Source organism: Aulonocara stuartgranti, assembly GCF_965226115.1.
Source record: "Aulonocara stuartgranti genome assembly, chromosome: 16".
Classification (NCBI taxonomy): Eukaryota; Metazoa; Chordata; class Actinopteri; order Cichliformes; family Cichlidae; genus Aulonocara; species Aulonocara stuartgranti.
Window position 1 is genome coordinate 37,512,698 of NC_138952.1, and position 144,179 is coordinate 37,656,876.

The 144,179-nt window shown below is 43.6% G+C and overlaps 5 protein-coding genes and 1 long non-coding RNA gene across 7 annotated transcripts; 2 read left to right on the top strand and 4 right to left on the bottom strand.

The window, feature by feature from the left end:
* Window positions 1-4,448: 4,448 nt before the first annotated feature.
* On the top strand, window positions 4,449-7,736 carry LOC309690709. Of its 2 annotated transcripts, XR_014271789.1 has the most exons (4): window positions 4,449-5,555; window positions 5,925-6,017; window positions 6,640-6,773; window positions 6,859-7,736. It is a non-coding gene; the product is annotated as an uncharacterized lncRNA (long non-coding RNA). The 2 variants fall into 2 exon arrangements; XR_014271788.1 differs by having other exon boundaries at window positions 6,640-7,736.
* Window positions 7,737-11,052: 3,316 nt separating this feature from the next.
* On the bottom strand, window positions 11,053-12,195 carry LOC309691230 (trace amine-associated receptor 13c-like; the record flags this gene model as incomplete). Its single annotated transcript, XM_082508820.1, has 2 exons — window positions 12,021-12,195; window positions 11,053-11,863 (listed from the first exon to the last, which is right to left on the bottom strand). Exons 1-2 carry the CDS (start codon window positions 12,182-12,184, stop codon window positions 11,053-11,055), a joined length of 975 nt encoding a protein of 324 aa, XP_082364946.1. The 5' UTR covers window positions 12,185-12,195.
* Window positions 12,196-13,835: 1,640 nt separating this feature from the next.
* LOC309691231 (trace amine-associated receptor 8a-like) lies at window positions 13,836-120,331 on the bottom strand (the record flags this gene model as incomplete). The annotated part of the gene is made up of 3 exons (XM_082508821.1): window positions 13,836-13,862; window positions 19,856-20,489; window positions 120,171-120,331. 3 exons carry the CDS (start codon window positions 120,329-120,331, stop codon window positions 13,836-13,838), a joined length of 822 nt encoding a protein of 273 aa, XP_082364947.1.
* Window positions 21,181-39,866, bottom strand: LOC309690422 (trace amine-associated receptor 13c-like; the record flags this gene model as incomplete). Its single annotated transcript, XM_082507455.1, has 5 exons — window positions 21,181-21,198; window positions 26,799-27,015; window positions 37,969-38,781; window positions 38,960-39,177; window positions 39,759-39,866. 5 exons carry the CDS (start codon window positions 39,864-39,866, stop codon window positions 21,181-21,183), a joined length of 1,374 nt encoding a protein of 457 aa, XP_082363581.1.
* Window positions 46,128-47,257, bottom strand: LOC309690423 (trace amine-associated receptor 13c-like; the record flags this gene model as incomplete). Its single annotated transcript, XM_082507456.1, has 2 exons — window positions 46,128-46,944; window positions 47,094-47,257. 2 exons carry the CDS (start codon window positions 47,255-47,257, stop codon window positions 46,128-46,130), a joined length of 981 nt encoding a protein of 326 aa, XP_082363582.1.
* Window positions 84,138-85,250, top strand: LOC309690424 (trace amine-associated receptor 13c-like; the record flags this gene model as incomplete). The annotated part of the gene is made up of 2 exons (XM_082507457.1): window positions 84,138-84,304; window positions 84,422-85,250. 2 exons carry the CDS (start codon window positions 84,138-84,140, stop codon window positions 85,248-85,250), a joined length of 996 nt encoding a protein of 331 aa, XP_082363583.1.
* Window positions 120,332-144,179: the final 23,848 nt, after the last annotated feature.

Genomic DNA, 144,179 nt, shown 5'->3' on the forward strand with positions numbered 1-144,179 from the left:
GGCTTCATGGACAGATAGAGCTGGGTGTCATCTGCATAGCAGTGAAAATGTATGCTATGTCTTCTAATGATACTGCCTAAGGGAAGCATGTATAATGTAAACAGAATTGGTCCTAGCACTGAACCCTGTGGAACTCCATAATTAACCTCAGTGTGTGAAGAGGACTCTCCATTTACATGCACAAATTGGAGTCTATTAGATAGATATGATACAAACCACTGCAGTGCAGTACCTGTAATACCTACAGCATGTTCTAATCGCTCTAATAGGATATTATGATCAACAGTATCGAACGCTGCACTGAGGTCTAGCAGGACAAGCACAGAGATGAGTCCACTGTCAGAGGCCATAAGAAGATCATTTGTAACCTTCACTAAAGCTGTTTCTGTGCTGTGCTGAGCTCTGAAACCTGACTGAAACTCTTCAAATAAACCATTCCTCTGCAGATGATCTGTTAGCTGTTTGACAACTACTCTTTCAAGGATTTTTGATATGAAAGGAAGGTTGGAGATTGGCCTATAATTAGCTAAGACTGCTGGGTCTAGAGATGGCTTTTTGAGTAAAGGTTTAACTACAGCCAGCTTGAAGGCCTGTGGTACATAGCCGATTATTAGAGATAGGTTGATCATATTTAAGATCGAAGAATTAATTAATGGCAGGACTTCTTTGAGCAGTTTTGTAGGAATGGGGTCTAAAAGACACGTTGATGGTTTGGAGGAAGTAATTATTGAAGTTAACTCAGAAAGATCAATTGGAGAAAAAGAGTCTAACTTAATATCAATGGTACTAAGAGTAGCTGTAGATAATATTACATCTGTGGGATGATTATTGGTAATTTTTTCTCTAATGATAAAAATTTTATTTGTGAAGAAGTTCATGAAGTCATTACTAGTTAACGTTAAAGGGATGGTTGGCTCAAAAGAGCTCTGACTTTTTGTCAGCCTGGCTACAGTGCTGAAGAGAAACCTAGGGTTGTTCTTATTTTCTTCAATCAGTGATGAATAGTAAGATGTTCTGGCTTTGCGGAGGGCTTTCTTATAAAGCAGCAAACTATTTCTCCAGGCTAAATGATGATCCTCTAGATTTGTGACACGCCATTTCCTCTCCAGATTACGAGTCATCTGCTTTAGGGTACGTGTTTCAGAATTATACCACGGAGTCAGGTACTTCTGATTTGAGGCCTTAGTTTTCACAGGAGCTACAGTATCCAGAGTCGTACGTAGTGAGGAGGTGAAATTATTAACAAGATAATCGACCTCTGTTGGGGTAGCGTTCAGATAGCTGCTTTGCTCTGTGTTGGTACAGGGCATTGGAGATGATAACAGTGGGTGGATTATATGCTTCCCCTAATTTTGCTTTTTGCTTATCAACAGTTTTCCATTGCATTTCTCCCTCTGTTGGACTCCTCACTCCTTCTCTAATAATCTCCTCTTGCTCAGCCATTATTTTTAACTCGCCTGGAATTACGTTACTTACCACCAGATGTCGTCGTTTGTTTTCGTCGGGACCCTCCGAGCTCCTCCTTATTATTCCTCCTCCTTCCGCCCTTGTGCACCTCACAAATTATTCAAACTGCGCCACGGACTCGATACCACGGTTTCTCTTCCCCTAAAAAATATAAAACCAAATTCAACCCCCCAATTGACTTCACAGTTTGCAACAACTCGTGACACAACCTCCTGCCGCGATTTCTGCACACCACAAACACACACTTTTAGACACAAATTCTTTTTGTTACTTTAATTGACTCCCGTACTTCAGACGAGACACATACTCTAACTGCGCTTTCACACACACACGCAATCTACACACACTGCAATCAGTGGGACGAGCCAAGCAGTTGTTCTCTCACTACGAAGCAACTTGCCCCCACTCTCATGCAGGTTATCAACCACGACTAGGATCCAACACCTAGCTTTAGTTATTTAGGGCCAGAGGTGTGGACTCGAGTCACATGACTTGGACTCGAGTCAGACTCGAGTCATTAATTTTATGACTTTAGACTTGACTTGAAAAAATGTTCTAAGACTTGTGACTTGACTTGGACTTTTACACCAATGACTTGGGACTTGAATTGGACTTGAACCGGTTTACTTGAAAAGACTTGATATTTTACCCCAAATATAAAATTTAACATGCATATTATATAGAGATTGAAAATGTGACGTCATTCACGGGTAGAACCGCAAAGGATTCTGGGAACTCGTGTCAAGCGGTACTAGCGCACGCAGGCTTTCAATTAAAATCAGTTATACAGCGATAAAAAGAAACACAAAAATGTCAAGAAGCTGTTGTATTATTAACTGCAATAGCCGGTCGCATGACAGCCACGGGAAGCCGACGGGTAAAGAGATCGGTTGTTATCGGATTACGTCGTTGAAGAGAAATTGTTCAGCCATGTTTCCGAAGTAACAAAGAGGCGACTGGATTGCAGCCATTCAAAGATCAAATATAACGTCTCAGAACTCTCCAGCTCACAGGTTAGTCTGCTCCAAGCATTTACACAAAGGTCAGAGTTTTGTAGTTAATGCGTCATTTTTCTTAACATAATTGGTGATATAGGTTACAAGCAAGTCTGGCGCTGAACAGAAATTGTTGCGCTATGCTCCTTTGTTTATTGTGTTTATTGTGCATAAATAGTGAATTGTCCTGACACAATATTGCGTTTCGCTTCTGTTATTACCATGGTACACTGACAAAAACATATACTTTTATTCACAGGATAAAACAGGTTTTTTGTATCACCAATTGCCCAGTACGATTACAGCATACAGTATTATTGTCACTGCTACATTTCTGTGATGCTACCAGAAATTATTTCCACTGCTAATTAATTACCGTTGAGCTCAAAGGTCATATTAATAAACGGTTAACGAATGTGTATTTATGACGACAATTTGTGAGACTGGTAAACTTATGATACGTACGATGGTCTTTACTTTCTACACGGTGCATTTCAAGGTCCTGCACCCATCCGTCGGTAAACTGTACCTGGGCTTGTTGCAGTGACCTGAAGTTACTAAACTTCACGAGTGTATGCGCTCACTCCAAGAACCGTATAATTATAAATATGCATATAAATATGCTACGATGAGATAGCTGACTTCATCTAACTAGCAAATGTTGTCCAGGCTACGTTGGTGATGCAGTTTTTTTTTTAATGATATTTTAAAAAAAATATCATTTATTTATGTATGATATTTTTGTCATGCGATTTTAAAGCCGGTCCTACAACCGCATCCAAGAATAACATGCAGCTTATCTCAGAACTGTCGGTGAAAATTATTCTTGGAGCTAGGTTTAATTGAGCTGCATTTTAAAGAGGTGCAATTTCACAATTTGTGTATATTTTCTAAGTTCACTATTTTGTCATGTGTTGAGAAAAACACAGATTTAAAAATTACATGGTCTAATATTTACATTTAGCATATAACTGCAACATGCTTTTTTCGTTTTTTTTTAAAGACTCGAAAGGACTTGAAATTCAAAATTTCAGACTTGTGACTTGACTCGGACTTTTACACCAGTGACTTGAGACTCGACTCTGACTTGCCTGACATTACTTGAGACTTGACTTGAGACTTGAGGATAAAGACTTGAGACTTACTTGAGACTTGCAAAACAATGACTTGGTCCCACCTCTGTTTAGGGCGCCCCCGGTGCCAAGGTTACCAACCTGGCTCCTGTCCCACAGGTCCCAACAACGCGTCCGAAGATGGGTTGAGTTGCCAAACTCTCAACACACCCACGGCCCTCAGCTGCGACAAGGCCTTAAACCCCGCTTTCTAACTAATAGTAACACACGTTTCCTGCTTTAACGCACAGGGACGGATCACACACCGCCACTTTTTTCCTAATAACTAAGATGGATCACACACTGCCGTGGATGAAACACCGATTCTATTAATCCTGCTTTAACGCACTGGGACGGACGCTAGCCGCCTCTTTTTCTACTGAGTGAATTTACACTGGGTGTGCTAAGTCTCCATTTTCCGGAATGTAAAATTAAAGATCTTTTGAATTAGACCACTTTGAGCCGTGTCTCTCTTGGCCGTTGAAGAATACAAAGAATGGGATTTAATAGCACCAAGTTATTTAAAATTTTAAAAGTATACAAAAGGATTTTAAAAACGATACAGTATTTGATGGGGAGCCAGTGTAGCTTGGCTAGGGCAGGGGTGAAGTGATTATGCCTTCTGGAGCCAGTTAAGAGATGTGCTGCGGCAATTTGAACTAATTGTGTCCTTGGGCAAGACACTTTACCCTACCCTACTACTGGTGTTGGCCAGAGGGGCCGATGGCGCAATATGGCAGCGTCGCTTCTGTCAGTCTGCCCCAGGGCAGCTGTGGCTACAACTGTAGCTTGCTTCCACCAGCGTGTGAATGTGACTTGTAAAGCGCTATATAAATGCAATCCATTATTATTAGTAGTAATGAAAGTGTGGATAAGCTTTTTAAGGTCTTTATGTGGAATATAGGGCTTTGCCTTGGAAATTTGGTGTAGTTGGTAAAAACTCATTTTCACAACTGTGGAGACTTGCTTGAGGGAGCTATCCAGGACCACTCCAAGATTTCTAACGGTATAAGAGAGATGGCCTACATAGGACCCCAGTGTATCAGTTAGCTGGTTCAGGGGAATGTGACTATCAAAAACAATAATTTGTGTTTTGTTTTCACTTAGGATTACACTCAAAAAAGTGAAATTTGGTGGTTATTGCATTTACAAGACTCTAACATGTAATTTGAACACAATGAATTTATGTTTCTAAGGTGAACGTAATAAAATCATATAAGATCTACAAGAAATTTACCAACTTAGCACCTCTTAAATTTATTCTTGTTGATATGACATGATAAAATCTAACAAGAGTGGTTAGCTGCCTTAAAGACTCGCGATATCACAAGATCACGTGAGATTCTAAACAACAAGAGGCAGGAAAGCACATGGTTTGCTTCACGGTCATCTTGGAAAGGTAAGAGTGAATCTATCTTCATCCATCTTGATGAAAATACTTTTTGCACAAAGGTATCATTAGTTTGTCGATTCTTTTCAGTTCTATTTATTCACATTTGTTTTTTTGTTTTTTAAAAAAAAAATCTGTTTGTTTATGCCATTCTAGCTAGCTAACACGTTAGTGCAAGAATATAGCACAATGTCATGCTAGCATGATAGCCTAATATGAAAGACTTAGCTACTCCAAATATAGATATTGTTTATAACTTAACCTCTGCACATAAGCTAGTTTGGCTCTACCACAGAGACTGTTGTGATAAATTTACATTTTACGTGTGGGTTGTTGAAATTTGTAAGTTTGTAAGTTGCAACTGATGGACAGTGGTTTATTTAACAATTTATGTGTTTTTAGTACACTGAGGAGGAAAGACAAAACATGAACAGATATGTTTTCCTGTTTTTTAATTTTTTTGAAATTAAATATTTTTCTACTTAATAAACTTGGAGACTTGCAGTTCCCTCCTGTAAAGATAATAAATGTTTAATCTTATCAGGTGGTGAAAGGTCTGGAGAGCTGGCAGGCCAGTTCATCAAATTCATGGTGAGCTAATATTTTTCTTAAAAATTATCACATTCCCATGTTAAAAATGTAATATATTCATTTGTAGGTGACATATAGTTTTGAGACCAAGAAAACATTGCATTCTGATTTTATGTACACATCATCTAAACTTTCTTGAATTGGGGGTATGGCATGATTAAATTAATACACAAATTACAAAACAATATTAAAATGACAGACTTGTCTAAAATGCATAAATACTATTTGAAAAGATTACGACCGTAAAACAATAGCCTCTGTATTTCTCACAAATTCCTGGTAATTCAACTAAAAGTTCTTTAATCCCACTGCTAGGTCGTTGAGATGGATTTCCGTATATATTTGTTTTTCCCCCCTCTGTGTATAAAGACTGATGCTGTTGAAATCAGAAGAGAATACATCGCCAAAGGTCTTTGCGTGTACCTGAATGAAGATCCTGAGAAGCTGGTGAAGAATTGCCTGGTATGTTAACTTGCCTGTATCCTTAACTAAGGAGATGATCAAAGATAAGCTTGAACTACATACAAAAAGTTTCAGGGGATGGGGTTTTCCTATAAATTACCGTTGGCTGTAAAAAATACTTTTTAAAATAGGAAAAGTAAGAGCTTTAAGTTTCTCACTGGATACTACACACACCATTCTTAAGTGTTTTATACTATCATTATTATAATATCATTATAATAACCTCATTCATACAAGATTTTTATGTAACATTTACACTTCAATGGATGTATCAGGAGCAACTTGGGGTTCAGTATGTTACCCATTGATAGTTTTAGTATCAGATTAGAGAAACCAGGGATTAAACCAGTAGACAACTTGCTCTACCTCCTGTGCCACAGTCACCCCTATCACAAGATTTTGAAAGACCAGGACATTGTTGAGGTATTGAATGAACTTCTCATGAGTCAGGAAAAATATCGGGCAGTCATTTTTGATTACATTTACATTATTATAAGGCTTGAATGAATAAAGCTTTTAGGTATTTTACATTAATGTAAAACAGATATTTACTTTTAAAACTGTTTGCAATGGACATTAGTGAGAAATCATTATCTTTTTTTTGTTTGTTTTATTGTCACAGGAAGTTGATAAAAAGCATCGCCACTGCCATAGCAGAGACAGTCTTTGGAATCTGTGTCATTCGGTCAGAGGGTGCGGAGCCTGGCGATGACCCTCAGGATGTTGTGATTGTTCTAGAGGGGGTGGAAGTGATGGGTGAGTTGGGCAATGTAGTTTTTGCAGTGATAATGTTGCTTGGTCTGGTCTATTCACTGAACCTGAGCTACCCTCTGGAACTCAGGTACACCTTTGAGGTCCTGCAGAAGATTCTTATGGAATTAGATGCACACGAACTATCCAACAGCACACAAAGTACAGGTTCTCAAAACACTATTTTCTCGTTGAGAAATGTTCCCATTACAACAGCTACACCATGTATCTGGACCATGAACCTAAAATTATTGCAGATATTTTCTTTTTTGAAAGTGCATCTGTTGACCTTCAAAGTAGTTGTATTGGTCATCGGAAAATCACCTGCTTCAGCCATTCATTGTTGTTAAAAAATTGTTTTAACAGGTTAACTTTCCACTTTGTCCACTACTTTTTTTCTGTTATGTAACTTGTACTTGCATTTCATGTATTCATTATACATTATGTGAAATTTGCTATAAATTCAATAAATTGGAGAAAACAAAAAGATGTGTATGACAAATTTTTATTTACCTTTTAGATGTAATAGTGAAATGTATGTTAACCAGACTCTAGACTTTGTTAAATGCTCCAAAAAATTACTCTTTAAATTAACTTAAAATAATCATGGAAAGAATTTCCACGTGATTAAATTGCTTTCTATTAGCATTAAAGACTTGTGTTGGAATAACTTAATTTGTATGAGTTGGTTCAACTCAATTAACTTAAGCTGGGACCAAATTTAGTAAATTAGTTGGAGAAAACCTACTGAATTGAGTTGGAACAAAACTCTTTAAGTTGGATCAACACTATTAAAATATATTGGATCAAAATGCAGTAAATACGTTGATTCATCAATCTTTAATTAAGTTGGTCCAACTTGAGTGCATTAAGTTGGAGTAACAGAATTGCATAATGCTAAAATAAAGCAATTTAATCACGTGGAAATTCTTTCCATGATTTTTTTATGTTCATTTAAAGAGTTATTTTTTTGAGTGTAGAGAGTTCAATAGAGGAGCTACTGTTAACACGTGGGACTGATAGGATTTGACCTGCAGTGCTTCTCAGGTTTGCTTATTTTATCAGTGTTAGCAGGGAAGACACCTGGAAAGTTTTGAGGTATGTAGGACTGAGCAAGTCCCGTCAGCTCCATCTGAACTGTACATTATCTACTGGGTAAGACTCATAGTACATATAGGAGGGCCAGGCGCGATAAAATACATTAATTAAATATGCCATTAAATACAAGTTTCCTTTAATTTCTGAGGAATATTACAGTAGATCTGGATGAAACTTAGTCCAGAGGTACAGTAGGAGTCCCAGAGGAAGAATGTGTTGAAAGTTGGACATCAACTATTGAGGAAGATTTTTAATGAATTTTTGAAATTGACACAATTCTATTGTGTTGACTGTATTGCATTGAATACATGTTTCCTTTAATTTCTGAGAAATATTACAGTAGATCTGGATGAAACCTGGTCCAGAGGTACAGTAGGTGTCAACTATTAAGGAAGATTTTTAATGATTTTTAATGATTTTTTTGAAAATACAAAAAATACAATAAAAGTGTATTGACTGTATTGCATTGAATATAAATGTCCTTTAATTTCTGAGGAATATTACAGTAAATCTGGATGAAACTTGGCACAGAGGTACAGTAGGTGTCCAAGAGTAAGTCTCTTTTGGAAGATGGACCTCAACTATTAAGGAAGATTTTTAATGTTTGTTTTTAAATTGACATAATTAAAGTGTATTGACTGTATTGCACTGAATATAAATGCCCTTTAATTTCTGAGGAATATTACAGTAGATCTGCATGAAACGTGGCCCAGAGGTACAGTAGGTGTTCCAGAGGGGGAATGTGTTGAAAGTTGGGCCTCAACTATTAAGGATGATTTTAAATGAAATTTTGAAAATGACATAATTATACTGTATTGAATTGATTATAAATGTTCTTTAATTTTTGAAGAATATTACAGTAGATCTGGATGAAACCTGGCCCAGAGGTACAGTAGGTGTTCCAGAGGAGGATTGTGTTGAAATCTGGACATCAACTATCAAGAATGATTTTTAATGAATTTTTCAATATGCAACCAAACTGTCCCGATGGCTGTATTGGGCTATCCCATTGCAATTTGTGTGGGCGTGTGCGTGTGTGATTGTTCGCATGCGCGCACGTGTGCGTGGGTCTAGGCTTTCGATCGGGAAATAACGAGAAAAGGCGCTACCGTAAATATTGGTGTAGAAGCGCAAGAAAATTCATGCGGTGGATAAGAAGCGGCTTGCTTGACCATGGCTCACAAATGACGGCTCACTTGACCGCGGTCATTAATTCCCTCTGACGTTTGCTGTTTTGCTTCCACCACGATAAAAATCAAACTTCATGCACAGCTCACTGTGTGTACTTCAAGAACAGTTTCCCATCTCAAATCTCTGTTTTCTGCATTATTCATTTACTCATTATTACCCACCAGTCTACCGTTGTTTACAGCGCTGTCGGCCACTGTGGTTTTTTTTCTTACTTAAATGTCCTTGGACAAGAAAGCCTAATTTCTGCTGTTCAATACTGAAGAAATTTAAACTTTTTAAGATTATGCAAAATTGCAGAATATTTTTAAGGTTATCTGCTTTAAAAAGCCAGGCCAGGAAAAGCGCCTTCATGTTTTTCTGTGTTTTATTCTCAGTTACTTTGACACAAAGGCATCTGTTGTGATGTTACACCTATGATAAAGTCTCATAGTATCAGTACTGATAAATGATCAGAAATATACATTTCTGACTATCTCAGGCAAAATTGAATCGAATTGGAACCTTGTGAATTGGAATCGAATGGATTATAGAAATCAGTGATGATACCCAGCCCTAGTGAGCAGCTAGGCCCGACAGAGTGGATGCAGCTGTGGGTAAAAAGAAAAGATGAAAAGAACTATTGATACAATTTTTGTTAAGGCCTGATCCGTAGACAGTGCTCTGACACGGAGCCATCAGTCTCTGAACACTGAAAAATCACAGTGTATCCAGAAAACACATTATATGCTGTGATAAATCCACTGCCCAAGAGTACCCTCTCGCCACTGCCTTTCAGCGAAGGAGGCCAATGTGATGATTAAGTTTAACATTGTCTACAATGTTGCCAAAGAGTGCCAAAGCACTTTAAGCACAAGCACTTTTACAGTAACTTATCTTTTTTGTAGAAATGTGCTCCAAATAAATAACGTTGTTGACAAGTTTGTTAATTAATTGTTTACAAATGAATATTGTCTATATAGACCGCAATTTTCCCCCCAAAAAGTGCACATGTAAAACTGCGGTGTTGAGCGTTGTGGTTGAAAATTTGGGTGCGCCTAAATTTTGTGCTGGTGCGCCTAAAAAAAAAAGGCGCACCAGTGTAACCGTGGCAAAAAGTTAGTCTAGAGCCTTACATAAGCATAATATATTTATAATAACCAATCATTTTTATCTCTAAATAGTCAAATCCATATCATACAAACAAATAAATTAGTTGAATATGTCAACACTTGATGACAGTATGCATTCTATTGCTCACTATCACAATTATTATGTAAATAAAGATATCGCGGTAGCCCGTTGTGTTTCCTTATAAACCTATGCTATTTTTTTTCTTTCAAGAACAATGCAGCAATTTTATTTATTTAGAGAAGACTTTCAGAGCATGTCACAAATAATTGCAAGTGCATTACAATGGATTCACAAATATTGATATCAAGAATATAGTACAGAAAGAAACATCGTATGGCTCCCACAGGACCCGGGATGATTAATCAAAGATTATAAGAGATTAAATACTGAGAGAGGCTGGATATACAGCAGAAACTGACATCATGGCATTCTGATATTATACAATAGTACCTGCAACAAAAAAGTACTGCGCCGCGTAAAATTTTAAAATGTTGTCAAGCTGCTCAAGTACCTCCAATAAGTATATGCAATATATAATTGATGTAATTATTTTTCTGTAGATTTTATCTATCTATCTATCTATCTATCTATCTATCTATCTATCTATCTATCTATCTATCTATCTATCTATCTATAATTGGATCTGGGGCACTTGCTTTTGCTTTTAACTTATTTTGCAATTTTAAGATTTTAGAGGCTATAAGGAACCAAAACAAATATTTTGATGTATTTGAGGCCACAGGCTAACTGGCTGCCAACAATAGAAAAGAAGAAGTAATCTTCTTCTTTTCTTTTGCAGTTTATATATAATATAATATATATTTGCAATTTGAAATATGGAAATATTATTTTATTTATTTGGCTTGACTTGAAGGGCTTATTTCAGTCACAGCATGCTGGCATCACTGGAGCCAGACTTGACTATTTGAAATGTAACAATAAGTTTAACAGATTTTCTAAACCATGGGTAGAAAAAGGCATAGATGATAGGGTTGAGACAGGAATTAAAATAAAACAAACATAAAAAAAAGGTAACGGATGAAATATCAAGCAGTGTGTCCTGGCCTGAGAGTATTACACTGTAATATGGGAATAGGCATATCAGAAATGCAACAATAACAATGCCAAGAGTCCTAGCTGCTTTCAGTTCAGATTTTTTTGGATTTACTTTCCCCCTCTGTGTGACAGCTGCAACATGAGGTTGCATGGCCCGAATCTGAAACACAGCCACGGCAAATACTCTTACATACAAAATTACGATGACAGTAATGGGAAGGAGGATTGTCAAAATAAGATCGGTAACTTGTATTGCAAAGTCAACATAAATAACACACTCTCCAAAGCAGGAATTAAATCTACCTGGTTTATCCAGGTTATCCTTCAAGAGCACACCGACTACTAGGAGCGAGCAAATCCAACACATTAAGACACAGGTCTGAACTCTTTTTGGAGTGACTTTGGTGGGATAATGAAGAGGATCACAAATGGCCACATAACGGTCAACTGAAATGAGCACCATGGTTCCTACTGAGGCAGAAGTAACAACTATGTCGAAAACATAATACAAGACACACATGAGGTCACCAAGATACCAACAACCATCTACGAGCATACTTTGAAAGCACATATTGAGACCCACAAAGAAATCAGAGACTGCCAGGGAGAGGAGGAGGTGGTTTGTAGGAGTGTGGAGCTGCCTGGAGAGATAAGAGATAGAAGAGATTTGTAGCATCAATTATTCCAGCCGATCATCCACATCAAAACATTGTCAAAAAGTTGTTCTGTTTAACTTATTTTATGTCAGTCATTTTCTCCTGTACAACTGCTAGACTTATAAATGTATTAAGTATCTACTTGAAGTGGGAGATGGAGATGATGACCAGCAGGTTTAGAGCCACAGTAAGAAGAGAAATGATGGTTAGAATTACATAAATAAGCACTGAGTCTGAGGGAGAACGCTTTACTCTACTGCAGGAGGAGTTGAGATTTGGAAAGCAGAGTTCAGTTTCTGCCATCATCAGTTAGAAGTGCTTATGAGCCCCTGACACCTTTCTAACAAACTCAAATGTTATAACTTTGTCCCTCTTCTAAGATTCTTTCTTACTTGATGATTAAAGTCCCTCCTCTTTTGAGGAACATGAAACAACTGAAAACAGTGGGTGAACACCCAGGAACCCTGGCACGCTGCTTCACAGCAACAGTGTTCCTGGTTCGTATCTCTTCAATGACACTTAAATACAGGTCCTCTGAGAGAGTTTGTATGCTCTCCTTTTGCCTGTGTCCATTTCCACTTGGTATTTCTTTAGTTCCGAGACATTACTCTGGTCCCCTCCCTGACTAAAACTGTTATACTCTAGTGTGACCTGTGGGAGGTGCTGTTGTAATAGGAACTGAGCCAGTCATACAGTCAGTTCACAAGGCTTAATGCTAATACAAAATCTTTCTATACAGTAGCACCAATCAAACAATTTACAATTTAATAAACAATAAACAAAGATCTACTTTATTAGATACATTAAAAACTAGAAAATTTTATGATAGTATGAAGAAGACAGGATAAGCACTGCAGGGACTATATTAATGCCCAACACCATGTGTCAAATTGGACAATTTTCTTGTGTATATTTTTGCTCGTTTAGATTCAAGTGTAGATCACTGTGCGTTCAATGCCCATCACCACTCAAGCTCACCACGGTACATGCAAAAAGCAATGAGAAAAATCTAAATTTCCATGCAGCGCGTTCACTGTCTGCAATGATAAGAAGTGATTAAATCACTCTAAAACACGATCAATGCATTAATTGGTGCTTTCTAATACAATAAAATAGCAATAAATAAACAAACTAAGCAACCACAAAAATAAGAATAGTCCTCAGCTCTTTGCTGTCAAGTTAAACCAGTTTTAAAACAAATTACCGTATTTTCGCAACTATAAGGCGCACATAAAAGCCTTAGATTTTCTTTAAAAAGTGCGGCGCGCCCTGTAGTGCAGTGCGCCCTGTGTGTTGTAAGGAGGACGTAGTAGAGAACACCATGAGAACGCTAAAGGGTGAAGTGTGGGCGTTGATCGTATATACTGGGACAATCGCACATACCTGTATAAAAGGACAGGTATGTGCATTATGCGGAACATCGTTGTTTTAACAACCCTGAAAATGGCAAAGAGACACGCTTACGAAGCACAGTTTAAACTGAAGGCCATCAGCTACGCGGAGGAACATGGAATTCGAGCAGCCGCGAGAGAATTTAAGATTAATGAATCGATGGTTCGCAAGTGGAGGAAGCTGGAAAACAAGCTCCGACAGGTCAAGAAGACACAGATGAGTTTCCGCGGACATAAGGCGAGGTGGCCTGAGTTGGAGGAAAGACTCGAGCAGTGGATCATCGAGCAAAGAACGAGTGGGAGAAGCGTTTCGACGGTCACCATTCGACTAAAAGCAGTTTCGCTAGCAGAAGAAATGAAAATTGAACATTTCCGAGGAGGCCCGTCTTGGTGCTTTCGTTTCATGAAACGCTGCCATTTTTCCATCCGGACCAGGACTACGGTAGCGCAGCAACTTCCAGCGGATTATAATGAAAAGCTGGCCATCTTCCGCTCCTACTGCAGCAAACACATCGCCAACAAACACATCCAGCCCAGCCACATCACTAACATGGACGAGGTGCCGCTCACTTTCGACATCCCGGTGAGTCACACTGTGGAGAAGAAGGGGACCAGCACGGTAGCGATACGCACAACGGGGCACGAAAAGTCTTCTTTTACTGTTGTGCTTGGCTGCCATGCTAATGGACAGAAACTGCCGCCTATGGTGATTTTTAAGAGAAAGACTTTGCCTAAAGAGAAGTTTCCAGCAGGAATCATCATTAAGGCAAATGAAAAGGGCTGGATGGATGAGGAAATGATGAAAGACTGGCTGAGGGAGGTGTATGTAAGGAGACCAGGTGGTTTTTTCCACGCATCACCATCGCTGTTGATCTGTGACTCTATGCGTGCCCATCTCACAGCCGATGTGAAAAAACAAGTGAAACAAATGAACTGTGAGCTTACTGTCATTCCGGGAGGCCTGACAAAGGACATCGGTGTGAACCGGCCGTTCAAAGTAAGGCTGCGAGCGGCGTGGGAGCGATGGATGACCGATGGAGACCACAGTTTCACTAAGAGTGGAAGGCAGCGCCGGGCGAGTTACGCCACAATTTACGAATGGATTGTAGATGCTTGGGCTAACACGTCTGCATAAAAATGTGAGTACCTAACTCAGTTTTGCTCCCGCTTCATTTTTAAATACGCACACTTGTATGCTGATGATGATGACGATTACCGGTAATAAAAATGTGAGTACCAAACTCAGTTTTGCTCCCGCTTTAGTTTTAAACACGCATACTTGTATGCGCCCTATAATCAGGTGCGCCTTATGTGTGTGTCAAATACAGTAATGGCACACATAACTGAGACTGCGCCTTTTAGTACGGTGCGTCTTATGGTTGTGAAAATACGGTACAATGGCCATAGGCGTATAAGGACCTCAGCCCAGCAGTCAGAAATCCACCCCAGCAAAGTAGCAGCTTGGCCATCTGTCTCTAGGTTAGGGTCACATTTTAATAAGTATTGGCAAGAGTGGGCAGAGTCCACTACAAGTTTCCCTACAGGCATGAAACAGTCTTTTTTCCTAAAGGGGTAAAAATAACTTTAAACATTGACGTCAAGGGAGCTTGCAAAGAAAACTTTACCAAAACTTGAGCAGAACGTTTTCTGTGACCTACATCTCCAATAGAAGGCTATGCTATCCACATTAAGCTGTGTTAGAAAAGTTAAAAGGCCAAATCGTACGGCTTAGACCAGGCATTCACACAGCTCCAGATTCACACAAAAGATCAACTAATTACCTGCACCTGTGCATATGAAAGGGGAAAACCCAGCCCTATATACCAGGGCCGGTTCCCAGACTCAGGTCTCACCTGTCACACTACGAAGAGTCCTGATGTTTCTGTCAGAGTTGATTCTTTGAAAACTGTAATTTGTGCAAAGTCACATGGCTATTGCTTGTATGTGCGCTGATAAAAATAATTTTTCATATTAGGATGTAGCCTTTGCATGTAATGAGCAGTCTCGTTGCTGTAATTTTTCCATTGCACACAAGAAACCACAAGTTCCTGTTTTAATAAGTTTAGCAGGACTGCTCACTTCTGCTTTTCCCGTCTGAAGTTTGCCAGAGAGCACATGGATGATACAGCAGAGGATTGGGAGAATGTCATGTGGTCAGATGAAACCAAAGTAGAACTTTTTGGTATAAACTCAACTCGTCGTGTTTGGAGGACGAAGAATACTGAGTTGCATCCCAAGAACACCATACCTACTGTGAAGCATGGGGGTGGAAACATCATGCTGTGGGGCTGTTTTTCTGCCAAGGGGACAGGACGACTGATCCGTGTTAAGGACAGAATGAATGGGGCCATGTATCGTGAGATTTTGAGCCAAAACCTCCTTCCATCAGTGAGAACTTTGAAGATGAAACGAGGCTGGGTCTTCCAACATGACAATGATCCAAAACACACCGCCCGGGCAACAAAGGAGTGGCTCCGTAAGAAGCATTTGAAAGTCCTGGAGTGGCCTAGCCAGTCTCCAGACCTCAACCCCATGGAAAATCTGTGGCGGGAGTTGAAAGTCCGTGTTGCTCGGCGACAGCCCCAAAACATCACTGCTCTCGAGAAGATCTGCATGGAGGAATGGGCCAAAATACCAGCTACTGTGTGTGCAAACCTGGTAAAGACCTATAGTAAACGTTTGACCTCTGTTATTGCCAACAAAGGTTATGTTGCAAAGTATTGAGTTGTATTTTTGTTATTGACCAAATACTTATTTGCCACCCTGATTTACGAATAAATTCTTTACAAATCCTATGTCTCTCACAGTTGAAGTGTACCTCTGGTGCAAATTACTGACCTCTGTCATCATTTTAGGTGGGGGAACTTGCACAATCGGTGGCTGACTAAATACTTTTTTGCCCCACTGTATCTATATCAATATTTAATAGAAATGCTGATTGTATCATAATTATACAATTCCTGAACAAATTTAAAAGGTATAAATATATAGTGTAGCAAGCGTGTAAATGAATGCTCCTCCACACTGCTTCCCCTGGAGGATAACCGAGACATTACCACTGTTTTTCCTTAATGCCGCTTCGGGGAGTTATTACTCATGGTTGCATCATCCACATCAAGGGCAGAGGATATCGTTATGGCCACCCATCAGCCTGAGAATCGGTCAGGATTCCAAAGGGGACACCAAAAAAAAGGACTCAAACAGATGAACTTTACAAATAAAGAAAACTAAACACACATAAAGATGTGACTTAGAGAACATAGAAGACACTAGGAAAACCAGAGAAAAAACTTGGGCAACAGGAAGGCAACACTCAAGGGAACTAATTAACCATTTCTCAAAAAACCAAAACAGTCAAGAATTAACAAAATTTGAAAAATTCCAACACAAATGCTGGGTCACAGACACAAAAACACCCAAACAAACAAACAAACAAACAAACAAACAAACAAACAAAAAACTTAAAACTTAAATAATCTTAACTTCATTGGACAACTTAGCAAGAGTTGCATCATCCTTTGATATTCCACCTTGCTTTGACTGACATTAACAATTCCATCCATCCATCTTCATCCGCTTTATCCGGAGCCGGGTCGCGGGGGCAGCAGCCTAAGCAAAGAAGCCCAGACCTCCCTCTCCCCAGCCACCTCCTCCAGCTCATCCGGGGGAACACCAAGGCGTTCCCAGGCCAGCCGAGAGATATAATCTCTCCAGCGTGTCCTGGGTCTGCCCCGGGGCCTCCTCCCGGTGGGACATGCCTGGAACACCTCACCCAGGAGGCGCCCAGGGGGCATCCTTGTCAGATGCCCGAACCACCTCAGCTGGCTCCTTTCGATGTGGAGCAGCAGCTGCTCTACTCTGAGCCCCTCCCGGATGGCCGAACTTCTCACCCTATCTCTAAGGGAGAGGCCAGCCACCCTTCGGAGGAAGCTCATTTCCGCCGCTTGTATCCGCGATCTCGTTCTTTCGGTCACTGCCCACAGCTCGTGGCCATAGGTGAGGGTAGGGACGTAGATCGACCGGTAAATTGAGAGCTTCGCTTTTACACTCAGCTCCCTCTTCACCACGACGGACCGGTGCAGCGTCCGCATTACTGCAGCCGCAGCCCCAATCCGTCTGTCGATCTCCGGCTCCCTTCTCCCATCACTCGCGAACAAGACTCCGAGATACTTGAACTCCTCCACTTGGGGCAGGAACTCATCCCCGACCCGGAGTGGGCACTCCACCCTTTTCCGGCTGAGAACCATGGCCTCAGATTTGGAGGTGCTGATCCTCATTCCCGCTGCTTCACACTCGGCTGTGAACAAAGTACAAAGTATTGAGTTGTATTTTTGTTATTGACCAAATACTTATTTGCCACCCTGATTTACGAATAAATTCTTTACAAATCCTACCATGTGAATTCATGGATTTTTTCTTCACATTCTGTCCCTCACAGTTGACGTGTACCTCTGGTGCAAATTACTGACCTCTGTCATCATTTTAAGTGGGGGAACTTGCACAATCGGTGGCTGACTAAATACTTTTTTGCCCCACTGTATTTACTTGCATTCCTGTGTGAGTTAATACTGTGTGCGTGCTTACCATGTGAGTATTGTAAGATGAGAGTGATGCTCGTTTGACTTTATCTGTGTAATTTGCTACGTGAGAAGCTAGTCCCGTTGCTATCGCTAAGATGCGTTTTTTTGGCCTACTACAGGCAGCCTTGTGTTCAGCCCATATTTCATTTCATATACGACTTACTGTCAAGCATCGTGGTTGTAGGTGGATGTAACTATTTACTATGTTTATTCTCTGAATCGTTGTAATCTGCAGAAATCTGGTTTGCCAATGTAAATACGAGCCAGAAATTCATTTGTGGTCTTAGGGTGCCATCTAGTGGCCATGAGGTCATGGCAGATAGTATAACATTACGCCGGAAACCCACAGTACTGTATAAGGGGTACACTGCTATCCATAGTGGTTAATACAAATGTTTGTTCTTTCTGTTTACAGATGACCACACACACCCATATACACACTCACACTCCCTTTACCTGCATGTGAATACTGTAATGCAATCGCCTCCCTACCAACGCTGTACATCCTGTTGATGTCATCTGCCACCTCCTTATTAAAGTTATTTGAACTACATCACTGTGGAGTACCATTCCTTCTGACCAAGGACGACTCAGTTGAAGCATGATCGGCAATCAGTGCAAACATATATTACAGTTTTTGTAGCTCTGTTTTGCTTTCAAGATCTCGACTTTCAGGTCTTTGGTGGCTGTCTGAAAGTCAGTAACAGCCCCCTCTTTAAAAGCCTTTCTCTTTTTCCGTAAACAGGATTTGACGCTTTTGATGACCCACGGCTTATTGTTAGGGTACACTTTAATAAGCTTACGGGGTATAATCATGTCTTTACAAGATAAGATATTAACAGTATCACATAAATAGCTTTGAAAGCTAAAAATTACAATACAGAAGCTCAATAAATCCAGACTGAATGTAGGTTTTGTGGTATGAGATTATAAAGATTAAAAAAACAGTCCTTGAGGCAACAGAGCTAAAACAGATGTTAACACATTTTAGAGGATGCTGCAGTTGCATGTCTAGTAAGTGGTCAGTATCTGTTTATTATCCATAGCCAGCATCATATCATCACATCATATTAGCCACAGTCATTTAGATTGTTGCTGTGTCTCACCAACATGGGCATCAATACAAAAGGTAAGTCTGATAAAGACAAGGTTTGATGTGTAATAATAGTCAAAAACTCCCATATACACACTCCTAAACCTTGTGGAAAGCCTTCCCATAGCGGTGAAGTTTATATACCTGGACCAACAACATATTTAACCTTATGGATTAAGAAAAAGCTGTCACTCAAGTTCATATGTGTGTAAAATTGATAGTGAGCACAGACTGATGTAGAAGCCACATTTTAACCTTAAAATACTACAAAGTGACTTAATTTCCCCGAGGAAACACAGTGAGAGATGGAGGGATGCTGTTGAGCTCCAGGGAATGTTTGTTTTTTATGTTCTTATGTTATGGAAACTGATATTAAGGTCAACAATTCGCATGTGTGAATTTCACTGGTAGAATAAGAATGACTATTCATATATGTATTTATTTACTAAGACCAACATTTTTTGTCTCATCTGTAGGCTGCAGATAAATTAGAGTACCATGTACAATTCTCAGAAATTGTTTGTGCATTCCAATTTAATTTTGATGGATTTACAATCATTTAAATTATGGACAAAACACAGAATTTTGTCATTGTGGACCAGAGGACTAGTACATTAATAATGGAAACAATGTAAACAAATTCATTTTATCAGACTTCTGGAATTGTACTTAGTGTAAATTAATCACAATTGATCTTTTTTCACCGTGTCAGTGATAACATCAATTTTTCCTATAGTATACTGGCCTCACTGGAGCCATGCCTAAATATCTTAAATGTCACAATGAGCTTGATAGATTTCAGAAACCAGGGGTAGCAAAAAGTGTAGATTAATGGGTTCAGACAAGAGTTAAAATAGAACAGCAAGAGCTCAAAAGGTACAGATCTAATATCAAAGAAACTATTCTGGCCTACCATTGAGGAACAGAAAAATGGGAAAAGACATATCAGAAAGGCAATAACAAGTACACCGAGAGTCCTGGCAGCTTTCAGCTCAGATTTCTTAGCATGCACCGTCTCTGATCCCTGGAGTCTGAGAGCAGTGATATGAGAGCGCATTGCCCGAGCCTGAGAGACAGCCACCGCAAATACTCTTAGATACAGAACTATGATGACAATCACAGGGCCAACAAAGGTCAAAACAAAGTCAACAATTCCCACGAAGTAGTCAATGACAACTACACAATCACCAGAACAAGAATTATACCTCCCTGGCTGCTTCAAATTATCCTTCATGATAAGACTGTTATACAGAATTGAACAAGCCCAGCAAGTACAAATAGAGACTGAGACTCTTTTTATAGTGATTTTGGTGGGATAATGCAGAGGGTCACAAATGGCTACATAGCGGTCAGCTGATATGAGTACCATAGTTCCTACTGAAGCAGAAGTAGCAATGTAATCTAAACTGCTATACAGAGCACACATGTGGTCACCAAGAAACCAGCAGCCATCTAGGAGGCTAATCTCAAAAGCCATGATGAGGCCCACGAAGAAATCTGAGACGGCCAGAGAGAGGAGGAGGAGGTTGGTTGGGGTGTGCAGCTGCCTGGATTAAAATAAAGCATTACATTGGTAATAGCATGTCTAGTATAACAGTTAAAACATTAGAACTATGAGGAAAAGACAAAAGCATCATATAAAAAGAAACTTCACAAGCAAAAATGATTTTTTTATCACTAAAAAAAAGTCACTAATTTAAATAGGTCAGTACTTGAAGTGGGCGATGGAGATGATGACAAGTAGGTTCAGTACTGCAGTAAGCAGAGAGATAGATGATAGCAGGGTGTAAATACACACAGCCTCAATTTGTGGGCGCTTTTGCCGCACACAAGAGGAGTTGAGGAGTTGTGGAAAGCAGAGTTCAGTTTCTTCCATTGTTAGAGAAAGACAGCTGTTCAGCACAAACAGCTTTGTGACTGAGCCCCTTTTTTGTATCACCACCCTTCCTCCCACATTTGCCTTCTGACGCAACTCATTCGCTGATATTTTTTCCCTCTGCGAATAAGTCAAAATGTGATGTTAATAATATAAAGTACAAGAAAACCAAGACAAGTGAGGCTCTTGAGCACAAACAGCTTCGTGACCGAGCCCCTTTTTTCTCCTGTGCATCACACTAATGTCCGTCCTCCTATTTTTCCCATCTGACCTCATTCATTTTTGGATGTCGTGATTGCATAACATGGAACTGCTTAGTTTTAAACTGGATCAAAAATGGCATTTTAATCGATTCATAAGCCTTACCTGTCCAGGAAAACCTTGAGAAACACAAAAAGAGCCCAAGGTCTTACGCTGGAACATTCCTCAGAAAAGCACCACACTTCAGCAAATAGAACAGGATAGATCTGCTATCAATATCCTGGTGCTAGACACCACATGAATCCCAATGGTCACATGTCACTGAATGTCAGATCACAGCTACTTTGGAGGACCTTCATGATAATTAGTCAGGGTGTGCGGCTGGAATTTTCTATCAGGCTCCTAAGTGCGCAGTGGAGGATGAGAGGAAACTGCAGTGGGTGGTGAGGGCAGCGGAGCGGGCAATCTGCACTTCACCAACCCCCCTCAGAGACATCTATACTGGCAGACTTCAGCAGAAAGCCAGTATCATCATCAAAGACCCCTCGCACCCTGGACACTCACTTTCCCCCCCCTTCCCTCTGGTAAACGCTCCATCAGGTTGAAGACAAACAGACTCAACAGCAGTTTTTACCCACAGGCTGTCAAACATGCCCTACCTCCACCCTGATTGGAGGATAACTGCACTGCCAACACTCATGGACATTACACCTTATTTATAAATCGTATTTCTATTTATACTTCAATGCAACCAACATCCCTACCTCTTTAAACTGTATTTATTATAACCTTATTTAGTATAGTTGCAACAGCCCCCCTCCCCCCACCCAATGTGCAATATCATTCTCCCCAGACACTCAATGTGCAATATCACTGATCACACTGCACCTCTCAATGCACCTGCTCCTCAGATGGCATGTATGTGTATGTGTATATGTAAGTGTTTATGTGGATGTCACAATACGGCTGTGTGCAGGCAAGAGTAGGACCCAAATGCAAACTCACAGAGACGAAAAGTAAACTCAAAAAACACAGCTTTATTGCTGGCGTGGAGTGGGACACGAAAAACAATACAAAACTAAACTGCGAAAACTAAAGCACAAGGAGCCACAGGGAAAAATCACACAGCTATGAGGGAGGACGCAACACTGACAAAGAGAAACATGGGGCTTAAATACACTGAGGGATAACGAGGGGGAATGAGCCACAGGAGGAGAGCACAGCTGGGAGTAATCAGGCAGGACGAGACAAGGGAAGCAAAACTAGAAACATTAACATAGGACAGACTGTGAAAGTAAAACAGGAAACACACTGACGGGACTCAAGACATGTAAACTTAACAGACTGGGGAGACAGAACATAGGGACCTGAAACATGGGGCAGAAAGGCACGGTAGACACAACATGAACATAACAATGCCACAGGGGAAGAGTAAAACAAAATGCAGGAACACAGGACCTCTTTCAAAATAAAATGGGAAACATAATGAAACGCAAATATGACAACATAAGAAACACAGACATGAAGCACATGAAAGACAAGGGAGACTTAACAGGGGTTGGAAACACAAGGGGAATCTAATAAACAAATGAACTTAGATAACCTAATGAACAAAATAAACTCAAACTTAAAACGCTGGGTCAAAAGACCCAGGATTTGCAGGTGTATGTATAACTTGTACATATATTTCTTCAGTAAATGTAAATTTGTTTGTTATTGTGTAAATACTTAAGCTATTGTGTACTTCACACACATGGAGAAATGCCAAATAGGCTTTCATTGTTCTTGTAACACTGACAATAAAAGCTATTCTATTCTGTTCTGTTCTATTCACTACGTAGCTAACTCCACTGTCCTCTCTCCTCAGTGTGACTGCTTAACTGCCACGGTCCAGTCTGCATCTCTGGCCCAATTCCCCCTTTTAAATCCATGTCTACCTAGCCTGTAAACTAGGCCTGCAACGTCATGTTCTGTGTTTTGTTGCCTTTGTCCCTGTCACACTTTGAAGTTTTGAGTTTAAAAAATAAACAATGTAAAACATTTCGCTGTCACTGCTCTGGGTTCCTGCACTTGAGTCAGTTCAATTTAATTTTATTTGTATATTGCAAACTCACAGCAGCAATCACCTTAAGGTGCTTTATATTTTAAGGTAGACCCTACAATCATACATAGAGAGAAAAACCCAATGATCATATGACCCCCTATGAGCAAGCACTTTGGTGACAGTGGGAAGGAAAAACTCCCTTTTAACAGGAAGAAACCTCTGGCAGAACCAGGCTCAGGGAGGGGCGGGGCCATCTGCTGTGACCGGTTGGGGTGAGAGAAGGAAAACAGGATAAAGACATGCTGTGGAAGAGAGACAGAGATTAATGATAAGTGTGATTCAGTGCAGAGAGGTCTATTAAGAAGAAAGTGTGTACTTTATTGTACTTTATTGAGCCCCGTGGGGAAATTGCTCTCTGCATTTAACCCATTCATTCAGTGAAGCAGTGGGCAGCCATTGGGCGCCCGGGGAGCAGTGTGTAGGGACGGTACCTTGCTCAGGGGTACCTCAGGGTAGCTGTTAAGGGGAATCGAACCCCCGACCTTCCGATCATGGGGCAACCACTCTACCTACTGAGCTATCCCTGCCCTAACACAAAGTGAGTAAAGAAGAAATACTCAATGCATCATGGGAATCCCCCAGCAGTCTACACCTATTGCAGCACAACTAAGGGAGGATTCAGGGTCACCTGGTCCAGCCCTAACTATATGCTTTACCAAAACGGAAAGTTTGAAGCCTAATCTTAAAAGTAGAGATACTGTCTGTCTCCTGAATCCAAGCTGGAAGCTGGTTCCACAGAAGAGGGGCCTGAAAACTGAAGGCTCTGCCTCCCATTCTACTTTTAAATACTCTAGGAACAACAAGTAGGCCTGCAGTGTGAGAGCGAAGTGTCATGGTCCTGAGTCTGAGGACTCAGTGTTTTGTGTTTCCTTATGCTTTTGTTCATTCCGAGTGTGTATTCTTTTGTGATTTTGCCATTTGTTAGGTTTCTGTTCTTTGCCTGCCTGCTCCCACTTCTCTGTGTTCCCTCTGTCTGTCCATGGTGTTATTGTGTCTGCTCATCAGTCTGCCTGTCAAGTTCAGTGTCCTGTCTGGTTCTCTGTGTCTGTTAGTTTCCTGTTTTATTCTGGAAGTTCATGTCTCATGTCAGTGTGTTCAGTTTTACCTCTCCCCTGTCTCGTTAGCCTAATTGCTCCCAGCTGTGTCTCCCTCCTGTGGCCCATTCCCCTGATTACTGGTGTGTGTATTTAAGCTTTGTGTGTTCTCCTGTCTGTTGCCGGTTCGTCTGTGTTACTTCGTGTCAGTCTGCGTTACCCTGTGTTCCACAGTGTCCTGTTCCTCGTCTGCGTCTCTCTGCTTCTCATCCCCTTTGTCGTATGCTCCCAGGTCTGTTATTTTTAGTTCTCCCAGTTTAGGTGTCTTCAGTTATTTGTCATGCCCCACTGCTTGTTTGCCACTACACCTTTGTTAATAAACCTCACCAGCATTTCATCCACTGCCTGCATCTTGGGTCCTTCTTCCAACTCCACACGGCTCGCCCCGGCAGCCGTGACAGTACGAACCGGCCACTATGGACCCAGCAGCAGTCAACCCGCCCGAGAAGCTCCGGGAGGATATTGTTTACTCGGTAGACAAATTAATTAACTTATGAGGGGAGAGAATTCTTATGAGGGGAGAGAATTCCGCCAAGGCTCAGCTCACTTCACCCGCTCACACAGAATTTTGTTCTGAACGAGCTTCATCTTCTCCCCCTTGCTACCACCCACCCTGCAATTCATGCTTCACTCCCTGACCCGACAGAGAGTGTCCTGCCCGGCCCGTCGGTCCAGCCTTCAAATGGGAGACGGCACTCACGCCGTCGACGCCCCTCGCCACAGTCGGACCCCAGGATATCAGAGCGGCCGACTGTGGTGAGTAAAAAGGATAACAGCTCCAATTTGAACTTTGAGACTTTTTCTTCTGGGGTTGTTCGGGGTGTGTCAGTGGGAGCTAATTCGCAAAGCTTACCTACCTTCGTGGTAACCGATCTCTCCCAGGTTGGCATTTTTAAGACTTCAGTGAAAGCAAAGGGCTGTTGTTCTTCTGTTTCTTCTGAACCTGTTAAACCCATGTCAGCTAACCCAGGGTCTGCTAAAACTGTGGCATATATCCCAGAGACAATTAACACCAGCTCTGATAATACCAGGACTGTTTATTCTTTTGAACTGCAACCTGAAGCTCAGGTAGCCGCCCGGCCTCAAGCTCAGGTAGCCGCCCGGCCTCCAGCTCAGTCTCCAATTCCACCACCGTCGTCATCCCAACCATTGTTTCAGTCACCCTCAGTTCAGCCTCCTGTTCAGCAGCCACTAGCCCTGCATCCTGTGTCACTTGCTACTCCGGTACAACAAGCTCAGTCAAATCAATCTAAAAGGAACTGTGTTTCATCAGTTTGTTCTAAGCAGAGAGACAAACCTAATGATAATGTAATCATTCCTAAAAAGCTGGCCAGTTCAGAGACTGTGACGCGCTCCAGGGCCTCCCCAGAGGCTGAGTTTCAGCCCTCAGCCCACTCTGGACCCCTGGAGGCTAGGAACCCAGCTGAGGACTGCACCGGGCTGTCACTGCCTGAGCAGAGTCAATGCTCAGGGCAGCTTAAGTCTGCTATGTGTTTGCCAGGGGCCACTGTGCCTGCTGGCTCTGTTCTGTCACTGCCAGAGGCCCGTGTGCCTGTTGGTTCTGTTCTGTCCCTGCCAGAGGTCTCCGCACCTGCTGGTCCTGTTCTGCCCCTGCCAGAGGTCCCCGCGCCTGCTGGTTCTGTTCCGTCTCTGCCAGAGGTCCCCGCGCCTGCTGGTTCTGTTCCGTCTCTGCCAGAGGTCCCCGCACCTGCTGGTTCTGTTCCGTCTCTGCCAGAGGTCTTCGCACCTGCTGGTTCTGTTCTGTCTCTGCCAGAGGTCCCCGCACCTGCTGGTTCTGAGACTGTCTTCGCTGGGGGGCCCGAGGAGCCCGTCCAGCTTCCTGCCTCGTCAGCTGGAGGGCCCGAGGAGCCCGCCCAGCTTCCTGTCTCGTCAGCTGGAGGGCCCGAGGAGCCCGTCCAGCCTCAAGACTCGTCAGCTGGAGGTTCAGGAGAACCTAGCCAGCTTCCTGCCTCGTCAGCTGGAGGGCCCGAGGGGCCCATCCAGCCTCAAGACTCGTCAGCTGGAGGTTCAGGAGAACCTAGCCAGCTTCCTGCCTCGTCAGCTGGAGGGCCCGAGGAGCCCGTCCAGCCCCAAGACTCGTCAGCTGGAGGTTCAGGAGAACCTAGCCAGCTTCCTGCCTCGTCAGCTGGTGGGCCCGAGGAGCCCGTCCAGCCCCAAGACTCGTCAGCTGGAGGTTCAGGAGAACCTAGCCAGCTTCTTGCCTCGTCAGCTGGAGGGCCCGAGGAGCCCGTCCAGCCCCAAGACTAATCATCCTCGCCAGCTGCAGTCTCATCATCCTCGCCAGCTGCAGTCTCATCATCCTCGCCCGCAGCAGCCCCCTCATCAGCTTCATCAGCTTCGCCTGGTCCAGCCTCCTCATCAGCTTCATCAGCTTCACCTGGTCCAGCTTCAGCTTCACCCTCGCCTGGTCCAGCTTCAGCTTCACCCTTGCCTGGTCCAGCTTCAGCTTCAACGTCGTCTGGTCCAGCCTCTGCGTCTGCCTCGTCTGGTCCAGCCTCTGCGTCTGCCTCGCCTGGTCCAGCCTCTGCTTCTGCCTCGCCTGGTCCAGCCTCCTTCTCACCTGGTACTGCGGGGGCCACGCAGCCTTCTGGTCCCCAGCTGCTGCCTCAACATCGTCGGTCATCTGCCAGGCCGCATGTTGGGCATCTTCGCCACCGTGGCCGGCCTCTGGACTTGCATTGTCGCCACCGCTGTCATGAGCACGGTCGGCCCCGAGAACTGCTTTCACGCCGCTGTTGCCGTCCGCACGGTCGGCCCCGAGAACTGCTTTCACGCCGCTGTTGCCGTCCGCACGGTCGGCCCCCAGAACTGCTTTCACGCCGCTGTTGCCGTCCGCACGGTCGGCCCCCAGAACTGCTTTCATGCCGCTGTTGCCGTCCGCACGGTCGGCCCCCAGAACTGTTTCCACGCCGCTGTTGCCGTCCGCACGGTCGGCCCCCAGAACTGTTTCCACGCCACTGCCTACTGCGTGGCCGGCCCCCGGACCTGCCCCACTGCCGCTGCCTTTTACACGGTCGGCCCCCGGAACTGAACTGTTTTGCCCTCCGGTGCTGTCGGCCTCCGGGTCGGCCCCCTGAACTTGTCCGTCTGGGCCTTTTTGGACTATGTGTCCAACTCCACACGGCTCGCCCCGGCAGCCGTGACACGAAGTGCTCTAATAGGGTGATATGGTACTACAAGGTCATTAAGATAAGATGGGGCCTGATTATTTAAGACCTTGTATGTGAGGAGCAGGATTTTGAATTTAATTCTGGTCCAATTTTTTTACTGAGCTTTGGTCCTGGGACATCAGATGCTTTTTTGTTGTTAACATAAAAGTTACTTTTATACAATACAATTTTATTTATATGGCACATTTAAAACCAAAGGCATACCCAAGTGTTTCACAATAATCCAACAAGACATTGTTATAAAACATTAACAAAGTACAAAAAGCAAACACTACTACTGTGGAGATGATAAAGGAGGATCCATTTGCAGGCACTTGTAAAGGTGTGACGGTGGTTTATTTAATACACATCACAGGGAAAAAATGGCAAACGAAGATAAACTAAACTATACTGGACACAACTAAACTACAGAGCACGAACCTGAACGAGAATGAGAACGAGCAGAGGAGAATGACGATGGACAGCAGGGAGAACACACGGGTGAGACACGGTGGACACACAGACACACTTGGGGCAGGAACTCATCCCCGACCCGGAGTGGGCACTCCACCCTTTTCCGGCTGAGAACCATGGCCTCAGATTTGGAGGTGCTGATCCTCATTCCCGCTGCTTCACACTCGGCTGCGAACCTCTCCAGTGCGAGCTGGAGGCCCTCACCCGATGGAGCCAACAGAACCACATCATCCGCAAAAATCAGAGATGAGATTCTGAGGCCACCAAAGCGAAAGCCCTCCGCCACTTGGCTGCGCCTAGAAATCCTGTCCATAAAAATTATGAACAGAACCGGAGACAAAGGGCAGCCCTGGCGGAGCCCATCACCCACTGGAAACGAGTCCGACTTATTGCCGGCAATGCGAGCCAAGCTCTTGCAACGGTTGTATAGGGATCGAATGGCCCGTAGCAATGGGCCAGACACCCCATACTCCCGCAACACCTCCCACAGGACACCCCGAGGGACACGGTCGAATGCCTTCTCCACGTCCACAAAACACATGTAGACTGGTTGGGCAAACTCCCATGCACCCTCAAGTATCCTCGAGAGGATAAAGAGCTGGTCCAGTGTTCCGCGACCAGGACGAAAACCGCATTGTTCCTCCTGTATCCGAGGTTCGACTAGCGGACGAACTCTCCTTTCCAGCACCCTGGCATAGACTTTCCCAGGGAGGCTGAGGAGTGTGATCCCCCTGTAGTTGGAACACACCCTCCGGTCCCCCTTCTTAAAGATGGGGACCACCACCCCGGTCTGCCAGTCCACGGGTACTGCCCCTGATCTCCATGCAACATTGCAGAGGCGTGTCAACCAGGACAGCCCTACAATGTCCAGTGCCTTCAGGAACTCGGGGCGGACCTCATCAACACCAGGGGCTCTGCCACCAAGGAGTTGTTTAACTACCTCAGTGACCTCGCCCCCGGAAATTGGCGGGTCATTCCCCTCATCCCCAGACTCTGCTTCCTCCTCGGAAGACGTGTCAGTGGGATTAAGGAGGTCCTCGAAGTATTCCTTCCACCGCCTGACAATTTTCTCAGTCAACGTCAGCAGCGCTCCGCCAGCACTATACACAGTGCAGGTAGAGCACTGCTTTCCCCTCCTGAGACGCCTGACGGTTTGCCAGAATCTCTTCGAGGCAGTCCGAAAGTCTTTTTCCATGGCCTCTCCGAACTCCTCCCACACCCGAGTTTTTGCTTCAGCCACTGCCCGAGCCGCATTCCGCTTGGCCTGTCGATACCTGTCGGCTGCCTCCGAAGTCCCACAGGCTAACCAAGCCCGATAGGACTCCTTCTTCAGCCTGGTGGCTCCCTTCACCTCTGGTGTCCACCATTTAGTTCGGGGATTACCACCACGGCAGGCACCAACCACCTTACGGCCGCAGCTCAATGCAGCAGCTTCGGCAATGGAGACGCTGAACATGGTCCATTCGGACTCAATGTCCCCAGTCTCCCTCGGAATGCTGTTGAAGCTCTGCCGGAGGTGTGCGTTGAAGATCTCGCGGACTGGGGCCTCTGCTAGATGTTCCCAGCACACCCTCACTACGCGTTTAGGTGCACCAGGTCTGTCCAGCATCCTCCCCCGCCACCTGATCCAACTCACCACCAGGTGGTGATCAGTTGACAGCTCAGCCCCTCTCTTTACCTGAGTGTCCAGAACATAAGGTCGCAGGTCTGGTAATACGATTACAAAATCGATCACTGACCTACGGCCTAGAGCGTCCTGGTGCCACGTGCACTTATGGACACTCTTATGTTCGAACAGGGTGTTCGTTATGGCCAAACTGTGATTAGCACAGAAGTCCAATAACAAAGCACCGCTCAGGTTCAGATCAGGGAGGCCGTTCCTCCCAATCATGCCCCTCCAGGCCTCGCTGTCATTACCCACATAAGCACTGAAGTCTCCCAGCAGGACAACAGAGTCTCCAGGTGGAGCACCTTCCAGCACCCCCTAGCCCAGGGACTCTAAGAAGGCTGTGTACTCCGAACTGCCACTCAGCGCACAAGCGCAGATGACAGTCAGGACCAGTTCCCCGACCCTAAGGCGCAGGGAACAAACCCTCTCATCCACCGGGAAAAACCCCAACGTACCGGCAGCAAGCTGAGGGGTTATTAGAATACCCACCCCAGCCCGCTGCCTCTCACCAGGGGCAACTCCAGACTGAGACAGAGTCCAGCCCCTCTCCAGGAGACTGGTTCCAGAGCCCAAGCCATGCGTAGAGGTGAGCCCGACTATATCTAGCCGGGACCTCTCAACCTCACTCACTAAGTCAGGCTCCTTCCCCACCAGAGAGGTGACATTCCATGTCCCTATTGCCAGTCTTGGCAGCCGGGGGTCAGTCCGCCAGGGTCTCCGCTCCTGGCCGCCACCCGGCACACAATGCACCCGACCCCTATGGCGCCTCCTGCGGGTGGTGGGCCTGCGGGAGGATGGGCCCATGTCTCCTCTTCGGGCTGTGCCCGGCCGGGCCCCATGGACTAAGGCCCGGCCACCAGACGCTCGCCCTCGGGCACCCTCCCCGGGCCTGGCTCCAGGGCGGGGCCCCGGTAACCCTATCCCGGGCAGGGTAAACTGTTCCCTCGATGTTCTTTTCATAAGGATCTTCTAAATCGCTCTTTGTCTCGTCCCTCACCCAGGACCAATTTGCCTTGGGAGACCCTACCAAGGCGCAAAAGCCCCCAGACAACATAGCCCCTGGGATCCCTGGGACACACAAACCCCTCCACCCCTCCAACTTTTAACATATGAACACAAAACCAGCAAGATGAAGCAAAGATGAAAACCAGCCTAGAGAAGCTGCAAAGCGATCACCACAATGGTTCTACTCTAAAAAACAGAAGCTTGAAGAAGCCTCAAGCTTGACTGCACATCACTGTCTTCGTTACCTGTTCAGGGTCTGGCTGCTGGGCAGGGGTCTGCATTGACTCACTGCACTGACTGATTTTTGGCTAGATTTGCATTAGTATACTGTCTCTGTAGATGGTTCAAAGTTCAAGGTTCTTTATTTGTCACATGCATAGTTATACAAGTATAACACACAGTGAAATGTAACCTGACACGCTCCTCGACATGTGCAAAAAAGAACGCTGGTTCAAAATGACCCAGGACCATAACAGAGAGATGTCATTACGAAGGCAGATAAAACAATTGTCTTGTACGATGTTACCACTCTCTTCAGTTTTTTTATCACAAAAAAAGCAAATGATAAAAAAAAAACATTGAGTAAAAAAATTAATACAATATCAAAGAACAAAATGGTTATATTTATTAAAGAAGGAGCTCAAAAAATGATAATAAAAAAAACCAACCAACACAGCAAGCACTGCATAAATCAAATCTAAATATGACAAAATTTGTTAAAATATGGGTATTATGGTATTTTGAGATTTTGGTATGAGACGTGATGTGTTCAGGTCTGCTCCTCTTTGGATTGGAACATATTAATAATAAAATAAGGTTTTCTCACCGATTCACTTAGTAGCTGACTCCATGGCCCTAGGTACAAAGGCACGTGTTATACACATGTTAAGGACAACATCCTTACCTTCCAGCAGACAAAGGTAGTAGAACAGTTTTGTTAACCCTTTAGGACCTACCATAGAACCAAGTCCACCAGAGCTTATATTATATTTTTACATGCTGTGGAGCCATTTTTGGGAGCATTTCAAGTTGATATACATCAACAACCATTATAGCCCAAATTTTAATAATATGTCTGCATTAGGTGCATAGTAATTACATAAATTGCAAAAAAATTTAAAATACTTTTTGTTTTTTTTAACATATATTTCTAGTTAGAGAAATTTAAGAGGCTTATCCCTCAAAACTGTAACTACAAAAAAGTTGCACAAAATAGTTTCCCACCACAGGAAATTTATTTTGAGTGTCTTCATAGTTTTATTTTTGAGATACACCAATTTTTATATACTGCAGGAAAAACGAAAATAAATATTATAATGTAAATTTGCAAAAAAACCAGCATATGCATCAAAATAAACTATTTCCAGCAGTGCAATATGAGTCCTAAGCATCCCAGAAACGACACAGAAAGTCATAAAGTCAAACATAACTTTTAAAAACACCACTATAGGCTCATAAGGCCCTGATGGTAAAAAACTACATTTCTGCAAAATGGCGTCACTTCCGGTTTCAGGCAGGACATGGCGGACATGCGATAGTTCACGCTGATGGACGTAGGAAGTGTTACAAACAGCTGATCGGATCGGCAAAGCGTGTTTCTAGAATATTATGTTTTTGTTGCTGCAAGTGCTTTTTATTCAGTTTTTGCAAAGCTGTATGTGGAAGGAAACTGTGACCAAGGACAAGCTGATGGCATAAGATGTAAGTACAACTCCGGTTTCATATGCAAAAAAAATTATTGTGCTAGCTTATGTGGTTGCAGTGCTACCGGGATTTAAAAATAGTTACACAAAACAGAGCGTGCCCACTCCAACCGGCTTTAAAGGGTTAAATTGCTGCTTCGAAATAAAGTCAGCCTTCTGGAGTTTAATTACCTGGATTACCGAGCATCAAAAAAATATGATGGAATGACGGAAATATACTAAATATTAAAGGAAAATGTTTTTGTATACCTGAACCAGTCATTTTGAACCAGCGTTCTTAGTTTTTTTTTTTTTTTTTTTAATTTTGTTCATTATTTATCCCATGGTCCCTAGGTAGTTCAGTTTAGTTTTTTAGATTTCCCATCGTGTCTTTACACCCTGTGTCCCCCTCCGTGTATCTGTGAGTTCCCATGCCTCCTTTTTCCTCCTTGTGTTTTATTTCATATTTTCCCCAGCCCGTTATGTCTGTGCTCTCCACGTGTTCTCTCTTTTCCTCTGGTCTGTGTATCTTTGCCAGTGGCGGTCCTAGCCTGTTTGGCGCCCTGAGCGAACTCTCTCTCTCTGGCGTCACAGAAGCACGTTCAGTGAGAGACTGAGATTACCAAAAAGTGCTACTGAACAACGCAGGAAATCATTCCTGCCCGTGGTCATCTCCCTGTACAACTCCTCGATCTAATACACTGTAAAAACTGCAATAGTTACACCCTTTTTGCACACACTCTTTTCTACTCAGTAATATTCTTGTCAATTTTCTTGACATTTATTTAAAATCCTTTCTGTTCATCCTTGATATTTATAATTGAGTGATCTGTATATATTAGTGCTATTTCTTAAATGTGTAAAATCTGTAACATAATGTATTGTTTGGTGTTTAGTCTGTTACTGTTACTATTTTTACCATTTCTTCTTGGAGCAACTGTGACCCACATAATTTCCTTAGGGATTAATAAAGTATTCTGATTCTACACCTTAGTTCACAGATATGCTTTGTCTAGGGTTTATTTCTGGGATTTCACACAACCCAGAATTCAAATCATGAATACATAATGGAATTGGATTTACAACATTAGAAATTAAATGTGCTTGTGGTAGGACTTGACTTAAGCGGTCAAAGAAGTGCAGGAGACTGATGCTGTCCAGTGTAGCAAGTGATTTATTCACCATTTTGTGACCCAAATAATATTTACAAAGAAACAAATAAGAAACTCAACTCTATAATTAACTCAGTTCAAATAAACATAACTGAACTTAAATCAACAGAAATTAAGGTCAAACTGCACACAGCTACACTGACCTGAACCTTTCTCTTGAAACACCTGAGTTCTTCTGCTTAAATAGTCCACTTAATCAAACAATTTCTCCTCTGGACTATTCCATTCAGTAGGTAGGTAAGATGAACATGATTATAGTCAAACCTCTACTACTCCTCTTTACTGGCAACAAACTCTGTGGTGTAATCAATACATATCACAACAATAAATCTATTTCTTTATAAACCCTCTAAAATCAACTTTATTAAATTATAAGAGTTCTTCCCCTTCTGCACTTGGTCTCTTCCTGTGACCTCAGATGAACCCAGAAGGTATAAAGCAGGAAGTAAAACTACATTTCCTCCTTTTGTTTCTGCAAGACAGGTAGGTAAGGTAAGTTCTAAACAATACAAATTAACAGTTGAAATAAAGAACATGTTAACTTAACAAACTTGTAGGAATTGATTTGAACCAAGATGTTATATTATATAATCTGTAAAAGTGCAAAACATAAACAAACCCGGGATAGTAGATGTTTGCCTATTGCAGATTACATGTGAAATATGGTTAAATCAAAACAAGAATGTTAACTAAGAATATAGACAAATGGTCCTTTCACCCACTTTGTCACAGTGCTATATTTGGAAGCAGCCCCCCCCCCTCCTCCCTTTTCGACAGGTTGTGTGTGAGACTTTAAATCATCAAACTGTAATTATAAATTTTAAATTGTTATTGATCCCTTTACCCCTAGTCCTAAAATGTACAGTGGGGCAAAAAAGTATTTAGTCAGCCACAGATTGTGCAAGTTACCCCCCCCAAAATGATGACAGAGGTCAGTAATTTGCACCAGAGGTACACTTCAACTGTGAGAGACAGAATGTGAAGAAAAAAATCCATGAATTCACATGGTAGGATTTGTAAAGAATTTATCCGTAAATCAGGGTGGCAAATAAGTATTTGGTCACCTCAAACACGGAAAATCTCTGGCTCTCACAGACCTGTAACGTCTTCTGTAAGACGCTTTTCTGTCCCCCACTCGTTACCTGTATGAATGGCACCTGTTTGAACTCATCATCTGTATAAAAGACACCTGTCCACAGCCTCAAACAGACTCCAAACTCCGCCACGGCCAAGACCAAAGAGCTCTCGAAGGACACCAGGAACAGGATTGTAGACCTGCACCAGACTGGGAAGAGTGAATCTACAATAGGCAAGCAGCTTGGTGTGAACAAATCAACTGTGGGAGCAATCATCAGAAAATGGAAGACATACAAGACCACTGATAATCTCCCACGATCTGGGGCTCCACGCAAGATCTCATCCCGTGGGGTCAAAATGATCATGAGAACGGTGAGCAAAGATCCCAGAACCACACGGGGGGACCTGGTGAATGACCTGCAGAGAGCTGGGACCAAAGTAACAAAGGTCACCATCAGTAACACACTAAAACGGCAGGGAATCAAATCCCGCAGTGCCAGACGTGTTCCGCTGCTGAAGCCAGTGCATGTCCAGGCCCGTCTGAAGTTTGCCAGACAGCACATGGATGATACAGCAGAGGATTGGGAGAATGTCATGTGGTCAGATGAAACCAAAGTAGAACTTTTTGGTATAAACTCAACTCGTCGTGTTTGGAGGACGAAGAATACTGAGTTGCATCCCAAGAACACCATACCTACTGTGAAGCATGGGGGTGGAAACATCATGCTATGGGGCTGTTTTTCTGCCAAGGGGACAGGACGACTGATCCGTGTTAAGGACAGAATGAATGGGGCCATGTATCGTGAGATTTTGAGCCAAAACCTCCTTCCATCAGTGAGAACTTTGAAGATGAAACGCGGCTGGGTCTTCCAACATGACAATGATCCAAAACACACCGCCCGGGCAACAAAGGAGTGGCTCCGTAAGAAGCATTTGAAAGTCCTGGAGTGGCCTAGCCAGTCTCCAGACCTCAACCCCATAGAAAATCTGTGGCGGGAGTTGAAAGTCCGTGTTGCTCGGCGACAGCCCCAAAACATCACTGCTCTCGAGAAGATCTGCATGGAGGAATGGGCCAAAATACCAGCTACTGTGTGTGCAAACCTGGTAAAGACCTATAGTAAACGTTTGACCTCTGTTATTGCCAACAAAGGTTATGTTACAAAGTATTGAGTTGTATTTTTGTTATTGACCAAATACTTATTTACCACCCTGATTTACGAATAAATTCTTTACAAATCCTACCATGTGAATTCATGGATTTTTTTTCACATTCTGTCTCTCACAGTTGACGTGTACCTCTGGTGCAAATTACTGACCTCTGTCATCATTTTAGGTGGGGGAACTTGCACAATCGGTGGCTGACTAAATACTTTTTTGCCCCACTGTATATTTATTTTCTTACTCTTCATATATTTATTGTTTGTTTACTTGCACTGCTGTAAATGGAGTCTTGTCGTCTTGTCTCTCTATATACTGTACTGTATATAGCGGAGATGATAAAGTTTACTTTGACTTCAGCACAGCAGCGAGCACGCGCTCACTTTTTGCCTATAGAATTTCGAAAAAACAATGGTGATAAATTCTTTATCATAATATCTGGTGTTTTCATGTTTATTGGTTTGTTTTTATTATGTTTTTATTTTGTTTTATTTTGCGAGTTGGCTATCAGATGCCGCTCCGGCCAGCCAGAGAATCCCCTGCCACCCCATCCTTTCCTCCCTGTGCCACAAGCAGAAGTTGCACCTCGCAAAAGGCTATAAGAACACCAATCGGTGCCTATGCCATCCCCAAAATGCACTGGTGTGATGTCGAGGCAGCATGAGTACGAGCAACTTTTTTTTGCTGATGCCCGTGATGCCGCCCCCTACCACGATGCCACCCTGGGCAACTGCCCGTGTCGCCTATATCAAAAACCACTACTGCTCTGTGTACTTCCTGTTTGACCCTAGAACTGAAGAAGCTTCTCGGATGAGAGGTGAAACGTCTTCAAGTAACTTAAAGAAGTCCAGATGGTTTTCTTTGCAAGCTCCTTGGACTATACTGAATAATAACACAATTTACATTAACTAATGCTAAAGATCTTAGCCATAACCAGTGTTGGGTGTAACATGTTACAAAGTATTGTTAATGTAATCACATTGCATTTTTTAGTAATGTAGTAATGTAACACATTACTGTGCGTAATTCCATTAAAATGACAATTATGTCATTACTCACATTCCAAAGGTTCTTTAGTTGTCTGTACACTGGCCTAATAAAAAGAAAAAGAAATCAAACAAACATGCCGTTGTATTTCGGCGCAGTTGTGCTCCAATCCACTGATTTCAGTGTGTGTGTGTGTCGAGTAAAATAGTGCACTTGTCTATAACTGCTGATGAGTGCCAATATGGACCTTACTTTTGCTTTTAATGAACAAAAAAAAAAAAACAAGTGCATGATGCAAACTCTGTATAGGACAGAAACAACTACATTATCCTGCTGATAGAACTTCACTTGTATAACTATGCATGTGACAAATAAAGGACCTTGAACCTTGAACCATCTACAGAGACAGTATACTAATGCAAATCTAGCCAAAAAACAGTCAGTGCAGTGAGTCAATGCAGACCCCTGCCCAGCAGCCAGACCCTGAACAGGTAACAAAGACAGTGATGTGCAGTCAAGCTTGAGGCTTCTTCAAGCTTCTGTTTTTTAGAGTAGAACCATTGTGGTGATCGCTTTGCAGCTTCTCTAGGCTGGTTTTCATCTTTGCTTCATCTTGCTGGTTTTGTGTTCATATGTTAAAAGTTAAAAGAAAGATTTTATGTCTGTCTTCATTAAGGCAGGGAGTCATCTGGGTGTTTAGGAACGTCAGGTTTATATTATTAACTGGTAATTATAATTTTCCTCCTCCTCCTCTTCACTTCTTTTGCTGCAGACTTTTGTATAAACTGATTATCTTATCACATTAGAGTATTTTTAATGTAGGCAAATTACTTTTTTGTCTTTATTTCCAGCTATAAAGCTATATTCATACTGAATGCTGCTGTTTCTCAGAAACTGCAGCTTACATCCCTGCTCTCTGCGGAGACACATGAAAGAACACAACAGACAAGGATGGGGAGGAGCAATGTGTACACGCTGTCTATTTATGTACATGCGTGACAAGAGTGCTGTTTCCATTGACATGTCTCCTTTGTATGAAATTGAGTAACATACTGAAGATAAAGGAGAAACTCTGAAACTAAAATATAGTTCCTATAATGCTACTAGCAGTCTAATACATATACTAATGTTGGTTGCCAATGACATGAATAATATTTGTATCAGTCAAAATATTTCAGAAATGAAGTCCGTCAGTAGAGTTATTACAGTCTTTTCTTCCCCATCTCTAAACCACACGGGTTTCTGTTCTTTACTTATGGGTGTTACTTCTCTGTTAGTAACTTTTTTGTAATAGAAAACATAAAACAACAACAAAAAAACAATGGGGCTTTCATTCTCAGTCTTTCATTCTGTTTACATGATATTGGTGTCACAGGAGCCAGACTTCAATATTTTAAGTGTAACAATTTGTTTAACAGATTTTCTGAACCAGGGGTAAAATAAAGCATAGATTAGAGGGTTTAGACAGGAGTTTAAATAGAACAAACACATTACAAATGCAACAGATGAAGCACTGAGGATGGCATCTTGACCTGAGAGTGTGACACCAAAGTATGGGCAGAGACATATTAGAAACACAATGATAAGAACACTGATGGTCCTTACTGCTTTCATTTCAGATTTCTTAACATTTGTACTTACTGACCCCTCGTGTGTCAGAGCTGCAATATGTGACCGCAGGGCACGAGCTTGAGTCATAGCCACAACAAATACGTTTAGATAAAGAACTACAATCACAATGACAGGACCAATAAAGGACAGCAATAGATCTGCAACTCCAAAAGCATGGCCAACAACAACCACACACTCCCCATAGCAGGAATTATACCTGCCAGGTTGCACCAGGTTGTCTTTTAGCAGGAGACATTGAAAGACTGAAGAACAAATCCAACACAGATAAACACATGCTTTTGTTCTTTTTGGGGTGACTTTGGTAGAGTAATGGAGAGGGTAACAAATAGCCACATAACGGTCAATTGATATGAGAACCATGGTTCCTATTGACGCAGAGGTAATAATGTAGTCCAAGAGAAAATACATACTACACATGAATTCACCAAGAAACCAGCAACCATCTATAATCATAATTTGAAATAAAATCAGGAGACCCACCAGGCAATCAGAGACAGCCAAAGATAGGAGGAGGAGATTGGTGGGGGTGTGCAGCTTCCTGAAGACAAAAGACAGCGACACAGTTATTATTATTATTATTTGTAGCAACAAGTGCAATTTTATACAGATAAAAGGAAAAAGCATTTAGCTCAGACTCACTCAGATAGGATATCATATCATTTTCATCTTTTAGCCATAAAATCTTACTGTCTGCATATGTCTAACAAAATTATTACTTGAAATGTGAGATGGAGATGATGACCAGCAGATTAAGAGTCACAGTGAGCAAAGAAATGGAGGACAGGGTAATATAAATAAGGATAGAAAATGTATAAGGACGCATGGTCTTCCTGCAGGAGGAGTTGAGGAGTTGTGGAAAGCAGAGTTCAGTTTCTTCAAAGGTTTTCATCATTAGAAAAAGGAGGTTCCAGCTTTCTGCCTGAAGCTCTTTGTTCTGTACCTGATTTATTTTCTTTGCTCACATTGCTCCTCCCTCTTTCCCACTGGTGGCAGTTTTCTTTCAGTATGTTTACAACTATGTCAAATCCTGCATAGTTTCATTGTGTATTGAGGTTTTTAAACTTTTTCCAGTGAAGTTCATGTACTTGATAGATTGCATGCATTACCTACAATCGGCCAACCCTGTTCTTCGACCTCAAAACCCCGAAGTCTTCGACCCATTGCTATCAGCCGTACCCTTGCTGGAACTTAGGAGATGCTACTTTGTCATTTATTTACCCTTCCACTGGTGCACATCCTCTGCCTCTACCTTCCCTGCCTAAGAGGCGCTATAGGAAGCGGGGCAAACTGAGTGGGTTCCATGTTCGCTTTAAGGTAAGGCACATGCTGCGGCTAACTCCTATTCCACTTTGGATATTTTGCAACCTCCTTTCTCCATTCAGGACCAGTTGTCCTTCAGACTGATTAGCCACCGTTGGATTTGTCCAGTAGGACGACAATCTTACCCAGCTCGCCCAGTGGTTTGTTTGCCTGCTCGGACATGGATTGGGACTCCCTAAACGATCTTTTTCTCACCTTGTGGTTGGATTCTTTGTTCCTGATGGAAACTTGGATTCGCAGCATTCTTACACAGTGGGTGAGTGAAGCGACACATTTAAAGGGCCACTCGTTGGACTTGGTCATTTCATATGCTCAGGATATCTGTATTAAGAGCAATGATAATGTTGGCATCTCTGACCATTTTGTGTTTATGGTCGATGCTGAGTAAAATGCAATAGAACTGACTTCTGCGGGCCCTCGTCGCCCTGTATGTATATTTAATTCTGAGACTGTGCCTTTTTTGATCCTGATAGCACGGACACTAAGTCTTTTACTCCGTGATCAATCCTTGTCCTGGTAGGTCAGATTTGGCTTCCTCAGCTCTCTGTGAGCAATTTTTAAATCATTTTACAAGAAGAATTCTATCTCTTAAGCCTTCATTTTTACACCCCTCTGTGGTGAATCCTCTCCATGCTAAAGTAGGAAGAGGTAGGAAGTAGGAAGTAGTTCATTCTCCACCCTCAAGAGATTATTGGACAGGTGAGAAGTTCGAATTCTGGACGTGACATTTCTCCCATTATTAAGGATGGTTTTGATGTAATTGGCCTTATATTCTACCTTTGATGAACCTATCATTAATGGTGGGCTGTGTCCCGACTGCCTTTAAACACGCAACAGTGCAGCCTGTTCTAAAGAAAAGCAGCCTTGACCAGAATGATCCTGCAAACTATAGACCAATCTCCAAACTCCCGTTCTTATCTAAAGCACTAGAGAAAATTGTGTTTTGTTGTGTGTCATGCTGTAGGCATTAAGGGTTCTGCCCTTAACGGGTTTAAATCCTATCTCTCGGATCTTTTTCTATCACAATGGGATGTTACTCACCCCATCCAAAACTGAGATTGTAGTGTTTGATAGGCATATCCCTCGGGACTAGTTAGCCATTCTATTTGGCCCCCTTGCTAGCTTCTTCTCTGACACTGTAAGCAATCTAGGTGTTTTCCTGGACAGTTCATTTAAGCTTGTTAAACAAGTGTCCTCAGTAGTCAAATCTGGCTTTTTCAATTGCACAATCTCTAAAGCCAAACATTTTACACAGCACAATGACCTTGAAAAACGTATTCATGCTTTTGTGACTTCCAGATTAGAATACTGCAATTCCCTTTACTTTGGCCAATCTGTCCATCTCCATAGACTTTAGCTTGCTCAAAATGCTGCAGCTCGTCTCCTAACTGGAACTGGAAAATTTGCTTCCATTACTCCAGTTCTTGTTGACTTTGGCTACCCATCAAATATTGTATTGATTTTAAAATCTTGTTGCTTACTTTTAAAATTATAAATAACATTGCGCCTAGCTATCTTGCTAACCTTCTTAGCTTGTATGCTCCTCGTCGAGCTTTAACCCTCTGGGGTCAACGGACGCGCTGGCGCGTCAAAATCACAAGACCAATTTAAGACGACACAGCTACAAGATGCAGCGACTCAGAGTCTCCATTTCAACCTGGATCAAAAGTGCGGAATTCAAACTATATACCAGTTTTTGAATTGTGTTGATGGGCCACGTAATATCAGAGTTATGAGAAAAAAGATACACGCAATGTTTTATTCTGAACAAAACAGTTGTGTTTACAGCGGGAAGCATGGTAAAAAAGGCGTTTTCTACAGACAGCGCTAGCAAGCACTCTCCGCTTGCGAGTGAAAAAAGAAAAAGAAAACAAACACCCCTTCCCTATTGGTGTTAAAGTTTACCTTGTCAGCCAATCAAAAACTGATATGGCAACATGTGGCACTTGGTTGTTTAGGGAGAAGGGGCAGTTTTAGGAGCGACACCTGCGACGGAAAGCGGGCAAGCGAAAGAAAGACAGAGAGAGAGTTTTCATATGTGAGACATTAGTGATGTTTAGCGTGTTTTGAGGCTAGAGTTAGTGTGTTGTGTAGTTATTGTTTTGTATTGTGTGTCAGTGTGGTGGGGCGTGGTCTGCGGTGCCGTGCAGGGAGGGCGGACGCACCTGCACGCCATCCTTAATCACGCCCGCCTAGTTAAAAACACGGGGACTCAGGGGTTTGTGGGTGTTGTGGTGAGATGTCAATAAAGATGGCTCTGAATGATACTCTGTGGTCCCGCCGTGCCTTATTCTCACCACATTGGTCCGAAACCCAGGAGGCAGCACGGCGGGTCCGTATCGGAGCCAGGGAATGGAGGAGCTGGCCCAGAGGGTGGCCGAAATGGTGGCTGCCCAGCGGGAGCAGGCGGCGGAGGTGCGTCGCCAGCAGGAAGAGCTGCAGGACCAGTCCGAGCGTCACCTGGAAAGGATTGGGGAGCTGGTGGCGGTGCTCTGGGCCTGGGCGCCACCCCCACAGGGGTGTGCCGAGGACAGTGAAGGAGCCGCGTGAGGCACCTCAGCAACCGGAGGTGGCAGACGAGGCGCGCGGGGATCTGCTCCTGCCGGAGGAGGGGGAACAGCCGGGTGAAGGGCTGCTCCTGCCAGGAGCGGTGGATGAGCCGCTCCAACCGGAGGCGGCGGACGAGGCGCGCGAGGGTCTGCGCCGGCTGGAAGAAGAGGAGCTGCGTGAGGGGCTGCTCGAGCCAGGAGGGGCGGCGGAGGGAGTAGTAGTGACGGAGGAGTCGCGCGATGGGCTGCTCCAGCAGGGAGCGATGGCGGTGACGGAGGGGCCGCGCAAGGAGCTGGAGGTCCCCGTGCCGGGGGAGCCTGCTCGAGTGGAACTGGCGAGCGAGGCGTGCGCCACGCTTGAGATCGCCGTGCTCACCAGACCGGCCTCATCACCACCAGAGGCCAGTACACGCCACACCTCTGCCCAGCCACCTGTGAGCTGGGGCTCATGACTGTGCCGGCCGCGCTGGGTGCACCTGCCACGCGTCCGACTTCCGAACCAGCTTGGCCTGCGCCGCTGGATTCACGGGCGGCCACCTGAACTCGCACCTCCCCGTCGCTTGGACGGGGCCTGGGGGCGCCCGCTGTCCGGGCTGATTCCCTCTCCCACTGGCGGTGGGGGAGTAGGTTTGGCCGGATGGCTCCCCGGCCTCAATCGGGCGATGGGGGTATTTGGTGGGGCGTGGTCTGCGGATGCTGTGCAGGTGCGTCTGCCCTCCCTGCACGGCATCCTTAATCACCAAGAGGGGGCTGTACCTGCTGGAGGCGGAGGCGCAGCGCGGGGAGCAGCTCCAAACGGGAGTGGCGGAGGCGGTGGTGGAGCAGCTGTGCGAGGTGACAGAGGGGCCAATGTGGTGAGAATAAGGCACGGCGGGACCACGGAGTATCATTCAGAGCCATCTTTGTGGGCGATCGTGGCTCAAGAGTTGGGAGTTCGCCTTGTAATCGGAAGGTTTCCGGTTCGAGCCCCGGCTTGGACAGTCTCGGTTGTTGTGTCCTTGGGCAAGACACTTCACCCGTTGCCTACTGGTGGTGGTCAGAGGGCCCGGTGGCGCCAGTGTTCAGCAGCCTCACCTCTGTCAGTGCGCCCCAGGGTGGCTGTGGCTACAATGTAGCTGCCATCACCAGTGTGTGAATGTGTGTGTGAATGGGTGGATGACTGGATATGTAAAGCGCTTTGGGGTCCTTAGGGACTAGTAAAGCGCTATATAAATACAGGCCATTTACAGGCCATCTTTATTGACATCTCACCACAACACCCACAAACCCCTGAGTCCCCGTGTTTTTAACTAGGCGGGCGTGATTAAGGATGCTGTGCAGGTACGTCCGCCCTCCCTGCACGGCACCGCAGACCACGCCCCACCACAGTCAGTTATACTGCTGAATTGCTCCAAAAAAGCCATCAAAGGCAAATTCCAGTGTAAACGCTGTCCCCACATGGAAAACTGGACTGACACACCTCTTGTTGTCAGACCTGCAGGGTTTAGGACTGTGCTGTTCTCCTCTGTATTATATTGGACACAAACTATTTTTTTGGACTGGCACAAATAATTTTTGTGCCTTCTTATTTGAAGCAGCACACCTGATTGTTCAGTAAATAGTTTTAAATTGTTATATAAAAAACGCCTGAGGGCTTGGCTGTATTTTTAGGTAAATAGTACCATATAACTTTGTTGTTCGCAAAACTTGTGTATAATTTTTAGAAATGTACAATTTCTATTTGCATTTCAAGTTATGAAAATGATTCGTTAAACATGTTTTTTTGAATTTTTTGTCTCGATTTAGATCAATTGTGCTAATATAGTATGCCAAAATGAAAAAATAACTCAAATTTCAGATATTTGAGGTTATGCTGAAAATAATGATACCAAACAAGGCAAGATAAGCGGTTTTTAAAGGTGTAATATAGAGGCAAAATCAAAAGTAGTGAAAAACGGCCAATTATACCCTGGACCCCAGAGGGTTAAGATCATCTGGTCAATTACTTTTGGTCCAACCTAGGTCCCACCTGAAGACCAAGGGGGATTGTGCTGTTGTCTCAGCTGCACTGAACCTCTGGAATAGTCTTCCTGTTACTATTCGTGCCTCGGACTCTATTCAATCTTTCATAACACGGTTGAAAACATACTTATTTAATTTCTTTAATATCCCACTAACTAGTGCCCTTATTTCATCTATTTGAACCTTTTTACATTTGAACCTTCTTACTACATTTTGACTTTTTACTGCATTATTGCTGATTTTTGTAGATATTATTTTATATTTATGAATTGTCTCTCTCTCTTACCCGTGGCCTGACATCTATTTTATTTAGCCTATACTCCTGGTTTAATTAGTGCTTCCCATCTGTTAGTATTAGTAGCTGTCACGGTTCTGGGTCGGTTCGACTCAGCATTTTGGAGTTGTTATGTTTTGGCTTTGAATAATGGATTATTCCTGTATACTGGTGGTGGTGGTGATGATTATGATGATGATAGATTATTATTAGAGTTCCATGTTTCTGTTTATGTGTGTTTCAGGATTTTTGTCTCATGTTTAGCATTTAGGTTCCATGTGTTATATTCAGTCTGTCTCTCAGTGTCAAGTCTGCGTCTTTGTGTAGTGAGGTCTTGTTTCCTGTTTTATTGCGAAGGTCTGCGTCTCTTGTGAATGTGTTCAATTTTACCTCTTGTCTCGTCTCGTTAATTGCTCCCAGCTGTGTCCACCACCTGTGTGTAATCTCCCTGTGTTTCTCTGTGTGTATTTAATGTTTAAATTAGTTGAAATAAGGGTTTTCAAATGTCAAGCAATATGTTAAAAATAAAGCGAAAAGCACCTAAGTAAAACTCTTTGTGACTGAAACCAGTTCACTTTGTTCATTGAATCATTTATTTTTAATATAGGATGTTTACTAACAAATTTCTGTATATGAAATATTAGACATCGATTAAATATGAAGCACAAACCTGTTTTAAGTCAGCTTGAAAAAAGATTTAAAATGACATGCAATCTATTAAGATTAAGATTAAAACTCATTTTAGTTAAAGGTTCAGTAAAGCACACTGCAGAAAGCACTTTCTGACTGTGATCAGATCATCAGTGCGCCCCAGGGTGGCTGTGGCTACAATGTAGCTTGCCATCACCAGTGTGTGAATGGGTGGATGACTGGATATGTAAAGCGCTTTGGGGTCCTTAGGGACTAGAAAAGCGCTATATAAATACAGGCCATTTACCATTTTTACCATTTTGTGCATTAGAATAAAGAAAGAGCTTATTCCTATTCCACTGTTCAGGCCAGTCTGTAACATCATCAATGATTTGGTAACTTCCTCAACAACAAACTAGAAGAGATAGACTCTAATTCTCTGGGAAACACTGTAAGGAGTGGAGTGACATTGTCCACCGGTGGGGAATGTTTGTGTTTTTATTCTGTTCTTATGTTGTGGAGATATTAATTTAAACAATTAAATATGTAGATACTTACGTTATTATATATATTCCCTGTGCAGGTACCTCTTTTTTCTTTTTTCTTGTTATTCTAAAAGGATTTTAATGTAAAAATCTACATGCTGCTAACAGAGAAATGCCAAACTGCATTTCATTGTTGTTGTAACAGTGACAATAAAGATGTATTCTATTCTATTCTGTGTAAATTTCAGTGTTTCAGTAAGAATGGTTGTTAATTTATTAACACATCTATACATTATCTTATAAGACAAGCATTTTTTACAGCTGTAGGCTGTAGATGTAAATTAGGCTCCCATGTAAAACTAGCATATTACACATCTTCATTTAGTTTAGTTTAGTTAGTGATGGTTTTCAGAATTTGTGATGGATTCACATTCATTTAAATTAGAGAAACGAACACCTGATTTTGTCATGGTGTAACAGAGGATTAGAATACTAGCCCTGAAAATCGAAATGTAAAGCAACCTCTAGCAGATATTTGTTTCATCACACTTGAAATAAATAATAATTTATCAGTTTTTCAGTGTCAAAGACTGTATGGCTTGCTCATTACTAAAATCACTTTTCCCTATAGTATACTGGCCTCACTGGAGCCATGCCTAAATATCTTAAATGTCACAATGAGCTTGATAGATTTCAGAAACCAGGGGTAGCAAAAAGTGTAGATTAATGGGTTCAGACAAGAGTTAAAATAGAACAGCAAGCGCTCAAAAGGTACAGATCTAATATCAAAGAAACTATTCTGGCCTACCATTGAGGAACAGAAAAATGGGAAAAGACATATCAGAAAGGCAATAACAAGTACACCGAGAGTCCTGGCAGCTTTCAGCTCAGATTTCTTAGCATGCACCGTCTCTGACCCCTGGAGTCTGAGAGCAGTGATATGAGAGCGCATTGCCCGAGCCTGAGACACAGCCACCGCAAATACTCTTAGATACAGAACTATGATGACAATCACAGGGCCGACAAAGGTCAAAACAAAGTCAAAAATTCCCACAAAGTAATCAATGACAACTACACAATCACCAGAACAAGAATTATACCTCCCTGGCTGCTTCAAATTATCCTTCATGATAAGACTGTTATACAGAATTGAACAAGCCCAGCAAGTACAAATAGAGACTGCGACTCTTTTTATAGTGATTTTGGTGGGATAATGCAGAGGGTCACAAATGGCTACATAGCGGTCAGCTGATATGAGTACCATAGTTCCTACTGAAGCAGAAGTAGCAATGTAATCTAAACTGCTATACAGAGCACACATGTGGTCACCAAGAAACCAGCAGCCATCTAGGAGGCTAATCTGACAAGCCATGATGAGGCCCACGAAGAAATCTGAGACGGCCAGAGAGAGGAGGAGGAGGTTGGTTGGGGTGTGCAGCTGCCTGGATTAAAATAGGAGCATCAAAGGTTGTTCTACAGCAGTAATTGCAACTCCACTGTAACATATAGAACAAAGCAACACATTTTCTAATTAAATTCACAAAAAACATAATTTTTCCATAATTTGTTAAGTATTCAAATATGTCAGTACTTGAAGTGAGCGATGGAGATGATCACAAGCAGGTTCAGAATTGTAGTAAGCACAGAGATGGAAGACAGTGGAGTGTAAATAAACACAGCCTCAATTTGTGAATGCTTTTGCCGCACACAAGAGGAGTTGAATAGTTGTGGAAAGCAGAGTTCAGTTTCTTCCATTGTTAGAGAAAGACAGCAGTGGCTGTTCAGCACAAACAGCTTTGTGACTGAGCCCCTTTTTTGTATCACCACCCTTCCTCCCACAATTGCCTTCTGACGTAACTCATTCTCTGATATTTTTTCCCTCTGCGAATAAGTCAAAATGTGATGTTAATAATATAAAGTACAAGAAAACCAATTCAATACAAGTGAACTTCTTTTAAATGTTAAATTAATCATTTTGATGTGTTTTTTTAATAGTAACCTAGTTTTATGTTAAACCTTTAGGGAGTTAAAGTTTAAATCGCTGTAAACCGTTTAAACGTTTTTAAAAAGCACCCAGTAGCTGTTTTTTAAAGTTACCTAGTATTTTTGACACTGCTTAGTATTAACTCATTCACTGCCAGCCATTTTCAAATCAGGTAACTCCCCACTGCCATTGACGTCTATAGACGTCAATGGCAGTGAATGAGTTAATTTAATACTCAAAAGAGTGGACACACATAGACGCTTTTCTAGTGTAGTTTAACACTGGTAATTTTGCAGTCTACTTTTAAGTGAAAAAGCTAATGGGCAATAATTTCTTTAAATATGGAAGTGTCATGGTCCGGGTGAGCATCCAGTGTTTTTCAACTGTTTGCCAAGGTTCTTCAGTACCTTCCCTTGGTTCAGGTTTTGAGTTTTATTGTCATATACAGATAAACAATGTAGCAACATTTACCTGTGATGAAATTCTTAGGCTCGTGTTCCTCCACTTTACATGAACATATAGAAAGCATACAGGTATATTAAGAAAACAAAATAACAACAATAATAATGAAATACTAAAGTATTAAATCACGGCCCTGTTTCAGGAAGCCGGTTTAGTGGAAAAACTGAGTAAGTATACCCTGAGTTAACGAAAACTCTGGGTTTTCGGTTTCACAAAGCGAGTTCAGCTGCAGCCTGAGTGAGTCACTATGACGACACACTCCGTGAAGCTAACCTGCCCCCTAGCAGGTTTACTACAACTAACCCTGACTGTCTCCGCCCCTTTGTCGGAAACCTGACAGTAGGAAGTGTCGGACATGGCGTGCCACTTCCTTGAAGAGCCAGTAGATCGTGAAGCCCAAATTCTCCGCAGAGCTCTCCGCCGGGAGAGAGTGATCAGAGCGCGTTTGGACATTTTATCATTTCCTGATGATTTCCTGTGTGAACGTTACCGTTTCTCAGCACAATCTATAATTTATTTGGATAACATCCTCAGGCCATATATTACGCATGTGACACATTGCGGACATGCTCTCAGTTCATTGCATATTATTTGTATTGCACTTCGGTTTCTTGCAAACGGGAGCTTTCTGTATAATATTGGTGACGCTGAGCACGTTTCCAAGGCTACCGTCTGTCGGGCAGTCAGGAATGTTACAGTTGCACTGAAACGTCTCCTGTACTCGTCTGTGGTGTTCCCCGGTCACAGACCCACAAGATTTATCAAAGAGGGATGCCACAAAATTGCAGGTATCAGGATGACCAAAACTTAATGTATGATGTGGTGATACTTGGACTACTACTTAAATTGCACATTTATTTTCAGGGTTCCCAGGCGTGATTGGCTGTACAGATGGCACTCACATTCCAATCATTGCTCCTTCAGTAAATGAAGGAGACTATGTGAACAGGAAGTCTTTCCACAGCATTAATGTACAGGTACATAGTTCCCTGTAGCATGTCAAACTAACAAATTATTTCATTATAGTAATGGATGCTAATTTGTGTTCTCTGCACTGTGAAGATCATATGTGATGCTGCCAACATTATCACAAATGTGGAAGCCAAGTGGCCAGGCTCTGTCCATGACTCACAAATATTCCGTGAATGTACACTGAGCACAAAATTTGGACATGGTGAGTTGAGAATACTTTAAAATATATAAAGACCAATTGCTTCAGGGACATTTGAACTGAAGTGTACCCTTCTGTCTTAGGAGAGTTCACTGGCTACTTGCTTGGTGATAGGGGGTATCCATGTTTACCCTATTTGCTTACCCCTTACCCTGACCCTGAACCGGGCCCACAGCAGCGATATAATCTGGCTAATTGCAGGACAAGAGCCAGAATTGAAATGACTATCGGAATGCTTAAGGCCCGGTTCCAGTGCCTGCAAAGACTCAGGGTCACCCCAGAAAGGGCATGTGACATTATTGTGGCATGTGTGATTCTTCACAACATTGCCACAATTAGAGGAGAACACTGTCCTTCTGAACCAAACATCAGCAGTGATCCAAACCATGAACATCCTGACCCTCCCACGGACATACAAGATGGAAGAGCAGTCAGAGACACCATATGTCACAATCATTTCTTTTGACCCATCACCTCAACATGTTGAAAGAAGAATAAACAGATTTTTTGTTCAACTGGCTTTATTGGTCGCCTGTATTTCCTGTACACAAAGTATTAAAAGATGTAAACCTCATAAAGTGTCTCTGTTGCTTCCTCCTCTGTAACAGCTGTCAATGTTTCTTCATTATTTTCCTGTAGTAAAGAAATAGACAACATTGCTGTTCTACTGTAAACTCATATAATCTGTGGAGTATTACTCACAACTGCATGTTGGTCTGGCTCAACAGGAGGCTGCACCAGATGCAGTACACCATCACCATCAACTGATAGAATATGAGGTTTATACAGGTCACTTATAACTTACAAGGGACCAAATGGCAATTAACAAACATACCAAGCACCTTACACTTCATTGTCATTATGCTCTCAAAGACAACCAAGGCTGAGGGAAGGCAAAATCAGTCGGAAAATAACTTCACTACAAAATAATTCATTATGGTAAAGAGTTTATCAAATGAATGTGTCGCACTGCAAAGGTGACTGTGAAGAAAGGATGTATGCACATCATGTATTATTTTGAATTTACCCCTTATGTAGGCACTTGTGTCTTGCGGGGTTATTGCCTCAGAGGATGTCCCCGCAGAGATGCCTTCGGCCACAGGGCGCCCACTGTTTTGGCTGAGGGCCAACTGCTCAGCCTCTGTGAGTGGTGGTGGTGGAGGACCCCCACCTGTTTTTCGGGCCTCCGCTTTTTTTCTGTTGGCTATAACGGGCCACATTTGAGCATACAGAGTAAGCAAATATGTACTTGTAATGTGCTCAGATAATTTCAATAAGTGCTTACAGAAAGAAAATTAATGTAGCCTCTAACTGCAATTGATTTACATGGGACAAACAGACCAAGCACTATGGCTCATAATACAATTACACCTTACCTGTTTGGACTATATTTTTATATTTCATTTTTACTTGCTGCCAGGCACGTTTGGGGCCTGTTGGGTTGCACCTGCGCTCACATCACATCACGAAATAAAATGTATAAAATAACAAATAAAATAACATATGATAAAATAACGTGTTAAATGGGTGGAAATCCCTCGATCAATGTTTAAATTAACACTCACGCATTGACTCTGTCGGCTATGTTTTGCCATGCATGCTTTTGCAGCTGTGGCTGTGTTACTTTTTTCCGCGGAATTTGCATGTTATCGGCATATGCTGCCATCAGAATTTCGGCCTCAAGCGCTGTGAAATACATTGACCGCGCCTTCTTTCCCTCCGTCTCCATGGTGACTCGCTTAATCTGTGCTCCGCTTATCAGGGCTTTATGTATCCTCGTCCGCGCGCTTCACTTGGGGTTAAAGCAACTCCGCGTTGACTGAACTAATTGTTATCAGCCTTTCTGAAACGGAATATTCCGAGTTGGAAAGTTCGGGGTTACTCAACCGTGAGTGTCGTTTTTCACTCTGAGTTTTCCAAACCGGCTTCCTGAAACAGGGCCCACGTCTCAAAACCCATCTATTCAGAATTGCATACACCTGATTCCGTCTTAGTCCATTTTTACCTTGCTCAGCTTTCATACTTTCATGCTTGTTTTGTTTCATATTTCCCTTATGTTGAAATTTCATTTTGCCATGTTTTATTATATTGTATTGTTGCTACTGTTCTGTACTATTGTAAAGTGACTTCAAGGGTATTAAAGGTGCCTACAAATAAAATGTATTATTATTAGTATTATTATTATTACGTCCCCACGAAGAAGGTCTAGGAGTGTGAGTGTGAGGACCAGTAACAAATGGGTCTAGAACGGAATAAAAGGAAAACAGACAGGTGTTTAGCAAATATTTTTTATTATAGATAATCTTAACATAAAGAGCCGGCAACGCTGTTTTACCAATAACACTAGAAAAAGAAAAAGGTTGCAACAACAAAGAACACAACAACCTAACAAAAAACTCCACACCACGAGGAGGCACTTCCAGGGGCACACAAGCCCACCCTGTCAATAGCAGCAGCAAGTCCCACTGCTGCTGCTGTTGAGACCCACAAGCCCACACTACTCACATGAACCAGCTACTCTCCCCACTGCTCCGACAACTCCACACCACAGGCAGGACAATCACACAATAGGACCTCTTTCAACACCTAAAACACAATAAAGAAACACCAGAGAAATCACCTTCCCTCATCCAGTTCATCCCCAGCTTATATGACCTCAGAGAGGTGATTGCTGACTGGGCCCAGGTGGTAAATGAGGCCAATGAATAGCAGCTGTGTCCTGGGGAGAGAGAAGAGCAAGAGAGACAGAGGGGTAGAGCAAGACAGGAGAAGGCGGAGAGCGAACACCACACCCATACAAGAGTAGTTTCAGGAGGCCCTGCTAGGGCCGTAACAATTATTATTATTATTATTACTCCAGTTTTGGCCTACCTTCACTGGTTGTGTGGAAATAAAAGAAAATACATAATTGCTAACATTGCTTTTATTAGTGGCATTTTATTAAAACTTTTATTAAATGTGTAGTTGTAGTTATTTTTATACACACATTGCAAATGTGCTCATTAAGAGTTGGCGCTCAGTCCTTTTAAGGTCATAAGGTGTAAGGTGACTCAGAGCGCAGAAAGGTCAATGCAAACACGCTTACAGACACAAATAACAGTAGATGAGTTTTAGGTCAGAGGTGAGATATATTTTTGCTTGTAACTGCATTTGTGCCTGCATAGCAACAGTTGGTACAGGATCTGCTAAAGATAAGCATAAGAAGTGCAAATCAACAGGAAACATCTGTAGGGTAAGATGGTTGAAAACGCCATGTATGGTAAAAATGTTGCTGATAATGGAAACATGTTTAACTGTCACTCACTGTAACTAATGCATGTTATATTATTTGCTGACGCAAGGGGCTGAACCCTAACATATCAAAACCATTTTGAAGTGTGCTTTCTAGCAAGGATCTATGCTAATGATGCTACTGTATACATCTCCCCACGCGTGTGTTCAATAAAATCATTGTTTGACTGAACTCATCAAGACCAGTGTTTGTTTGTTCTCATCCTCAAGTATCAAATCAAATCAAATCAAATCACTTTTATTGTCACATCACATGTGCAGGCACACTGGCACAGCACATGCGAGTGAAATTCTTGTGTGCGAGCCCCACAAGCAACAGAGATGTGCAAACACAACAACACAAACGAGCAAAATACAAGAATGGCCAACCTGAAACTAATAAATATATGTACAATATATAATAGTGTATGCATTTCTGGATGTGTATACTAAATATTTTCCTACGTGTGTGTGTGTGTGTGTGTGTGTGTGTGTATACACATTTTTACAAATTAAATAGTAAAAAAAAAATAATAATAAAATATATAAAATATACAGAGTTGAATATGTGCAAAACAAGTGGCATTTATATACAGTGTGGAGTGCATAATGTTGAAGTTCCAGTAGTGAAGCTGAGGTGTCTATGAAGTGTTCAGCAGTCTGATGGCCTGATGGAAAAAGCTGTCTCTCAGTCTGCTGGTACGGGACCGGATGCTGCAGAACCTCCTTCCTGATGGAAGCAGTCTGAACAGTTTATGGCTGGGGTGACTGGAGTCCTTGATGATCCTCCCCGCTTTCCTCAGGCAGCGCTTCCTGTAGATGTCTTGGAGGGAGGGAAGCTCACCTCCAATTATCCGTTCAGAGCACCGCACTACTCGCTGGAGAGCTTTGCAGTTGTAGGCGGTGCTGTTGCCATACCAGGTGGTGATGCATCCAGTGAGGATGCTCTCAATGGCACAGTGATAGAAGGTCCTGAGGATGCGGGGGCTCATGCCGAATCTTTTCAGTCTCCTGAGAAAGAAGAGGCGCTAAGAGGCGTAAAGAATAAGGACAGTTGCCTGTAAGTTTTAGGTTTCATTTTAAAATTTTAGTTCTAACCTTTAGGGCCCTACATAGTCAAGCTCCCCAATATTTATCTGACCTGCTGAAACCGCATTCATTTTTCCAAACTTTTCCAAACATTGTTTGGAGCATGGTTCCAAATCAGTCCGAAAACACACAAATACAGTTCAACACAAAACTAGATGCATCACGAGTCCACAAATCAAAAGTTCAAGGAGGCAACGGCTCAAAAATCCAAAGACCCAGTTCTGGGCCGGTTGCCTGAAGGCAGTAGCGGCGCGGACACAGTTCAGGTGGCTGACCGTGCGGACAGCAATGGCGGCAGTGACACAGACGAGCCAAATCAGGAGGCCGGCCATGCGGAAGGCAGTGGCGGCGACAGAGCAGGTCCGGAGGCCGGCCGCGAGGCCAGCGGCGGTGACGACCTCGTTCAGGAGGCCGACCTCGATGCCCATGATGCCCAACTAGAGGCCTGGACCCCCCAGCTGATGAGGCGTGAAGCTAGCTGGGTTCTCCTGAACCCCCAGCTAATGTGGCTTGAGGCTGGACGTGCTCCTCAGAACCTCCAGCTAACTTGGCTTGAGGCTGGACGGGCACCTCGGGCCCGCTGGCTGGGTTCTCATGAGCAGCAGAGACATCACAAGGCCCCATAATTGCTGAGGGCTCGATTTCATTTCCCCCTCTTTCCCCTGTACCCCCTAGGAGGTCACAAGTGAGCCCAGACAGAGGTGTGAAAACAGCTCAAACTGAGGCCCCTAGGAGCTCAGACTCGGATGCAAAACAACACATAGAGGAGGAAGAGGAGGAAGAGGAGACCCAGTGGACTGACGAGGAATCGGAGGATGATGACCCCGGACCGCAGTTCCAGGGTCTGCCCACTCCCATGAGGGAGAGGAATCCAGAGATATGGATAGACAGTAAGCCTATGGGAGACCAATGGGTAGGGAAAGTCATTGGAAAGTCTCATGAGGACCGAGACGCCACGTCAGAGATAGGTTGAAGGCAGTGGAGCAGGGACTGCTGGAGGAAGAGATGGAAAGAGAGGTGCTGGCGCTGGAACCTGGGAAAGGGAAGACAAAGACAGTAGGTGCAAAACCAGGTCTCAGGTTACGGTCGGGGAAGATGTTGGCTGATGACAGAGGGAAAAGACAGTCAGTTTTCCGAAAGAACTAAAAGCTGAGACGCCTTCCCTCTTTGCTGAGCACTGCAGGGACACAAAATAAAGGGGTGGTCTTGGACTCAGGAAACGACCAGCAGCTCTGTCTGCCGTTGATGATGGGTCCGGAGTGTCAACCAGTGTATTGTCACGATCAGAGATTTGGAAGCGTTAGTCAAGCAACTCCCACCTATCACAGAGGGAGGAGCGGCTTGGCTAAGGAAACTGAGAACCCTGACGGAGGGAGAGGAACTGGCCATAGGAGATTTTTGAGCGATAGGAGCCAAATGTATGTTGGGTGGAGGTCTAGGGTGACATGGAGCAAATCACTAACACCACCAGTGACACCAATGACACCCCATACTCGGATGTGGAAAATGTGCTATCTAGCGCAGTACGTGAGAAGTACCCGACCCCAAATGCTGGTTCCATACCAAAAATTACCTGGGAGCCTAAACACACTCCCAGGGAATTTTTAGAAAGCGCTAAAGAGCAGTGGATGTCACAGACAGGTATACACCCAGGCCAGGGAGGTGAGGACAGGGCATGGTTCCGCGCAGCGGTGTTGGTAGGTCTACCAGAACGAGTGAGAACCGACCTAGAAAAGAATCCAGATTTTGCGGTCGCTGACTCTACTCAATGGGAGAGACACGTTGTGCATCGGCTCCAGCTAGAGCTGGACGAGGCGAACAAGCAGAAAAAGAAGCTTGAGGAAGCGCAGGCGCAGCTGTTGAAGTTACAGCTGTGGAGAAAAGATATTTTAATTTGTATTCTTATGGTGACATTATATAATCATAACTATCATTGATTAATCATTTATCATTGTTGAATTTGTTGACAGAATAACCTTTTAATTAGATCTATGTTAATCTGAGTAAAATATTAATGTACACATATTCCCATTACTTTAATCAGTCTATGGTTGTTCTGCTTAAGCTGTTGCACCACATCAGTGTGTTCACTCCACTCGAATAGGTGGGTCCTGTTGGACCTTGGCCGTCTACATTCAGCTCTGCACGTACTCAGGCCTTTAATAACACGCACAGAGAGTCATGTAACCCACGCACGGTCACATACACACATATTAAGAAAAGGAGGTCGTCTCAGGACATCCTCTCTATAAGGACACACAGCCTCACAAGATACACACCAATAATACACATAACACACTTGTTTTTCTCTAAAAGTTATCATCCGATGTCTATATAAGGAAGACTTTTGGAATTGTGGTGAACTGATATCATTTCCAGTAAGGTCTGTGTGATGTCATCATGGATAATATAAAAGATATGGGAGAGCCGCCTCCCGGCGGAGATGATTGTTGCAAGTTTCTTCCCACACTTAGTGCACAAAGTGTGTAATAAAAGATCACTATTTTTTGCCACCTACCTGGACTCGGCCTGCTTTCTTCTCTTACCCAAATCGAACGAATCTTAACAATTCTTGGTGCCGAAAACCCGGTTGGGGAGGAGAGGAGCGTGCGGCGTGAGAGGTTTGCTTCTTGGAGGTGACAAAAAGACGAAGGCCAGCAGCTTTATCTGAGTGACAGATGCCAGGCAAATAAGAAGGTGAGTGCCACCTGTTGTTTATCCAAAAGGCGCTAAATTGGAAGTTAAAACTAAATTTATTAAATAATATTCACTCAGTATAGGCTTCTGGTGTTTGTCCATAGTGATTTTGGGGTAATTAGTGTTAAAGGCAGGGAATAGTGGCCTGACTAAATTTATTGCTGTTTATTTTGGGGGTGAATTTTGAGTTAAGAGGTTATGTGTTTAAGTTAATACGGTTTAAAGAGTTTAAAGGAAAGTTGACTGGGTGCCAGCCAGATCAGCAGGTAGTGTAGGGTATTTGATTTTATTGATAAGCAGAGACGCGGTCTCGGGCCTCAGGTAATTAAACTGGGGGGCAGGGTGCCCACAGTGAGGCTTTTAAAACAAGTAAACGTAATTAGAACGGGGGCGCGGCCCCTAAGAATGCAGTTGTTCAGCAGGTGGCACTGACCCCTAATCGCGGACGCGTGGTTAGGTTTTAGCCCGGAGTGGCCTTCCGTTGGGGACTTGGGACGCCCAGGTAACAGGCTAGGTAATCCATGGGGGATTGCCTTCTACTGCATTGATTGATCGACAGAGTCGGGGACTCGACTGTGACCATCCAACGTTGGGGACTTGTGAACTTTAAGTAAAGCCAAAAGCGTGATCTGGGATATTTCACGCCGCAGGTGGAGGTCCTAGTCTCCTGACGGGAAGCAGTTATAAATTAATTAGAGCTTAGGAATTAGGAACTTCGGGAGGGCGTTCCCGAAGCGTGTATTGATCAGAAAGGGCGCAGCCCTGGGCTTAGAGGCTTTTAAATTACTCAAAAGTTTAGGAACACCGCTAGAGACATAAACGAGATAAGTGGTTCTGGCATGCGGTGTGTTTATGTCTATACGGGCCCGTGTATGTAAATAGAATATAAATTACCTGTGTGTGTGTGAATCTAAGTGTAAATTACTTATATAGACTGCATAAACTGTCTGTGTGCTTCCAGAGTGACAACAGGAAAAACTCCTTTCTTTTCTCTCTAGCAGAGGAGCAGTGTGGTTATATTTAAAAAAAAGAGAAGTCGCGGGCACGCGCTCCTCTGTGAAGAGAAAGAAAAGGTGGGGGCCGAGCCAAGCGCTCAGGCTGTGTGTGTGTGTATTTCTTCTTAGGAGAAGGAGGGGCGGTGTGTGTGTGTGGCAGCTGGCTGTGTTTCGTCTCCCTATTTATCCATTTCTATGCTTCTTAGTTTCGTTTGGGTTAGGTGAAGGGATGTTTCAGAAGTGTGGTTAAAAGATTTCAGTATATTAAATAAATTAAACCTTGTAATCTTGTGAGTGTGTGTTCCCTAAAGTGAGTATGGTTTGATAGGATCTAATGTGTAATGATCTCTCGTGTAAAACTCCTGTGAAACAGGAGGACTGCTAAGGATATTGGCGAAAATTGAGTATTTTGTGTGATTGCTGGGAGACGTTCTGGTTGGGTTATATTTCCTCCTCGGCCTGGAGAAAGGCAGAGATGTGTGCGTTATTCTTGATGTTGTGTATATAAAGTTTGTAAAGATTGGTTGAGTCTCTCGCTATAAGGAGAGAAACGGCGTGCATAAGTAGAGTGACTGGATTATTTTCACGTGTGTAAACGTTGTAGTTGTTAGGGAAGTGAATGTGAGAGTGAATTTTCGCTGGGTTTGGGTGCTTAAAACTGTTGCAGTAGACTTTTGTGCAGTTTTTGTTGTGAAAGGAGAAGTAGAGAGTGTGTGCGTGTGTGTATGTGTGTCTGTGGGCGGTTTCTCTCCAACTGGAGCTTAGCGGAAGTTAAGCTTGACCAGCTGGTGCGATTTTGACTGCCGAAAGGGGAAGTACAGTGAGGCAACCCCAAAAGGAGGAGCCTAGGAGCGGCCATTTTGGTAAGGTAAGTGAGGTCGAAAAACAAAATGGCTGAAGAGGAAAAGGCGACCCCTGGTGGGGGAAAGAGATATAAGCCATTGAAGGAGCAAATACAGCAATTGAAGAAAGCAATTAAAATTACTGCTGAAGGGACTTCAAAGGAAATTGCCCGCCAGTGCCAAGATCTGGAAAAAGAAGTAAAGGAATTATGTGAAAATCAACAGAAGACGTTTGAGGACAGAACCCCTCTTCATTCCATCTTCCAAGTTGAGGGTGAGAAATGTGAGAAGAGGATTAAAGAGCTTGAAGAGGAACACTTAGGACGTTTTCAGGGGAGGAAAGTAAAGGCTGAAAAGAAGCTCATGATTGAAAAACAAAGTAAGTATTGCAAGCTTATGATTGTCTCCCAAGGCGTTTCTCATTGGATGCAAGAGGAAGTGAACGACACCAAACCAGTCTTGACAAAGGAAGCCGAGGCTGAGGGAACATTATATCCCAGCCTGAAGGATTTCCTGTGTGCCCCACCCCCTCCTTATATCTGTCCAGTGGTGACTTTAGAGGGTGGCACCTTGCGGGGGCTGGGAGGAAAAACAGGTACAGTCAGAGGTGGAATTGTCGATGTACAGGAGAATCCTATACCATCGACATCTGCTCAGAGCACAGAGGAGGCAGACACAAGAGTGGTGCAGGCCCAATCAGCGGCAGCTGCGTTAGAGGTAAGTCAGTCCCACCCAGCTGCTGGGACATCACAAGGAATCACCACACGGGGGGTGATCTTGATCCCTCCCTCTATTTTCAGCCCAGATGGAGCGACCGGAGAAGCTCAACCTGTGGCTTCCACGAGTACGGGTCAGGTGACAGTGCAACAGCCCGGCCAGGGAAATGCATCCCAGGAGGTCTGGACTTCAGAGGAAGATTCACCCTCACTGCAGTTTCGGAAGCAGCCATCGAAGACGACCCAAAAAACCGGTCAGAGGTCGGAGGTTGATAACCTGGAGAAAGAACAGTGGCAAGGCCATGTCTTTGGAAATGTATCTGACAATCGGGAGGTCGTGATAAAACTGGAACGGGTCATGAGAAGACTGGAGGAAGAAGGTGTAGCAACACCACGTAGCGTAGCACAAACGCTGGAGGCATTGGAAAAGGACTTGGCGGCCTCAGTAAATAAAGCACGAAAATCTAGAGAAGTGTCAAACCTGGAAAGGGGAGGACTCGCCCCAAAGTTTCCGGGTCCCCCAGGAGCGAAGACGCTTCGATCTGGGAGGGTTCTGGATGAAGTAAGAGATAAAAGACAGTCGATCTTTGAAAAGAATCGGAGGCAGAACGCTGCATTGCAAACCGGAGAAGGGCAGTGTGACACAGAGGAGGAATTGCCCCTCACTATGCCTTTACTGACGGGTTTACAGGGCGAACCAGTCTACCACCCCTATAATATAAGAGATCTTGAGGCTCTGGTGAAGCAGCTGCCCCCGATCACAGAGGGAGGAGCGGCTTGGTTGAGAAGACTAGGATCTCTCACAGAAGGAGAGGAACTTGCCCTGGGTGATTTTAGAGCTATCGGTGGGAGGACTTTCAGAGGTGGGGGCCTCGCAGATGTGGAAGAGATAGCAAGAACCACCTGCCAACCAAATGATGTCCCCTATGCAAGGGTGCGAAATGCTCTCTCTGATGCAGTGCGTGAGAAGTATCCGACCCATAATATGGGCACTACACCTAGGATTGCTTGGAGCCCAGAACATTCCCCTAGAGAATTTATAGAGCACGCAAAAGAACAGTGGATTCTCCAAACTGGAGAGCATCCTGGGCAAGATGGGGAACCCAGGGCGTGGTTCCGCTGTGCAGTGTTAGCAGGTCTGCCAGAACGAGTGAGAACAGATCTACAGAAGAATCCAGACTTTGCGGTGGCGGATTCAGTAAAATGGGAGAGGCATGTCATACATCGACTTGAGCTGGAAAGAGACGAGGCGAACAAGAAAAAACAGGAGCTGGAGGAGGCGCAAGGGCAGTTAGTAAAATTGAAATTGGTTGAGGCGAGAGAAAAACTAAGCGAAAAGAAAAAGGAAAACAAAGATGGAGCTAAAAAGATGCTGGTGGCCCAGCCACAGGGCAATCCGGGGCCTGATTGGCCAGATTTGGATCCGGTTCTGTACCCTGATGACCGATGGCCCGCCAATGGATCAAGGCAAGCCAGACCCGCGGGGAATTGGGGGGCTAATAGGTCGTTGAGGGGACGTGGTGGATCCCAAAGGGGAGGCGGACCAAGCTGCCGACAACCAATCCAGCCCTGACGGTGCTGGGAAAACAGACATTGAAGCACAGTTATGTGGTGTCTCCCCATGTGCCTGTGAACTTGATGGGCAGGGATCTGCTCATTAAACTGGGGGCCACTATCATGTGTTCAGCTGATGGATTAACAGTTACACTTCCAGGAGGAAAAGAGTTTCCGTGCCTGGGGACTTTTTCAAAGAACCAGTACTTGCTGAAAGACTGTGGACAAACGACAGCTGACATTTACTGGGGTCGTGTGGTGGAAGAAGGCATTCTAAGACAGTATCAGCTGTGGAAACCTTGGATTATGGCCTTGGCGGTCTATTCTTCCCCCCGGGATCCATACCATGTTACCCTCTATTATGATCGGAATGATGATGAAATTTATAGGGACCTGTTCCAGTCTGACCTTGAAGGTCAGACTTGGAATGTGCGTTCTCAGAACATCTATGTCGGTCCTGAAGGCGTCGCTGCAGCAGTAAATTTATCCGAAGAACAACGGCCTTGGTTCAAAATGGGACCTGATTCAGTGCCCCACATTACATTGGCGGTCCATGATGGTCACCAGGCGAAGGAGCTGGGAACAATGGTCAAGAGAGCCCTCGATGAACCAGGCTGGCAAGCTACTCAGATTCCAGACGTTTGGTACTCGCCAAAATGCAAAATTTACCGTATCACTTGTCTATCAGAGGACACAGTGATGTTGGAGCATGAACAAATCTCAAGAATCCATGGGAGAGAAAGAATAGACCATGCAGATGCAGTTGCCGCACTTGCAACTCTTCCTGACACCTTATGGTCATCAGGGCCTACGGATGTGGGCCAGGCAACTTGTTCGCCGGTTCTGTTCCAGCTGAAGTCGGAGACGCCAATTTGGAAACCGCAGTATAGGCAAAAGAGAGAAGCTGAGGAGGGAATTGCAGAAACCATTGAAGGCCTATTGAAAGTAGGGGTCCTTGAGTCCTCTCAATCCTACTGGAACACTCCTATTTTGCCAGTAGAGAAGCACGGGACAGGAAAGTACAGGATGGCACATGACTTAAGAGCCATTAATGCCATTTTACGTACTGACACGGTGCCTGTTCCAAATCCATACACAGCATTGACGGCATTAACACCAGAACAGAAGTGGTTTACATGTATTGATCTAGCGAATGCATTTTTCTGTCTCCCGTTGCATGAGTCTCTGAGGGACATTTTTTCATTCACATATAGGGGGCAACAGTACAGATACACACGGTTGCCACAAGGGTTTGCACTCTCCCCTGGCATTTTCAACCAAGTGTTGAAAGAAGCTTTATCGTCATGCCACCTACCAGAGGGGTGTTCACTGGTGCAATATGTTGATGATTTGCTCATTGCGGCTCCGTCTGCTTCGGCATGTACGGCAGCCTCACTTACCATACTGAAGAGACTCGCTGAGTGCGGGTTTAAAGTCAGTAAAGAAAAGTTGCAGTTGGTCCGACCAGAAGTAACATTTCTGGGCCGTGTCATTGCTCACAAATCAGTGGGTTTGCTAAACACCCATCGCGATCAGATTTTGACACATCCAAAACCGCGTACGGTTAAGGAGTTGCTCTCATTCTTAGGTTTAACAGGATACAGCCGTCACTTCATTCCAAATTATGCAGGGAAAACAGCCCTTTTGAGGGATTTGGTAAAAACGGTAGGTGTCCGAAACCTTAAGGCTGAACTGCCATGGACATCGGCCACTGAGTCGGCGTTCATTGCATTGAAACAGGATTTGTCGAGATCGGCTGATCTTGCCATTCCTAATTATGATAACCCTTTCTATCTTGATGTTTCAGAAACACACGGGATAGTCAATGGGGTGTTGTTTCAGAAAAAAGGGGGAGGGAGAGATGTACTTATGTACGTCAGCGTCAGACTGAATCCATTAGAGACAAGGCACCCGAGATGCACACAGCATGCCATTGGGGTGTCAAAGATTATACAAAAGGCAGCACATATAGTGAGGGACCATCCGTTGAAGGTGCTGACCACCCACAGTGTGGTGGCATATGTTAATTCACAAGCCTTCACCATGACACCACTCACACAACAGAGAGTGTCTAAAGTTTTAGACGCTCCCAACTTGACCTTCACACATGAAGGAATTAACATGGCAGATTTAATGGGAGCAGGAGAACCCCATGATTGCACAAAGAGAGCTGAAGTCGACGAGAAGATAAGAGAAGACTTGAAAGCAGAACCTCTGACAGGAGCTGAAGATTGGTTCACGGATGGATGCTGCTACAGAGACGAGGAAGGATTGAAAGCAGGCTACGCGGTGGTTTGCAGAAAAGAGGCTGAATTTGAAGTGAAGGAGGCGGGAAGACTTGAAGGGCAGCAGTCAGCCCAAAGAGAAGAAGTAATTGCTCTAAGTCGAGCTCTAAGACTTGCAAAAGGAAAAAGGGTCAACATCTACACGGACTCAGCTTATGCCTTTGGAGCAGCTCATGTGGAGCTGGCCCAATGGAGAAGAGCTGGATTCAGGACAGCAGATAATGCACCAATCTGCCACAAGAAGGAAATGGAGGAACTTGAGCAGGCATTGGGAGATCCAGAGGAGGTGAGTATCATAAAATGCAAAGGTCACTCCTCAGGGACTGGCATGGTGGCCAGAGGAAATCAGGAAGCCGATCGAGCTGCGAAAGAGGCAGCGGGCTATAAAGCACTACGACAGATGGTGCAAATAACCGTGGAGGAAGAACAAGGAGTCAACATGTTAGAGGAGGCCAGGAAGTCCCAAGAGGAAGCGGCCCCGGAAGAGAAGGGGGTCTGGAAGAGTCGAGGAGCCTGGGAAGAAGGAGGTCTCTGGCGAGGACCTGACGGACGACCAGTGTTGACGGCCAACCTGGCAAAACAGAAGATTGCCGAAGCGCATGGGCTTGGTCATGTAGGTGTGGCCCAGATGGGGCGACATCTGTGCCATTGGTGGCATCCCTTTTTGAAGGATATGATTAAGGAGAAAGCCAGGACGTGCCTGATTTGTGGGAGGCACAATCCAAAGCCAGTGATTAAACCAGAGGCAGGTAAGTTCCCCATTCCAGAAAGACCAGGTGAAGAGATTGTCATTGATTTCACTGACATGATCGACGTGGGACCAGGAGGAGTCCGGTATTTGCTGGTAAGTGTGGATGCTCTGACGGGATGGCCCGAAGCGTGGCCAACAAAGAGGGAGGATGCAAAAAGTGTGATTAAGTGTTTAATCAATCATTACATCCCCCGCCACGGTTTTCCTAAAAGAATTAGGTCAGACAATGGGACTCATTTCAAAAATAAAGATTTGGCAGAGGTAGAACAGAAGCTGGGATTGCAACACAGATTTGGCTCTGTATATCATCCCCAGTCTCAGGGGAAGGTAGAAAGAATGAATCTAAACCTGAAGAATAAAATTGCTAAAATTTCTGCTCAGACGGGGCTAAATTGGGTGGCAGCTTTGCCAATTGCATTGATGATAATAAGATGTTGTGTTAATCAATCTACAGGTTTCACACCATATGAGCTGTTGGACGACAGTTTCCAGGTCCTTGGACAACAGTCCCGACGGAAGAAAGTATGAAAACTAATAGAAAACATGCTGAATGTTGGAAAGAATTAAAAGCTCTTGTGTCTAGTGTCACTTTAGCCAGTTTCTCCCCGGCTCTTTTCTTCGTCGAAACTTCCAGAGATGGCACCGGAACTCAGTAGTCATTTTCACAAAACTTTATTCATCTTCATTTATTTGTGTTGTCCATGGGTCATTTTTGTCCTCTAAAGAAATCTTTTGCTATCAAAAATGTATTTGTTATTCATCAAATGGGCTGAAAATAACAGAAGTTATTCATTACTATACTATGAATGATTGGAATAAGTTTCAAGTAATTTGATTTATTTATGTGGTTTTTATTGAATTTTATAACGTTGTTGGCCCTCGTGGACAAAAATGACCCCAAAGTACAAAGTGTTGCAAAGAGCCGTATTTTCACACCATACTGTTTTCAAACATCTTTGATCTTGGATCACTGATGTGTGGGGTCAAGCACTGGTCATAACAACCACAACAGGCAGCACAATGAGGAGGCAGGTGCTCTATATTCAATGAAATTTTATTTATACAGCGCCAAATCACAACAACAGCCGCATCAAAGTGTTTCGTATTGTAAGGTAGACTCTACAATAATACATACACAGAAAGTATCCTCAAAAGCCTCCATTGCACTGGAGATTTGCATACTTTGATGAGCATACTTTTTTTTTACCATGTTGTGCAAAGCAATGACCAGTAGGACAAAGCACATATTGTCCTCTAGTATAATGAGGAGGGAGAATCAATGTTCAGGAAGATCCAGGGTTAGAAGATATAGAAAATATTGTCAATATTTAGAGCACATGCTACCCTTTCTCTGAAAAAGCACATCAGCCACCTGCAGAAGTGGAAGAAGGCTATGAAGTGAAGAAAAGTGATGAAGAATCTGAACTATGTTCAAGTAGGTTCTCAGGCATCCAGGACATGGTAGTCTGAGGAGCTTGGAGAGAAAGTGACTGGGCTTCTTGAAGTTTCTTGAATTTTCAGAATGTGAAACTGAAATAGAAGATGTGTCAGAGGACTACACATCATCCATTTCAATTATGATGAAGACAAAGAATCAAGCAGGAAAGAGGAATCAGCTGAGACAGAGGAATATTTGCAGTAACGTGAGGAAACACTGATCTGGTCTTCTAACCTTCCCAGTGACAGACGATGCATGACTCTCTCATGTGCCTCAGAGAAAGATGATCTACCACAGTCCAAGCACATGTGCCAGGTCCCATACTCCTTCAGTGGCTTTTCTACTCGAGTACTGAAAGCATTACACACAGTGTATTCTGCTTGTATTCTGCTTTTTAACGTTCACATGCCAATGGATGCATCAGAGACCAAGTTGGGGTTCAGTAACTTGCCCAAGGACACCTTGGTAAGAACTCCAGACTAGAGCACACAGAGATTGAACCAACAACCATCCAATTAGCAGATGACCTGCTCTACAGCCAACTCAATGATGAACAAGGAGGGACAACAAGAGAGGAAGAAAAATGGACCGAATGCAGCTGTAGGCATATGTGAGTGTGTTGATTCTTACTGCCGTGCATCCAGTAGAGTCGCTACGGCCAGTTTATGACATCCTGAGTCTGGTAGAGAAGTTTTCATGCTGACACAAGATTAATCATAGAAGCACAAAAAGGACATAATTTCTTGATAAAGACACAATAGATGATCGTCGTTCATGACACAAACGTGCTCCCATTTGAGGTGTATGATGTGTGTTGGTGTTGACTTGACTTGAAACACAAGTGGGTGTTCCTCCTGCTGTGATGTAAGATCCTGGTACTGATGTGACTGTATGAGCACCAAGTCCCCTTCAGAGGACTCTGTCCCCTCCAACAGAACATCCAAGTAAACCAGGGAACTTTGAGACAAAAACATGGGCAGCATGTGATGCAGGTCCAGCTGTACATGGAACATGCTCGTGTGCGATGGCAAACCGTCTGTCCTGCAGTCAGGACACGAGTTGTCCCTAACATTGCAGGTTTCCAAAAGAAAACAATCACCTGTAACAGCTTGTTTACTGTATATGCCCCTTGGCCTGCAACTGCAGAAAGAATGCTGTCCATGATGGGACCAGTGCAGAGGAATAAACCTGAGCTTCCTCCTGCACTTGGGTCAAATATGGACACGCCTTTGTCCTCATGAAAGTTTGCCTTCACTCAGACTCATGCCCTCCTACCATGCCAAAATATAGAAAACTGTCAGGCAATGAGTTGGAATAAAGTTGAATAAAACCTTGAAACACAGAGATGGATGATATTTTATACTTGTTGCTTCAAAGCAAACGGGGTCATTTTTGAGCCCTGAGGACCACAGGTGTGATTATTCAACTGACTGCTGCACACCTGCACCAGGGTAAACCTCCGCCTACCCCACTCCTGCTTTACAGGTGAAAATAGAGCAACAGGACCGCTGAGTCTTTGACTTTATTTATTTTCTGCTGTGTTTTACTTGCATCTATTTGAAAGACTGAGTGTAAACACACCAAAAAAAAATTATTTTATGTGCTGCAATGTGCAGAAAATAGGTTTAAATGTTAAACTAATTTATTCAAGTCAGAGAATGTTGCATATAATTTTATTTTTGCTTGATGCATAAAGTTAAAAGATTAAAACTGATAAAACAAGTTAAAAAAAGATACTTTTCCATTTGATTACATTTTGTATGATGGATTATGCAGAAAAAGTAGAATTGGGCTGAAAGATCTATCGCTTTATCACCTATTCAGGTTGTAAATCGTGTTTTTAAAAAGTAACTAAGTAATTAATTACTTTTGAAAATAAGTAATCAGTAAAGTAACGGGATTACTAAAAACTCCCTGAAAAGCCTTCAGCTAATCCAAAATGCTGCAGCAAGAGTCCTGACAGGGACTAGAAAGAGAGAGCAGATTTCTCCTGTTTTGGCTTCCCTTCATTGGCTTCCTGTTAAATCCAGAATTCAAAATCCTGCTCCTCACATACAAGGTCTTAAATAATCAGGCCCCATCTTATCTTAATGACCTTGTAGTACCATATCACCCTATTAGAGCACTTCGCTCTCGCTCTGCAGGCCTACTTGTTGTTCCTAGAGTATTTAAAAGTAGAATGGGAGGCAGAGCCTTCAGTTTTCAGGCCCCTCTTCTGTGGAACCAGCTTCCAGGTTGGATTCGGGAGACAGACACTATCTCTACTTTTAAGATTAGGCTTAAAACTTTCCTTTTTGCTAAAGCATATAGTTAGGGCTGGACCAGGTGACCCTGAATCCTCCCTTAGGTATGCTGCAATAGACGTAGGCTGCCGGGGGATTCCCATGATGCATTGAGTTTTTCCTTTCCAGTCACCTTTCTCACTCACTACGTATTAATAGACCTCTCTGCATTGAATCATATCTGTTATTAACCTCTGTTTCTCTTCCACAGCATGTCTTTATCCTGTCTTCCTTCTCTCACCCCAACCGGTCGCAGCAGATGGCCCCGCCCCTCCCTGAGCCTGGTTCTGCCGGAGGTTTCTTCCTGTTAAAAGGGAGTTTTTCCTTCCCACTGTCGCCAAAGTGCTGCTCATAGGGGGTCATATGATTGTTGGCTTTTTCTCTGTATCTATGAAGCGCCTTGAGGCGCCTTTTGTTGTGATTTGGCGCTATATAAATAAAATTGAATTGAATTGAAATTGAACATTTTTGGGGAAGTAATCTGTAATTAGTTACTGATTACTTTTTTCAAGTAACTTGACCAACACTGATGGGAAGCAGGGAAAGCTGTGTTGAGAGGTAAAATAATTTCTTTCTCATCACACAAAAAGAAAGAAGAAAACAAAAATATTAAGGAATTAGAAAAAAACCATCAAATCCCTAGAAGAAGCCTACGCGTGCGACCAAGATCAGGAAACATTGAACAAAATACGCAAAACAAAACTAGAATTAAATGAGATAATTGATAAAAAAAAACAAAATTCTTACCACAAAGACTACGCTTACAAAATTATGAACATGGTAATAAATCCGGTCAATTTCTAGCAAACCAGCTAAAAATAAATAAAGAAAAAACAACTATAGGTGCTGTTCAAGATTCATCTGGGAAGTATATGACCCGAAACAAATAAACAACATTTTCAGGGATTTCTATAAAACGTATTCACCACAAATAAACCCGTCTAAAAAGGAAATTGATCAGTTTTTGGACAACATAACTCTTCCAAAATTATTAGACACTCAAGCAATGGCACTGGATTCACCACTGACACCAGGTGAACTCCAGGAAGCCCTGATAAGTATGCCCAGTAATAAGGCTCCAGGTCCAGACGGCTTTCCTGCAGAATTCTACAAAGAATTCTGGACGATTCTAGCACCAGTTTTCTATAGAACGTTGTTGGAAATCAAAGAAAAGGGCAGACTTCCATCAAATATGAATTCTGCAAACATTAATCTCCTGCTAAAACCAGGCAAAGACCCTGTATATCCCTCAAGCTATCGTCCAAAATCCCTTATAAATGTAGACCTTAAAATAATCTGCAAAGCTCTCTCAAAGAGACTGGAGAAAATAACCCCCCTCTTAATTCATCCTGACCAAACTGGTTTCATAAAAGGTAGGCACTCATCAACAAATACACGTAGATTACTTAATTTGATAGACTACTCATACAGTAAAAACCTTGAAACTACCATATTTTCTTTAGATGCAGAAAAAGCGTTTGACAGTTAACTGGTCAATTTGGTAAAGTAAATCTGTTGGGCATCCTTCTTCGCCTTTAGACAATAATTCTGATGGCAAAAGAGCCAAACGGGACAGGCAAAAAAAGGAAGGAATACATGCACGTTTGTGTTAATGTGCAATGGGAATGTGTTTAAATATGGATTTTGCATTTTACATTAGCAGTGCAATGAAATAATCATTTTATGCTTTTATGTTCAGGAACACAAGTCAGCAATAACCACAGAATGCAGAATATTTTATTTGCTGCAAACATATATCTATATCAATATTTAATAGAAATGCTGATTGTATCATAATTATACAATTCCTGAACAAATTTAAAAGGTATAAATATATAGTGTAGCAAGCGTGTAAATGAATGCTCCTCCACACTGCTTCCCCTGGAGGATAAACGAGACATTACCACTGTTTTTCCTTAATGCCGCTTCGGGGAGTTATTACTCATGGTTGCATCATCCACATCAAGGGCAGAGGATATCGTTATGGCCACCCATCAGCCTGAGAATCGGTCAGGATTCCAAAGGGGACACTTAAAAAAAGGACTCAAACAGATGAACTTTACAAATAAAGAAAACTAAACACACATAAAGATGTGACTTAGAGAACATAGAAGACACTAGGAAAACCAGAGACAAGTGTTGCCTTCCTGGGCAACAGGAAGGCAACACTCAAGGGAACTAATTAACCATTTCTCAAAAAACCAAAACAGTCAAGAATTAACAAAATTTGAAAAATTCCAACACAAATGCTGGGTCACAGACACAAAAACACCCAAACAAACAAACAAACAAACAAACAAACAAACAAACAAACAAACAAAAAACTTAAATAATCTTAACTTCATTGGACAACTTAGCAAGAGTTGCATCATCCTTTGATATTCCACCTTGCTTTGACTGACATTAACAATTAACACCTCTAATTTGAGCACTGTCATCATTTGATCACTAATGAGAGCATGTGGGAAAACAGTCATTACCTACAGAGTCAAACAGTCATTAGCAGCAATTAAAGGGCAACACACAAGCTGTTGAGAGCCTGGTGAGACTCTTAATAATAATGTGTGTGTGCATGCGTGCATGTAGGTGTGCATGTCTCTGTGTGTTATGTAAAACTCAGTGGTTATTAATAGTGGGAAAAAGTTGAAGTTGAAAGTGAAACAAACAGATATGTGTTTGGAGACAAGTTCTGTACAATTACATTTTCCATTGTATCAATATTATGATTGTCATTTAGTTTTGCGATTTTGCACTGACAATCTAGCCCACATCCCATCACACATTTGCTAGTGTTTAATTCTTAGTCAGGTCATTTAAAAACAGTTTTATAGCTTCTGATTATGGAAAATAAGATTGAAAACCAAATCCAAAAAACATGACATGCTGTGTAAAATGTAAAAGGTCAGGCTATGTTTACCACAGTGTAGCATTTCCTCTTCTTTTAACAACAGTCTGTAAACATCTGAGAACTCCAGAGACCAGTTACTGGACTTTTTGAAGATGAATTTTGTCTTGTTCTTGTCTGATATAAGATTGTAGCTGTTTAGCAGCTGGATTGCATTGGGATTTGTTATGGCTAATATCTCATAATTAGCACCACATATTTGTGTTTTATACTTTATTGTATACAGTAAAGTAATGTAAAGTAGTATTAGATGTAGATTGCTATACTCAAATACTAACATACATAAACAGTTCAAGTTCAGATTTATTTATATAGCACTTTTTAAAAAGTGTTGAACAAAGTACTGTACAATAACATGGACAAAGCAGAAGACATAAACAAAGAAAAATAGAATAGTGTTTTAGAAGAGAATAAAATCATAAAAAGAATAATAGTAAAAAACTCATGATGAATCAAAAGCCATAGAATACAAACCAGTCTTCAGACAGATTTTAAAAGTATCCAGTGTTGGGGAGGACCTGATATGCAAAGGCAATGTATTTCACAGTTTGGGGGCAGTCACAGCAAATTCCCGATCGCCTCTATGTTTTAATCTGGACCTATGGACAACCAAAAGCATTTGGTCTGCAGACCTCAAGGATCTTGGGGGAGAATACCAGGTTAGGAGGTCAGCAAGATATGTAGGGGCTAGTTTATGCAACGTCTTAAAAACAAGTGTTAAGATCTTAAAGTCAATTCAAAAGCTGACTGGCAGCCAGTGTAGTGATGCAAGTATAGGAGATACAGTGGGGCAAAAAAGTATTTAGTCAGCCACCGTTTGTGCAAGTTCCCCCACCTAAAATGATGACAGAGGTCAGTAATTTGCACCAGAGGTACACTTCAACTGTGAGAGACAGAATGTGAAAAAAAAATCCATGAATTCACATGGTAGGATTTGTAAAGAATTTATTCGTAAATCAGGGTGGAAAATAAGTATTTATTTTATTAGTATTTATTAGTATTTATTTAAATATTTAATAGTATTTATTTATTAAATATTTTTATGAGAAAGTTATTTTCTGTTATTTTCTGGGGGTGGCTGTAGCTCAGGTGGCAGAGCAGGTCAGCCACTAATCAGAAGGTCGGTGGTTCGATCCCAGGCTGCATCCTGGCTGCATGCCAAATATCCTTGGGCAAGATACTAACCCCGTGTTTGCCTACTGGTGGTGGTCAGAGGGCCCGGTGGCGCCTGTGTCCGGCAGCCTCGCCTCTGTCAGTGCACCCCAGGGCAGCTGTGGCTACAATGTAGCTTGCTATCGCCAGTGTGTGAATGTGTGCGTGAATGGGTGGATGACTGAATGTAGTGTAAAGCGCTTTGGGGTCCTATGGACTAGAAAAGCGCTATACAAATGCAGGCCATTTACCATATTTTGGAGCCCCAGCTGCTGGAATATTACTGCTTTTTTAGGATTTTTTTTTTACAGTGTAGTTTTCTAAGGGGCCAAGGTCATAATGGTCAGAAGGAGCAAAGACAATGACCTGAGTTTTCTGTTCATTTAGATTTAGAAAATTTAGAGCCATCCGTGGCTTGATATCTTCTAGACAATCAAACAGTCCCTTCAGAGGATTCACCGATTTTCGTTTCAGTGGTAGGTAAATCTGAGAGTCATCTGCGTAGCAATCAAATGAAATACCATATTTTTTAATAATTAATCCCAACGGAAGCATATAAATTGAAAATAGGACTGGACCAAGGATAGAGCCCTGGAGGACACCCCAAAAAGGTGTGGTCCTTGGAGACAATGTGTCTCTGAATCTAAGAGAGAAAGTTCGATTAGATAAGTAGGATTTAAACCATTCCAAAGCAAGCCCTTTAATTCCAGCACATTGTTCCATTCGAGTGATAAGAATCCTGTGATCTACTGTGTCAAAAGCAGCACTGAGGTCTAATAATATTAAAACAGCTGAGTGGACCTGTTAACAGGTAATGCCTGATTTAGATTTTTATAAGAGCAGGCGAAGGGATCTGCTGTATTTGAATTGATTGTACAAGATCGGAGTTTGGGCACAGTAGATCTACCAGGCTACCCTGAAAAGGGAACCTCAAATAGGACAGGCATGTGTTCCGAAAAATTTACAGTATGTTACAGATTTCAGTGTCAAAGAGTGACAGGCTGTAAAAAAGTACAAAATCCAGGGTATGACAGCATTCGTGAGTTGGGCCTTTGACTGATTGAACAAGATTAAATGAGTCTATAAGGTTTAAAAAATCATTGGTAAGCAGAGTATTTAAGCAACAAATGTGAATTACTGAGCACAGAAACATCTGTGCTCTGTATGGCCTGGAATTCCAAATTCCAAATGGGAGATACCCCCTCAGCTGGTGGAGAATGACTGAGCTAAGAGCCTGTGGGACTTCCAGATACAGACGAAGAAAATCATGGTGGCTAACCAACCAGACATTGTCGTGGTGGACAAGCAGAAGAAGATAGCCATAGGAAGATGGAACACAAGAAGGTTGGGAACTAACAAGGACTCGAGAAGATGTGGAGGGTGAAGGTAAAAGTGGTCCCAGTGGTAATTGGAGACCTAGGTGCAGTGACTCCGAGCTAAGCAAGAAGCTCCAGCAGATCCCAGGACCAATACTGGAGATCTCTGTCCAAAAGAGCACAGTCTTAGGAACAGCTAAGATACTGTGCAGGACACTCAAGCTCCCAGGCCTCTGGTAGAGGACTGGAGTTTAAAGGACTGACCACCCACAGAGGCAAGAGGTGATTTTTTTGTATGTGTGTGTATACAGTATATAATAACAATTTAAAGCTGTTCTACAGCAATGGAAGCCTTGAAAACAGTTGCTCCAACTTTTCTGGACAACTTACTGCGGCGGGGTGTGTCTTAGGTGTGGTGGCTGCTGAGACACACCGGAGCTCCATCAGCTCATCAAGCCTCACCCGCAAGGTGCCGAAACCCAGGTGCTGGGATGGCGGAACCAGGACCGGACCAGCCAGTCGCCGGACCCAAGTGCTGGCCCAAATGGTTGCCGAGCTCATGGCCACACAGAGGGAGCAGTGTTTTGCCATCAGGTGGAACAGCTGCAGGACCGGATGCAGCTGATAGGGACTCTGGCAGCTTGGGACAGTTTCCTGGCCGACACCGCCGCCGGCCCCACCAGCATCCCTTAGCTACATAGGGGAGGGAGGCAACTCTTATGCTATTCTGGAGATCAGCACGCCAGAGGAACCTACCCTGGCCAAGTCAGAGATCTGCGCACTGTCTGGACCTGCTCATGCCGAGCCGGAGGTCTGCATACTGGAGGGATCTGCGGCAGGGGAAGCTGAGACACACCGGAGCAACAACAGCTCAACACACCTCCCCTGCATAAAAGAGTGTGCCAGGAACCTTAGGTTGTTGTTGTTGGGGTTTTTTTGTGTGGGGGGGGACCCTGAAAAACTGCAGCTGTGTGCTGGAGAACACGGAATTATCCCTCTTAAAATGATTAAAATCACACAGGTGTTTCATGTCAGGTGCACATCATTAGTACATCGTTACTCAGCATTTTAAAGGAGCCTTGCCTATTTAAACCTCAGATTTATTTTAGTGTGCTCCTGACTGTTGGGGTTGTTTTGACCCAGGTTATTGTTGCCGTGTGGTGCTGTTACTCGCCACACCATGTGGGGGCATTGTTTGTACTCTGTGATGTCTGTGTTATGTAAGTTTCCAGGTGGAGGCTGACCATTGGTGGAAGAGGGAATGAGGCCAGCTACAAATTGGGACCTGACTGAGCCGGCAGCCCCTCCTCCTACTTCCTGTTTCCAGTGAGCTGCGCGTTTGGGGCCCTTCGTGCCGTGTGACAGAGCTAGGCTGCAGTAAAAACAGTTTAGAGAGTCGTTTATCTGGACATAGTAGCTGTAGGGGTGGGAAGTTGTTTCTTTTACAACCTTTTTCTCCTGTTTCGGGTAGGGAGACAGGTTAGAGGTTTGTATTTTCTTTTGGGGTTGACTCACTATAGTTAAGTTAGTTCTGATTCATTTCCAGTGTGTTTTGTTTGTTGTTTTGGCCATGCCCACCCTGACGCTCGCTACCTGTCAAGTTAATAAAACGACTAGTCATTGCAAAGCTGTGGCTGTGTGATTTACTTCTTTTTATTATTTTTCTTGTGTTGCACTCCAGCCCCCCAAGGCCAGTGTGTAACATAATTGGGGGCTCGTCCTTGCCCGTTTGTGTTTTGTGGGGTTCATGTAAATGGTAAATGGACTGATTCTTATATAGTGCTTTTCTACTCTCCCGGAGTACTCAAAGCGCTCTATACAACATGCCTCATTCACTCATTCACACCCATTTCTAAACTCAAGTGAAACCTAAACTGCATTCATACTCCGATGAAGCATCGAAGGGCAACTTGGGGTTAGTATCTTGCCCTAGGATATTTGCCATGCAGACTGGGGATACCAAGGATCAAACCATCAACCTTCCGATCAGTAGCTGATCTGCTCTACCACCTGAGCCACAGCCACCCCGTGTAGGCGTGTGGTGTTTGTTGCTTTGTGTGTCTATTGTTTGGTGGCTGGTGTGTGTTGTTGGCCGCAAATGGAGTTTGATTTGGATAAGTTCGCTAAGACTCCTACCTTGCAGCAGTTGAACAGGTGTAGAAAGGAGGATTTGCTGCTTATTGCCGGCCGTTTTGATGTGCATGCTCCAGTGGTGGTGAAGAAGGATGAATTGCGGCGGCTGTGGCCTTGGGTGAGCGGGGCCTGTTGGCGGGTGTGGCGGTTGCCAGTGAGGCGGGCGAGGCTGCTGTGGAGCCACTAGCTCATTTACCTGTTTTTTCCACTACTCCTCCTGTAACCTCTTCTGCTGTAGCTCCTCCTATTCCTACGGTGGGGACGTCAGCTGAGGAGCTCCAGCTGATGCTCCGCATTAAGGAGGTGGAATTGAGTAATCACAAGTTGGAGGTGGAGGCGATGCACCTTCGGGTGAGAGCGCTAGAGCTAGAACGCCAGCCTCCGCCATGTAGCCCTACGCCTGCGCCACCCACACCTGGTCTCACCCAAGCTCCCCATCAAGATTCTGATGTGGGTAAGCACATTAAATTGGTGCCACCCTTTAGTAAGTCTGAGGTGGATTCGTTCTTTGCTGCTTTTGAGCGTGTTGCTACTGCGTTGAAATGGCCGGAGGAGGTCTGGGCCTTGCTGCTGCAATGTTGGCTGGTGGGTAGGGCTCAGGAGGTTTGTGCTAGTCTCTTGGCAACTGAAAGTTTAGATTATGATGTTGTTAAGGCTGCTGTGTTGCGTGCTTTTGAGTTGGTGCCTGAAGCGTACCGTCAGAAACAATCTCCCCCGCTTTCAAGGCGTAGCCCTACAGTGGCGGGTGGGGACCGCAGATGTTTCTATTGTCATGAACTCGGTCACCTCATTACATTTTGTCCAGTGCGATGGACAAAGGATCGCAGACTAAAACCACATCCAGTACAGTGTTGTTCTACTGTGGACCGCCCTGGGCCAGTGCCAGATGGGGTTTTTCCGGTGGCGATAGATGAGGTGTTCAGACCTTTTGTCACTGTCTGGTGATGCAGCGGACCAGGTTCCAATCACCATTGACCAGGAATGTTATTTTAATCTCACTGTGTTATTATTCACCCGCACTGTCAGTATTCCATTATTACTTCATTAGTCTGCATCAGTTTATCATGTATCATGTACCATGTAATACAGCACCAGCATAGCCTGAGGCCCAACAGGTCCAAGTCATATCAGGACACTTGGACCCACAATTTCACATTACTACACACGATACACACTTGTTTTTGTCTCAGATAGGTTGAGTGAAAACATCTGGAGTACAAGTCCGGGAAAGGGTTGTTATCTGATGAGTTCTGGGGGAATTCTATTGACGTCATAATGACTATAAAGCTTTCTGTCTTTGTGCAGACGGAGAAGAAGTCCGGCTCCTCCCACACTGTACTGTGTGTTTTAATAAAATAATCTGTGTTGACCCACTATGGACTTTTCAGTCGTATGTCTCTTCCTCAAAATCGAACCACGACACCATATTAAGGGATACGGGGGCCAAAGCATTCTGTAGCGCGGCGTGGAATTGTGCCTTTCTCTCAGCAGTCGTATTGTGGCTCTGATTTGTTGGTGTGGGGGATTAAGATGAGTATTTTGCGCATGCCGCTTCATACTGTTACCTTGACCTCGCCCTTTGTATCGGGCGCAGTGCGGGTGGAGGTGCAAGATCAGCTGCCAATTGAAGGCATTGATCTTAGTCTGGGAAACGACTTGGCTGGGGGAAAGGTGTTTCCGGCCACTCCTGAAGTCACTGAATGTCCTACTCTGGATATTTTTTGTCATACCTCTCCTGGACTTGGCGACTCCACAGTTTTCCCGGCATGTGTGGTTACACGTGCTTGGGCTCGTCTCCTTGGTGACGTGGTGGTGCCATACTACTTACTAACACTGCGCCTGTACCAAACCCATACACAGCATTATCAGCTATCACGAGTGACCAAAAGTGGTTCATGTGTATTGACCTGGCAAATGCATTCTTTTGTCTTCCACTGCATGAGTCACTCAGGGACATTTTCTCATTCACATACAGAGGTCAGCAATTCAGATACACACGTTTGCCACAAGGCTTTGCACTTTCTCCAGGCATTTTCAATCAGGTGCTCAAAGAGGCCCTGTCAACATGTAATTTGCCTGATGGATGTACATTAACCCTCCTGCCATCCTTTAAAAAACTCACACCCATCACCCTAGGGACCATTCTCAGCCACGCCATAAAAAGACCATATATCCATATTTTATTCCACTTTAAATTAGCCAACCTTGTAAAACTACTTCTCCCTGAAATATTCATGTAAAGTTTTAATTATATTTTCGTTGTTTTAACCCTTCAAATCCCAGTGTTATTACATGAGCGCCCTGTGTTATAAGCCCCAAAAACCAAAAAACGAAACTAAATATTTCCACAAAAAACCAGTTGAAGTAATATGTGATTGTCATTATAAGTAGGCCTTTAGATGGACCAAAGATTGGCACCAACATACATTTTGACCTGCCATTATTTTTTTTGCATTTTTTTTGCAATTTAAAAATTAAAACTTCAAGGCCCTGAGTCTTCATTGACATCCAAGAAAAGAAGAAAAAATAAAATCATATGATGATAATTTGGGGTTGAAAAATAGCGTTTATAATGGAAGTCAATGGGCAGAAAATGGTCCCCAGGGTGATGGGTGTGGGGATTTCTGCTGCTCAGCCATTTTAGGCTGATTTAAGGAATTCACACTGGAATATTAACATTGACAGGTAAAAACTATCCTGTGGCAAGTTTGGTTATATTCCACTGAACACAGTGGAAATGGCAGCCATTTAACACATAGCAGTGGCACAAAAAGGTCCCAAGAAGGCAGGAGGGTTAATACAGTATGTTGATGATCTTCTCATTGCAGCCCCGTCAGCAGCGGATTTTGCAGCAGCCTCGCTCGTTGTGTTGAATAGATTGGCAGAGGGTGGCTTCAAAGTGAGTAAAGAAAAGTTGCAGTTAGTTCGACCTGAGGTAACATTTTTGGCCAGGTAATCGCACACAAATCAGCGGGTTTGATGAACACACACACAGACCAAATTCTGACACATCCAAAACCGCGAACTGTGAGAGAAATGCTTTCTTTTCTTGGTTTGACAGGTTACAGCAGACAGTTCATTCCGGATTATGCAGGTAAAACTGCCCCTTTAAGGGGCCTAATGAAGCAAGTTGGCGTTCGAAATCTCAAAGCTGAGTTGCCTTGGACACCTGACACCGAAACTGGGAACTGGAGAAGGCCTTGGCTGACCCAGATGAGGTGAGTATCATAAAATGCAAAGCGCACTCACAAGGAACCAGCATGGTGGCAAAAGGAAACCAGAAAGCAGATGAAGCCGCAAAGGAGGCGGCAGGCTACAAAGGACGGAGACAAATGATACAGGTAACTGCAGAAGAGGAAGTGTCCACTAACATGACTGAGGAAGTCAAACAGGCTCAGGAGGAGGCATCCCCGTGTTAACAGCCAAAATGGCGAAACAGAAGGTGAATGAGGCCCACGGGCTTGCCCACGTGGGGGTAGCACAGATGGAGAGAAACTTGTGTCATTGGTGGCATCCTGAGTTGAGAGAAATCTCATCTCTCATATCTGAGACGTTCTTGGATGGTTCTGAGTCACATAATAGCCCTTCCCCGGAGGTAGACGGTGACAAATCTAAAGTTTTTAGTGTAGTATCAGAGGACTTGTGTTTGGCAGTGAACAGGGAGCAGCTTGTTGAGGCTCAACAGTCTGATGATACTTTGTCTGCCTGCCGATCTGCTGCCCAGCAGCAGGTGGCTGTACCTGGTCCTGCATCCTACCAATTTGACCGCGGGGTTCTGTTGCACAAGTGGACTCCGGTGTCTGGGTTAGAGGGTGATGTGGTCACTCAGATTGTGGTGCCGACGGAGTACCGATCCCAGGTTTTGAGTCTTGCCCATGAGCATCATCTGTCGGGCCACTTAGGGATTAGAAAAATGTATGACAGAGTGCTCCGCTATTTTTTTTGGCCAGGGCTTAAATCTGATGTGGCTCTTTATTGTCGGTCCTGTCATGTTTGTCAGGTGTCTGGCAAGCCCAATCAGGTCATCCCTCCTGCCCCTTTACATCCTATCCCTGCAATAGGTGAGCCCTTCGAACATGTCATAGCGGTCTGCGTAGGGCCCTTGCCGAAGACCAAGGCAGGTTACCAGTATGTACTTACCATAATGTGTGCGACCACACGGTTTCCAGAAGATATTCTACTGCGATCGCTCAGGGCAAAGGCCGTTGTGAAAGCACTAGTTCAGTTTTTTTCTACATTTGGGTTACCAAAATACATTCAAACCGACCAGGGATCTAATTTCCTGTTTAGGGTTTTTGCTCAAGTTATGTTTGAACTGTCTGTTAAGCACCGGGTGACTAGTGCTTATCACCCAGAAACTCAGGGGGCATTGGAGCGATTCCACCAGACTCTAAAGGCCATGTTGCGGAAGTACTGTGTTGAAACTGATTCAGAATGGGATGTGGGCCTGCCATTGTTGCTGTTTGCCATTCGAGAAGCCACACAAGAGTCCCTGGGTTTTAGCCCGGCGGAGTTGGTTTTTGGACACACTGTGCATGGACCCTTACGTCTGCTCCAGGAGAGGTGGCTTGCAGACCAGCCGAGACCCGCGCACAATATACTTGATTATGTGAGTTCGTTTAGGGAGAGGTTGCACGCTGCGTGTGAGTTGGCACGTAGCTCGCTTTCTAATGCCCAGAGCAATATGAAGGAGAGGTATGATAGGAAAACCCCCAAGCGCACCAACATGGGCTCCCCTGTTGTGACGGTGGGATCACCCTCCTACCAACCTGAGGTGGATGGGTTGCATGAGCACCAGGGACCAAGTTCTGGGGGACGCTTAGAGAATTCAAAAATCCTGGAGGATCTTCAGGCTCATTTGTTTTACTTGGATGAGCCCCTCAAGCAGGACATATATAGTCTGATTTGTGGCCATGCCATGCTTTTTAGTGACAAAAAGAGACTCAAACCACCGTGCTTGAGCATGATAAAGATGTTGGTGACCACAGGCCCATTAAGCAGCATGCCTACCGGGTCAACCCAGTAAAGCGGGCTGTTATGAAGAAGGAGGTGGAATACTTGCTGAAGAATGGTTTTGCAGTCCCTAGCTTAAGCCCCTGGAGTTCACCTACCCTTTTGGTGCCTAAATCTGACCAAACTCCACGCTTCTGTAATGACTACCGCAAAGTAAATGCCGTCACTAAACCAGACTCTTTTCCGCTCCCACGCATGGATGATTGCGTAGATAGGGTGGGTTCAGCCAGATTTGTCACAAAGTTGGATCTTTTGAAAGGTTATTGGCAGGTGCCCCTTTCACCACGGGCGGCTGAGATCTCTGCTTTTGTGACACCAGACCACTTCCTGCAATATACTGTGATGCCGTTTGGGTTAAGAAATGCTCCGGCCACGTTCCAAAGACCGATGAATATGGTGCTATTGGGTGTCCATGGCTGTGAGGTTTACTAAGATGATATTGTCGTTTATTCACCATGTCCATGGCCAGAGCACATGGACATGGTGCGGGAAGTTTTTGCCCGGTTGAAGGATGCCTGTTTGACAGTGAATCTTGCCAAGTGCGAGTTCGGCAAAGCTGTGGTTACCTATCTGGGGAAACAGGTGGGACAGGGGCAGGTACGCCCTCTCACGGCCAAAGTCCAGGCCATTTTGGATTTCCCAGTACCAACAACACGGCGTCAACTTCGCCGTTTTCTGGGTATGTGTGGCTACTACCGTGGGTTTTGCCACAGCGGTTACTCCCTTGACTGCGTTGACAAGTCCGTCACACCTCCTTTTGTGGAACTCTGACTGTCAGGAAGCATTTGACTCAGCCAAAGCCCTGTTGTGCTGTCCCCCAGTTTTAGGTGCCCCTGATTTTACTCGCGTGTTCAAGTTAGAGCTGGATGCCAGTGCTTAGGGTGCAGGTGCTGTACTTTTGCAGTACACCTACTGAGTACAACCCATGTTCCAATGTCCAGCCATCTGTTTGTGACCTCAAGCTGAAGTGCACTTGGGTTCTGCAGCAGGACAATGATCCAAAAAACACCATCTCTTAATGCCTTGAGAAAACAAACTGAAGACTTTGGAGTGGCACTAATAAAACCAAGGAGCTGGTGTTAGACTTCCGCAGGCACAAGCATCCTCCACTGCAAACACTGAACATCCAAGGTGGCTGTGGACAGCTACAGATACCTTGGTGTTTATCTAAACAATAAACTGGACTGGACTCATAACTCAGACGCCCTCTACAGCAAAGGGCAGAGCAGGCTGTGCCTGCTGCAGAGACTCAGGTCTTTTGGAGTGAAGGGCTCACTCCTGAAGACCTTCTGTAGTGTTTTCAACGAGGATGTTGGTGACACCGAGTTAAACCACAAATGAAGACCCTGGAGTTTAGTTACAGCTTGTTTAATTGTCTCCATGAACATGTGGTGAAAACTGAAATGACAGAAAATAAACTCCATCTCAAGAGGCAGAAGCACGTTTACATCAATAAAGTGCATTACTCTCACTAAAACATTCATGTTAGCAAAATATACATTAATATCCAAAGCTATCTATATGAACTGTCATATAAAGTAACTTACGGCGTTCCAGCCTGATAATTCGGAGTAGATGGCATTTGATTACATCTCCATACTGCCTTTAGCATGAGGAGCCTGTTTCTCAGCAAAACTGAGTGCTTGACCAAAACCGGAAGTGCTTGACCGGAACCGGAAGTGCCCCGCCAGAACAGGAAATACATTTTAGCGATATTTTCCTTTTAAACAAAACGTATGTAAAGCATGAATTATTCATTTTAACAACACATATTAATTTTTTAATGGCAAATCTTTTTAGAATTATTTATTTCAAACTTATGAACCTATTTATTCAGAGAAATGCCTTAAGGGCAACACACCTTCTATAACTCTGTGGTGGCCTCAGCCATGTTTTATGGTGTAGTCTGCTGGGGCAGCAACATCTCTGCCAGGGACAGGAAGAGACTGAACAGGCTGATCCACAGGGCCAGCTCTGTTCTAGGATGCCCTCTGGACCCATTGGAGGTAGTGAGTGACAGGAGAATGGCGTCATCCCTGTTGGACGACATCTCCCACCCCATGCAGGAGACTCTGACAGCACTGAGCAACTCCTTCAGTGGCAGGCTGCGGCACCCACGGTGTGGGACGGAGAGATTTCACAGGTTTCCCCCATGGTGTCAGACTCCACAACAAAGACTTTTGCAGCTGATCAAACACACACAAACCCACACATGTGCAATAAGACTAAGTGCAATACTCTTTTTATGACAAAGTTGTATTTTAACTCAGTTGTATATAAAGGATTTGTATTCTATTTTTATCCTATTGTATATATTATTTGATTTGATTTGATTCTATTGCATACAGTATTTTATTTTATTCTATTCTATTCTGCAAAGTTGTGTACAGTATCTTTCTTTATATTCTTATTGTATTCCAGTGTTCTCTAATTTTTGCTATATAACTTTGCACTGTCCATTTTCTGCTGTGACAAAACAAAATTCCCACGTGTGGGACTAATAAAGGTTATCTTATCTTATCTTATCTTATTTTACCTTATCGTATCTTCTCTTCTCAAACAGATCCACAGAGGATGCCATCGCCCACGTCCTACACACCACTCTCAGCCACGTGGACAAGAAACAGGGTAACTATGTGCGAATGCTGTTTGTTGATTACAGTTCAGCGTTTAACACAATAGTGCCCTGCAGACTGTTCACAAAGCTCAGGGATCTGGGACTTAACAGCCGTCTGTGTGCATGGGTGTTGGACTTCCTCACTGGCAGAACTCAGGTGGTGAGGGTGGGCAGGTGCTTCTCCAACAGCATCACCATCAACACAGGAGCACCTCAGGGATGTGTCCTCTCGCCACTGCTCTACTCCCTCTACACTTCAGACTGTGTGGCCACCCATGGCTCCAGCACCATTGTGAAGTTTGCTGACGACACAGTGGTGTTGGGTGCCATCTCCAACAACGATGAGGCGGCCTACATGGATGAAGTGAAGAATCTGGCATCGTGGTGCCAGGACAACCACCTCCAGCTGAACGTCAGCAAGACCAAGGAGCTGGTGGTGGACTTCAGAAGGGGTCAGCACAGAGACTACAAGCCCATTATCATCAATGGAGCTCCAGTGGAGAGGGTGCAGTCCTTCAAATATCTTGGTGTCCACATCTCCTCAGACCTGACATGGGCTGCCCACATTCTGGTCCAGACCAAAAAGGCTAGGCAGCGCCTGTATCACCTACGACAACTGAGGAAGTTCAGGGTCTCTCCAAAGATCCTCAGGATTTTCTATACAGGCGCTGTGGAGAGCATCCTCACACAGAACATGACATCGTGGTTTGGGAACAGCTGTGTGAAGGACCAAAAAGCTCTCCAGAGAGTGATCCGTACAGCAGAGCGCTGCTGCAGGATTGCTCTCCCCCCGCTTCAGGACACCTACACCAGGAGATGCCGGACTAGAGCAGCGCAGATACTGAAGGACCCGTCCCATCCTGGCAACAAACTGTTCCAACTTCTGCAATCTGGTAGAAGGTTCCACATCTTCCGGGCAAGGACAGAGAGACTCAAGAGGAGCTTCTATCCCCAAGCCATCCGTGCCCTAAACACACACACCCGCCCTCTCACATCATCTATAATTGACTGAGACAGGACTCTTCCAGACACTCTAAACCCAGGCACAATGTACATTTCAAATTCCTTTAAATTTAAATATGTTTATATTGTCTATCCTGTAAAATAGTCAGATGTCTATTCATATTAATGTACAGAATTCACCTGCTTGCTGCTACTACTGCACATTCACCCAGTGTATATACTATATGTATATATATATATATATATATATATACATATTTTTGCACATGTCGAGGAGCGTGTCAGGCTACATTTCACTGTGTATTATACTTGTATAACTATGCATGTGACAAATAAAGAACCTTGAACCTTGAACCTCTTAAAACCCTCCAATGTGGCTGAATTACAACAATTCTGCAAAGATGGGTGGGCCAAAATTCCTCCAACACGCTTGATTGGAATTTGATTTTTTGCCCCCTAATAATAAAGCCCTTCATTATGAAACTTCATTTTGTTTTCTTGTGTAATCTTTGTCTTATATTTTAATTTGTTTGATGATCTGAAACATTTGGGTGTGACAAATATACCAAAAAAAAAAGGAATTCAGGAAGGAGGCAAACAATTTTTTAACACCTTTGTCCATTACAGATACTAAAATTGGTCTGTGAACCCTTATGGAGCAAATGTACATAGGGCTCAATATGAGATGAGATGAGATGGCCTTTATTTGTCAGTTGCAGATCTTTTTCCCACAACCAAGATGACAGACCTTGCCGACTGTACATACAATACACAAACATCACACTGGGGAGACAGGTCAGGCCAGGTAGCGAGGAAAAAAAACATGGAAATGTGTAACACAGAAGGATAATACAGGAATGCACAGATATCAACACACCATAGCACAATAAACACAGACAGCAACATGGGAAATATGTGGAAGGAGGGACCTTTTTTAATGAAGAGAACATGGGAGGAGTAAAAGAACAAGATAAACCTAATCAGCTCACCTCCTGTGATGATGATGGAGGGAGTTGAATTCTGCTTTCCACATCTGCTCAACTCCTCTTGCAGAAAGGCTCTGCATCCTGTCTCAGTTTCCACGCTCATTTACATGATAATATCTTCTATCTCTGTGCTCACTGCAACTCTTAACCTGCTGGTCATCATCTCCATCTCCCACTTCAAGTAGCCACATATTTTGTAAAGTTAAAAGATTAATAGCTTATTTTAAGGAAAAACTTAAAAAAAAAAAATAACAACTATGAATTTATGCTGCAAGTAACAAGTTCTTTTTTTCTCTAGGCAGCTCCATAATCCCACCAACTTCCTCCTCCTCTCTCTGGCTGTCTCCGATTTCTTTGTGGGTCTCTATTTGCTCTTTTACATAATGTTTATAGACGGCTGCTGGTATTTTGGTGACTTCATGTGTATTCTGTATTATGTTATTGGCACAATTATCACCTCTTCCTCAATAGGAACCATGGTACTGATATCAGTTGACCGTTATGTGGCCATTTGTGATCCTCTGCATTATCCCACCAAAGTCACTGCAAAAAGAGTTCAGATCTGTGTTTCACTGTGTTGGAGCTTTTCTGCCCTTGCTGGTAGTTTCCTCTTAAAGGACAACTTGAAACAGCAAAGCAGGTTTAATTCTTGTGTGGGAGAGTGTGTTGTCCATATTAACTTTATTGAATATGTTGCAGATCTTGCTTTGAACTTCCTACTTCCTATTACTGTCATTATAGTTCTGTATTTGAGAATATTTGTAGTGGTTGTGTCTCAGGTTCGGGCCATGCGGACTCATACTGCAGGTGTCACATACCAGTGTTCAAGGAAGGGAAATCCAAAGAAATCAGAGATGAAAGCAGCCAGGACTCTTGGTATTGTTGTAATTGCATTCTTGTCATGCGCCTTACCATTTTATTGTGTCACACTCACAGGCCAGAATGCCTTCCTCAACGGATCATCTTCTGCATTTGTTTTATGTCTTTTCTATTTTAATTCGTGCCTCAACCCTATCGTCTATGCCTTATTCTACCCCTGGTTTAGAAAATCTATTAAGCTTATTGTTACATTTCAAATACTGAAGTCTGGCTCCAGGAATGCCAACATAGTCAAAGTGACAGAATAGTGACTAAAACGAGGTCTCTACTGTTTTAGCAGCAGTTTACGAGTAAGTCAGCCCAAACAAGCAGTGTTATATTTTCAGATTGCAACATTGCTCACATATCCGTGTCGTAACTAAACCAAGAAACAAAATAAAGTAAAAATGTGTTTGCCCATAAATGCCTCTTTACTATTGCCCTCATCACTACCCTGAAATCAACCCCTTGTGCTTTGAATCAGGGAACAGTAGATAATGTGTTCAAACAGAAATTCTTAATTATTACAGCCTTCACTGTTTCCTTGAATTCACTTTACATTACTTTTTTAAATTCTTTTTTTCTGTAAAACCAAACCAAAGAAATACTGAACAAATTTCATTCATTGAGTTTAATGTTCATAACTGTGTGAGTTAGGCCTAACTTTCTGCAGATCCAAAGCAATAGGCATCATTTTGAATCACTGCAGTATTGTAGTACTTGTAGTGAAAATTAGCAGTCAGGTAATATATAAAGTAAGGCTCTTTCAAATGTTTTTAATATTATAAAAACATCTATTTTAATGCAAACTATGATGTATGAACAGAGGAAACAGAAGTTCAAAGTGGGTTATTTCTGAATTTGTGACACCATCACAAGACCAAAATACAAAGAATAACCAAAACAAAAGAGGTCTGGATTAGGCAGTCTGGAAATATCCTTTAGGCTGCTGGGTGGGGGATTCCCATCACCCACTAAGCATATTTCATACACTATCTGTGTTTCTATACACTACCTTGTCAGGTGATGTGAGGTAGAGAGAAGCAGAAGTCTTGTCATCACAATTGCAAGTGAGTAAACTTTCAGTTGTGAAGTTGTGAAACCATCTAGCTTTATGGTCAGAGTGCTAAAACAAAGCTTTTCCTATTTTCAAATAATTAAGAATTAAAGTATTATTCCATAGCCAAGGTAAATGAAAATATTAGTTTGAACAATATGTTAAAAATTAGTTTCAGTAGTAAAAATGTTTTCTGTGCTTATACATGATCCAGTTTCAACTTCGGTAGATTAGTGGGTGACTGCAGAAATGCGAGAAGATAAGAACTCAGCTACAAAACCATCATTATACGTGACTAGGGATGGGTATTGATAAGATTTTCAAGATTCTGATTCCATTTTCGATTCTGTTTAACGATTCCATTCTTTATCGATTCTTTTTAAGAAAGGAGAACACTAAGGTCGATTAGCTTAGAACTTTTGAAGGCAAACCATTTCTCACTCACTATCGATAACTCCACAGTTTTCCCTTCTCCTCAGGTAAAGAGCCTTGGTGTCATCTTAGACAGTTCACTTTCCTATAAATCTCACATCAATAACCTCACCCGTTCTGCCTACTTCCATCTACGTAACATTAACAGATTGCTTCCTTCTCTTTCCACCCAGTCTACGTCCATTCTTGTACATAGTCTTGTTACCTCCCGTATTGACTACTGCAATTCTCTTCTGCATGGTCTCCCCCAAAAATCCCTCCATAAGCTTCAACTGGTTCAGAACTCTGCTGCTCGCATTATCACCAGAACCCCTGTTCTTCAGGAACTTCACTGGCTCCCTGTGAAATTCCGGATAATTTTCAAACTTTCTCTGCTCACCTTCAAGGCCATTCATAACCTCGCTCCTTCTTACCTTTCTGACCTGTTAACCACCACTTGTTCTGCCCGTTCACTTCGTTCCTCTTCTTCTGTCCAGCTTACTGTACCCTCCTTCCGCCTCACCACCATGGGAAGCAGAGCTTTCAGCTGCTCTGCTCCCAGGCTGTGGAATTCCCTGCCCCCTGAAATAAGAAATATTGGTTCTCTCCCCCAGTTTAAATCCCAACTCAAAACTCATCTGTTCAAATCTGCATATTCACTGTGAATCCACTGTTTGTTCATTTTATCTTGTGCTTTTATTTTATTGTTCTTATTCTGCCATTGTTTTACTAAGTGTTTTATCCTATTGTAAAGTGTCCTTGGGTGACATGAAAGGCGCTCATAAATAAAATTTATTATTATTATTATTATTATTATTATTAATAATAATAACTTTGTTTTATATCTTCTCTTTGAACAAGATAGAAATTTAGGAGTAACATGGCCTTACAAACCCAACACTGAGATCTTAAGTGATCCACAGCCTACGGCTCTTCAATGTGGTGTCACAGGGTCCCCGGGGAAAAAAATTGTAAATGTAAAATAATAAAATAAATATTCTTCTGTAGCAATAACAAAGTATAACATAAATTATTCTGTAGCAATTACACAAGAATATCCAGTAATGTCCCTGCCTACAATTAAACACATTCACTTACCGAAAATCATCTGCTGTGGCAAATGGGTGCAAGCCTTTGACCACAAAGTTAGTCACTGCTCGGTGACATTCGTTTATCCTGGTCTGAAAGGAGACGCTACCGGTAGACTGCAGCGAGAACTGCCAGCATCTGAACCAGACTCTTCCTTGGTTTTCTTGGTGTTTAGGGTGAGGTTATTGTAGTTACACCATTCTGACAGTTGCTGGACCTCATCCCTGTAGGCGGTGTCATCATTGTTGGTGATGAGCCCCATCAGAGTGGTGTCGTCTGCAAACTTGATGATGATGTTGCAGGGGTGCGTAGGGGTGCAGTCACTGGTGTAGATAGTGTATAATAGTGGACTCAGCACACATCCCTGTGGTAAGCCAGTGCTGAGTGACAGGGTGGATGATCGCTGGTTGCCAACCTTGACTGATTGTGAACGGTCTGTGAGGAAGTTTTTGATCCATGCACATGTGGAGGGGGGGAAGTCCAAGTTTACCAGCTTGTCTATAAGAATGTCTGGGATGATAGTATTGAAGGCCGAGCTGAAATCAACGAAGAGCATCCTTACTGATTGTTGGGAAGCATTTAAGTAACAAAGTGTTGCAGGTTACCTTTGTGGTGGCCATCTTGTTTTCCCAGTAAAGAGGAAGCCTGCCTCAATTGCAGCTCTTTTATAGGCCAGTCTGTATTAAGAAGGTGTGTCTTTAGAGTATTTAAAGGGAGTAGGAAATGGATGAGGGGCCATTTTGAAAAGTTGCTGTCTGCATGTGTATGATGTTGGCAAGAGATAATAAAACAATTACTTTAATTAAGATAGAGTGAAGTCTGATGTTTCCCTCACCGCCCCTCACTATGTAACACTGATGTCCCAGGATTCTCCAGGTGATGAAGAGCGGAGTGGACAGCAGTGGAAATTGCATCCTCTGTGGACCTATTTGCCTTGTAGGTAAACTGGTGGGGGTCGAAGCTGGGTGGGAGGCTGTCCTTTATGTGTTTTAGGACCAGCTTCTCAAAGCACTTTACAACCGCTGGAGTCAGTGCGATGGGTCTGTAGTCACTGAGGCTACTGATGGTGGTGGACTTGGGGACTGGGACTATTGTTGATGATTTCAGGCAGTGAGGGACAGAGGCATGTGTCAGGGAGAGGTTGAATAGTCTGGTGAACACAGGAGCCAGCTGGTCGGCACAGGCTTTGAGCCCTCTACCAGGTATTCCAGCAGCTTTCCTCTGATTTACTGCTCTGAACACATTGCGGACCTGATGTTGTTGGAGGCTAAATGTGTGGGGGCTGTGCTCAGAGGACACTGTGGGCAGGGTGGTGTGCATGGTGGGGGTGACTGCAGTTTTCTCGAAGCGGGCAAAAAAAGTGGTTAAGTTCCTCCGCTAACGAGATGTCCATATTATCTATATTTGTCCCATTGGCTTTGTAATTGGTGATGTGTTTCAGGCCCTCCCATACCTTCCTGGAGTTGTTATCAGAGAGGTCATCTGAGAGCTTGTTTGAATAGTCCAGTTTTTGCTGCTCTGATGCCTTTTTTAAGGTCTGCTCTTGCTCTGCTGTACATGTCCTGGTCCCCCCTGTATGCAGAGTTGCGTGCCTTTAACAGTGCCTGAACCTTGCTTGTCATCCAGGGTTTACGGTTGGGGTAGAACCGGACCCGCTTTTCCGTGGTGACAGTGTCCATGCAGTGTTTGATGTAACCCAGCACTGCGGTTGTGTGAGTCTTGATCTCCTGGAAGCTCAGTAGCACAGCTCTCTGTGTGATGTCTGCTGTGCTGAAGATGATCTCTGATCCTCCTGAAGACTCTCTCCTGGCCTCAGCTCCCATCTTGTGGACGATCTCAGCCACTCCTTCTCGTCATGGCACCTCACGACATCTACAGATTAAAAATAACACTCCTCTTGCCACACGGCTTTCACCATGTGTCAACTCCAGTGTTGGTCAAGTTACTTGAAAAAAGTAATCAGTAATTAATTACTGATTACTCCCCCCAAAAAGTAATCCCGTTACTTTACTGATTACTTATTTTCAAAAGTAATTAATTACTTAGTTACTTAGTTACTTAGTTACTTTTTAAAAACACGATTTACAACCTGAAGAGGTGATAAAGTGATAGATCTTTCAGCCCAATTCTACTTTTTCTACATAATCCATCATACAAAATGTAATCAAATGGAAAAGTCTCTTTTTTTAACTTGTTTTATTAGTTTTAATCTTTTAACTTTATGCATCAAGCAAAACATTTAATTATATGCAACATTCTCTGACTTGAATAAATTAGTTTAACATTTAAACCTATTTTCTACACATTCCAGCACATAAAATAAAATATTTTTTGTGTTTTCACTCCTCTTTCAAACAGATGCAAGTAAAACACAGCAGAAAATAAATAAAGTCAAAGACTCAGCGGTCCTTTTGCTCTATTTTCACCTGTAAAGCAGGAGCAGGGTAGGCGGAGGGTTACCCTGGTGTAGGTGTGCTGCGGTCAGTTGAAGAATCCGCGCGAGTGTCTCTGTGAGTTTCCCATCACGTCGTAGCTACTCGGTGCTTGCTCGGAAGTTTAGGGGTTTTTTTCGCTGTAAAAAGAAGTTTTCTTCCCACGCACGATGGACGCTAATGTTTTTGTCACTTTTTATGGAATCAAACTCAAAGTAAGGTCAGTACTTCCACACTTTAAACGCTGCACGCTCATACTCTCTCCCGCACTCCATATATTATCCATTGTTGATCTGCACACAGCTGCTGTCACCAACGTCGCACTTGCTTACGTCACTGTCGTGAGACATTCTCACAAAAAAAATCACGGTTTTAGTAACGCAGTAACGCAGCGTTCCTACGGGAAAGTAACGGTAATCTAATTACCGATTTTGCAATAGTAATCCCTTACTTTACTCGTTACTTGAAAAAAGTAATCAGATTACAGTAACGCGTTACAAGTAACGCGTTACTGCCCATCTCTGGTCAACTCCCCAATGAGACATGCACAAGAATGTTGCACAGTCTCCCTAAAACAATCTCCAGGGTTTCCCACTTGGAGCAGCCATACTCCAACCTGTAACTCTGTGTAAAAACATTAATCAGCAGTCACATGTTAAACTTGTTTAACTCCCAGCTCCACCTGGAGCCTGTAAGCTGGAAAACAAATCTGTTAAATCAAACTTCACATTTGCAACCAACTATAGATCATAAGGGTAATAAAGTATTCAGCATAACAGACAAGTATCATGTGCAGGTTTTCTCCAATCATTAAATCACTATTATTGCCATAATTTGTCCCTAATCATGAATCATCCCAATTTATTCCACAATTTAATCTGTGACTTTCCTTAAACAATGTCACTCCACCCATTTCATCACTATGAGCTCAATAGTGGCCAGCTAATGAGCCCATATTCAACTATTTCATAAACACTGCATCTCTTATTTGTTTCCTCATGTCACTTGTCTGTTTTCTGCTGAATCCTCTACATGCACTCTTAGAAAAAACAAACATTAGGAACACACATGGATCGTCCTGGTGGGCAGGTGTCGGCCATCCACATTCCAGAGGTGCCGTAAAAGGCCATAAAATTAAGCCTGCTGTAAAAGGAATGACACTGTTTCAACACAGTATAACAGCATCACCAACTCAAAACCTGTAAACACAGTTTTCTTCACACATAAACCCAGAAATTCTGTAGTAGAAAAACATTAACTAGTTACTGCTCCTGTAAAAAGAAACACATAAATTCATCCACCCTTTCGTTCTGTCTAGGTGGAGGTTAACCTTGAGTCGTGGTCAAGTCTTATCAGCTTTTACCAGTCGGTTTTTCCTCTTTCACTCATTCATTCATACATTCATTCTTTCTTTCTTTGCTGATAGTGGAAACCTATCGTCGCATTTAGTTTCCACTTTCAGCAAAATGACGTCATTTCAAAAGAAAAAGAAGAACTTTAGATTGGATTACTTCGCTGAATCCTTTTTAGGCAGGGACTCTCATTTTCTAATTGTCCCAGATAAGTGGCTTTCTCCTGAGCCCATTTTAATGTGGAGAAACTCACTTGCAACAATTTTCTCGACGACGTGTAGCGCTTTAATTCCCGACGTGCAGATCTGCTTAAAGAAAAGAAATTCACAAACAGAAATCAGTGCACTGTTCAAAAATAAAAATAAAATGAAAAATAAAAGATAAAACTGTAAAACAAAAGTAAATAAAAATACAGAAGCCCGGTCTTAGGACTTGTTGCAGTATATTCTTTCTCTTATACGTGAGAAAACACCAAATCTAAAACTTGGTGCCATGGTAAAACTTTCCCCATACTTCAGAAACAAAAACAAAACAAAACAAAAAATCTGCCAGTTTCACTCATTTAAACTCTGTGGAACATGATAGCAGGATTCTGTTCACCCTGCTGTCATGTTCCCCAAAATAATACTAATTCAGTCGTCTATGTATCAGTTCTCAACCCACTCAATAAACCAGACAGGATGATGGTAACAGTATTGCCTACTTAAAATTGTGTTTGATCTTCATTACGTGTGTGTGTGTGTGTGTTAGTCGGGTTAATACATTTTCTGTTTTTATGTATCCTTTCATGTACCTTCCCCCTTTTTCTGAAACAAAACTCCGCTCACTCCAAATTTTGTTTCAGAAACATCCAAATGAAGAACTCTGTCATAGTCAGGCACAGCTAAACCCCAAATGCTTGCAGGTTACCATAGGCAACCACACTGTGTGTTGTTAACCCCTTCTACAAATACCCTCTTTTAATATGTAACACTTTGTGTATGATTTTTTTTTTTTTTTTTTTTATCTCTGGTGCATATTATCTACATGTGTGATGTCACCTTTCCATTGTTCTAACAGTACACTTGCATACCTCAGTGCTTGTCTTCCTCCCCCTTTTGTGGTGGTCTGGACACTGTGTCAATCCTCCACTTCCAGGCAGTCGCTTGTCTCCCTGGATTCCTTAACCCAATTTGATTCCCCACACTAAAACAGCAGCCTCAGCCCTCTTCTGCTCCTTTTCTTCTCTCCCACTTTTCAGTCCAATGGCAGTCAGTTTTCTTCAGCTTTGTCCCGTGTCTCTCTTTGTCCCACTGTCTCTTTCATTGCCATCTCACTCCAAACATGGCAAATGTCAAACTCAGACAGTCTTCTCAAAAGTCCTTCACACTTTGCAGCTTGCTGGAAACGCATCTCCATCCATCCAATCTAGATGGTGGTTCTTCTCTTTCTGATGCCGTTTGCCCACAGTGCTGCTGGACCTCTCTGCTCAGAACTCTGGTATTGTCTCTTGGACTTCTGTCCACTGTTGATGTTCCTGCTCGTGCTTCTGAAACTGCACTCGGCGTCTTCAGGGAGAGATTAGCTTCCTTGGAGCTTGCTTGCTCAGGATGAGGACGGGAAGCTGCAAAACAATTCAGCCAAAAATTCTGGCTGGGTGTTTCTATTTTTTCTAATGATTTCAACCTATAATTTTCTTCCGACTGCTGCCCGTGGAGAATTGATCCAGGTCCGTTCCCCACCTGTAAACGACAGACTGAGAGACTTTCATTATTCACTCTTTGTAAATGGTAAATGGCCTGCTTTTGTATAGCGCTTTTCTAGTCCCTAAGGACCCCAAAGCGCTTTACACTACATTCAGTCATTCACCCATTCACACACACATTCACACACTGGTGATGGCAGCTACATTGTAGCCACAGCTGCCCTGGGGCGCACTGACAGAGGCGAGGCTGCCAGACACAGGCGCCACCGGGCCCTCTGACCACCACCAGTAGGCAAACATGGGGTTAGTATCTTGCCCAAGGATATTTTGCAGGCAGCCAGGAGGCAGCCTGGGATCGAACCACCGACCTTCTGATTAGTGGCTGACCTGCTCTGCCACCTGAGCTACAGCCATCAAGGAATGCACACACACTCACAGGCTGGTCACTCGCCCCCACCTTTTCTTTCTCTCACACACACGCACATTTTACTCTTCATTCGTTCCACCTGTGAACCCGCCCCCTCGAGGCTGGCTCACACACACTTCATGCTTCTCGCAGTCCCATTCAAACTTTCTGCGAGACACTTCTGCTTATTCCGGACAACGCCCTAAGCGGCACACAGAGCGGGTGCCGTCCGCTCTTGTGCACCTCACAAATTATTCAAACTGCACCACGGACTCGATACCGCGGTTTCTCTTCCCCTAAAAAATATAAAACCAAATTCAACCCCCCAATTGACTTCACAGCTTCCAACGACTCGTGACACGGCCTTCTGCCGCGATTTCTGCACACCACAAACACACACTTTTAGACACGAATTCTTTTTGTTACTTTAATTGACTCCCGTACTTCCGACTAGACGCCGACTCTAACGGCGCTTTCACACACACACACACGCAATCTACACACACTGCAGTCAGTGGGCTGAGCCAAGCAGTCGTACTCTCACTACGAACGAACTTGCCCCCACTCTCATGCATGTTATCAACCGCGACTAGGATCCAACACCTAGCTTTAGTTATTTAGGGCGCCCTCAGTGCCCAGGTTACCAACCTGGCAAATCCCAAGGACGCGTCCGACCAAGGGTGGAGTTGCCAAACTCGGAGCACACACGGCCCTCAGCCGGCGACAAGGCCTTAAACCCCGCTTTCTAACTAATAGTAACACACGTTTCCTGCTTTAATGCACGGGGACGGTTCACAACACCGCCACTTTTTTCCTAATAACTAAGACGGATCACACACCGCCGCGGATGAAACACCGATTCTATTAATCCGTAACAAACGTCTCCTGCTTTAACGCACCGAGATGTTCTTACGAGGCGCTAAACATCAACCTGAGTTCTTAGCAAAAGTCTCTTGCTTTAGTCGCTCACAGTACGCTAAACATCAACTTGGAGTTCTTACAAAAGTCTCTTGCTTTAACACACTGAGACGGACGCTAGCCGCCTTTTTTTCTACTGAGTGAATTTACACTGGGATACGTTCAACTTAGCGAACAGATAATTTAGGCTTTAAACAATATGCACAGTTCGAAAATAAACAGGTCGTGCTTACCTTTTAATCATGTGAGCTAGCTCTCTGTTCGCCTCGTTTCACGATCTCAGCTCTGCCAATTCATCCTCTCTGTGCCTCGAGCGAATCCCGGGTTTCACGGCACCAAAACTGTTAAGAAATCAGTTTTACCCCGGTTCTTTTTATTCCTCGAGCATCCAGAGATGGCACCGGACTCAGTAGTCATTTTCACAAAACTTTATTCATCTTTACTCATCTTTTACTCATCTTTACGCATCTTCATTTATCCTCATTTAAGCATGCATCTTTGTCAGGGAATAAACAATTATCAAACACTCAGGTGAAGAAATGACACTCAGACACTTTGACAGTTAACGTGCACGGGTGAACTCAGAGAGACTCACGTCCCACACAGATCTTACATCTTTATTTATACTCATTGTACATGGTGAAACACAGATAAAACAGGAACTTAGCTGCACGCCCTTCACTCGTGAGTGGAGAACATGCAGTTCCTGGAACTTAATCTAACAATAACAGCTGGTTTTCACAACTCATTGTGGTTAATGCTTTGTACGCTATCTATGGCAAACCTTCTGTTGCTATTAGAGATGGCACGATACCACTTTTTTATGTCCGATACCGATACCGATATCATAAATTTGGATATCTGCCGATACCGATATGAATCCGATATAGTGTTTTTTAATCAACAAAACTGTTTTTTTAAATATCTTGCTGCATTTTGTATAAGTTCATACTCAAGTTTAAAACAACAACTACACTAAAGCTATTCTGTTATACCTGTATGCAAAAAAAAAAATATTTCATAGTTCAGCAATACTGATCAATCTAATAAACTTAAACCTACACCATCCTCCCTATTCTGGTATTTTAAAGAGTACTTAGCGTAAATATTAAGCAACCTAACTAATAGGGTTCCAACTCCCAGCAACAACAAAAATAAATAAATAAAAAATAGGGAACCCCCCCTCACGCGCCACCTCATGATGCTTAATCGACGTAATCAATCTTAATTTGATGCAGTGTGAAAAAAAAAGCTCAGAAATCAATTATTTTTCAAGAAATATTAAATAGATTCAACATCTTTCTTCAACAAAATTGCAGACTGCACAGATGGCACCTTCCCAAAGGAAAATGTACTATAGCTTACTAGGGTATATTAGACTTAACAGTTACTATATACAGTAATTGACTTCTATACATTTTACATCAGATTAAAACTTTGGGTGTAAGATTCGGATAATTATTTATTAAAAGCTCGACATTTTAAATGAGAATAAGAAAGAAAAGTATGTCTTTGTGCCCCCTTTTCCCTGTTAATGCCCTATCGGCCCCCCTGGCTAAACTTTGCTAGATCCGCCCCTGCACAGTTACAGCCGTCAGCTGTAGAAAAAGATCCTGGTGTAGAAAGTAATATTAAATAAATTCTAACAACAGCTGATCAAGCTTAAACGTGCTGCTGTTGTTCAGCCGCTGGTTTCCTCTTTCTGGTGCAAAGTGGGCCAAAAACAAACAAGAGAGACGGACTCGCGACAGAAAAGCCGATCAGCTGATCATTAAGCAGTTTCATGATTGAAGTAGCAGCAAGAAGAGGCAGTCGCTTGTTAAGCTTAACGCAGGAATGCTTTACAAACATTCAGAGATGGACTTACACACTTGCTTTACTTCTCTCGGGATAACTTTGTCGGAGATGAAATGCCAGGTTGCTAGCGAAGCTCCACATGCTATCCAGACCACCGACAGGTCCCGCATGCCACAGCCGCTCTATCACGTGATGCATACTGCTCCGAGTGCTAACGTTCTGAGGTGAGTTACGGCGTGTTGCAAGTTTTGTGAGGTGCTTTCGTGATATTTAATGGATCGGATTACATTTTTTATTTTTCTCCGATATCCGATCCAGTAATTTAGGTCAGTATCGGACCGATACCGATACGTAATATCGGATCGGTCCATCTCTAGTTGCTATGTGCTGATAACTAGAATATGCTTAAAGAAACTGACAGAAAAACAACTGCTATATATGTGCCGGCAGTCAGGGAGTGTGCTCTCATGATAATTAAGTTTTGCACGTTCCTCTGACTGCTACAAGCATAAGGGAAATTTAAACATAATACACTCATATTTATTTCGCTGAAGGCATATATTCATAAAAGATAAAAATACTGTAACAATCTTCTAGAAGGGAAGACTTGCCAGGCCGGTGCCCCTTTGCAAAATCTTCACTCCTTTGTCTGTGAAACACAGTTTTGTAGGGGCGACCCTATCATAAAACCCCCCCACAGTGTGCTGCAAACTCTGTCTGTGTCTATGTGCACGAGCACATGAATGCCTATGAGAGCGCACATGAGTGAGTGTGCGTGTGGATGTGTGTGCGTGACAGTTAAAACACTGTGGGTGTAGGTGACTCCCTAGAGGTCATAAAAAACCCATCTCCCTTCCAGACCACAGTTATCCAGGTCAAATGTTGAGACCCCCACCCAAACATTCTCTGGGGAATTTCCACTCAGCATTAACTCCTCTCTGTTTTACTTTCACAGTTCAATTGGGGAGGGTCTCCTAAACTCTACTCCTAAGTTCATGACACAATCAGGCCTTTATTACATTGAGGGCAGTGTCAGTGTCTCTACAATAATTCTAGATTCTATGTTAACACATTTCTAAACTCTAAATCAGCTAAACATTTCTACAAGTCTCCCTTTTTTATCTGCCCTAAGGCAGATAAAACTAAACTAAATCCCTCACCATAATGCTTTCATACTGTGACTCCCCATTTCCCAAAAGTGGCATCATGGTGTCGGCCTTTGTATCAGATTCTCCCACAGCACGATTGATGAGTCTTACAAGCAAAGCTCTGATACAAGGCACACAACAACACCCACATGTCACTAATACTGCAATAATACTGCATCCAAGATGGCGGCGCGTGAACAACGCGAGGCTCAGTGTCTCTCCAGAATCTGCTATTTAGCGGTTTTTTATCTACTTTTAACCGGATTATTCGTCCAGAATTGCTGTGCGTTGCTGACCTACAGCAGACAAGAGCTTCTGGACATCTGCACTCACAACTCCAACAGTTTTATCGCCGATCTCCGACTCATCCCAGAGATCTCCAGAACACCGGAGGCTGCCCACTCTCCCCGGCCGGGCGGAAGTGCACGCAGACGGCGCCGAGATCGTAAACAAAGGCGAGGTAGGCGCGGAGGGCTACGGGCTAAGCTAAAGCTAACACCACACCGGCTGCCTTTACCCAGTATTTTCCTCGCCAATGTCCGTTCTCTGGCAAACAAAATGGATGAGATACGGCTCTCCATCACTAACAACAGACGGATTATGGACTCAAATGTCATGTTTTTCACCGAAACATGGTTGAACAACAGCTGCCCGGACAATGCTATCGAGTTAGCAGGACGCCACACACACCAAGCCGACAGGCTAGCAGATGACTCCGGCAAGACCAGAGGTGGAGGTTTGTGCATTTATATTAACAATGCTTGGTGCATGAACTCCACTACTACTGAGAGTCACTGCTCACCTAATGCGGAGTTTTTAATGGTCAAATGCAGACCTTATTATCTCCCCAGAGAACTCACTTCGATCATACTCACTGCCGTGTATATCCCCCCCGACGCTAATGCTAGGTTGGCCATGAAAGAACTTTCTGCAGCCATTAACAAACACCAGAATAAACACCCCGAGGCTGCTTTTATTGTTGCTGGCGACTTCAACCACACCAACTTAAAGACAGTCCTCCCCAGATTCCACCAACATGTCTCCTGCCACACCAGAGGAGACAAGACTTTAGACCATGTGTATTCCAACCTGGCTGGAGCCTACAAAGCCACACCCCTCCCCCACATTGGACAATCGGACCATCTCTCCCTGTTCCTCACACCTAGGTATTCACCACTCATCCAACGTGTGAAACCTGCTGTGAGGACAATTAAAGTGTGGCCAGAGGGGACAGAGGCAGTGCTCCAGGACAGATTTAAAAACACAGACTGGAATATGTTCACCCACACAGACCTGGACCAGTACGCCTCATCTGTACTGGATTACATCTCCGAAACCACAGACAGTGTCACCACCCAGAAACGGATCACCATGTACCCCAACCAGAAGCCTTGGATGAACCGGGATGTTCGTCTCCTCCTGAAGGCCCGCAACACCGCCTTTAGGTCAGGAGATGCACACGCCTACAGCACAGCCAGGGCTAATCTAAAGAAGGGCATCAAAAAAGCCAAACACCATTACAAAAAGAAGGTAGAAGAACACTTCTCCAACTCCAACCCCCGACGCATGTGGCAAGGACTCCAGACCATTACAGACTACAGGACCACCAAACCCTCCCCCGCATCCTCTGATGTCTCCTTCCTCAATGAGCTCAACAACTTTTATGCTCGTTTTGAGCGAGGGAACCCCACAACCACAACCAAAGCAGACATGACGCCAGACCACCAACCTCTGACTCTCTCCCCCACCGATGTAGGAGCGGTGCTGAGCAGGATCAATGTCCACAAGGCTGCAGGTCCCGATGGCATCCCCGGGCGTGTTCTCAGAGCGTGTTCTGGGGAGCTTGCAGGAGTGCTCACAGACATATTCAATCTGTCCTTGGCCCACGCTGTGGTACCGGCCTGCTTCAAATCCACCTCCATCGTCCCGATACCCAAAAACTCCAACCCATCTTGCCTCAATGACTACCGCCCAGTAGCACTCACCCCCATCATCACTAAGTGCTTAGAGCAGCTGGTCCTAGCACACTTCAAATCCTGTCTCCCCCCCACCCTGGACCCCCACCAATTCGCATACCGCCAGAACAGGAGCACAGAGGATGCAGTCTCCATCGCACTGCACTCTGTCCTCTCACACCTGGACAACAACAACACCTACGCCAGAATGCTGTTTATAGACTTCAGTTCAGCGTTCAATACAATCCACCCCTCACAACTCATCAGGAAACTGACAGACCTGGGCATCAGTTCCCTCATCTGCAAATGGTTACTGGACTTCCTGACCAACCGCCCCCAACATGTCCGGCTGGATAACCACTGCTCATCTACCATCACAATGAACACCGGTGTACCACAAGGCTGTGTGATGAGCCCTTTCCTCTACTCCCTCTTCACCCACGACTGCAGACCTGCTGATGGTTCCAACACCATCATTAAGTTTGCAGATGACACCACGGTGATTGGCCTCATCAGTGACAACGATGAGGCCGCCTACAGGGAGGAGGTGGATCGTCTGGCTGAGTGGTGCGACACAAACAACCTGCTGCTTAACACCGAGAAGACCAAGGAGCTCATCGTGGACTACAGGAGGAATGCTGACCCACATCCACCCATCCACATTAAGGGGATGGCTGTGGAGCGTGTGAGCAGCTTCAAGTTCCTGGGAGTCCACATCTCCGAGGATCTCACCTGGACGACCAACTGCTCCAAGCTGGTCAAGAAGGCTCACCAGCGCCTCTTCTTCTTGAGGACTCTGAGGAAGAACCACCTGTCCTCAGACATCCTGGTGAACTTCTATCGTTGCACCATCGAGAGCATCCTGACCAACTGTATAACAGTCTGGTACGGGAACTGCTCTGCCTCGGACCGGAAGGCGTTGCAGAGGGTCGTGAAAACTGCCCAGCGCATCGCCGGAGCACCACTTCCTGCCATAAAAGACATCTACAGGAAGCGGTGTCTGAAAAGGGCTGGGAAAATCATCAAAGACCCCAGTCACCCATCACATGGACTCTTCACCCTCCTGCCCTCTGGGAGGCGCCACAGGAGCCTCCGGACTAAGACCACCAGGTACCGGAACAGCTTCTTCCCCACAGCTGTCAGACTCCTGAACTCTGCCTCCTGACATCTGACCCACGTTAAACTCATGGACTGAACATACACACCCCCACAATGGACAACTGTACCCTCAAACACACAATAATAACATGGAGTGAACCACCACTCACAACCACTAGCACTTTATATAGCCTCTGTAGAAACTATCTACACCCTCACTTATCTTAACTGCACTACTGTATAGCTCTGTGTAAATAATCATTCTGTACATTCAATAATCTTTAATCCTACAACTGTTTACAACTTGCATAGTTCCCATTTCTGTATAGCTGTATATCTCAGATTTCTGTAAAGTTATTTATTTCATATTCTGTATAGTTTTTCATATTTATATCCTGTTCATAGCCTGCACATAGCTTGTACTCACTACAGCCTGTACATACTTAGTTATAGAATATTCACAACATACTTCATACTGTGTACATTATAACATACCATAATAGACCCATTTCTGTAATATACTTACATATCTATACTATTGCTAATATATATTGTAATATATCTATATCACTAAAGCACTTCTGGATGGATGCAAACTGCATTTCGTTGCCCTGTACCTGTGCATGTGCAATGACAATAAAGTTGAATTCTATTCTATTCTATTCTATTCTAAAAACAGACAAAGAAACCATAATTGACATAATGAAACCTTTCCATTGCCCAAAGATAGAGGTCATCCACGCTTCCAGCGGGTCATCTAATCCCGAATGCTCATACATTGTGATGGACAACGTTCTCAGACCTTCCAGCGCTCGGGTCACAGAGCCATCGGGAGCTGTATTATTTGGAATAAAAGTACAAAACATATCCTCAAACATCGTGCAAACGCCCCCTTTTTCTCCCAACAACATACAGTAAGGCAAAAAAGTATTTAGTCAGCCACCGATTGTGCAAGTTCCCCCACTTAAAATGATGACAGAGGTCAGTAATTTGCACCAGAGGTACACGTCAACTGTGAGAGACAGAATGTGAAAAAAAAATCCATGAATTCACATGGTAGGATTTGTAAAGAATTTATTCGTAAATTAGGGTGGAAAATAAGTATTTGGTCACCTCAAACATGGAAAATCTCTGGCTCTCACAGACCTGTAACGTCTTCTGTAAGACGCTTTTCTGTCCCCCACTCGTTACCTGTATGAATGGCACCTGTTTGAACTCATCATCTGTATAAAAGACACCTGTCCACAGCCTCAAACAGTCAGACTCCAAACGCCGCCATGGCCAAGACCAAAGAGCTTTCGAAGGACACCAGGAACAGGATTGTAGACCTGAACCAGACTGGGAAGAGTGAATCTACAATTGGCAAGCAGCTTGGTGTGAAAAAATCAACTGTGGGAGCAATCATCAGAAAATGGAAGGCATACAAGACCACTGATAATCTCCCACGATCTGGGGCTCCACGCAAGATCTCATCCCGTGGGGTCAAAATGATCATGAGAACGGTGAGCAAAGATCCCAGAACCACACGGGGGGATCTGGTGAATGACCTGCAGAGAGCTGGGACCAAAGTAACAAAGGTCACCATCAGTAACACACTACAACGGCAGGGAATCAAATCCCGCAGTGCCAGACGTGTTCCGCTGCTGAAGCCAGTGCATGTCCAGGCCCGTCTGAAGTTTGCCAGAGAGCACATGGATGATACAGCAGAGGATTGGGAGAATGTCATGTGGTCAGATGAAACCAAAGTAGAACTTTTTGGTATAAACTCAACTCGTCGTGTTTGGAGGACGAAGAATACCGAGTTGCATCCCAAGAACACCATACCTACTGTGAAGCATGGGGGTGGAAACATCATGCTATGGGGCTGTTTTTCTGCCAAGGGGACAGGACGACTGATCCGTGTTAAGGACAGAATGAATGGGGCCATGTATCGTGAGATTTTGAGCCAAAACCTCCTTCCATCAGTGAGAACTTTGAAGATGAAACGAGGCTGGGTCTTCCAACATGACAATGATCCAAAACACACCGCCCGGGCAACAAAGGAGTGGCTCCGTAAGAAGCATTTGAAAGTCCTGGAGTGGCCTAGCCAGTCTCCAGACCTCAACCCCATAGAAAATCTGTGGCGGGAGTTGAAAGTCCGTGTTGCTCGGCGACAGCCCCAAAACATCACTGCTCTCGAGAAGATCTGCATGGAGGAATGGGCCAAAATACCAGCTACTGTGTGTGCAAACCTGGTAAAGACCTATAGTAAACGTTTGACCTCTGTTATTGCCAACAAAGGTTATGTTACAAAGTATTGAGTTGTATTTTTGTTATTGACCAAATACTTATTTTCCACCGTGATTTACGAATAAATCCTTTACAAATCCTACCATGTGGATTCATGGATTTTTTTTTCACATTCTGTCTCTCACAGTTGACGTGTACCTCTGGTGCAAATTACTGACCTCTGTCATCATTTTAGGTGGGGGAACTTGCACAATCGGTGGCTGACTGAATGACTGCAGCAATTTCCTAATGTTTTAAACCTGCTCAACATTTGGCAATAAACCCCTTTCTGATTTCTGATTTCTGACTAAATACTTTTTTGCCCCACTGTATCTAATGCCATCCGATTTTGTACTGCCATTAAAGATGTTGGACCCAACTGCTCAGCAAGCCCTTCAACCGCGTCCCTGGTCAGGTTCGCCAATCTCAGGACATTATAGTGCACATAATTAATACGATCCACATTCTTATTTGGAGTTACTGGAAAAAATGCAGAAATTATGGGAAGATTTTCAAATCCTCCAGCAATTTGGTCAGCTAACTTAAATTCATTAGGCACACCCCTAGGGACTCCAATGGCATCTATATATGTTGGTGATCTTAATGTAAGGTCAAACGATCCTGGTGACCGCTTGGCCAACACATGGCGTCTCCGTCTGGCTGTCAATTGAGCGGTGCCGGGCTTACCCAGCCGCACCCCCTTTTCACCTACTAAAACGAGAGGTGCACCTAAACGTACCATAGCACAGAGACCAGAAGTCCCACTAGGAATTCTAACATATAATCTGTACCCACCACAATAATAATACAAACCAGCACGTGCCCACAGGCCTATTTCGGTGCCAGTGTCTCTTGATAGCTTTCCTCTGGCCAGGTACGTCACAGTGCACCAATCGGCGTTAATCTCCCCGGCCTCATGCTCATGTCTGTCAGGGAAAGACACAGTAAAGTTAAAACACGTATAGTTGGCTTTTCTTGGTGTGAAAGCACCAAGTACAGTGTCATTACCTATTGGTGGAAACAAACTAGCTAACGTAGTACAATTACCTTCAGAAACCGCTTCTCTCGTGAGTCTGAGCATGCACTCAAATCCCCACTGGTCTTCTGGATATAGGGGAGCTGGTTCTGTGAAAAGATGTGGGCGAGCAGCTGCGCACCCCACACAATCTCAAACATTTTGTTCTCTAGCATTTTGGATGAGCCAGTCTAGCCACAGATTGCTGTCATGATAGCCAGTGGCCATTGAAATGAGCTGTTTAGGTTTGAGTCTTGTATAATCTACTTCAAGTATTTGTGGGCCCGATTCAGAAAGTGACAATGGTGAGGGAGATGTTGAGACAATTATTTCAGCCACATCAGGTGCAGAATCTTTAAAATTAATTTTAACCAGACCATATGGATCCTTCCCTGAGACATCTGCTCCTATAAATAAATACACCACAGATCGGGCAGGCCACACAGTGTCATACCAACGATTCAGTGAGAGAGTCAACGGGTTCTGCCCAGTTGAGAAGTCCCGCTGAAACCCAAGCTTCTGCCACGTGGTGTCCTTGTAGGGGCGCCACATGCCAGAATACTCCACTATGGTAGACCAGTAATCACAAGGGCCCTTCCAATAAGTGTGTTAGGGGTAGCCAAGCTTCTGATTATTACACTCTATATCTACCATTGGATTGTAACCTACCCAAACATCATATCTCCGCCATGAACTATTTAAGCCTTTACATTTAATGACAGCACAAAGATCGAATGCATACGAAGTAGTGGACCCTTTAACGTAGTCCAGCTCTATACCGCCATAGTAATCCAAACACTCATCAGATTTACCTGTTTTGCTGCGTTTGGTTCGCTCCGCCGTGGCCTGTGAAGGTGGTATCCCCGGAGTGGACTCAGATCTGTCTCTGGGCAATTCACTTTCAAGAAAAATTCGAGTTACAATTACGACAGTTATCACTCCTAACACTACCATTGCTCTCCAATTTCCCCATAACCCCATTTTGGTTATTTCTCTCATCCCTTTTCTGTCCAATGTAATTTCACTTGTTCTTTGTTTGTTTTGTTTTGTTTGTTGTTGTTGTTTTTAAAAAAAAAAACTTTATCTTCTGAGTCAGGTGATTCTCTGTTGCTCTTCTTTCTTCAACTTCCGGGGTGGACTACCCTTCAGTCGTTGCATGGATCAGGGATTTATTCTGTCCCTGGGCTGGGATCCATGTGGGGGTCTCAGCCGAGTTCCCCCTCTTTTCCTTTGCAGAGAGCCTTTCCGACCTCTTAGGCTCTTCCGCCACAGCACACTGGCTCCAGTGGTACCAGGTTTCGCGTTACCCTTTCAGTCGGACCGCATGTGAGGTCCTGGTCTCCACCTCGAATGGACCTGTCCACCTGGGCTCATTCCACTTTCGTTTGTAGACCTTCAGCCACACCCACTTTGCCTCTGGCACCGTCTGCTCCTGTCCTTGGCCTGCAGTCACCTGTGATGTAAAACTTAAGACAAGAGCTTTCAGTGTTTTAAATTGCTTTAAATGTTCAAATGTAGGCATTTCTTGTCTTAAAGCTGGCACCCCTGCAGTGGGGCCAGGAAATTGTCTCCCAGTGAACAACTCATAAGGAGTAAACCCGGTGGACTGATTTACTGAGCATCTAATGCTCATGAGTGCTATTGGTAACGCATCAACCCAATCCATTTTAGTTTAGTTTTGATTCATTCGCTCAACCTTACCTTGAGACTGTGGATGATAAACTGTCTCGAACCTGTGTTGCAACCCCAACATGGATTCCACTTCCTGCAAATGTTTATTCTTAAAATGTGTCCCATTATCTGATCTAATTCTCTCTGGGAATCCATGCCAGGGAATATAATGATTTACCAAACACTTAATGACTGTGGTGCTGTCTTCTCTCCGGGCTGGCCACGCCTCTGGCCACCCTGTCAAACTATCCACACATACCAGCAGGTATCTAAAACCCCTCACTGGTGTCACCATGTCTGTGTAGTCAATCACTATTTCCTGGCCCGGCCTCTGTGTCAGGGGAAACTGACCATCTCTGGTTTCACTGTAGGTTTAGGATTGTGATGGCCACAGATAAGGCAGGTTCGCACATATTCCCTCAACATGTCCTTCAGGAATGGGTGCCACCAATGACAGAGATTCCTCTCCATCTGGGCCACACCCACATGCCCAAGGCCATGAGCTTCTCTGATCTTTTTCTCTGCCAAATCTGCAGTCAACACTGGTCTTCCATCTGGCCCCCTCCAAATGTTGCTTACCTTTATGGCTCCTCTCTCCTTCCAGAGTGACTTTTCTTCTGGAGAGGCCTTCTCTTGTTCTTTTATGATCTCTTCGCGTTCCAGCCCTGGATTTTCTTCCCAATCCATTCCCACACTTACCATTTGTCTGATCCCCGTGTAGCCAACCACCTTTTTGGCTGCTTCATCCGTTGCTCGATTACCTCGAGCAACCCAAGTGGCTGAATCATCGCGCCCCTTGCACTTTATTATTGCTACCTCCAGGGGTCCTTCCAGCGCTTCTTCCAGGGCCTTCATCTCCTTCTCATGTTTGATTGGTTGTTGATTGGTAGTGAGGAATCCAGCTCTCTTCCACTGACTCAGCTCCACATGTGCAGCTCCAAAGGCATAGGCTGAATCAGTGTAAATGTTTATCTTTTTTCCTTGAGAGCTTCAATCAGTGCAACCACCTCTGCTCTCTGCGCTGACTGCTGCCCTTCCAACTTTACTGCTTTGATCACCTCCAGCTGCTCCCCTCTCTTACTTACCACTGCATAGCCTGCCTTGAGCCCCTCCTTCTCATCCCTAAAGCAGCAGCCATCTGTGAAGAGATCCTCTGCTCCTTCCATGGCTTCCGCTTTGAGATCTGGTCTTGTTTTCTCTTCTCTCCAGACCGCCTGGGCACAGTCGTGCGGTTCCCCTGACCCCATTTGGTCTGCCATGTTTATCCCTTCATGTGTGAAAGTCAAATTTGGAGCCTCCAGCACTTTGCTGAGCCTCTGTTGTCTAAGTGGGGTCATGGTGAAGGCCTGAGTGTTAACATAAGCCACCACACTGTGTGTTGTTAAAACTCTCAGTGAGTGTCCTCTGACTATATGTGCTACTTTCTGGATGGCCTTTGCCACTCCAGCTACATGCTGAGTGCATGTAGGGTGCCTTTTCTCCATGTTGTCTAAACATACACTGATGTACATTAAAACCTGTCTGCCTCCCCCTTTTTTCGGAAACAAAACGCCATTCACCACCCCTTTTGTTTCAGAAACATCCAAGAAGTCCCTGTTGTAATCTGGCACAGCTAAATCTACTGCATGAGAAAGGTCCTGTTTCAAAGAAATGAAGCATTGTTCAGCGTCAGTAGTCCAGTTAGACTTAGCAGTCAGGTCTCTCATTCCATGCTGCTTCACCAAATCACGCAAAGGCTTAGTGCGGCCCACATAGTCTGGAATGTACTGTCACAGTCTCCGGGGAGAATGGCACTTCTATGAGCAGCCACCATCCCCACCATATGCTGTTTCACCTCTCTCCCTAAAAAAGTCACCTGTGGTCTCACCAACTGTAATTTTTCTTTACTCACTTTAAAGCCCGCCTCCGCCAGTCTCCTGAGCACGGTCATGGTGGCCTGAAAGCAAGCGTCTGCCGTGGGAGCGGCAATCAGGAGGTTGTCCATATTTGAACCAGAGTGCAGCTAGCCGGCATCACACACGGTTCCAACATCTGCTTCAACACTTGGTTAAAAATCCCCAGTGACAGAGCAAATCCCTGTGGCAACCGAGTATACCTTAACTGTTGACCCCTGTAAGAGAAAGAAAACACATCACGCAGAGAGTGGTGCGAAGGTAAACAAAAGAAGGCATTTGCCAGGTCAATGCATGTAAACCAACGCTGCTCTGGGGAGAGATTAGTCAATGCAGTAAATGGATTAGGAACCAGCACAATTTTAGTTTTCAAAATTGCACTAATAGCCCGCAAATCATGAGCCGTACGGTATTTACCTGTGCCATGCTTTTCCACTGGCAAAATGGGCGTGTTCCATTGAGACGTGGAAGGCTCCAAACCCCCCACCTTTAACCAGCTCTTTTGTTCCTCCGCCAAGTGGACCAGGGCTGCTACCCCCTGCGGTCCAACATAAATATCCCTGGTAGAGACCTGCCATGCTTTCCCCTCCAGGAATTCATGGAACAGGTCTTCATACCACTCAGTATTTTCGCGATCATAAAAGAGTGTCACGTGGTATGGGTCAATGGGTGGAGCATACACCTCTAGGCCCATGACCCGCTCCAGGCGCACCCCTTCCATACCCCAGGGTGCCTCTCACACCCACCGAGCCACCACGACCTCTTGCCCTTCCTCTACCGGCCCACACATTACCTCCCCAACTGGCCATGGGTGCGCTCTGCAAACCATCATAATGTGTCCAGGGATTCATTGGATAAATATTTGGGTTAAATTCAAGTATTTTTGGCTCAGGAGGGCAGTCTTGAGCTACCATCACCTTGGGTGTTAATTTATTCTCTTTTTTCTTTTCACTTACCTTGTGTTTCGCTTCTCCCAAGTTAAGTTTAAGCAATTGTTCTTGAAGCTCCTCCAACTCCCCTTTCTTTTTATCCTTGATTTGCTTATATTTATCCAAATGATGCACCAAGTGTCTCTCCCAGCGATGTGCGTCTGCCCCTTCTAAATCAGGGTCATCTAAAAATTTTTCTCTTACCTGTTCTGGTACTCCCTCTAGCACTGCCTGTCTAAACCAAACCTGATGAAGGCCACGTGTGGAAGGGTTATAACCCGTGTTCTGCAACCACTTCTCTTTCATCTGTTCTACATAATCTCTAGAATTTTGATCAAGGTTCCACTCTAACTTAATAATGGCAGACACATTCGGGGTTGGATATTGTTGGCGCACAGCATTCCCAATCTGCTCCCGCACTCTAAAAAAGGGTGTAGAGTCTGGTCTAGTGGTGACAGCTGCTCCAGTGCAGTAACTGTCATACACCGGCCAGCTTTTTTTTTTTTCTCGTTTGGCTCTCAGCGAAGGCGGTCGCACTTTTTCTCCTCTCCTCCTTTCCCTTATCTTCCCTGCTTAGCCTCTGTGTCCTTGTCTTGTCTCATGTGCATTACTTTCCCTGGAACAGTCTCTCACTGTCGTTCTCTAAAACCTAAAAGAGAATTTGATAACGACTGTGTGATGACTTTTCTTCCCATCCCATGCAAGCCCACCTGGGTTGGCTGGAGGACTGTTTACTTAGCCTGATAGGGCGAAGGACACTGTCTCAGCTGAACTCTGGACACGCACACACATACACTTACACTGATAAGCACTCACTCATCCCCCCTCCCTTTCCAACGGCTTCGATGCTTGTTGCCCACTGGGAACACGAGGCGGGTCCGGGCCCGCGCTGGAGATGGCGCCGTTGCAGGATGGCTGCTGTGTTGCCTGGGATTACTCCTCATCCCCTTCCCAACCCTGTGGCTTGTCATGTCTTTCACAATGTTGTGCTGTGGACATTCATTTGCTTTTTTGTGCAGAGGAGTTTTTTTTTTTTTTTTTGTTTCCTGTTCTCGTGCTGTCCTACCATGGAAGCACAGCATGAGTGGAGGTCTCCTTTTTTTCCTCTTGTACCTTCCCGTTGTTGTGTACATTTCAGTGTTTTTCTGTAACGCTACCGATCTCCGACTTGTAACCCCATGTGATGTCTGTGTTATGTGTGTAAGGTCGGGGGGGGGGGGGGGGGGGGTGTCCCATTTCACTGCAGGGCAACCTGCTTGTGACAGATAAAGCTTTGATTGATTGATTGATTGATTGATTGATTGATTGATTGATCTATTCTCTCACCTCCTGCTGCAACCACTAGGGGCATTCCTAATGCAGAACTGGGGTGTCGCAGGACTTCCCCCTGGGGTTTTTCTGCCGCTTTCATTTGACTTCTTCTCCACATCGGATGACCTCCAAGCTCTCCTCCACTGCGAAGCCATTGCTCCTCCATCTCCTCTTTCTGTCTTCGAGATCCAAATGCGGGCCATCCTCTTGAGTCATCTTCATCCCCTCCTGCACTCTGAATCACACTACACTCATCTATATCCTCTTCCAGAGTGCCCTGTATCCAACCATCCCAGGAGTCAACACCTCTTACCTTAGGTATTTGCACCTTAAGATGCACCTTCTTCCTCACATCTGGACCTAAGACTCCACTCCCTTTAGCTTTTACCTTTTGCTTCTTAAATTTTTCCCAAAATTGTTCTTCATCGAACCGTTTACTCACCATGTCCACCAGTTTCTCTACCTCTTCGGGTAATAATTCCAGAGGAGTCCTAGCTGTTGCTCCGGCTGCACCAGACTGTTCTTCCTCTCCTTCCTCGTCCTCACCATCTTTTTGTTCCAAGTTGGTCTGAGTATGACCAGCAGGTAGCGCTGTCTTTGTAGGTCCTATTGCTATGTTTTGTTGCTGCGGCTTAGGGCGGTGCTGGTCCTCATAGTCACACTCCGCCTGCCCTCCAGTTAGGCGCAGCACCGTTCCCTCTTCATTCTCCATCCTGCCATCCTCAATACTCAATGTTGGATAATTACCACAATATGGTGGAGGACGTGCTGAAAAAGGAGGGGCTGTGGGGTGAGGGTGTGAAAGACCACCAGGTCTCAACTTACCTTCCTCTTCCACAGGTTCCCTCATCCAGTGCTCCAGTCCTTGGTAGCTGATTCCCCATACAGCCAGCCTGGCTCGTTTCTCCTCCTCCTCTTTTATTTGTTTCCTAACTCCCCTCTTCTCCAAAGTATGTGCTCCATCCAACTCTCTCCTGAGTTTCTCCTCTTCTCCTCGGATGCCTTGGCCGCTTCCAATAAAACCTTTGCGAGAGAACATTGCATATCACCTTTTATTCCAGCTTGATCACATACACTCATTATTTCCTTCCCCATTTCCAGTATTTTATCATTCTTACCTGTCAGATGTCCGGTCATGGTTCTTTGTGTCTGGGGGTGGGCGTCCGGGTACACACCGGCTCACTCCTTGGCGGCCGCTTGTCGGGGCCTGGGGCCTGGGGCTCGCTCGGGCCCCTTTGGAGGTGGGGTGCCCCCGGCCTCTCGGCCTAGGGCTCGGTCACTCAGGCGCAGCTGGGGGCCGGCGGAGCTCACGGGCGCGTCACTGCAACCCCCCCTGGCTTCTGCTCCGCGGCTGCTGAGTGAGCCCTCATCTGGGACTCTCCTCAGCTCTTACTGGAACAGTGGCGTGGCTGCCCCTCTGTTGGTCTTCCATGGTCTCTTGTGTTCTGGGGTCCTCTGGATGTCTGGAGTTTTGATCTCCTCCATACCCGCTTCACACCCTGGAGGACGGGGCTGTGGCCCCCCCACACTCCCTAGCAGATCATTACATGGAGAAACCTTTGGAATGCAAGCATGCTGATCCACACAGGTATGCACACATGGGTATTCACAGACGCGGACTAAAGCTTTCTTGGCTGCTGCCTCAAAGCACACTGTGCGCTGTCTATCTTGCGTGCTGCACAATATCGTTTATTACTTAGTAAATACTGATATCTATGACTAGCTAGTTTATTGTGATGGTGCTTTGTTTTCTCTATTATTATGTTGCTCTTTGTTGTTTGCTGTCTCCTCTGTTTGTTTGTTTGTTTGTTTTTTCTCCATACAGGTGACCCAGGAGTTTTTTTTTTTTTTTGTCTCTCTTCCCCCCCCTTCTCACCGTCTCTTCTCCCCTTGGGTTTTCTTTCTTTCTCTCCCCCTCTCTCTCTCATTCATTCCCCCTGTCCTATTTATTAAAAAAAAAAAAAAAAAAAAAAAAAAAATGACAAAGGATGAACTGAAGCTCTGCCATCACGTAATGTCGCATACTGCTGTTTCTGATGTCATTTAAAAAAAAAAAAAAAAAAAAAAAAAAAAAGATGTCCGGTCATGGTGATCTTCAATGCTTCCCCTAATTTCGCTTTTTGCTTATCAACAGTTTTCCATTGCATTTCTCCCTCTGTTGGACTCCTCACTCCTTCTCTAATAATCTCCTCTTGTTCAGCCATTATTTTTAACCCACCTGGAATTCCGTTACTTACCACCAGATGTCGTCGTTTGTTTTCGTCGGGACCCTCCGAGCTCCTCCTTATTACTCCTCCTTCGTTTCACCTATGAGCCCACCCCTTAAGGCTGGCACTCACACACCTACTTCTCGCAGTCCAGTTCGCAACTCACTGCAGGACACTTCCTCCTCTGCTTATTCCGGACAACTCCCTAAGCGGCACACAGAGCAGGTGCCGTCCGCTCTTGTGCACCTCACAAATTATTCAAACTGTGCCACGGACTCGATACCGCGGTTTCTCTTCCCCTAAAAAATATAAAACCAAATTCAACCCCCCAATTGACTTCACAGTTTGCAACAACTCGTGACACAACCTCCTGCCGCGATTTCTGCACACCACAAACACACACTTTTAGACACAAATTCTTTTTGTTACTTTAATTGACTCCCGTACTTCAGACGAGACACAGACTCTAACGGCGCTTTCACACACACACGCAATCTACACACACTGCAGTCAGTGGGACGAGCCAAGCAGTCGTACTCTACGAAGCAACTTGCCCCCACTCTCATGCAGGTTACCAACCACGACTACGATCCAACACCTAGCTTTAGTTATTTAGGGCGCCCCCGGTGCCCAGGTTACCAACCTGGCTCCTGTCCCACAGGTCCCAACGACGCGTCCGAAGATGGGTTGAGTTGTCAAACTCTCAACACACCCACGGCCCTCAGCTGGCGACAAGGCCTTAAACCCCGTTTTCTAACTAATAGTAACACACGTTTCCTGCTTTAACGCACGGGCACGGTTCACAACACCGCCACTTTTTTCCTAATAACTAAGACGGATCACACACCGCCGCGGATGAAACACCGATTCTATTAATCCGTAACAAACGTCTCCTGCTTTAACGCACTGAGATGTTCTTACGGGACGCTAAACATCAACCTGAGTTCTTAGCAAAAGTCTCTTGCTTTAACGCACTGGGACGGACGCTAGCCGCCTTTTTTTCTACTGAGTGAATTTACACTGGGTGAGCTAAGTCTCCATTTTCCGGAATGTAAAATTAAAGATCTTTTGAGTTAGACCACTTTGAGCCGTGTCTCTCTTGGCCGTTGAAGAATACAAAGAATGGGATTTAATAGCACCAAGTTATTTAAAATTTTAAAAGTATACAAAAGGATTTTAAAAATGATACAGTATTTGATGGGGAGCCAGTGTAGATTGGCTAGGGCAGGGGTGAAGTGATTATGCCTTCTGGAGCCAGTTAAGAGACGTGCTGCGGCAATTTGAACTAATTGTGTCCTTGGGCAAGACACTTTACCCTACCCTACTACCCTACTACAGTGATGGCGCAATATGGCAGCGTCGCTTCTGTCAGTCTGCCCCAGGGCAGCTGTGGCTACAACTGTAGCTGCCTCCACCAGTGTGTGAATGTGACTTGTAAAGCGCTATATAAATGCAATCCATTATTATTAGTAGTAATGAAAGTGAGGATAAGCTTTTTAAGGTCTTTATGTGGAATATAGGGCTTTGCCTTGGAAATTTGGCATAGCTGGTAAAAACTCATTTTCACAACTGTGGAGACTTGCTTGAGGGAGCTATCCAGGACCACTCCAAGATTTCTAACGGTATAAGAGAGATGGCCTACATAGGACCCCAGTGTATCAGTTAGCTGGTTCAGGGGAATGTGACTATCAAAAACAATAATTTGTGTTTTGTTTTCACTTAGGATTAGAGAGTTCAATAGGGGAGCTACTGTTAACACGTGGGACTGATAGGATTTGACCTGCAGTGCTTCTCAGGTTTGCTTATTTTATCAGTGTTAGCAGGGAAGACACCTGGAAAGTTTTGAGGTATGTAGGACTGAGCAAGTCCCGTCAGCTCCATCTGAACTGTACATTATCTACTGGGTAAGACTCATAGTACATATAGGAGGGCCAGGAGCGATAAAATAAAATGCCATTAAATACAAGTTTCCTTTAATTTCTGAGGAATATTACAGTAGATCTGGATGAAACTTGGTCCAGAGGTACAGTAGGAGTCCCAGAGGAAGAATGTGTTGAAAGTTGGACATCAACTATTGAGGAAGATTTTTAATGAATTTTTGAAATTGACACAATTCTATTGTGTTGACTGTATTGCATTGAATACATGTTTCCTTGAATTTCTGAGAAATATTACAGTAGATCTGGATGAAACCTGGTCCAGTGGTACAGTAGGTGTCAACTATTAAGGAAGAATTTTAATGATATTTTTGAAAATACAAAAAATACAATAAAAGTGTATTGACTGTATTGCATTGAATATAAATGCCCTTTAATTTCTGAGGAATATTACAGTAGATCTGCATGAAATGTGGCCCAGAGGTACAGTAGGTGTTCCAGAGGGGGAATGTGTTGAAAGTTGGGCCTCAACTATTAAGGATGATTTTAAATGAAATTTTGAAAATGACATAATTATACTGTATTAAATTGATTATAAATGTTCTTCAATTTTTGAAGAATATTACAGTAGATCTGGATGAAACCTGGCCCAGAGGTTCAGTAGGTGTTCCAGAGGAGGATTGTGTTGAAATCTGGACATCAACTATCAAGAATGCTAAAATGCTAAAAATGACAGACTCAACATGGCATTTAGTCTGTTATTAGACTCAATTGGCTTCTCCCAAAATGTAAAAGAACCCACCCACCACTTTAATCACACTCTAGATCTTGTTTTAACATATGGCATAGAAACTGAACATTTAACAGTGTTTCCTGAAAACCCTCTCCTGTCTGATCATTTCCTGATAACATTTACATTTACAATAATTGATCACACAGCGGTGGAGAGTAGACTTTATCAAAGTAGATGTCTTTCTGAAAGCGCTGTAACTAAGTTTAAGAATATAATCCACCCACTGTTATCATCTTCAATGCCCTGTACCAACACAGAGCAGAGCAGCTATCTGAACGCTACCCCAACAGAGGTCGATTATCTTGTTAATAATTTCACCTCCTCACTACGTACGACTCTGGATACTGTAGCTCCTGTGAAAACTAAGGTCTCTAATCAGAAGTATTTGACTCCGTGGTATAATTCTCAAACACGTAGCCTAAAGCAGATGACTCGTAATCTGGAGAGGAAATGGCGTGTCACAAATTTAGAGGATCATCATTTAGCCTGGAGAAATAGTTTGCTGCTTTATAAGAAAGCCCTCCGCAAAGCCAGAACATCTTACTATTCATCACTGATTGAAGAAAATAAGAACAACCCCAGGTTTCTCTTCAGCTCTGTAGCCAGGCTGACAAAAAGTCAGAGCTCTTGTGAGCCAACAATCCCTTTAACGTTAACTAGTAATGACTTCATGAACTTCTTCACAAATAACATTTTTATCATTAGAGAAAAAATTACCAGTAATCATCCCACAGATGTAATATTATCTACAGCTACTCTTAGTACCATTGATGTTAAGTTAGACTCTTTTTCTCCAATTGATCTTTCTGAGTTAACTTCAATAATTACTTCCTCCAAATCATCAACGTGTCTTTTAGACCCCATTCCTACAAAACTGCTCAAAGAAGTCCTGCCATTAATTAATTCTTCGATCTTAAATATGATCAACCTATCTCTAATAATCGGCTATGTACCACAGGCCTTCAAGCTGGCTGTAGTTAAACCCAGCAGTCTTAGCTAATTATAGGCCAATCTCCAACCTTCCTTTCATATCAAAAATCCTTGAAAGAGTAGTTGTCAAACAACTAACAGATCATCTGCAGAGGAATGGTTTATTTGAAGAGTTTCAGTCAGGTTTCAGAGCTCATCACAGCACAGAAACAGTTTTAGTGAAGGTTACAAATGATCTTCTTATGGCCTCTGACAGTGGACTCATCTCTGTGCTTGTCCTGCTAGACCTTAGTGCAGCATTCGATACTGTTGACCATAATATCCTATTAGAGCGATTAGAACATGCTTTAGGTATTACAGGTACTGCACTGCAGTGGTTTGTATCATATCTATCTAATAGACTCCAGTTTGTGCATGTAAATGGAGAGTCCTCTTCACACACTGAGGTTAATTATGGAGTTCCACAGGGTTCAGTGCTAGGACCAATTCTGTTTACATTATACATGCTTCCCTTAGGCAGCATCATTAGAAGACATAGCATACATTTTCACTGCTATGCCGATGACACCCAGCTCTATCTGTCCATGAAGCCAGATAACACACACCAATTAGTTAAACTGCAGGAATGTCTTAAAGACATAAAGACCTGGATGGCCGCTAACTTTCTGCTTCTTAATTCAGATCAAACTGAGGTTATTGTACTCGGCCCTGAAAATCTTAGAAATATGGTATCTAAGCAGATTCTTACTCTGGATGGCATTACCTTGGCCTCCAGTAACACTGTGAGGAACCTTGCAGTCATTTTTGACCAGGACATGTCCTTCAAAGCACATATTAAACAAATATGTAAGACTGCTTTCTTCCATTTGTGCAACATCTCTAAAATTAGAAATATCCTGTCTCAGAGTGACGCTGAAAAACTAGTTCATGCATTTATTACTTCCAGGCTGGACTACTGTAATTCATTATTATCAGGATGTCCAAAAAACTCACTGAAAAGCCTTCAGCTAATCCAAAATGCTGCAGCAAGAGTCCTGACAGGGACTAGAAAGAGAGAGCATATTTCTCCTGTTTTGGCTTCCCTTCATTGGCTTCCTGTTAAATCCAAAATTGAATTCAAAATCCTGCTCCTCACATACAAGGTCTTAAATAATCAGGCCCGATCTTATCTTAATGACCTTGTAGTACCATATCAGCCTATTAGAGCACTTCGCTCTCGCTCTGCAGGCCTACTTGTTGTTCCTAGAGTATTTAAAAGTAGAATGGGAGGCAGAGCCTTCAGTTTTCAGGCCCCTCTTCTGTGGAACCAGCTTCCAGTTTGGATTCGGGAGACAGACACTATCTCTACTTTCAAGATTAGGCTTAAAACTTTCCTTTTTGCTAAAGCATATAGTTAGGGCTGGACCAGGTGATCCTGAATCCTCCCTTAGTTATGCTGCAATAGACGTAGGCTGCCGGGGGATTCCCATGATGCATTGAGTTTTTCCTTTCCAGTCACCTTTCTCACTCACTATGTATTAACAGACCTCTCTGCATTGAATCATATCTGTTATTAACCTCTGTCTCTCTTCCACAGCATGTCTTTTATCCTGTCTTCCTTCTCTCACCCCAACCGGTCGCAGCAGATGGCCGCCCCTCCCTGAGCCTGGTTCTGCCGGAGGTTTCTTCCTGTTAAAAGGGAGTTTTTCCTTCCCACTGTCGCCAAAGTGCTTGCTCATAGGGGGTCATATGATTGTTGGGTTTTTCTCTGTATCTATGAAGCGCCTTGAGGCGACTTTTGTTGTGATTTGGCGCTATATAAATAAAATTGAATTGAATTGAATTGAATTGAATTGAATGATTTTTAATGAATATTTCAATATGCAACCAAACTGTCCCGATGGCTGTATTGGGCTATCCCATTGCAATTTGTGTGGGCGCGTGCGTGTGTGATTGTTCGCATGCGCGCACGTGTGCGTGGGTCTAGGCTTTCGATCGGGAAATAACGAGAAAAGGCGCTACCGTAAATATTGGTGTAGAAGCGCAAGAAAATTCATGCGGCGGATAAGAAGCGGCTGGCTTGACCATGGCTCACAAATGACGGCTCACTTAACCGCGGTCATTAATTCCCTCTGATGTTTGCTGTTTTGCTTCCACCACGATAAAAATCAAACTTCATGCACAGCTCACTGTGTGTACTTCAAGAACAGCTTCCCATCTCAAATCTCTGTTTTCTGCATTATTCATTTACTCATTATTACCCACCAGTCTACCATTGTTTACAGCGCTGTCGGCCGCTGTGTTTTTTTTTTTTCTTTTCTTACTTAAATGTCCTTGGACAAGAAAGCCTAATTTCTGCTGTTCAATACTGAAGAAATTTAAACTTTTTAAGATTATGCAAAATTTCAGAATATTTTTAAGATTATCTGCTTTAAAAAGCCAGGCCAGGAAAAGCTCCTTCATGTTTTTCTGTGTTTTATTCTCAGTTACTTTGACACAAGGCATCTGCTGTGATGTTACACCTATGATAAAGTCTCACAGTATCAGTACTGATAAATGATCAGAAATATAAATTTCTGACTATCTCAGGCAAAATTGAATCGAATTGGGACCTTGTGAATTGGAATCGAATGGATTATAGAAATCAGTGATGATACCCAGCCCTAGTGAGCAGCTAGGCCCGACAGAGTGGATGCAGCTGTGGGTAAAAAGAAAAGATGAAAAGAACTGTTGATACAATTTTTGTTAAGGCCTGATCCGTAGACAGTGCTCTGACACGGAGCCATCAGTCTCTGAACGCTGAAAAATCACAGTGTATCCAGAAAACACATTATATGCTGTGATAAATGCACTGCCCAAGAGTCCCCTCTCGCCACTGCCTTTCAGCGAAGGAGGCCAATGTGATGATTAAGTTTAACATTGTCTACAATGTTGCCAAAGAGTGCCAAAGCACTTTAAGCACAAGCACTTTTTCAGTAACTTATCTTTTTTGTAGAAATGTGCTCCAAATAAATAACTCTTTGTTGACAAGTTTGTTAATTAATTGTTTACAAATGAATATTGTCTATATAGACCGCAATTTCCCCCCAAAAAAGTGCACATGTAAAACTGTGGTGTTGAGCGTTGCGATTGACCAGTGTAACCGTGGCAAAAAGTTAGTCTAGAGCCTTACATAAGCATAATATATTTATAATAACCAATCATTTTTATCTCTAAATAGTCAAATCCAGATCATACAAACAAATAAATTAGTTGAATATGTCAACACTTGATGACAGTATGCATTCTATTGCTCACTATCACAATTATTATGTAAATAATGATATCGCGGTAGCCCGTCGTGTTTCCTTTTAAGCTTATGCTATTTTTTTTCTTTCAAGAACAATGCAGCAATTTTATTTATTTAGAGAAGACTTTCAGAGCATGTCACAAATAATTGCAAGTGCATTACAATGGATTGACAAATATTGATATCAAGAATATAGTACAGAAAGAAACATCGTATGGCTCCCACAGGACCCAGGATGATTAATCAAAGATTATATGAAGAGATTAAATACTGAGAGAGGCTGGATATACAGCAGAAACTGACATCATGGCATTCTGATATTATATAATAGTACCAACAAAAAAGTACTGCGCTGCGTAAAATTTTAAAATGTTGTCAAGCTGCTCAAGTACCTCTAATAAGTATATACAACATACAATTGATGTAATTATTTTTCTGAGATTTTATCTATCTATCTATCTATCTGGGGCACTTGCTTTTACTTGCTTTTGCTTTTATCTTATTTTGCAATTTTAAGTTTTTAGAGGCTAAGGAACCAAAACAAATATTTTTGATGTATTTGAGGCCACAGGCTAACTGGCTGCCAACAATAGAAAAGAAGAAGTAATCTTCTTCTTTTCTATTGCAGTTTATATATAATATAATATATATTTGCAATTTGAAATTATTTTATTTATTTGGCTTGACTTGAAGGGCTTATTTCAGTCACAGCATGCTGGCATCACTGGAGCCAGACTTGACTATTTGAAATGTAACAATAAGTTTAACAGATTTTCTAAACCATGGGTAGAAAAAGGCATAGATGATAGGGTTGAGACAGGAATTAAAATAAAACAAACATAAAAAAAAGGTAACAGATAAAATATCAAGCAGTGTGTCCTGGCCTGAGAGTATTACACTGTAATATGGGAATAGGCATATCAGAAATGCAACAATAACAATGCCAAGAGTCCTAGCTGCTTTCAGTTCAGATTTTTTTGGACTTACTTTCCCCCTCTGTGTGACAGCTGGAACATGAGGTTGCATGGCCCGAATCTGAAACACGGCCACGGCAAATACTCTTACATACAAAATTACGATGACAGTAATGGGAAGGAGGATTGTCAAAATAAGATCGGTAACTTGTATTGCAAAGTCAACATAAATCACACACTCTCCAAAGCAGGAATTAAATCTACCTGGTTTATCCAGGTTATCCTTCAAGAGCACACCGACTACTAGGAGCGAGCAAATCCAACACATTAAGACACAGGTCTGAACTCTTTTTGGAGTGACTTTGGTGGGATAATGAAGAGGATCACAAATGGCCACATAACGGTCAACTGAAATGAGCACCATGGTTCCTACTGAGGCAGAAGTAACAACTATGTCGAAAACATAATACAAGACACACATGAGGTCACCAAGATACCAACAACCATCTACGAGCATACTTTGAAAGCACATATTGAGACCCACAAAGAAATCAGAGACTGCCAGGGAGAGGAGGAGGTGGTTTGTAGGAGTGTGGAGCTGCCTGGAGAGATAAGAGATAGAAAAATATATATTATTTGTAGCATCAATTATTCCAGCCGATCATCCACATCAAAACATTGTCAAAAAGTTGTTCTGTTTAACTTATTTTATGTCAGTCATTTTCTCCTGTACAACTGCTAGACTTATAAATGTATTAAGTATCTACTTGAAGTGGGAGATGGAGATGATGACCAGCAGGTTTAGAGCCACAGTAAGAAGAGAAATGATGGTTAGGATTACATAAATAAGCACTGAGTCCGAGGGAGAACGCTTTACTCTACTGCAGGAGGAGTTGAGATTTGGAAAGCAGAGTTCAGTTTCTGCCATCATCAGTTAGAAGTGCTTATGAGCCCCTGACACCTTTCTAACAAACTCAAATGTTATAACGTTGTCCCTCTTCTAAGATTCTTTCTCACTTGATGATTAAAGTCCCTCCTCTTTTGAGGAACATGAAACAACTGAAAACAGTGGGAGAACACCCAGGAACCCTGGCACGCTGCTTCACAGCGACAGTGTTCCTGGTTCGTATCTCTTCAATGACACTTAAATACAGGTCCTCTGAGAGAGTTTGCATGCTCTCCTTTTACTTGTGTCCATTTCCACTTGGTATTTCTTTAGTTCCGAGACATTACTCTGGTCCCCTCCCTGACTATAACTGTTATACTCTAGTGTGACCTGTGGGAGGTGCTGTTGTAATAGGAACTGAGTCAGTTCACAAGGCTTAATGCTAATACAAAATATTTCTATACAGTAGCACCAATCAAACAATTTACAATTTAATAAACAATAAACAAAGATCTACTTTATTAGATACATTAAAAACTAGAAAATTTTATGATAGCATGAAGAAGACAGGATAAGCACTGCAGGGAATATATTAATGCCCAACACCATGTGTCACATTGGACAATTTTCTTGTGTATATTTTTGCTCGTTTAGATTCAAGTGTAGATCACTGTGCGTTCAATGCCCATCACCACTCAAGCTCACCACGGTACATGCAAAAAGCAATGAGAAAAATCTAAATTTCCATGCAGCACGTTCACTGTCTGCAATGATAAGAAGTGATTAAATCACTCTAAAACACAATCTATGCATTAATTGGTGCTTTCTAATACAATAAAATAGCAATAAATAAACAAAATAAGCAACCACAAAAATAAGAACAGTCCTCAGCTCTTTGCTGTCAAGTTAAACCAGTTTTAAAACAAATTACAATGGCCATAGGCGTTTAAGGACCTCAGCCCAGTCAGTCAGAAATCCACCCCAGCAGTAGCAGCTTGGCCATCTGTCTCTAGGTTAGGGTCACATCTTAATAAGTATTGGCAAGAGTGGGCAGAGTCCACTACAAGTTTCCCTACAGGCATGAAACAGTCTTTTTTCCTAAAGGGGTAAAAATAACTTTCAACATTGAGACCAAGGGAGCTTGCAAAGAAAACTTTACCAAAACTTGAGCAGAACGTTTTCTGTGATCCACATCTCCAATAGAAGGCTATGCCACCCACATTAAGCTGTCTTAGAAAAGTTAAAAGGCCAAATCGTACGGCTTAGACCAGGCATTCACACAGCTCCAGATTCACACAAAAGATCAACTAATTACCTGCACCTGTGCATATGAAAGGGGAAAACCCAGCCCTATATACGAGGGCCGGTTCCCAGACTCAGGTCTCACCTGTCACACTACGAAGAGTCTTGATGTTTCTGTCAGAGTTGATTCTTTGAAAACTGTAATTTGTGCAAAGTCACATGGCCATTGCTTGTATGTGCGCTGATAAAAATAATTTTTCATATTAGGATGTAGCCTTTGCATGTAATGAGCAGTCTCGTTGCTGTCTGTCGACAGCCTGAACGTCTGGGATGCCAGAAAAAAGCCCTGGGATGTGAATTTTTGGACAGGCTGGTGGAGGACTTTTTTCCACTCAATAAAAGTTAATGTGAGAGTTTTCAATGGATAGGGGCAAATGGAATCTCATGGCAGGATGCTGTAAACGGACCAAACGTCAGTCAGGAGAACAACCGAGAAAATCCATCCACAATACGAGGTTAGTCATTAATATACTGCTGTATGGGCTGTAAGGGTTTAAAAACTGAGCTTTAAAATGATTAGAGGTAATGAAAACCAAGAGAAGCCGACAGTGATCACTGACTGTTTTTAGGGGCTTGTTGAAATTAAATAGAACAAGATACAAAGCATTAAAACATGTTAAAAACACATGCAACAGCCTATGCTGACTACTTTGGGCCCAGAAGCAGGATTTATCACGTCATCACTTAAAGACTGGATAAAGAATGAATAATAAGGGCGATAAGACACACCCTTGAGGAGAACCTGTGGAGGAGAACACTCAGACAGAACCCCATTTAATCTAGAATCCAGCCCACCAGCTTTTTCTTGATTTCAAACTGTTCTAAAAGTATTTTAATTAAAATATGGGGCTGTATTGCATTAAAAGCAGAAGAAAAATTGATGAAAAGAAGTCTTGCAAAAGTCCCTTTACTCTCTACATCAGGGGTCTGCAACCCTGGGCATGCATGCCATAGCTGGCATGCGAAGGGTTAACTGATGGCACAACACGCAGTGAATTAATCTGAAAATGTGCATTAACCAATAAATGAGGTGCACATCGCAAATTAGCTCGCATAGACACATTAGTTGTGCCACTTCTTAATGATGGTATCTTAGCTAACAACCCCAACAACCACATTCAGCTTGTAATTGGCTAAAAACAACTTAGCCTACCCTACCTTAGCCCAGAGGGACGTTGCGCTAGCTGGCATTGTTTTCAAGCGATATTGAAATTTCCACATTGCGACACTTCAAATGCTTCAGGAGCTGTCCGCTCAGCGCAGCATCAGCACCACGGAAATACACGGATACATCTGTAGACTCAAGACTGATCAAACCAGAAAGCTTTAATGAGCAGCTGGATTTGTCTCACCATCTGGACACAGAGGACATCGAAATGCAGCTGATCGAACTGGAAAGTTCGACTCTGTGGGGTTGGAGAACTACGAACGCAGCTGGAATCCATAGCTGTGCATGTTCATGGAGCTTGCATTTTCACCTGCTGGACATCACTACCTGACTAGTTTAACTGTCTTCAGAACAATACAGAGGTCTTATTGACAGTACTTGGCTCTACATGTCTGTGTGAGCAGATTTTCTCTCACATGAGTGTCCTCAGGTAGCCGTCTGAATGCTGGATACTCGGAGACCTGTGTCTCTGAGTGGGAGACCAGAGATCACATTAACATGTGTATCCCTGTAATACCAAACATGCCATATTGGCACAGTTTATTTTTCTTATCATTGTTGTGTGGAGACTATAAATAGCATTTGTATTTTCTGCTTCACAGTTCATTTGCTGTTATGGAGTTTTTGTTATGGATAAAAAGTCTTTTTTTGTTTCAAAATAGCTGATAACTATTCGCTGATAGCTGCCAACTAGGGCTGGGCCATATTATACCGTTCACGGTAATACCAATATAATGTTAGGCAATGATAGGAAAATGAAATATCGCGATAGAATATGAATAAAACCCGCATGCGCAGTGCCTTTGTTTTCATACACACATGGCCGATTGTTGAGTGAAACAGATGAACCAGAATTGGTTTGTAAAAATGGTGCAACTTCAGTGATGTGGAACTGGTTTGGTGTTTGTCAGTCAGATACATGACAAAGCACATTTTTTTGCAGAACATGCAAGCGGCCGTCGTTATTATCGTATTTGTCGGACTAAGATGCTCTTAAATCTGGGAGTAATCTGGGTCCTAAACTCCGAATTCTTCAGGTCAAACGAACACTGCAGCATCACTGAGAGTTAAAAACTGTTTAAATTCTTTCATCTTTAATAAAATGATCAGCATTGCTGCTTAACCAGGTGAAACTATGAAGTTTAACTTCCAGGCATCCATGAAAACAAAAGTTATTACATTTAACGGAGTTAGAAGTTAGCAGGAAGCTAGCGGAAGTTAGCTCGCTAGTTTTGCTAGTGTGGCAGGATGAATGTTATCCTTCGGTCCAACCCACTTTCAGCCTGGCCCATTAGGGGGCGCTGGTATAAATAGTGGCCATTTGAGTGTCTCTGCGTCGCTTGCCTGTGATCTCCTTTTTGGTCACCTGACTTCCCCTCGGTGTGGTGGAGATCATTTGCGGGTTATTCTTCTGAAGCCTCCATCGCGGCTGGTCGTAGCTATATAAGCCTCCTCTGAGCTATTCTGCTTACGTTCTATGACACGGCTTACTTGGTACATAATCAACTTTTGTTACGCTCTCTGCCTTCTATTGTTCTTTTATAGTAATTATTTATTATGTTTCGCAGGAAGTGTGGGCCTTAGTTTTGCGCCAAGCTACGCGAACTGAAGTGCTGCTGTTTTGCCTTGCTGTGTTTTTACCGTCTGTTCCCGTTGTGAGAATTCTCTCCCTGCTGCTGTCAGCTTTTACAGTGGACGTCGGCGTGGACAACGGCCATATGCATGCCGGTTATCTGAGTCAGCTGGCGTGCATATTGATTGACTGTTAACTTTTCGTCGTGTGGACGGCAAGTTGGAGCAGTACGGCGATTCCGTTTGCTCCAGATTTTAGAGTTTTATTCAGATTGTATGTTGTTTTATTGCTTTTTGATTTGTAGTTTGGATTTTCTGTTACACCACTGGTGGGAGGCCCTTTTTCTAGCTGTAGATCACCAGTGTGGTCTTGCAGTTGGGTTATCCCCTGGTGCTACACATTAGTTTGTTGTAATATATTAAAATTTTCTTTGTTTCTTTTATTCAGATGCGGAGTGCCGACGTGGAGGAGACTAGGGTGCCTTGGTGGTGGGATCCCTTGAGTGTACACACCTGCCTTGTCTAGTTTATTAGTGTGAGTGTGTGATAGTGTGTTGCACTTGTGTTTTGGTGTGTTTTCTTTCTTTAGTTGTGTGTGGCATCCCTGCCCCTCCACTGGTAAGCCTCAGCTCTGAATACCTTTTTAAGCATATTTGTACTTGAATATTTATGATTATGCTTTTATTCGGTGTTTTAAATAATTACCAATAAATTGTCAATTTGTTTATTATTGAACCTCGTCTCTGGATTGAGTATAGCGAACCTAAGTGCCTTTTTGGTGATTTAGTGTTATTTCCAGTATTCTCTGGGTGAAATTCCCAGGGTGGCGTTGTCGTTCTTTAAAACTGAAGAGTATTTACTTTATATCCCAACCTCGTCTCGCCACACTAGTTACCTAAGCATGATATTGCATGTTCTGAGTGAGAGATTTCTGGAAAAATTCAAACGTACAGCTCTGCTATCACTTCCAACATAAATGAAGACAGGAAACTAAACAGCAGTGACGTTTAGGGTTACTGAAGTTGGGCTAGCTGGTATATAATGATGTGCTACCTGATCGCTAGCGACACAGCTATGTTAGCATAACATAAACAGTGAAGCTGGAGGACGGACACTAACACTTTTCCACTCACAAAAGTTAACGTTAAAGTTCCTGATAGTTAGAGACAAATGCAATCGCATAGCAGGATGCTGTAAACGGACCAAACTTCAGTCAGCAGAACAACTGAGATAATCCATCCACAATACGAGGTTAGTCATTAATATACTGCAACAACATGGGAATAGAGCAGAATTCATTCATTAATGAATCAATGGTACAGAAGTGGAGGAAGCAAGAAGAATGAGTTGAATAAAGTTTGATTTATCTGACTGCTTTGTTTCGCTTAATGTGCCTTATAATCCTGTGCACCTTATGGTCCGAAAAATACGTACTGCACACTGCAGTTTAATGTTGCAAAGCACCTCTTTTGTCACGGCTGGGGGCAGTCGTGTGGTGTGTGAAAAAAGGATCCAAAATGCAGGTACTGGCTGGGGTGCGAGTGAGTGTTTATTTACAGTGGTGAGAAGGTGACAAAACAGGAAGAGCAGAGCGGGGAGTAAACAAACCTAAACTGGGAAAACTAACGAACAAAACTTAAACCAAACACGCACGGGAGGAGGAGGAGCAAAATGCACAAAGAGAGATGGCAGAGAGACGCAGAATGAGTACCGAGTAACATAGAATAATGCAGACTGTTCTGTCCTTATTGTGCGTCCCTTTGCCCAACTTGACAGACAGCTAACGGTTTCAATGAACATTGGAGGCGGAAGTAAGTTTAAGGCTTTTTACTTCGTCAGTAGTTCAATGATTGACATCCTTTTCTTCCCGTAAAACTAAAAACAAACACAAAGTAAATGTCACAAGATGTCTTTTCCTTTTTACACACACACTTCTAGGATATGAACTATACTGTTATATAGTATGTGTAATCAACAGCGACTCAGTATTGATCACAATACAACTTAGCGAGTTTAGCTTCCTCAAAGATAAACATAGCAGATGAAATAACTGGTTTCTAAACAAATCTATGTAATATAAATGCACCAAATAAACTTGTAAACATGTTGTACATTAATACTCACAAGCAATAACTCTCCAAGGCAGAAACGTTTTAAAGAGCAACAACATATTCTGCAGGCTAACAAGCGACCAGCTTCCCGTTTCCTCTACCCACAGGAACACAGAAAAGCCCCACCAAAATAAAAGCTGGTGAGTATTCCCATTATGACCAGCAGAGGGTGCTGAAGAGAAAGAACCTATGCATGTCATAACACAGACTGACATGGAATTAAACAGACGACACAACAGAGAGCACAGGAAAACACAGGGCTTAAATACACGGGGAGTAATCAGGGAATGGGCCACAGGCGGGAGACACAGCTGGGAGCAATTAGGCTAACGAGACAGGGGAGAGGTAAAACTGAACACACTGACATGAGACATGAACTTTCAGAATAAAACAGGAAACTAACAGACACAGAGAACCAGACAGGACACTGAACTTGACAGGCAGACTCATGAGCAGACACAATAACACCATGGACAGACAGAGGGAACACAGAGAAGTGGGAGCAGGCAGGCAAAGAACAGAAACCTAACAAATGGCAAAATCACAGAATACATACTCTGAATGAACAAAAGCATAAGGAAACCCAAAACACTGAGTCCTCAGACTCAGGACCATGACAGTACCCCCCCCCCCCCCCTCAAGGGCTGGCTCCAGACAGCCCAACAGAAACACAAAAACTGCTCAACCCCCCCCCCCCCAAAAAAACCCCTAAAAACAGAAAACGACCCAACCAGGGCGGGCGGCGGGGGTCCAGGACGGAGGGACATAGTCCAAAAAGGCCCAGAATGACAAGTTCAGGGGGCCGACCCGGAGGTCGACAGCGCCGGAGGCCAAAACAGTTCAGTTCCGGGGGCCGACCGTGTGACAGGCAGCGGCAGTGGGGCAGGTCCGGAGGCCGGCCACGCAGTAGGCAGTGGCGTGAAAGTAGTTCCGGAGGCCGGCCATGGTGGCGAAGATGCCCAACATGCGGCCTGGCAGATGACTGACGATGTTGAGGCGGCAGTTGGGGACCTGAAGGCTGCGTGGCCTTCGCAGCACCAGGTGAGACGGAAGCTGAGGCTGGACCAGACGAGGCTGAAGCAGAGGCATCTTTTTAACTTCAGTGGATATTATACATGGTTATGCTCAGGATATGTCAGCCCATTTCTACTGGAAATGCCTTTTGGTTAAACTTTCAGCAAGGAATTTGCATTTGCACTGTTACATTTTTATAAAGCTTTAATGTACATAAAAACCAGCTTCTTGTTTAAGTGAAAATAAATGGAAGGTTGTCTTTTTGCGCTAGTAATGTTGTGGAGTTGTATTTTGTCTCGTATCAATTATGTCGTCGGTTATATCGTTATCGCAAATTTTCAAATATATATCGTGATAAATATTTTTGGCCATATTCTGCTCTACTGCCAACATCTGCGAACAAATATTATTCTATAAAGTTGTTTTATATAGTGTGTAACTGTTAATATAGAGCGTTATTAAATCAAATTTAGTAGAGTCAAAAGCGCCTCCTCCACTCCTCTATTGGGTCTATATGCAAATTGCATTGGATCTAGCTGATGTTCAATCAGGCAATTTTTGAGGAATAATTTTATTATTGACCAACAACCATGTTCTCAATGAACCCAAAAAACTCATTAATATCAAAGCTGAATGTTTTTGGAAGTAGTTTTTAGTTTGTTTTTAGTTTGAGCTATTTTAGGGGGATATCTGTGTGTGCAGGTGACTATTACTGTGCATAATTATTAGGCAACTTAACAAAAAACAAATATATACCCATTTCAATTATTTATTTTTACCAGTGACACCAATATAACATCTCCACATTCACAAATATACATTTCTGACATTCAAAAACAAAACAAAAACAAATCAGCGACCAATATAGCCACCTTTCTTTGCAAGGACACTCAAAAGCCTGCCATCCATGGATTCTGTCAGTGTTTTGATCTGTTCACCATCAACATTGCGTGCAGCAGCAACCACAGCCTCCCAGACACTGTTCAGAGAGGTGTACTGTTTTCCCTCCTTGTAAATCTCACATTTGATGATGGACCACAGGTTCTCAATGGGGTTCAGATCAGGTGAACAAGGAGGCCATGTCATTAGTTTTTCTTCTTTTATACCCTTTCTTGCCAGCCACGCTGTGGAGTACTTGGACGCGTGTGATGGAGCATTGTCCTGCATGAAAATCATGTTTTTCTTGAAGGATGCAGACTTCTTCCTGTACCACTGCTTGAAGAAGGTGTCTTCCAGAAACTGGCAGTAGGACTGGGAGTTGAGCTTGACTCCATCCTCAACCCGAAAAGGCCCCACAAGCTCATCTTTGATGATACCAGCCCAAACCAGTACTCCACCTCCACCTTGCTGGCGTCTGAGTGGGACTGGAGCTCTCTGCCCTTTACCAATCCAGCCACGGGCCCATCCATCTGGCCCATCAAGACTCACTCTCATTTCATCAGTCCATAAAACCTTAGAAAAACCAGTCTTGAGATATTTCTTGGCCCAGTCTTGACGTTTCAGCTTGTGTGTCTTGTTCAGTGGTGGTCGTCTTTCAGCCTTTCTTACCTTGGCCATGTCTCTGAGTATTGCACACCTTGTGCTTTTGGGCACTCCAGTGATGTTGCAGCTCTGAAATATGGCCAAACTGGTGGCAAGTGGCATCTTGGCAGCTGCACGCTTGACTTTTCTCAGTTCATGGGCAGTTATTTTGCGCCTTGGTTTTTCCACACGCTTCTTGCGACCCTGTTGACTATTTTGAATGAAACGCTCGATTGTTCGATGATCACGCTTCAGAAGCTTTGCAATTTTGAGACTGCTGCATCCCTCTGCAAGATATCTCACTATTTTTGACTTTTCTGAGCCTGTCAAGTCCTTCTTTTGACCCATTTTGCCAAAGGAAAGGACGTTGCCTAATAATTATGCACACCTGATATAGGGTGTTGATGTCATTAGACCACACCCCTTCTCATTACAGAGATGCACATCACCTAATATGCTTAATTGGTAGTAGGCTTTTGAGCCTATACAGCTTGGAGTAAGACAACATGCATGAAGAGGATGATGTGGACAAAATACTCATTTGCCTAATAATTCTGCACTCCCTGTATAAAACATATTCAAAGAGCAAAATCTGTGTCTGAATTAAAGCCACCTAAAATGATCTGACTGCTGCTCTGGGGATTTTGAAACCCTGCTGTGATTTTCATACAAGTCCAGGCAGGACTTCCGGTTTGGCGGGTCGTGTGATGGCGGTGTAGGATAGTTGCTCCCGACATTTTTTCTACCCCAATTTACCTAACTCGAAACATAAAAAGTTTGGATTTATCTTTGTGGGGTACTATACCAAGGAATAGAAATGCCCAGAAAATCCAAGAAAAAGGATGTAGGAGAACGTACTGAAGCGGAAGAAGATGCTTCGTCGCAAGCTAGCAGCAATATGGAAGAAGACCAGCAACCCGATGCTAACGCCACAGCGAAGGACCACCCAGCTACGATGGACATGATATTAAAAGAATTACGTGCTTTTAGAAAAGACACAAATGATCAGTTTAATGCTATAAGGGAGAAGGTCGTCGGCATTGGTATAAGACTCGACGAAGCAGAGGGACGCATAGACGTAATGGAGACTCGAATCCAGGCCTCGGAGGAGCTGCTAATTGAAATGGCAAATTTTCAGTTGCGATGCGAATCTAAGCTACTGGAATTAGAGGGACGGTCACGTCGCAAGAATCTTAGAATATATGGCGTGAGGGAAGGGGAAGAGGACAAATTTCCATCCGTTGTCAATTTTGTAGAGGTTCTATTTGAAAAGACAATGAGTCTCTCCCGCCCCACGGTGTTGGGAATTGAAAGAGCACATCGAGCCGGTGGCAAAAAACCCCCGGAAGGAGCCCCTCCACGCTCAATTGTAGTTAAACTCACAAGTTATCGTAACAAAGAAGACATTATTAAGAAGGCATGGCAGGCTAAGGGCTTCAACTTTATGGATTCTAGGATATATGTGGACAATGACTATGCCCCGGAGATACAAAGAAGAAGAAAGGAATATGCGACAGCGAAGAAGGTGCTTAAAGAGAACAATATTCGCTTCCAGACGCCTTTCCCGGCCAAGCTAAGGGTGTTCTACAGAGAGGGAACTGTGACATACAACACGGCGCACGAAGCGACTACCGATATGGTGAAGAGGGGATTATCGGTAGAAGTTGTGAAAGACAGAGACTCATTCTTGGATCAAATAAAACAGCACACTTGGCAAACAAGTACGAAGAAGAAAGGTGGAAACTCGACTCCAAAGCTGGGTTTCAAGGAACGCCTTCAGATATTTAGGCACCAAGATGACAGTGGATAAACAGCAAGTGTGTGACGGAGCACTATACTAGAGGTAAACTCAAGAATATTGAGACCTAAGATGAACTGAGAATATGAATTTTATTTCGATTTACTTGTTTTGTTATATAATTAGTTAATCTTATAAAGAGGGCATATAAAATTACATTAAAGTCGGGTCATTTATTTGCACAATAAGTTGGACCCTACAGACCACTGGGCTTTCGGCCTGTGTGCCGGAGAGGGCACTCTTCCACAAGTGGACAGAAGAGTTTTTCCCTCACCAAATATAGCTAATATAGCGATTATGTTTTTGGAAGTCAACATGATTATATGTTTTCGTTGTATAATGTTTTTTTTTTTTGGGGTTTTTTTTTTTTTTTTTTTTTCTTCTTTTCTTTTTTCTCTTTTTTTTCTGTTTTGGGGGAGTACCTTTCGATCTTTGGCTATGTACAGAGATTGGAATTATATAAGGTCGTACATCAATGCCCTGTAAGGTAACTAAAATAGTGTCATTTAATGTAAATGGTCTGGGGAGCCATATTAAAAGAAGTAAAATTATGTCAAAAATAAAAAGAGAACAAATAGAAGTTGCCTTTATACAGGAATCTCACTTATCGAAGCTCGAACATGATAAATTAAAGAAATGGAAATTTAATCAGTATTCCTCTTCCTGCCCTCAGAGTCCTAAAAGGGGTGTGGTAATTCTAATCTCTAGTAGGTTAAATTTTGAATGCATCCAAGAAATCAGTGATAAGGAGGGGAGGTTTGTGTTAGTCAAAGGGTACCTGGAGGGTATACTGATTACTCTTATAAATGTATATGCTCCCCCAGGATCAGAGATAAAATTTTTCAAAAAGGTTTTTGAATTGATTGTTGGAGAGGCACAAGGTACTCTGATTTTGGGAGGAGATTGGAATGTTCGCCTCAACCCGTCCTTGGACTCATCAAACCCACACGCCCCGGGATTGAATAAAACAACCAAAAACATCAAATTAATCTTAAAGGACGTAGGGCTCATAGATGTATGGAGAGAACTAAACCCCAACAAGAAGGATTATACCTTTTTTTCTCACCCTCATTCATTTTATTCTAGATTGGATTATTTTTTTATGTACCAAAAAGATTTTAGCAGGGTGATCAATTGCAGGATAGGAGTGATGGATTTATCAGACCATGCCCCATTGTACCTGGAAGTAGTGCTTGGATACGAAAGAAGAGTTACATCCTGGAGATTAAATACAAGTATTCTAAGCACGATGAAAGAACAAATTAGTCAAGATATAATAGATTATATAGCGGAAAATAATAATGAAGAAGTTTCCCCGAGTATTCTATGGGACGCCCTAAAAGCAGTGATAAGAGGAAAACTCATAGGTTACAGCGCTAATTTAAAAAAGAAGAGAAATGAGCATTTAAGAAAACTCCAGACACAACTACAATATCTTGAAGATGCCCATAAAATAAGCGCAGTTACAAACTTACAATTAGAAATACAAAAGAAGAAAAACGAAATCGATGAAATTTTTTCAAGTGAAATACAAAAAAATATGGTTTTTTTAAAACAAAGATACTATGAGGTAGGAGGCAAATCTGCTAAATTACTGGCTTATAAATTAAAAAAACAACAATTAGAAAATACAATATATAAAATAAAGGACCCTCAAACAAATAACATTGTGTATAAACTTGAAGATATACAGTCAGCCTTCCTAAAATTCTACAAAGAACTATATACACAACCTAGAGTGGACATTAAAGGTATGATATCTTTTTTAGATTCATTCGACTTACCAAAGTTGAATGAAAAACAGAATATAACCCTAATCAAGGACATATCTGAATTTGAAATTAAAAAAGCTATTACAAAATTGAAACCGAATAAATGCCCAGGCCCAGATGGATTCCCATCAGACTGGTATAAAGAAATGAAAGAGGTACTGATTCCTTTGATGAGAACATCATTCAACTATATTTTAAAGACGGGAGTAATTCCCCCATCTTGGAATGAGGCTTCTATCTCTATAATAGCTAAAGAAGGAAAGGACAGGCTTGACTGTGGAAATTACCGCCCCATTAGTGTTCTTAACCAGGACTTTAAGATATTTACATACATTCTTGCCAAAAGAATTGAAAATATTCTTGTTCAGATAATTAGTTTGGATCAGACTGGTTTTATTAAGCAGAGACAAACGCAAGATAGTGTTCGCCGAACACTACACGTTATTGATTATGTTAGGAAAAATAAAATTCAGATGGTCCTTATGAGCTTAGATGCAGAAAAGGCCTTCGATCGGGTTAATTGGGAATTTTTATACAAAGTCATGGATAAATTCGGATTCCATCAATCGTTTATCAGGATTATACAAGCATTATATAAATCACCAAAGGCAAGAATCAAAGTTAACGGGACGCTTTCAAATGTTTTTAACCTACAGAGAGGGACACGTCAGGGTTGTCCTCTAAGCCCCTCACTCTTTGCTCTCTTCATAGAGGCCCTGAGTCAAAGTGTAATACAAAGCAATACTATTACTGGAGTCAAGATTAGGGGTCGAGAGCATAAGATTTCCTTGTTTGCTGACGATATTTTGATTTATTTGACAAATCCAAACACTACTTTCCCCAAGCTATTGTCACTTCTGGAGATCTTTAGTTCAATATCAGGTTATAAACTAAATATATCGAAGACTCAGATATTAACTTTTAACTATGAGCCCAATTATGAAATTAAGGCTAAAGCCAATTTGAAATGGGAAACGGAGCAGATGAAGTATCTTGGAGTAAATATTACTAAAGATCTGTCTAAGATATACAATGCAAACTTTAATCCTTTAAGTTATAAAATAAATGAGGATATTAAAAGATGGAATTTATTACCATTTTTAAATTTTGAATCACGTATAGATACAGTTAAAATGAATATCTTGCCCAGGATGCTCTACCTATTCCAAACACTCCCTGTAGAAATAACTGACAAACAATTTCGGGAATGGGACAAAATAATCTCTAGGTTTATATGGCAGGGGAAAAAACCACGGATTAAGTACCAAACTATTCAGTTGGCTAAAGACAAAGGAGGGTTGGGGTTCCCATGTTTGAAAGACTATTATATTTCTGCTCAATTGAGGACATTAGTGTGTTGGTGTAATGTAGATTATCAAGCGAGATGGAAAGAACTAGAAACAGTGACCTTAAAAGATTCTCCAATTCAGGCAATTCTAGGGGATGTGACACTTATTAAAAAACAAATTCATCAAGGAAACCAATGGATTAACCTACCTTTAAAACTCTGGTTACAATTTCTTAATAAGAATGATTGGATTGAAGAGGTTAGGATTTTAAGATGGTGCGCTTTTGACAGTGATTTTTTACCTAATGAATTAGACGTAAGATATAAAAAATGGTCTGGACAAGGTTTAACGGCATATTGTATGTTTTACGATAAGGGAATTCTTAGGGACTTCCAATCAATAAAAGATCAATACCAGTTAAGTAAAACGGACTTTTTTAGGTTCTTACAAATTAGGCATCATCTATATAATTTTATACCTAAGAGAACAGATCTTTTTTCTTTACCTGTTCTGAGTATATTTGTCAAGGCTTATCAGGCTGACACAGGCCTTAAGGTGATTTCAAGATTGTACAAGGGTATACAAGAGGTTAAGAAGTGGAATACTACCTACATCAAAAAAAATGGGAAAGTGAAACAAATATAGCAATATCAGATAACATTTGGTATGAGCAGTGCGCTTTTCAGTGGAGAATTTCTAGTTCTAATACATGGAGATGTTACGGTTGGAAGAGTATCTGTAGGTTTTTATTACCCCTGCACAAAGTAAACATTATTTTAATCACTCTAATTGCTGGAGAAATTGTGGGGCCCAAGGAGTAAAACATTTTCATCTGTTCTGGTCTTGCCCAAGGATCAACATTTTTTGGGTATTGATCCACTCTGAGTTGCAGATTATTTTTGGTATGCAGCTTCCCTTTAATTGGGACGAACTTTTGTTTGGATATTTATACTCAGTAAATGTAGATAAAATGTCTAAGCAGTTGTATGGTATCCTGAGTTTGGCTGCCCGTAAAATTATTACCAAGAAATGGCTTAGTGTGAAAATTCCATCACTGGGTGATTGGCATGAGACTGTACATGGGATGTTTAAAATGGAAAGAATTACCTTCATTGAAAGACTCCAGTTTGATATATTTAGTGAAATTTGGGGTAAATGGAAACACTACATCCGGTTAAGGAGACCCGATCTTGTTTGAATCTCTGTAACTATATATGCCACATTTCTGAATCGTTATGTGTTTATATGTATATGTTAGTATGTATGAGACTACAAGTGAACACATATGTAAGTAGGTATGTGTATGTATGCTTAAGAATATGGGTGTGTGAGTGAATATGTGTGTGCGAGTACATACACACTAGAGGGTACACCCGTCTGTTTTTCTTATTTTTATTTATTTATTTTTTTATTATTTACGTCTGTTCTTGATTATATGTTTATTTTGGATTATTTGTGTTTATATAGGTTGTTTAATAAAAAGAGAATAACAACAAGTCCAGGCAGACCCCAAATTTTTTGCAGCAAATTTGCTTTCTAGAAGGTTTTTGTTAAAAGTCCACTTGTTTACTGTAACTGTTTTAGACTACGTTACCCATGATGCACGTTGGTATCTGTACTTCCTGTTGGGAACATGTTCTGCGCAGTTCTGCACAGATGAGAGGTGTGTCGGAGGAGTAACGTATTTACTTGCATTCCTGTGTGAGTTAATACTGTGTGCGTGCTTACCATGTGAGTATTGTAAGATGAGAGTGATGCTCGTTTGACTTTATCTGTGTCATTTGCTACGTGAGAAGCTAGTCCCGTTGCTATCGCTAAGATGCGTTTTTTTGGCGTACTACAGGCAGCCTTGTGTTCAGCCCATATTTCATTTCATATACGACTTACTGTCAAACATCGTGGTTGTAGGTAGATGTAACTATTTACTATGTTTATTCTCTGAATCGTTGTAATCTGCAGAGGTCTGGTTTGCCAATGTAAATACGAGCCAGAAATTCATTTATGGTCTTAGGGTGCCATCTAGTGGCCATGAGGTTATGGCAGATTGTATAACATTACGCCAGAAACCCACAGTACTGTATAAGGGGTACACTGCTATCCATAGTGGTTAATACAAATGTTTGTTCTTTCTGTTTACAGATGACCACACACACCCATATACACACTCACACTCCCTTTACCTGCATGTGAATACTGTAATGCAATCGCCTCCCTACCAACGCTGTACATCCTGTTCAGGGCTCGCAAAATCGCTAGCCCGACGTCCCGGGGCTAGTGATATTTCCAGTCGGGCTACCAAAATCTATCTCAGCCCTGCCTGTCGGGCTATCATAGGAAGTAAAACTATATGACAATGCCTTTGCTTTCTTTCGCAAATGTAGCTGAGTAATTAGCTGAGTCCTCATCAAAGAACAGTGCTCTTTAATGAATGCAGCACATAACTTTACATCGTAGAGGTAACAGGGAGACATATCGAGTTATCAGATAGCCGTCTTAACTATATTCTAACTCTACAATTTCCCGACTGCACTTTCCTCTTATTTCACGACACCACCCGTGGTGCAATATGGTATAGTCAGACAGGACACAACATCACTCACTAGCTTACTCTTCAAACGTGGCACGTGAAATCTCCCGCAGCAAGCTTAAACGTGCTAGAGGTTGACTGCGCAGAGAATTTTAAAAAAAAAATCTCTGGCATGTGTAAAGACAGATGGATTTACGCAGGTATTTTAGTTCTGCTGAGCCAAAAAAGACAGGTCAGGATGAAGAAGGGACAGGCAAAGAAAGGCCTACCACAAAGCGGAAAAGTTATGATAAATCAGATTACGAGGCAAAAAGAAAGCGCAGTTTTTTGGATTCATGGACAAAAGAATTTCTGTGGCTGGAATATGACAAGGTAAATAACATGATGTTCTGCCGGGTGTGTCGTGAGTTTCCCTCTATTGCTGAGTCAACAAGCGCCTTTGTTACTGGGACCAGTAATTTTAGGAAAGACCCCATCAGAACTCATGAGAAATCTCTGCATCACAAGAAATGCATTGGTGCTCAGTCTGCAGCATCTGTCCCAGAACAAACACCAATTGCAAAAACCATACTAAAAATAAACCAAGCACAACAAGAAGTCCTGAAAAAGCTGTTTAGAACTGCGTACTATGTTGCAAAGAGTGAACTACCACTGGCAAAATTTAGCAGTCTTTGCAAACTCCTTGAATCGCTACCTTATCGTGGTGGAGGGGTTTGTGTGTCCCAGGGATCCCAGGGGCTATGTTGTCTGGGGGCTTTTGCCCCCTGGTAGGGTCTCCCATGGCAAACTGGTCCTGGGTGAGGGACCAGACAAAGAGCGATTCAGAAGACCCCCATGAAAAGAATATCGAGGGAACAGTTTACCCTGCCCGGGATAGGGTTACCGGGGCCCCGCCCTGGAGCCAGGCCCGGGGAGGGTGCCCGAGGGCGAGCGTCTGGTGGCCGGGCCTTAGTCCATGGGGCCCGGCCGGGCACAGCCCGAAGAGGAGACATGGGCCCATCCTCCCGCAGGCCCACCACCCGCAGGAGGCGCCATAGGGGTCGGGTGCATTGTGAGCCGGGTGGCGGCCAGGAGCGGAGGCCCTGGCGGACCGACCCCCGGCTGCCAAGACTGGCAATAGGGACATGGAATGTCACCTCTCTGGTGGGGAAGGAGCCTGAGTTGGTGCGCGAGGTTGAGAGGTACCGGCTAGATATAGTTGGGCTCACCTCTACGCATTGTCTGGGCTCTGGAACCAGTCTCCTGGAGAGGGGCTGGACTCTGTCTCAGTCTGGAGTTGCCCCTGGTGAGAGGCGGCGGGCTGGGGTGGGTATTCTTATATCCCCTCGGCTTGCTGCCGGTACGTTGGGGTTTTTCCCGGTGGACGAGAGGGTTTGTTCCCTGCGCCTTAGGGTCGGGGAACGGGTCCTGACTGTCATCTGCGCTTATGCGCCGAGTGGCAGTTCGGAGTACCCAGCCTTCTTAGAGTCCCTGGGGGGGGTGCTGGAAGGTGCTCCACCTGGAGACTCTGTTGTCCTGCTGGGAGACTTCAATGCTCACGTGGGTAACGACAGCGAGACCTGGAGGGGCGTGATTGGGAGGAACGGCCTCCCTGATCTGAACCCGAGCGGTGCTTTGTTATTGGACTTCTGTGCTAATCACAGTTTGGCCATAACGAACACCCTGTTCGAACATAAGAGTGTCCATAAGTGCACGTGGCACCAGGATGCTCTAGGCCGTAGGTCGATGATCGATTTTGTAATCGTATCACCAGACCTGCGACCATATGTTCTGGACACTCGGGTAAAGAGAGGGGCTGAGCTGTCAACTGATCACCACCTGGTGGTGAGTTGGATCAGGTGGCGGGGGAGGACGCTGGACAGACCTGGTGCACCTAAACGCGTAGTGAGGGTGTGCTGGGAACGTCTAGCAGAGGCCCCAGTCCGCGAGATCTTCAACGCACACCTCCGGCAGAGCTTCAACAGCATCCCGAGGGAGACTGGGGACATTGAGTCCGAATGGACCATGTTCAGCGTCTCCATTGCCGAAGCTGCTGCATTGAGCTGCGGCCGCAAGGTGGTTGGTGCCTGCCGTGGTGGTAATCCCCGAACCAAATGGTGGACACCAGAGGTGAAGGGAGCCACCAGGCTGAAGAAGGAGGCCTATCGGGCTTGGTTAGCCTGTGGGACTCCGGAGGCAGCCGACAGGTATCGACAGGCCAAGCGGAATGCGGCTCGGGCAGTGGCTGAAGCAAAAACTCGGGTGTGGGAGGAGTTCGGAGAGGCCATGGAAAAAGACTTTCGGACTGCCTCGAAGAGATTCTGGCAAACCGTCAGGCGTCTCAGGAGGGGAAAGCGGTGCTCTACCTGCACTGTGTATAGTGCTGGCGGAGCGCTGTTGACGTCGACTGAGAAAATTGTCGGGCGGTGGAAGGAATACTTCGAGGACCTCCTTAATCCCACTGACACGTCTTCCGGGGAGGAAGCAGAGTCTGGGGATGAGGGGTGTGACCCACCGATTTCCGGGGGCGAGGTCACTGAGGCAGTTAAACAACTCCTTGGTGGCAGAGCCCCTGGTGTCGATGAGGTCCGCCCCGAGTTCCTGAAGGCTCTGGACGTTGTAGGGCTGTCTTGGTTGACACGTCTCTGCAATGTTGCGTGGAGATCAGGGGCAGTACCTGTGGACTGGCAGACCGGGGTGGTGGTCCCCATCTTCAAGAAGGGGGACCGGAGGGTGTGTTCCAACTACAGGGGGATCACACTCCTCAGCCTCCCCGGGAAAGTCTATGCCAGGGTGCTGGAGAGGAGGGTTCGTCCGCTAGTCGAACCTCGGATACAGGAGGAACAATGCGGTTTTCGTCCTGGTCGCGGAACACTGGACCAGCTCTTTGTCCTCTCGAGGATACTTGAGGGTGCATGGGAGTTTGCCCAACCAGTCTACATGTGTTTTGTGGACCTGGAGAAGGCATTCGACCGTGTCCCTCGGGGCGTCCTGTGGGAGGTGTTGCGCGAGTATGGGGTGTCTGGCCCATTGCTACGGGCCATTCAATCCCTATACAACCGTTGCAAGAGCTTGGTTCGCATTGCCGGCAATAAGTCGGACTCGTTCCCGGTGGGTGATGGGCTCCGCCAGGGCTGCCCTTTGTCTCCGGTTCTGTTCATAATTTTTATGGACAGGATTTCTAGGCGCAGCCAAGTGGCGGAGGGCTTTCGCTTTGGTGGCCTCAGAATCTCATCTCTGATTTTTGCGGATGATGTGGTTCTGTTGGCTTCATCGGGTGAGGGCCTCCAGCTCGCACTGGAGCGGTTCGCAGCCGAGTGTAACGCAGCGGGAATGAGGATCAGCACCTCCAAATCTGAGGCCATGGTTCTCAGCCGGAAAAGGGTGGAGTGCCCACTCCGGGTCGGGGATGAGTTCCTGCCCCAAGTGGAGGAGTTCAAGTATCTCGGGGTCTTGTTCGCGAGTGATGGGAGAAGGGAGCTGGAGATCGACAGACGGATTGGGGCTGCGGCTGCAGTAATGCGGACGCTGCACCGGTCCGTCGTGGTGAAGAGGGAGCTGAGTGTAAAAGCGAAGCTCTCAATTTACCGGTCGATCTACGTCCCTACCCTCACCTATGGCCACGAGCTGTGGGTAGTGACCGAAAGAACGAGATCGCGGATACAAGCGGCGGAAATGAGCTTCCTCCGAAGGGTGGCTGGCCTCTCCCTTAGAGATAGGGTGAGAAGTTCGGCCATCCGGGAGGGGCTTAGAGTAGAGCAGCTGCTGCTCCACATCGAAAGGAGCCAGCTGAGGTGGTTCGGGCATCTGGCAAGGATGCCCCCTGGGCGCCTCCTGGGCGAGGTGTTCCAGGCATGTCCCACCGGGAGGAGGCCCCGGGGCAGACCCAGGACACGCTGGAGAGATTATATCTCTCGGCTGGCCTGGGAACGCCTTGGTATTCCCCCGGACAAGCTGGAGGAGGTGGCTGGGGAGAGGGAGGTCTGGACCTCTTTGCTTAGGCTGCTACCCCCGCGACCCGACCTCGGATAAGCGGATGAAGATGGATGGATGGATGGATGCAAACTTCAGAAAGCAAATGGCCTCGATCTTGGTTCCACTTACCTCAATGACCATGCTTGCAGAGAGTTTATTGGAGCAATAGCACAAACTTCAAGAGACCAGATTGAAAAGGAAATTCAAGAAAGCAGGTTCTTATCCATTCTTGCAGATGGCAGTACAGACACTGGTATAATAGAACAGGAGTTGGTTCACATCAGGTATGTGAGGGATAATGGTGACATAGCCACATACATGATCAAATGTCAGCCAGTCAAGAGTGCAAATGCTGCAGGTATTTTAGAGGCTATTGATGAAGCAGTGAACACCATGGGTATCAGAGAGGACACATGGAAAAAGAAAGTAGTGTGTGCAAATTTTGATGGTGCTGCAGTGATGATGGGTGAGAAAACAGGAGTAGCTGGGAGACTGAAACAGAGGATACCCCACATCATAACAATCCACTGTGTGGCACACAAACTAGAGCTAGCCGTGCTGGATAGCGTGAAAGGCTGTGAGTACCTGGTGAAATTTGAAGATACACTGAAAACCATCTTTAAGATGTACTACTATTCCCCAAAGAAGCGAAGAGAGCTGACAGAAATAAGTGAACTGCTAAATGAAAGGCTGGCACATTTCAGTGGGCTGAAGAGCACACGGTGGCTTCCAAGCCGGCTGAGATGTCTAAAGGCTGTGGAAAAAAATTACACTCCCACTGTTGTTCATATGGAGAACATGGCAGAAGGAAGTGATGTCAAAGCCGAGAATGCAGCCAAGGCTAAGGGGGTGGTGCAGGAGATGAAGACTGAGAAATTTGTTCGCTTCCTGCCTTTCATGTTGGACTACAGTACCATCTTATCCAAGTGCTCTACTGATTTTCAGCATGATAACCTAAACATCACACGAACAAATCAGTTAGTTGAGAGCACAACATCACGCTTACTCAGCCTAAAAACAAAACCAGGAGAATATCAGAAAACCTTGGACACAAAGTTCACAGCGAACCAGGATGGTAGCATTTGCTACTGTGGAACTCAGCTAACAAAAAGTCAGCGACCTGCTAGAAGAGGTGAGGGAACAGACAAAGACACCTTTGGTGCAGAGATCCAGAAGATTATGGACAACACAGTCAAGTACATAGACAACAGATTTAAAAATCTCCATGAAAAGCCTCTCTCTTGTTTCAAGGTTTTTGACCCTTCCACTCTTCCCTACCCCAGAGAAGAACTAGCAAATTATGGGGATGAAGAGGTGGATTATCTTGTCACACATTTTGCCTGTTTGCTAGATGCAGAAGAGAAAGAGAAAATTCCACAAGAATGGATGGATCTAAAAGTGTGGCTTGCAGAACGCCGGGGTCGCAAAGTAGATTGCTTGTACAGAGATCTCCTCTCTGAGAATCCAGAACATCTCTCTCATATCTTGTTGCTGGTGAAATTAATGCTGACACTTAGTCCATCGACAGCCATCTGTGAGAGAGGATTTTCTTGCATGAACCGAGTGAAGACAACACATCGTACCTCTCTACACCCTGAAACACTGAATGACTGCATGCAACTCTCCATTAATGGGGAAACAGTTGAATCTTTTTGCCCTGACAAGTCGATTCATTTATGGATGTTTTCTGGAAAAGGTTCAAGACACCTGGATCATAAAACCCCGACAAGAACAAAGAGCAGTGAAATGGAGGGCAATGCACAGGAAGAGAAAGCTGATGAAGGAGATGCTATGCCCTCAACGTCGAGTGGCATTTTCTCATCCGAGACTTCAGTGGAAATTTCAGATTCAGGATCTGACACAGACTAATTCATGTTCTACACAGTTCTTACAAGTTCACAGAAAATTCTGTTTAATTAGAACCAGATATTTGAGTTGATTGTAATGTTTACACAGTTGTTGTAATTTGTGTTTTAACAATTTTTTGATTGATGTTTTGTTTCCTTTACAATATTATACAATAAAAATAATCTTTTTTTATTCGGGCTACTCAAATTTATTTCGGGCTACCAAAAACTAAAGAGTTTAAAATTTTGCGAGCCCTGCTGTTGATGTCATCTGCTGCCTCCTTATAAAAGTTATTTGAACTACATCACTGTGGAGTACCATTCCTTCTGACCGAGGACGATCCAGTTGAAGCGTGATCGGCAATCAGTGGAAACATATATTACAGTTTTTGTAGCTCTGTTTTGCTTTCAAGATCTCGACTTTCAGATCTTTGGTGGCTGTCTGAAAGTCAGTAACAGCCCCCTCTTTAAAAGCCTGTCTCTTTTTCCGTAAACAGGATTTGACGCTTTTGATGACCCACGGCTTATTGTTAGGGTACACTTTAGTAAGCTTATGGGGTATAATCATGTCTTTACAAGATAAGATATTAACAGTATCACATAAATAGCTTTGAAAGCTAAAAATTACAATACAGAAGCTCAATAAATCCAGACTGAATGTAGGTTTTGTGGTATGAGATTATAAAGATTAAAAAAACAGTCCTTGAGGCAACAGAGCTAAAACAGATGTTAACACATTTTAGAGGATGCTGCAGTTGCATGTCTAGTAAGTGGTCAGTATCTGTTTATTATCCATAGCCAGCATCATATCATCACATCATATTAGCCACAGTCATTTAGATTGTTGCTGTGTCTCACCAACATGGGCATCAATACAAAAGGTAAGTCTCATAAAGACAAGGTTTGATGTGTAATAATAGTCAAAAACTCCCATATACACACTCCTAAACCTTGTGGAAAGCCTTCCCATAGCGGTGAAGTTTATATACCTGGACCAACAACATATTTAACCTTATGGATTAAGAAAAAGCTGTCACTCAAGTTCATATGTGTGTAAAATTGATAGTGAGCACAGACTGATGTAGAAGCCACATTTTAACCTTAAAATACTACAAAGTGACTTAATTTCCCCGAGGAAAAACAGTGTAGATGGAGGGATGCTGTTGAGCTCCAGGGAATGTTTGTTTTTTATGTTCTTATGTTATGGAAACTGATATTAAGGTCAACAATTCAAATGGGAAATCTCATTATCTGGATCTATTTTCCGGCATGATGGTGCCTGTGTTTGGCTTCGCCGCTGCCGGGTGTAGTTGGTCTCGCTCTATTGTTGTGTTTTTTCTTTCTACTCTGCTGTTTTTTAACTGTTTTAATGATGTACTGGCTGCCTTGGTCTACGATCGTCTGACACTGTTATCCATCCGTTCGTCAATGACGGCCAAAGATGTTTTTTCTTCTTCCTTTTGTGGGACTTTCCATTCTCCCCACTTTCCCCCGCACTCCTTTGGTACCTTCCACCCTCTGCCTGTGACTGGATCTTCGGCCAGCGCTTTCAGCGTTCCCCGTAGACTACGGAGAAGAAGAGGAAAGAGATCGGGCATCCAGGTGAAGTTTAGGCTCCTCTGGCGGCGGGGGCTGATTGGAAAGCGACGTCGGGCGTTTTCTGTTGCCTACGCACATGACTATACGGAGAGAAATCTGTCTCCCAAGGCCCTACTTGGATATAGGGGGCCCGGCTCTCCGAGGCTGTGTTGTCTCAGAAGGGTTCATCCAGACTCTCCTGCCGACTGGCCTTTCATCCCCTCGGTGAGTGGAATATATGAACGTGAAGGCTCTGATCCCGAGAATTTACGCCCTTTAATTCGAGAAACTTGAGCTTCTTCCAACAACAATGTTTTCACCCCGCTGTCTATGGCGCTCTTTAATGCCCGATCTTTGACGAATAAATCGTTTGTGCTTAACGATTTTATTGTTTCTAAAAATCTGGACTTCCTGTTTTTGACTGAGACCTGGCAACG